At 40.6% G+C, this 144,179-nt stretch overlaps 2 protein-coding genes across 7 annotated transcripts; both read right to left on the bottom strand.

The window, feature by feature from the left end:
- Positions 1 to 15,203: 15,203 nt before the first annotated feature.
- On the bottom strand, positions 15,204 to 37,368 carry SMARCA5 (SNF2 related chromatin remodeling ATPase 5). The gene is made up of 24 exons (XM_069012762.1): positions 37,146 to 37,368; positions 34,721 to 34,795; positions 32,330 to 32,496; positions 31,611 to 31,711; positions 30,866 to 30,966; positions 28,749 to 28,928; positions 28,224 to 28,379; positions 27,991 to 28,122; positions 27,648 to 27,716; positions 27,170 to 27,279; positions 26,667 to 26,893; positions 25,093 to 25,214; positions 24,856 to 25,008; positions 23,520 to 23,656; positions 22,924 to 23,068; positions 22,415 to 22,534; positions 22,071 to 22,181; positions 21,409 to 21,522; positions 20,708 to 20,830; positions 19,378 to 19,510; positions 18,299 to 18,417; positions 16,892 to 17,104; positions 16,377 to 16,487; positions 15,204 to 15,498 (listed from the first exon to the last, which is right to left on the bottom strand). The coding sequence occupies exons 1-24, from the start codon at positions 37,281 to 37,283 to the stop codon at positions 15,433 to 15,435; spliced, it is 3,123 nt and encodes a 1,040-aa protein (XP_068868863.1). The 5' UTR covers positions 37,284 to 37,368; the 3' UTR covers positions 15,204 to 15,432.
- Positions 37,369 to 48,472: 11,104 nt separating this feature from the next.
- GAB1 (GRB2 associated binding protein 1) lies at positions 48,473 to 143,745 on the bottom strand. 6 transcript variants are annotated; one of them, XM_069012756.1, is made up of 12 exons: positions 142,972 to 143,745; positions 87,105 to 87,399; positions 76,360 to 76,573; positions 73,178 to 73,258; positions 68,764 to 69,365; positions 66,850 to 66,935; positions 66,340 to 66,643; positions 54,695 to 54,784; positions 52,852 to 52,945; positions 50,042 to 50,117; positions 49,305 to 49,427; positions 48,473 to 49,111 (listed from the first exon to the last, which is right to left on the bottom strand). In XM_069012756.1, exons 1-12 carry the CDS (start codon positions 143,041 to 143,043, stop codon positions 48,953 to 48,955), a joined length of 2,196 nt encoding a protein of 731 aa, XP_068868857.1. In that variant the 5' UTR covers positions 143,044 to 143,745; the 3' UTR covers positions 48,473 to 48,952. The 6 variants fall into 6 exon arrangements, with proteins under 6 accessions (XP_068868857.1, XP_068868856.1, XP_068868860.1 ...); XM_069012755.1 differs by lacking the exon at positions 50,042 to 50,117 and adding an exon at positions 52,390 to 52,513 and having other exon boundaries at positions 142,972 to 143,743; XM_069012759.1 differs by lacking the exon at positions 50,042 to 50,117 and adding an exon at positions 52,390 to 52,513 and having other exon boundaries at positions 66,340 to 66,550; positions 142,972 to 143,743.
- Positions 143,746 to 144,179: the final 434 nt, after the last annotated feature.

The following is a 144,179-nucleotide window of genomic DNA, read 5'->3' as shown; positions in this document are numbered from 1 at the left end:
CAGAGCCTTGAGTGCCCAACTGGGAGTCACTGCAGTGCTCCTAAACATCAACCATGCAAACATGGGGATTCCACGTAGCTGAGAAGGGGAGAACCAAGAGATCCATTTTCCCCTGCCCCCAGTGCTGGTGCTGCATTTCAGGTCAGCTCCTAGCTCCACACTGGGCCAAGAGCATGACAAACCAGGCCATGCTACACGCTCCAGGATATCTGGTTCCATTTTAAGTGTAAATGTGCCCTTAGAACCCTGCCCTTGGACAACCAAATGGGCCTCACGTGAATGGCAGCATCTGTGGAAAGGGGAGGGAAAGAAAAGGAGAAAAGAAAGCCCTAAAAAGACAGCTCTAGATTAAAAGGTAATGAGATCCCTCAGCAGAAGCAAAAAATCTCCAAGAGGCAGAAACAGGACTGAAAACATTTCCATTTCAATTTGTGACCTTCATTTGCAGCATCTCACAGTCCAGAGGGAGCAGAATGAATTCTCACTGGGGAGGAGGCTACAGGAGCATTGTGGGAAGTCTTGTGAACCACCCCACTGAGGGCAGCTGACATGAGACAGGAGCACAGACACTTGGGGGAAGAGGGGAAGCAGCAGCTGAGCTCCAGGCCACGGCTTTAACACCAGGCAAGGGACCAGCAGGGAACCATTCTGCAAGCCACAGAAACACACGGGCCACTGCGGATGGAATCCTGTCAGACCCCCACCTCCCCCTGCAGCTGGGAAGCCTCAGAATAGGCATTCACACTAAGCTGAGAGGACAGATCTGGAAGCAAACAAACACTGCAGCTTTGTTCCCTCCTCACAATCATGAAAACCGTAACACTGGCTGGGAAATAAACTGCCTTGAAAGAACAAGGTGCCCACTTGGATTTAAAGAGAAACAAAGGTGGGAGAAGTTGGAAGCGCATACTGGGAGGAGTCATTCCAACTTCTCTTGAATGGACCGGGCATTGGCACAACTTGGGCAGAGAGAGATGCACACACCCATGTGAATAGACAGCATGGCAGGGAAACCTGCTCTGTCACCAGCTTGTCCTTAACATGGCCACAAAGCACGTGAGTGGCCAGCAGCAAAATCCAGACTTCACTAGACAGGCAAAAAGTTTTGCAAATGCCCTGGACAGGGCCAGGTTTTCAACCTCGCTGACGCCCCATGGATCTGAGGTTGCGCAGGCGTCCTTAACCTGACACGATTGCCACAGGGCACAAATGCTTTTGCAACCAAGCTGTGCTTCTGAACACGAGCTTTCCTCGCTGGGGAGATGAAGGCAGGTACCCAAGTGACCCTGATGGGAATTCTTACAAGGTTTTGACAGTGCTGTATTTGGCCAGACTCATTGCTGCATCCCTTAGCAGGACATCTTTGATTGCTCTTCTTGCTGCCTTTCTCCGTCCAGCCACAGGCAAAGAGCTGCTCTGAAGGAGCAAGGAAGCTTGGAGGCTGCTTGGAGACCTAAACCTTATGTACCCATCTCAAGAGCTTTTCCTTCAGATCTTGCTATCACTGACCTTCACATGCTCTTTTTATGGGCAAAGCATGCTGTTTTGCACACATTCAGGTATTTGAAGGGTCACCTTGACATACAGGCAGAGAACACACCGGATTCGTAGAAATACAGAACTACAGAACCACAGAATGTTTTAGCTTGGAAGGGGCCTTAAAGATTATCTACTTCCAACCCTCCTTCCATGGGCAGGGACACCTTTCGCTAGACCAGGCTGCTCAAAGGCCTGTCCAACCTGAACTCAAAGTATTAAAATATTCTGGTGGCCATTGGACTTATATACATATAATATACCAGTAGATGTACAAGACCATTGTGATTAAAATGGCCTTGATTCTTAAAAGTGGAAAGTAATAAATCCATAGCTTTGGCTTCACTTTGGGATGTGGGTTCTTCCACACCGGCTTTGCCACCTCTCTCTGGAGTCACTGCCTGTGACAGTTCAACGGGAAGAGCGGCCCCTCGCAGCCGCTCTCAATCCCGACAACAGGGCAATCCCAGGCCCCAGCTGCTGCAGGCACTGCCCAGGAAAAGCCCAGAGTTTCCCCTGCCACACATCTGCTGGCTCTCCGCTCAAGCCTCTCCTCCTCAGTGCTGGCACCTTTTGGCAGCACACGGGGCAGAACCCAGGGGCCTCTGTGCTGCCCTCCTTTCCCAGGGACTGCCTGGCTCTGCTGCGCCTCAAAGACACTGAGGATTAAAGCTGAATCAGCAGCAAGCCCTCCTGCAACCTTGCCCTCTCCACCCGACATTAATTTGTCCCACTGAGGGCTGGGTAATAATACTCTGAAATAATTGCACAAACAAGGCCTTAAAGGCAGTCGCTCTGGTCAGAGGCCTCTTTCCCAGCAAACTGCTGTCAGCTCGCAGAGGCAGCAGTAAGAACCCGCATTTGAAGCTGTTCCTGTTGCTGCACGGTGCAGGAAGGCAGCAGAGCCATCCGTGGCTGGCCCGTTTGCCCCCGCGCAGCCAAGGGGAGAATCACCTGGCACAAGTGGGCCTTGCGGGCGAGGAATGCCTCCTGGAACGGCAGTGCCGCTGCCAACAGGCCCTCTGGCCAAGGAATGCCTCCTGGAACGGCAGTGCCGCTGCCAACAGGCCCTCTGACCAAGGAATGCCTCCGGGAACGGCAGTGCCGCTGCCAACAGGCTCTCTGGCCAAGGAATGCCTCCGGGAACGGCAGTGGCGCTGCCAACAGGCTCTCTGGCCAAGGAATGCCTCCCACAATGGCAGCCGCGCTCGCTCCGTGCTGCTGCAGCCCGCGGGGCGATTCCCGAAGACGCTTCTGCTGTTGCCATGGCCCCGGTGGCAACGGAGCGTCACAGGCACGGCCGGGGCGGTGTCCAGGTGCCCAGGGCGGGGCTCAGAGGGCACGGAACCCTGCTGGAGCCCCGCCCGCACCCCCTGCTGCACACGGGAGCCCAGCCCTGCCCGGCAGCCGCACACGGGCTGTGCCCGAGGCGGGGCCGCACGGCCCTGCGCCACCGAGCCGCAGGGCCCTGCCCGGCAGCTGAGAAGGAGCCACTGAGGGAGCCCTCAGGGCCCAGGGCCAGAGCTGCAGCTGCTTTGTCCAAAGGCTCAGGGGCATCCCATGAGTAAAGCTGGCAAGAAATTCACTGATGGGACTTGCACGTCTTGTGGCCCTTGAGCACTGATGGAAACTCAGGGAGGCTGTGTCCCGGTCCAGACAGGAGAGCCCCTGGACTGGGGCCTCTGCAACAAGAATTTCACATGTAAATTACTTGGTAATGGGATAAAAAACCAAGACACCAGAACAACCCAACTTATGTATATCATTCGCAAGTTCTTGATTCTTTCAAGCAGAGATAAGTCTTGAGAGACTTCATGTGAAAAAGCATTCTGCACACTGAGTGACTCCATCAGATGGGGAATGCAGTCTTAAATCCTCTCGGCCAAATAGACACAAATAATCTAAAAAAGTCAATTTCCCTGAGGCTCTCTCTTGGCACCGTGGTTTCTTCTCCGGCTGCAATCTGGGCCATACCTTTTTTTCCCCCTCTTGAGTATTTTATCCCAGCGGCATTACTGCCATTGCTGATGGGCTCCTTTATGGCCAGCGGTGGGCACGTCTTGGTCTTATTTTTAAGGGAACTATTTCATTTCTGGCCAGGAAAAGGAAAGTGAAAAATGCTAGAAACCAACCACATAAAGTCAAGTTTTAAAATGATGGAAGGCAGTATGTAAATAAGTTGAGAGTGTTCCATCCTAACCTGTTTTTTCATTTCATTGTATTAATTCAGGTTGGTTGATGCTCTGATAAGAAAAATGTCTTCCTTTCTTCTGCTGCTTCTGACATTTGAACATCGCTGTGAGAGGTTTTGGTTGTACTTCAGGGCCCTTGTGGAGCCCTTCCAGCACAGAATATTCTATGATTCTGTGACCTGGAGCAATGCTCCTGTGCTCGGCACTGCTGAGGGTGCATCTGGAATCCCGGGCCCGCTTTTGGGAGCGCACTACGAGGCTGGGGCGCGTCCAGGAGATGGGCATGGAGCTGGTGCAGGCTCCGGAGCACAGGTGTGATGAGGAGCAGCTGAGGGAGCTGGGGGTGCTCAGCCTGGAGCAGAGGAGGCTCGGGAGGCACCCGCGGGAGTTGGCAGGTGCTGGCAGAGGCCGCTGCTGTTCTCCCTCGCAGCCTGAGGGCAGCTGTGGCACCCGGCCTCAGGAGGGCTGAGCGGCTTTCCCAGGAGCTTCCTGCCGCATCCCACAGCACCGGGGAGGGGGCTGCTGCCGTTCTTTCGGGTAGAGAGGGCTTCAAAGGTGCCCGGGAAGAGGCCGGGGGTGCGGAGGGCTCAGGCAGGCAGCCCGGGGGCCGCTGGTGCCACGGAGGGAGAGGGAATTGTGCGTGGCCGAAGGGGAAAGCTGCCAGCGGCGTCCGGCTGTGGGCAAGGCCTGTGGCCCCCGTGGAGCCGGGAGGGCTGCCGGGAAACGGGACGGGGGCAGCTGCCCTGTGCCTGGAACCCTGCCAGCCCTGGGGCTGAGGCACCTGGGTGACACCAAATCCCGCCTGGCACACGGCGTGTCCCTGCAGCCCCGTGTGCCTTGGCAGCGCTCTGGAAGTGTGTGGGATACAGAACAGGCCCGTTTCCTGCCTTTGCCATAAATCCAGTGCATTTCCCGGCCTCCTTGGGATGTTCCCTATGGCACAGTGCCATGACACAGTTACAGGGCTGTGGGGAGAGAAGAAACCTGGAAGTCTTTCATGGAACAATACCCTGTTCCTTCCAGCCAGCTCAGTGGCTGCCCTTCATGAAGTGGGATCATTTGTGTTACCCCACATTATTTTGAAAATGGACTGACATAGTTGGATTCTAGCTAGGAAATCTCAAACTTATCTCGGTTTGACTCATGGAACAAAATAATTTCTATATAAACCAGCATTTTTTTGTTCTAATGTAATTGTGGAAAGCTGGGAAAGAAGAATCCAAATTCTTATGCTTGATCTTGACATCCTGCAAGTACAGCTATGGTATACTTCAAATAACTTCCTTACAGAGGGAAAATATCTTCTATTATTCAAATCCTTGCTATATGATTTCAATTTATGACTAAACATTTGTATTTATATGTTCTGTGTAGCTGAATCAGAAGGCCTGTGTGTATATTCAGCCTGGTGACGGTGGGAGTAACAGTGATAGAGTACTTAGGGAATGATCCAACCAGGAGCTGATGTCACCAATGAATTATAATTGATGTCAGTAGTTTGAATTCTTGTCATCTACCCACATGATCCTAATGCTGGCAGCCTGTGGAATGTGATGCATGGGCAACTAGTGCGAAGTGATTATTTATTTTTTAATGGAACAGGTGGAGATTTCCTTTTCCACCTTAAAAACCCTCTGGAGCAACTATTTCTGCATTCTCTGTTTGCTTGCTACCTTTTTTTTTTTTTTTTTAATTGACCCAGACATACAACTTGAGGAGCCAGCTGTGTCTGTTGTGCTGCACCCAGGTTTGGACTGTCTCCTAGCTATGAATTCCTTATGCTTTTATGTGAATATTGAGCAGAAACATTCTTGAGCCCCATTTGGAATCAGGAGTATTAATGAAAGACATGTACAGTGTGGAGGAAAAATGGAAAGCTTTCACCTTTTAGTTGTATTTCTGCTGCTGTAACACTGGACTAGCATGGTGATAAATGAAGATTCCAGAATCTCTCACTGATACCAAGCAGCCATGTTTTATTCACCATCTTATGACCATTACTGATAACTTGTTTTCATACTGAAATACAGTGGATTGTGGGGGAATACAGGGGAATATGACTGTAGTAAGGAAGCTGCTCAGCTGTGTTTGAGGCACAATGAAACTATTTGTGCCGATGAAACCTTTTGTTTAACAGTTCTTTCAACTTGACTCTAGATACCTTAATGTAGTGGGTGAACCTGAGTTGATGGACAGTCTTTTAGACTAATGACGCTTCTCGCAATTTACATATTTAAACCACGTGGAAAGGCGGGAATTGCCTTTTGTCCCAAATTCTCAAATGCCAGAAGGTGGGGGGGCTTCGAGCCTCTGGGCCCTGCTGGGCCAGGCCGGGCCCCCTGCTACCTTCCCCTTTTCCCAATGCCGCAGCATGGACCCTGGGTCTCTGGGGGAGGAACTATCCCAGAGCCGCAGGCAGCTAAAACCAGCCATGGTCTGCCACACAGCTAAACCCATCCGGCGCGGCTTCTTGGGACTGGCGGGTCCCTCTCCTCTCCACGTGGAGCCAGCAGGAGCCAGTGGAGCCTCCTTTCTGCAGTCAGCACACTTCGTGCTAAACTGAGGAAGACACCATGCAGCCAGCAGCACAGAGGGAGCGAGGCTTTCTTCTGCTGTAAAGCCAGAACAAGAACACTCTTCAACATGGCAGTTTCAGAGCCAGAGAGAAAGAGAAAGTGAGTCATGTGAGACAAAGCTGAAAATGGCAACCGGAGAAAAGAGGCTGGTGCCACGTTTTTCACGTGTAGCTTAAAAAAACTTTCTTGCCTGCCGTGGGAAGAAACTGTAATATCACAATCTGTTTGTCTCTTTAATCCATTTGAAGTACATGGGGGGATGAAGAATTCATGTGTGGCCCATGAAGACTGTGAAGAGTGCCTATGCCAGGCTATATAGAAGCAGTGAGAGGCTTTTAGAGGCTTGTGGGGAAGAACGCCTTTGTGTTCAGGTCAAAATAACTCGTCCTTAAAAAGATTAATAACCCCGTGTGATGGCCCATGTTTGGCAGTGTGAAGGAACTGAGATTTTTCACGGAAGAGATGTTTTACACCAGAGCAGATTGTTTCTTTCTGGGTGGGTCTGCTGTTGATGGCAGTTTGGGAACCACGTGCAGCTGAAGAAAACCCTTTTTCCCTTAAGCGTAAGAGAGAGACTTACCAAGAACTGTAACACTGACTAACATCCCATGTTCTGTTACCCTTTGTGTGAGTTGGATAAAAGGAGGAAAGTGCTGGAGAGTGGGAGGGGGTTTGCTTTAATTTCTTGTTATTTCTCTTTACTTTTAATTCTATTAGTAATAAAACTCTTACTGCAGCTGTTTAAGGTTTGTGCCTGCTTTGCTTTTTCCTAGTTCTTATCTCACAGAAGGAAAATAAGTAAGTAATAGATATTTTGAACCAAACCACTGCACTTAATTAGTGTTTCTGCCCGGTTTCTGAACTAAACCCGCTACACTTATACAAATGGCATTGATCCAAAACCTGTCAAAGTCAGCTGAAAGGTGACTGCAGCACTTGGAGGGTTTGGGGTTTTTTTTCAGAGAAGTGTAACTTCCATCAAAATAAAGACAAAAACGGCCTAGATCCCAGCAGACTGGCATTTCCTGACCTGTTTTCTGTCTCTTGCTAAATAGTCTTTGAAGTTTTTTTGGTTTTGGGGGGATGAGGCCCCATTTTTTACTTTACCAAGCCTTAATTATTTAGCTAAAGTTACAAATTAATTTAGATTTTATACTCTCTCTCATCTTCCTTTTGAACTTTTTCAGCATTTGCAACTGTTTCCCTTTCATATAGGTTTCTACTTTCTTTTTCAGACCTGGTGGGTTTTGGTGTTTTCTTCCTTTTGTGTTTCTCCAACTTTTCACTCCTTTAATCTCCTTCACTGTTTATTCCCCTGAACTGCTTTCTATCTTTCTGACCTCTTTCAGTAAATTTTAGCTATCCAGCAAATCAAAGCCAACAGCAAATATTCTTGCATTCACAGGACAGCTGTTGTAAATAAATATAATTTCACTTGAAGGAATTGATAGGAACAGTGCCAACCACCCAAAATAAACCAAAGTTTGAGATGCTGGTGGGATGGACTGTTCATCAGAGAGAAAAGAAATGACCTGTCATTTGGATTATTAATGTACTGTTCTTTACTAGTTTAGTACTGGTAAATATATATTCATACTGTCTCTAAGGGTTACAGAAAGAAAATCCATTTTTCGTAGTAGCAGGATCCATGTGCCAAGCACATGGCCAGCTTTTACCTGCTCACAGCAATCTAATCCTTTTCCTCAAGGTCTTGTAACACTTGGCATGACATCAACTCCTCCTTAGGAGTAATAAAACCAAGAAAGCAGTAAACTAGGGCAGTATTTTTAGGAAAACACTAAAAAGAGGCGTCTGTCTCTTATGAAATTCAAGGCTTTTATGAAATATATTTTGACAAGAGGAAAACATGGAGAGAGACTATTTAGAAGAGCATGGCAAAACAAGGGAGAATGACTTCAAACTGAAAAAGGTTTAGATTAGGTATTAGGAATAAATTCTTGTGAGGATGATGAGGCACTGGAAGAGGTTGCTCAGAGAAGTTGTGGATGCCCCACTCCTGGAAGTGTCCAAGGCCAGGCTGGATGGGGCTCTGAGCAACTTGGTCTAGTGGAAGATGCCCCTGCCCATGGCAGAGGGTTGGAACGAGATGATCTTTAAGGTCCCTCCCAACCCAAACCATTCTGTGATTCTATGGTCATAACTGCAGAACTGGCAACCTTCTAATTTCATATTGGCCGGTTTTAAAGATACCATTTGTTGTAATTTTCAGTGTTGTTTCTCTGAAAAATTCAAGTGTAAAGTACATAATGTGAATGCTTCTTTTTCCTAGAAATTGCCCCTTCATATTCCTCCTACAAAGTACCGAATAGGAAGCTGAGTGATTTTTCAGCTTTATGGAATCAAGTTTTCCCATTTGTTATTTTTGGACTAAAAGTACTAAAGTCTCAACATAAAGAATGGATTCCTTAGAATGCACTTAGTATCTCTTAAAAACTCTGGAAAATGTTACTGTAAAAAGGGTAATATACCTGCTGTTCCAGCCTTTTCCCAGTTCTGAAATATGGAATTGGTGAAGAATTAGTGAGACATTAAACAGGTGTTGAAACTTACATTAGTATTGTGCATAGTAAAAGTTGCTCAGCAATCTTTGGTTTTATTAAATGGTCTCTTTCAGTAAGCAGAGGCTTCTGGAGTACTTTTTTTTTGCAAATTTTGGGAAAATCATCAGCTAAATGGAGAACAGAGTCAATTCTTGATGTGAGCCACTTTTATCTTGCTTATTTCTTGTCTAGACTTTGTCCATTACCTGTAAGCAGTGAAAATTTTCTGAAATTAGATGTTATAATCTGTTGGGGTCCCTCACCCTGCCATGGGGCCCTGGGGGAGGGGCCCTGGGGGGGAGAGACACGGGGTTTCCCTGCCCCTGTCAGCCTCGTTCCCCATTGGTTGGTTTGTGTTCCCCGGGATGAGCAAAAGGTCCCGGGGTCCCGTGACCACAGGGTTCCTGAGCTGAGCCCCGGCCATGCGGCTGGAGAAATAAACATCTCTGAAACATCTATCAAGAATCTGTATATATATATTTCTTTTCCACGGGACTCCTGGTTTGATATATGCGTGTTACAGTAACCCCCGCTGTAACAACTGGTGGAAGAATGCGGGCAAGACACCGATCCCTGAGGAAATTCGTGAGTAAAAAACAACTCTAGGCCTCTCTCTTCTCATCTTGGTTTGGATATTCTCTCTGGACTATGGAAGAATCGTGGGAAATGGGGCTCTCTGAGCCACAGAAAAAAATGTATCTAGAAGTAAAAGAAATCCTTGAACAACAAAACAAAAAAGTAATGCAACCGGGAGATGTAGAACACTTCTTTATGTGGCTTTTCAAAAGGTTCCCCTATATTTCCCGAGACTTACTTTTTGATATCGAACCTCCTGAATCTTGTGAGGGGTGTTTCTGGGACGAGATCTGGGATAAGGTATGGGATCAAAGCGAAGCTTTCCGTGCATATCTTGTAATCAGGGACGCTCTTGAAGAGCATTTGTATGGTCCCATTACCCCTAAAGCAGAAGATCATACTTCTCCCGTGGCCGAGACCGCGCAGCAGCCATCCCGGGAGCGCATGACTGCAGCCGTGCCAGCGGAAGTGCCTGCGCTGGATGTGCCCGGCCCCCTCGGGAGCGCGCGCCTTATCGCGGACCCCATCCCTGTCTCAGGGTCCCCAGCCACCCGGCCGCGAGTGAGGGAGCGACGCCGCAGGCGCCATGGGTGCCGTGGGCCACGAGCAGCCAGGAACCGGGCATCGGCGTGGCAGGCCGCTCTGAGCGACTGGCTCGGAGAGCCCTGTGGAGGGAGAAGCGGCGGTTTCCACAGCGACACGAGAAGCCGCGCCGTGCAGCGCCGAGCCGAAACGGGGCCACTCTCAAAGCGGCGTGGAGTCTGCGGAGCGGAACCACTCACAGGCCACGGAGCCAGCGGCGATGGCAGCGCGGGGCCGCGCAGAGCCCAGACACGCGCCGGAGCGGGGCCGTGCAGAGAGCGCAGAGCAGCCGCAACGCGGGGGCCCGGCCGAGACGTCAGAGTCAGCGAGGCAGCAGCCACGCGAGACCGGCACTCACGACGAACACGCAAGCAAGTGATAGGAGACGTTGTAGCCACGAAAATCACAGGAACTGTGAAATGGTACAATGTCAAAAACAACTATGGATTTATAACACGAGATGATACAGGGGAAGACTTATTCATCCATAGAACTGCCATTAAAAGGAATAACCCTAAAAATTACCTGCAAAGTGTAGGAGATGGAGAAGCTGTACAATTTGATATAGTGCAAGGAAAGAAGGGTTTACAAGCAGCGAATGTTACTGGGCCTGGGGGTATTCCTGTCAAAGGCAGCCGTTATGCACAAAATTATAAACAATATCCATCCCAACAATTTCCCTACCCGCAGCCTAATTTCCCCTTTTACCCTATACCCAATATGAACCCTTTCCTAAGTTTACCCTATCCCCAGTTTATTCCTAATCCGTTTTTCACCCCATGGCTTCCTTATACAGTTCCATTTCCTTACAATTCCTCTTCAATGCCGATAGGGGGATGAAAAGAGGGAAGAAAGAAATCAAGCCCTCTCCTCCCTCAGTTTCCCCACAAAGCATGCTCAGAAAGTTCTGTCTCCCTTCTATCAGCCCTAAGATGTTCCACAGAATCTGTTTGGACATTTTAAAGACTCAGGAGGGTGGCTTGTTTTGTTTTGAAACTGTCCCTGTTATGTTTATCCAGTTGTTTTCATTCTCATTTTATTAAAATAAAACGGGGGAGATGTTGGGGTCCCTCACCCTGCCATGGGGCCCTGGGGGAGGGGCCCTGGGGGGGAGAGACACGGGGTTTCCCTGCCCCTGTCAGCCTCGTTCCCCATTGGTTGGTTTGTGTTCCCCGGGATGAGCAAAAGGTCCCGGGGTCCCGTGACCACAGGGTTCCTGAGCTGAGCCCCGGCCATGCGGCTGGAGAAATAAACATCTCTGAAACATCTATCAAGAATCTGTATATATATATTTCTTTTCCACGGGACTCCTGGTTTGATATATGCGTGTTACAGTAACCCCCGCTGTAACAATAATCTTTTACAATAAAGCATACTTCTTGGAAAATAAGGCCTGATTTTGCTAGAAAAGAAAGATAATTAATGAGCTGGTAGCTTATGCCTTCAAGACCAGTTGTTAATTGGTTACCTTTGTTGTGTGAAAACAGATCACATAAGAATTGTACAGAATACGTCTAAAGATGTAATGCTTCTCTAAAGAGTTAATTTTCTAAAACAAGGAAACTGCTGTTTAAAATGCTTTAACTGCTGTTAAAGTTTGTTGTCTTTGTATATAGCGGTACTTTCGTCTTTTCTTTTTGGTAAGTTTTCCTTTGGGGAATACAAAATAGCTACTGTTCTAATAAATTATTTTCTTGAAAGCAAACTTCATTGCTTAGGTTATTCCTATCAGAAGTGCAGGAATCAAATACTTGTACACTGAGGCTCCTTGACTTGGTCATGCAGCTATTCTCAGTTGCAGACGGGATGCAGAATAACTCATCTAAAACAGAGAATCATTCTTGGTCTTGTTCTGAGTTCTGGCCCAGGGCATATGCTCACACCCACTGAACTCACTCACTGATGGGAACTGTTACCAGGTTCCAGTGAAACTTACAGTAATGGCAGTATTGGACCAGAAATAATTTTGGTTTTAATTGGTCCCTGATTTATTATTACCACAGGCCTGGGCCCTAGGGTATATCACCATGTCCTGCAGCCATAGGGAGGAGGAGGACAGAAGATCCAGCAGGCAGGAATTGTGCAGCAAGATTGATCTATTTAATTATTTTACAAACTCTTTTATAGACTTTTTCTTTATAGTCTAATTGGACAAAGGATCAGCCACCCCTTGGGGGTGGTTGGCTAAAATCCTAAAACATCCATTGCCAAAATATTTTTCTACTATACCATAAACAAGACTTCTCAAGGTTGCAGGTGGCTTGGTTGTTTACATTCCCTGCCACCTCTTCTGTGAGAGAGAAAAGTCTCTCACGGACTTAGAAAATAGCAAGAAAATCCTTGCTAGCAGCATTTTTGTATCTACAATTTATCAGTCTAAAACTCAGCTGTCCTTAAAGAACTTTATTTTGCTTGCTGTAATGTTATCAGGCTGGTAGTTGCTTATAAGGGGTTATGGGCTGCCCTCTAGTGAAGAGAAGGGAACTTCCTTAGAAAGAGCTGCACTGTAAGAGCCACCATTCAGGATGAATTGTAACAGAAGGTAAGACTAAAACCCATGATCAAACAGTAGCGGTGGTCATGGAACACACTGTCTTTACATACAAAAAGAAATATGCCTAAAGTTAGGTAATTCCTCTCCTGAGAATTTTTGAGAACAGCGTGGTAACAACCTGATTTAATAATTTTAGATTGACTGGTGTAATGTAAATGTGTTAATCCGCTTTACCAGGATCTGAAATCTATGGGTGAGTGATGGTGGATCCAGTTCAGAATCTCTGTGTCTCCTTCAGCTGCAACACTGAGGTGTTCCTTTGCCCTGGTGCAGTGCCCAAGTACAGCCAGACCATCAGGAACAGGGATGGATGTCTGGGATGGATGCCTGGCTGACTCACCCAGATTCAAGATCCTGGTATGTCAACAAAGCATGCATGGGATGGCAGGCATTTTTAGATCCGGAGGGCCTTTTTGCATAGGGAAAAACGTAAGAAATTAGACTTGATTTTCTTGCAACTTAAAAAAAAGTGATTGATGTATATATATATAACATATATATTTACATATATATGTATTTCTATGAAATAAAAGGAGAGAAATGTCAGATTAATTAGAATTCCCCGTGCCTCTTTCTGGGTCTCCTGAAGTGGAGTTTTTGCGTGAATTAGACCTGTGTTTTGTTAGATAAATGCAATAGCCTTTCTGCATTGACACTAAGAAGAAACAAGCTCTTTTAGAACATACTGTATCTGCTCTACTCCAGCAGTCTGCCTTAAGAAAAGATGAATCCTTTCCCCAAGTGCCTCTTTCTGCCATTGACTTGAATTAAGATGTATTTCACAGCAGACCTGGGACCTCTGTCTGGATGAATCTGATACTTGGTGCTTTCCAAATGGAAAACTTGGTGCTTATAGTAAATGTGCACGAGGGGGGTTCTGGTTTGTTGGGGCTTTCTATGTGTTTGGGTGTATTTTTTAAGGTGGCAGAGAGTGTTGTCTCAAATCTTAATGAGGATCCCAGCCATAAGGACAGGAGGCTCTCACAGGTAAAGCTGTAATTGCAGTTGTCTGCAAGGAAAGCATGGCACACAGTCAGTGAGAATTAAAACTATTGTAAAGCCACACTAGAAAAATAGTATGTCGATGCTTTAAATGCTTTCAAACATTCTTAAATGGATTCTAGCACTTCAGAATAATTGACTGCTTTCCCATATTGTACAATAAGAGCCTATTTGTTTGCTTGATAATAACATCAAAATACGGGAAAATACATTTAAAAAGGGAGCTTATTTTTTCCAGATGCTGGGGGAAACACTTGAATAATCTACAAGCAAAGTATTTTGCTTGTTTTACTTACTTACTTACTGAAAGAAAAGGGATTTTCTCTAACTTGCAGGACACCATTTGGGAGACTAAGGTTTAGTTCCTTTCACTTACTGCATGTGTACACTCAACCACTATTACAAATGAAGTGCTGCTTAGCTACTTAATAAATCTTTCCCTTCTGCTTGCTCAAAAAGTTTTTATTTAGACTACTTTAAAACCAAATGCTCGTGGTTTGTTTTGGATTGGGATTCTTTGATGGCATTTTGGTGAAAATGGATACTTTTAAAGCTTCAGCATTAAAGCATTTTCCTTTAGGGTTCGCTAAGTTTAAGCAGTTTAACTGATTTCTTCGAGGGCTGCGAGGACAATTCAACGTGTGACATGCTGTGGCCTGGCTGTTAACACTGCTACACATATCACATTGTTGGACTTTTTGAAGAGCCAAGTGTGGTTACTCAGCTTGTTCTCAGCAGGTGTTTGCAAATCAGTCACAGGCAAATAGGAACTCATGTCCTGTGCCAGTAGGAGCTGTGCTGCTGTACAGGAAATCTGCATCTGGGACTCCTCAGCAAAGCTGACTTTTCATCATTTCTGTTTACACAAAACTGCTGCCTTTGGATCGGTGTTCTTAACAGGCCAAAACTGAGCAGAGCTTATGAGCATTTGCTCTGTTTTTGTTTGTTTTCCTAGTAAATTCCAAAGTGAAGCTACATTAGATGATGGCATCTCAGTCAGCAGATGCCAGATACTGCACCAGGAAGGGACAATGTAGGGATCACTCGTGCATGGCACTGTATGACTGGCTCAGGGCAGAGTGAGGGCTGCTAATTACAGCTGTGCACAGCTGGAGTCAGCACCAGCTCCTTTCACTCCAGTCACAACTATCTCTGCATTTACCACAGCTGAGTGTGTGAGAAGGAGTTGTTTCCCAAACAGTCCCGTTTTCTGTTCTGACTTTGCGGTTGTTTGCCAACAGACCCAATTCTGCCATGCTTAGGCCATTCTAATGAAGTGCAGACCACAGCATAACTCACCAACCTTTCTTTGGGCTCAGATTTTAAGCAGAAAGTGCTAACAGTTTTGTTCCAATCATTATTTTTAAAGTAAATAACCAGCCTTTCCAAAAATTTCAAAGAACTGAACATGTTTGTACAGTAAAATTAAGTTCAGTAAAGGTAAAGTCAAAGCCACAAATCTCCAGAAATGGAGTTTAAGTGGTGGCTTGTACGAAGAAAACATCACTAAACAGCTCTATTTATCATAATGTGCACAACACCCTAGGAGGAAACAAACTGGGGGATGACTAAACAATTATGTATTCAAGTGGAAACATTAATGAAAAAAAGGTCACGAGAAGCCTTATTAATAAATGAAGACAATTTATTACTTCAAGTGTTAATGGTAAAAAAAATTCAGCACAGCTGTTGCATTTAAAAAAGTGAAACTACAATTAAGTACTATGTTCTATTTCAATAAACAGATGAACCCAATGTTCTTTAAAATAGTTAAGCATTATACAGTACATCTTATGAAGACCCGTAAATTAAAGAACTACTTCTTAAATTTGGAGATTAAAAAAATTCTGCATTCACAGCTTTAGTTTCTTTTTTCTCCCACGCCCATCAGGAGTACCATCCATTTTGCGCTTCTGTGCCTGCAAGGTAAGATTTGATAGTGAGTTACTGTGATACAAAAAGGTTGTAAGCAAGCAATGTGTTTCAAAACAAAGCAGATGAGAAGATTTACACCCTGGCAGCTTTAAAATGTGTTAAATTGCAGATGTGGCATATGGTAAATATGCACATCTTTGCTTTTGTTTTTTATTCTCTGGAAAGAAAATAAATCTGGAAGAGCATGATTTCACAGAGGTAAAACGTGTATAAAAGCAAATAAGGATGTCATAAAGCTTCCTATTTATGAAAAGGTACTCCTAAATACCCATTTAAAGGTTCTGTGAACAGGTCTAAGAAACTTAATAACCCATCACTATTAACCTTACTGATTTCTGCACATCTGCCAAGTAAGTTGTGCTTCTAAGGTTTTGCTACAACAGCTCTAGGCAATGACCTGAACAACAAACGGAGGTAAGAAAATGGGTAAAGGTGGTATTTTATTTACAAAACTGGCTGGCATATTAGCAATACTTCTAATTTAGTCAGCAAAGAGAACTGTCAAGCATATGTGCTGTTTTCCCAGTCTAGCTCTACAAGCCCATTTGTAAACAGATCTGTGGACGATTTAGCAGATTATATAAATCAAAATGCCAAATACATCTGTGTACCTGTATAGGGTAAATCTATAGTGTACCAACCCAGTGATCCAAAACATAACAAGTTTATCTGCTCCAAAGCATGTGAGCCACACTTAAGAACCTTTTTTCCTTTACTTGACATCCACAACTGTAGTAGCTGAACACCAACGTGAACTTTAGGCAGCTTTTAACATTGCTCTCTTAAGTTGTCGTTGGTTTCAAATAACTTTAGATATCACTTGTCCTAGAGCTTTTTCACAGAAATGCTTTTTAAATCTTACTGAAGATGGTTTTGGTCCACGTTTCTTCTTTTCTGCCTTTTCCTTTTCTTCCAGTTCCATGTTTTCTCTTTCAATGAGAGTGATTAAAGTATTACACCTCCTTTGCAGCTCCTGCATTACACAACATATTCAATCAGTACCTTAGGCAGCTGCTCACTGTAAAAATTCTCTTAGAATATTAAAAATGCTGGTGAGAAGGTAAGTGTTTCACTGGATCTTGTCAAGAGTAACAAAGAATGAAATGTTTTGTGATACTTACTGACTGGCTTCACAGGAATGGATTTGATCATGGATATTTGCTTTATAAAATGCATTTGTATTTAATTCAATTTTGAACTTCTCCCATTTTAGTTTAACTGCATTTGCCACCCATACAATTGCTGGAAAGTTATAAAAAGGTAAAGCCTTGTTCCCATGCACCTACCTCAGCATTTCAGCACCAACTTAATTAAATATTAATTTCATTTAATATTGTCACAGGCATTCATGAACAAGAAAGAGCAATATATATATACCATTGCAGTTCTGGACTTGAGAAACCAATCAAATCTGAATTGCGGCGAGTTTCGGATACATTGTCTTAATTCATCATAGACATTTTCTTTATCAAATCCTAGTTTGTGAAGCATACAGATTAGAAAGCGATCCTCCTCTTCAGTGTAATTCTTCCCTTTATTAGTACCATAGGATATTCTTAGTTGGTGGAAAGGGGCTTTATATCTCCCAATCTGAACAAAACAAATAAGACCACATAAAGCTAAGAAATAGGTCAGAATTAGCATGGATATCTTTTGTATGAAAGCAATACATCACATGAAGACAGAAAACTGGATCTTTAAGGATCTCCCATGCTAAGTCACCACAAGAAAAGGACTGTAGGTTCAGGACAGTGCAGTTATCAAAGATATCTAAACTGGCAAATTCTGGTTTAGACAGTACACAGCTTTGTAATCTTTTGACTAATGGCAGTCTTTCACTACATTTGAAAACAGGCAAGACTGGTCAGGATTCAAAGGGCAACGATCCTTTTTAGCACAAATCCTCAGGAAATGGTAAAATCAGAGTGAGAGTGAAAAGGTACATGAGAGTTAGCACATGGTTCAGCTGCCTTCTGGTTTATTGAGTCCCACACTTATTCCCTAGAAGAGAACTAACTCAGCAAACCTGAAGAGGGGAGAAAATTCTGGTAAAATGTCTTAATTTACTACAAATCTCTTCACTACCAAATACTGCTTGGTGAAACACAGACAAGAACAAAAGCCTCCTCTGATGGGTAAGTCTTTAAGTGCTCTAAACAGATGTTGCTCTCTCATCTGTGTTTCTAGCTCCCTCCATCTCCTGCTATCTCTGTCTCTCTACCTACTCCCTCTATCTCTACCTGTTTCTACCTGTCTCCATCTCTCTCTCCACCTGTCTCCCTCTGTTTCTCTCTCTCTCCATCTCTCTCTCTCTCCCCCCCCTTCTTTCTCTTCATCTTTCTACCTCTCTCCCCCATCTCCTTCCCCATCTCTCTACCTCTCTCTCTCTCATCTCTTTACCCCTTTCTGTCTCTCCCACTCTCTCCATCATCCTCCATTTCTCTCTCTCTCTCTCTCTCTCTCTCCATCCCTCTCTCCTATTTTCAGTTACATATATCCAGGAGGAATTGTGCTCCTTCCCAAAGCCTGTACTATGTGGAGTTTGTTATACAGCACTCTGAACTGCGTGCTATAACACAGAAGACTGTTACAAACGCCAGGGTACACCATAACTCAGGCTTCTGTGGGATGGAAAAGCCACAGGAAGCAATTGCTGAGCGTTATGCAAAGAGGCCAATGTCATGCCCAAGGTATCTTCATACATCAGCAGCACTGACCAGACACGGGTCCTGCATCTCCCCTCACTGGCACCAGGAAGCAAAGCAGGAAACAAAGCAAACTCACCTTTGTATCGAGAGCCTTTTTTATGCTGATTCGTCTCTGAATTCTGGCTTCTCCTCTTTCAATCTGAGCCATGATTTTCTCTATGTCTTGGAGTTCATTGCATCTTTCCCAGAACACAGCTAAGAAAAGAACAACCGGTTAGTTTCTTATCGTGCATTGTAAAAGTCAAGAGGTTTTACCTTAAAAAAGGATGTTAGTTGTTCCTTGCTTTTACCAGAGCTTACTGCTGTGTAACAACAGACATGCCTTTAGCTGATAAGGAACCTTCCCTTCCTGCTACCATGTGCTGCAGTATTACAAATGCTGTTTTGAGGCAGATAGATATAGGAATCTTTAGTTTAAATGAGGTGCAATACTGGTCAGAAAGATTTTTGTGTGTCAGTTTCCTTCTCATAGGAAAAAAAGCTTCTTCAAATGGAAATTGATGTAACAGAATACAGTTTTACCAAGAGAAGCAAGATGGCAACTGAGTGGCCAAAGACAAAAAAGTGCCTAAAAGACAATTAGGTGTTTAAAGGGCTTTTGTAGAAGAGTTTTTCACATTTTCAAGCTGCTCTATGCCTTTAGAAATGTAGTGCCAGGACCTTGTAGCTACACTACAGTTGGAAAACACTTCCGAGACATGAAAGGTAAGTAGCCAAGTGGACTCAGGTTACAAAAACCAGTGATCACTGTATGTTCAGTCATGATGTGTTTACTGTGTTCTGTTCTCGAGGAGGAGGAAAAGGTTAACTACTGGTTAGTAAATACAAGGAAAAGGGAAATCTCTCCAGCTAAGCATTGTTTCTCAGCATTTCATTTTGCAAAAAATTAACAAGAACTGAAGACCCAGTTAGCTTTAGGATATAGTAAAGTAGCTCAACAAGGGTTTACATGTGCATTTTAGTACAGCCTTAATTACGCAGGCACTAAAGATGGTAAAAGCCAGATCAGGAGATCCAAAATCCATCAGTATAATTCTACCCCAAAAACCTTAAATAGCAGTGTAAGAAATTCTCAGCAGTTGCCATGCTCACAGGCAGCTCAAATGAGGCAAGCAGAGTTAGATACTCTCAGAGCTGAGTACAGAATCAAGTTACCTGAATACTCAATTACTTCCTCTGGGGTTTTTCCTTCGACTTCTCGTGCTATATTTTCAATGTCATCACGGCCCCACTTCTCATTGGCTTTGATGAACTGGTTGAAATCTCTCTTATTCCAGTTAGTGAAGCCCTGTACAGCAATCAAGAGGAAACATTGCACAGAGGTCAGGATTTGTCAATCTCCAAATTTGATTCAACAGGTTTCTTTAAATTGCCTGTAACACTTCTGTCATTCCACAGTGTCAAACCTTTTCTTTCTCCGCAGTTTAATTTAGTAGAAAAACTGTTTTTATACTACAGTCACTATAGTCTCTCCATCTAAATATTGCATAATGATTAGCACTAGTTCTCTAGTTACCTCGTAATTTCTGATAAGTTTTCAGCTGATAAATTAATCCCTCCTCCTAATATTCTCTGCATGGGATCACTTTCTAAGAAAAAAAATTGTTTAAGTGAAGCAAGCAGTGTCTATAACAGCTTTTGTTTTGTCAGAAAGTCCCCCCAAGTGCCTCACAGACACCGTCAGCCATTGCACTTGGTCATTCTCCCTCATGAGGACACTTGGCAGGGACACAAGTAGCACTGCTGAAATTATGAGCTGCCAAAGTAGGTTCATTTCATATTACCAATAATTTTTACAAGTAGTTGGAAGTAGCAAGTTCTGCCAGTCATGTTGTGATTTAGCCACAGCTTACTGGACTGTACTGATTCCTGACCTCTGTGATTCTGGTGTCTCCACAGTGAGCTGTTCCAGCTCATTACTACGCAAGCAAGAAATCCTGTCCTGTAATTCCGATCCCCTGCCAAAATACAATGTGTAAATACAATATCCAAATAAGGCATATCAGGCATTCACCTGTTTTAAATTATTCAACTATACATGCTTGCTAATTATATACCTATTCAGCTCATACCCTCTTTTAAGGAGGGGCACTATCTACTACCAGGTATAGTTTAGGAAAACTGACCATTCAGACTCCAGGATTCACTTTCACATGGGTGTGAAACTGAGGCAGAAGATAAGCATTAAATAATGTGGAATGCAGCATGCCCAGCTCTGCAGCCAGTCTACAAGGTCCCACAGCCTACAGCCAGTGCTAGACTAGGATTCAGGAGAATCCAAGTGCACTAATTTGGTTAATGTTCTTAACCAATATCCAGACCTATGACAAACCTAATGCTAGAACTCTTTTCAGTCAGAACGAAAAATTGGCAGAGTTGTTAACTACAGCACATGTGAATCAGTGACCAAGAAATGTTCCCGTAACACTGTAAAACACAAAACAAGCTTCAGCTGATTTCAGTCTCACTGAAGACCCAACAATACCTGGGTTAGAAGCTTCTCTTTTTCTTCTAGTTCTTCATCATTAAGAGGTTCAGCCTCATCAATCTTAAGCTGCTCTTCCTTTTGTGCTTGGGCTGCATTTGGGAGATCAGGATTACGAGGTACCTGAAAGGTTTTGCACTTTGTAAAACTGAATTAACTTCTCAGAAATAATTGCTAATTGTCACTTTTTTGTTAATATGAACTATTAATTTCTTCAGCTGAACATTATTTTATTCAATTTAAATTATTGTGAAAGGCTGGAAAAGTACATATTCTCCTATTGTTGCAGTAAACTGTTCCAATGTGTGAATTTAAGAGAATCACCTAGAAGGGACTGGACCTTAAAGATCACCTCATTTCCAATGCCCTGCCATGGGCAGGGACACCTTCCATTTAGACCAGGCTGCTCAAAGCCTTCTCCAGCCTGGCCTTGGACACTTCCAGGGATGGGACATCCACAGCTTCTCTGGGCAACCTGTGCCAGTGCCTCACCACACTCACAGTGAACAATTTTTTCCCAATATCCCATCTAAACCTGCCCTCTGTCAGTTTAAAGCCATTCCCTTGTAAGAAGTCCCTCTCCAGCTTTCCTGTAAGCCCCCTTTAGGTACTCAAAGGCTGCAATCAGGTCATCCCAGAGCCTTTTCTTCTCCAGACTGAAAGGTGCTCCATCCCTCTAGTGAAGGAAATTCTTCAGTTACCTTGTAACCAATTGTTTTCCTGTAGTAGAGAATCTCTTTTTCCAATAGTTCAAACAGGCGAGGAGGAAAGAACTGGAAGTCCTGTACATTTGGCTGTTTTGGAGGCCGTGGAGCCTGAAACACAAAGTTTGCATGTGGCTCCCTTTCGCATCCAGAATCTGCTTCCTTGTAAGAACTGATTTAAGTTTATGAGCAAACAAAAAGCTTTATTGTTACAAAAATGTACCATCTTAACTTGGGGGGGAGGGGGGAGGGGAAAAGTCACACCATGCAAGAGACAATGACCACCACAAAGAATTCTAAAAGTAAAAGACCAGTGAGAGAAGGGGAAGAGAGGTCTTTTGGGAGGAGGAGGTGGCTGGGGAAAAAGTCACATATGTTTAAGTATCAATAGGTAAGGAAAATTTACAGCTGCTTAAGTAAAAACCAGAAAAAACTTATCTCACCCTCCTAACATCTTACAAGTTTCATCCTGTTCTTACTTTTTTCTCACAGAAGTTTATCTCAAGTAATTTGGAAATTTTTTCTAAATTTAAATAGTCTCTCCACTTATAAAAATGAACAGAGCAGTTTTTATGACTAAAGACCAGTTTTTTGCTTACAGTTTTAGCCATCTACCATGCACATTTCAACAATTTATTTCTTTTAATTAGTCAACTCACCTTAGGTGCTTTTGGTTCACTGACTCGAAGAGCCTCTCTGAAGTAAGCATCCACAGCATAATTGGCTTTTCTTTCTCTTTTAGGCGGTTCAATCCACTCTGTAAATGCCAACTATAAAAAACAAAACCCACCACCCCAAAAACCAAAAATTAAGTCTTGCAAAATCATCAGACCAGCTACAAATTTTATATAAAATTAGATCTACATCTACTTCATTATAAGTGTTATGTTTTTATTTAAAATATTATCATAGATGACACTGTATTTTACCCAATACCTCTTAAATAAGTATGATTAAAACATGCAATTTAGTGCATTCCTCCAAAAGAAACTTAAAACATTACCTTCTGCTTTTCTCTGTAGTCTTCCCCTTCAAAATTATACACGCTAGATTCAGTATCCATAGTAAAATTCCTAAGGGAGCTTTCACCCATCTTTGAAAGTTTTTCGTTCATTTCCGCAGTCTTGGACGGGGGATACAGAAAAGAACAGTAGCCATTTGGATGGTACTTCATTATTTAACATCTCATTCCCAGATAGAACGGGAGCCATTTTGGAAGGCACGTCATTATTAAACACCTCATTCCCAGAAAGGAGCCACTCTGCAAGGTACTTCATTTTACAACATCCCATTGCCAGAAAGAAGAGGAGTCATTCTAGAAGGTACTTGACTATAAAACATCTTATTGACAACATCAGAAAAAACAAACATGATTGTGCAACACAAAAACCCTCCACAGCAAAACCCCTTTTCTCTCCAGCTCTCCAGGAACTGAGGTATCATCCAGAAACACACTATCTTGCCATCACATGTAAATCTACATGTGGGCTTCCCCTTTCCAAACCTTCTCACCTTCTTTGCCCCTCTTTCCAAAATGTGATCAATATCTTCATCTGTAATCTCACTGTCCTTTGAGGCAAACACATGTGTCGCTCCATGTCTGATCATTTGCAGCATTTCATCCTTTCCAAGTTTATTCAGGTTTTGATCCACCAATCTTCCTAAAGATAAAAACACTCGAGGATAGCAGCTAACTAAAGAGTTTATGTTATGGAAGGGCAACACGTGATTTTTCTCCTCCTTGTATTTCCACATACAAGCTATGTATTACTGATTCCAAGCAAGTCAACCAACTTTTCTCCATCTATTAGAAAAAGGAAAGACATTCATTTCCCCAGTTTAAAGAAGAAGCTGAGTGCTTTAAAAAAACAAATCTGACTTTATCCACTTGTATGCATCTATCACTAGGGAGGTAAGCAAAAAGTTAGTGAGGAAATACCTACTTCTACAGTAAAATAAATTTTCAAGTGGATGAGGCCTTTGCACCCTCTTTTCAGAGTTCAGCTGAGGCAAAAGCAACATTCCCACTGGTTCTTACTGGCTGATTCCACCATGGTTTACAATGGGAAAAGAGAATTGCATCCTAGACAGGAAGTGCTTTCATATACTTGCCTTGCTGGATGACTATGGAATCCAGGCGGAGTTTCATTTCCGCACGCTCCACTATCCTTTCCTCCACTGTATTGTCTGTGATAAACCTGAACACCCGGACAGTCTTGGTCTGGCCAATTCTGTGCGCTCGATCCTGGCCGAAACAGTGACAAAAAGTTCAGTACTTGTCTTCCAGCATGACTCCATAATTAGGCTTAAGATTTTCTTTATTTCCAGCAGACTAATTTACAAAACAGGTTACTTAAACGTTTACAGCTATCCACGGCTACCCAAAACATTACGTTTTTATCTACATTGCAAGTTTTGGGGTTTTTTGTCAGTAACATCGACAATGAGTCTGTCTCTATGTATCATGGCTAAAAAATAGCAAGTTTTGGAGTTTTTTGTTAAATCACACAGGGGAGAAGACTTGGATGCACCTGACCTTAAGCAACCTTCTGTAAAAGCAAAGAATAAAGAAATCATCTTTGTACTGACCAAAAGCTGCCTTTCTCAAAATCCTACAGTTGTGCCATGAGTAGTTCACGAAAAATACAATACCCTGCCTCTCATGACTAGCAAACATGAACCACTGTGAGAATCAGTATGCTCAAAATACACCTGTAGTGGCAGCTGGTCCTGTCTCACTTGAGCTTCTACACACCAGTTCCATCGTTCTTTTGAAGTAATTTTTGCTAGAGTATTTGAGACCCTACAGGTTAACTGAAGTCATTAAAGAGATTTCCAAGACTTGTCACTGAAAGGCCTCATTTGTCAAAAAAAAAACCACTGGCAGTTTTTAAATAGCTTTGCTTTCTTAGGTGGTCACTAATGTCCTTGACATGTTTCCAGGATGGAGATGCATGCACATCTACTTCAAAAAAAATTAAAGATAGTTGCTAAAAGGAGATCCTTCAGTTACCATCACTATAGAAACAGTTTTTGAAAAGTTTAATTCAACTTTTCTGTATTTCATTTTCAAGATCTCAGGAAAAACAGTGTAAACATGTTCACCTCCACTCCCTGCAATTGTAAAGCTTTAAAGCTTTATAGTTTTGGGACTAACAACCTAGATTTATTTCATTTTCACTTAAACAAGTAGGCTATTTTCATTAAATAATACTAAGAGGTGTAGCATACACCCAGCATTTCCCACTGCATAAAACATCTTATAACCCAAATGTGACTAAGGCCTAATGGAAACACAGTAGAAGCTGCAGTTGAACTGAAAATTGGTCTTACAAATCCTACTCCTGGTGCTAAAATGGGAAAATACCAATTTATTTTGGAAGTACGCATTTCTAGCAACGTTCTCTAAGAAAAGAAAAATGAAGTTTCCATCTGGAATTTTACCATTGCCTGGAGGTCTACTTGTGGATTCCAGTCTGAATCATAGAGAATTACAACATCAGCAGTAGCCAGATTGATTCCAAGACCTCCTGCTCGTGTACTCAACATGAACACAAATTTTGAGCTGTCAGGATCGTTGAATGCATTAATGGAAGCCTAAATAAATGAGAAGAACGTATCAGTTGAACTAAATGTTTTACAAGTAGTATTTTTAAATACAACCCTTAAAATTGTGAATACCTGTCGTTCATTGTGAGGAGTTTGTCCATCCAGTCTGCAATATTCATAATTCCTCCACATACAGTAATCTTCCAAGATATCTAGGACTCTTGTCATCTGACTGAAGATTAGAACCCTTGAGCCTGTTTGGGTAAAAAGGTTTCTTATGCTTTCACTAAAACTTAAGATTTAACAAACTCTGCAAGTCTGCACTACCAGAAAAGGAAGGAGGGCAGTTCCATGTACTAAGAAGAAAAGTAGTTTGAATTTCAGACCCCAAACTACCATGCAGGGCTGCAGCTGCTGCTGTCACAGCATGTCCAAGCCATGAGACATGTTTGTCTTACTCTGATATGTCACTGTCTAGTTAATGGCTGCCTTTTCCCTTTTGTTTTGTGTTGTACTCCTGAACAAAATGTTCCCAGACACAACAGAGTAAGATGGTAATACAAATACAGAAACATCATCGAGTATAAAGAATAAAATTTTGACATATTTGCTTGTTTTGGATTTAAGATCTCTAGAAACAAAGTGAATTCTTCTTAAAGACTTGTCAGTTTACTTACCTGCCAAGAACAACTTAAAAAAAAAAAAGAGAAAAGTAAATGTTCAGTAATTTATGCATACATACACAACCATTTCCAGTCTCCTGGAGAAATTTAAGTAAAACACAGGATATAACAAAGTTTCTACATCCTTTTGTCCTTTAGACTCAAGGGCTAATACTGAACTCTTTTGTTTAAGATGATAATTTGATTTGAGACCAGGCCAGTATTAATTACAACACTTCATCAATAAGCCTGATAGCAGAAAGAAACCAAGATCAAAAAAAGCACAGTAGCCACTGAATTGTTTTGTTTTTAATCTTGAATTATATGGCCACAGCTGCTTGGACGATACCTAGATACAAAGTACATGTTACTTTTATGTTACTGAAGGCTGAGGTTTGGATGTGGTTTTGCATTGCTGCAAAGTGCCCCCACTCACAAACTTACCTCCAACTCCTTTAGCAAAGTTACTTCAGTAACTTCAAAAAATAATGAGTTAAAAATTTATTCCAGAGTTAAAAACTCTGTGGCAAGTGAGTTTTATAGTAATTCATTTCAAAGCTTTGTCCCTACTATCAAATAACTTTAAAACAACTCAAGAGTTCCTCCATGTCTGAGTGTTTATAGAATACACTGAAAAACCTCAGGTGCTGCTCAGAATCACATCAGCAAGAAACACCGACATTTCACAAAGGATTTGACTTTAACCCTGCATGAGGACTCTGAATCTGAGATGGTCCTTCATGGCAAATCAAAGGTGTGGCTAAAATACTACATAATTATATTTCAAATAGCTAATAAGACTAGGAAAGAAAACCTAAAGCCCCAATCAAATGATGTTTCTGTGGTCTCAGCTGGGATAAAAGAAAGGAAAAAAATAAATCAAAACACTTCAGCACAAAAAGCTGTAATGGACTACTGATTCAAGCACGTATCATACTAGAAACCAACAATAATCCTGGCTAAAGTCTGCTGGTTTTTGCTCAGGATACACAGAAACATCACTAAACCAAAAAACTCTCAAAAGCCCAGAAACAAGACACGTACCTTGTTCTTTCAACTTAGGTAGCAATTTGTCCAGAACTACCATTTTGCCACTGTTGGTGACCAAATGCATGTCTGTTGTGTAGGGTGGGCCAGGTTCTGCTCCATCAAAGAGGTAAGGGTGATTGCAGCATTTCCGCAGCTGCATCAGGATGTTCAACAGTCTCATCTTGTCCAGCTTCCCAGCCGAGTTCAGGATATCTATGTCCTTCATCAAGATTCGGGTATACCTACAGCAAAGAAAGGAAAAAAACCTTCTGGTCACTAAAATGAAGTTGGTCTGTCTTTAAGCAACAAATGTCAAAATCTCACCCTCCCCTCATTTCATCAGGTAAATCTTCTTGACATGCATGGTTCTGTCATCATAGCAGTGTCACAAAGAAATAGGCATAAACTGGGAGTACATCAGAGAGAATTAAACCAAGTTCCACACAACCTTCAAGTCACAGACAGCACATTCCTTCCGAGCCTTAACCACAGCCCAGTCAAGCATGTGCATTAATTACCATTCTCGCTGCATTTTGCTGAGGCCCACATAAATTTTAACTTCCTTCTTTGGAGGCAAGCTTTTCTCCACATCAGCCTTGATGCGACGGAGAAGGAATGGTCGTAGCACCTGGAAGAGGTTCGTCATGAAATGCATTTTGGAAACTGAAACACTGAGCAGGTCAATAGACAGAACACAGAGCAGATATTCTCTATCACAGATACCAGATCTATTATTAGACAATCTGAGAAAGCAACCTATATGGAGAGATTATTTGCTGTACATGGGATATACACGTGCTTTCTCTGGAAGACTCAAAGATTAGGTCAAAATCATCTTTCATATGGTTCTGTGTCCTTTGACTTAATTTTACTTGACTGAAAATTTCTGGAATAATCTCTTTTATCCTAATAGTCTATCATAAGAAGCATTAGAAGAATTGTTTAGGATTTAACTTAGGTAAAAGTAACACTTGTACAAAAGGCAGAAGGACTCACCATATGAAGGCGCTCCACCAGTTTTTGATCCCCTAGACAGTTGTTTGTATCAAACCATGAATCAAAATCCTGTATCAACAAAATCATCAGTTTGTCAGAGCCTTCCTTTCAAGGTGCAATGGCATCACAATGGTGAACAAATACAACTCTTATACAGCCAGTAAGTAAAAGAACAAATGACCCTATTTGGCCTATTTTTATGAAAAGCTCTGTAACACAAACATTTCTAACTGTCAATCTATCGTTTATCAGTAACTGACATCCCTAACTATACATATCCAGGTCTATTTTCAAATCTGGAAAACCAGCAAAATTAATTTGATTAGCAGAAATGAAGACTTACTTCAGCTGAGTTAAAGACATCTGGCAAAAGGAAGTTTAGGAGGGCCCAGAGTTCATGTAAGTTGTTCTGAAGTGGAGTTCCAGTTAATAGCAGCCGGTTGGTAGTCTTGAATTCCCTCACAATTTCTGATAACTAAGGACATTGAGACATGAGCAAATATAAAAACATTACTAGTCCCCACACCACCACCTAATAACCCACACAAATCTCTTTTTCAGTGTAAAATAAATTACCTTTGATTTTTCATTTTTAATCCTGTGGGCTTCATCTATAACAAGGTATCTCCAGTTGAACTTTTTGAATACTGACTTCTCTTTGATAAGCATTTCATATGATGTTACACAGACATCCCATTCTCCAGGCAACAACACATCTCTCACAAAGGCAGCCTAGATAACAAAGTGACAGCTAGTTACTGAGGCTTTGTCAAATTAAAGCAAAAAGAACACAGTAGCACTGTTACAGTTTCCTATTTTAAGTCTCATGAGGTTTTGTTGGTCTACACAGTGTCCTGCCTTCATAAAAGGAGAAGCAAATCTTTGAACAAGAAATTATGAACATAAAGTGATGAAGCAATAGCTGGGCAACACACACGTGAATTCTAAGCTGGTTATATCCCAACTAGGCAGCACTGTACATCTTAAACCACTACAAATCCAAGTAATATCCTTCCCAGGGAAAGAATGGGAAAGAACAGCAAGATCACATGCTGGATTTACACAGGAATACACAGGAAAAACCACCACATCCAAACTTACTCGCTGGTCTTTGTCACCGATCAAACAAACTGCTCGAAGTGTTGGTACCCATCTCTTGAACTCATTCATCCAGTTCTGCAGAGTAGACTTAGGAACTAACACCATGTGAGGTCCAGGAATGTTTCTGTAGTGTTTCATGTAGCCAAGGAGAGAAATTGTTTGCAGTGTCTTCCCAAGACCCTGTAAGACACATTAATGTGTTAGAAAAAAGAAAACCTCTCAGAAAACACCTTTAAGAAAACCCAAGAGTGAGCTCCGAGTACAGCATGGAAGGCACAGCAGCCTGAACAAATGAGGGAGATACAAAAAGGGTTATCAAAGGTTTGGTTAGGAAAGGCTTGGATGGCTTCCCACATTTCATTAAAACACAGTAGCAAGAGTAACATTTTCAAACCTTGGATTATAAAGTTAGAATTTTGCCTTACCTTTTAAGTAAGACACCTTGTTAAAAGTACAAGGAAGCATTATTTCCTAAAACTTTGTTTTGTAGACTGTGGTGTACTCAGGTTACTTAGAGGTCAAACTTTACAAATTGGATTTAGGTGTTCTCTTAAACTTGAAATAAAGTGAGTAATGAATTTTTAATTTATTCAATTAATTATGCATTAATATTAATGACACTGTCACCATAATATTATATATTATTAGTGCTTTATAATAGTAAATAAGTTCTTAATTCATTTTTAAAAGGAGGCTTCCACAGGCCAGCAATGACATCAGTTCCTGTGAGGACAGAACCAAACAAGTATAAAAAACTGCATATGTCAAAGAATAAAACAAATACTGAGCTTCTGGTAAAACATGGTATCTTCAACATATAATTTTAACTAAAACAAAACTGAGGAAGACCTGAAAAATCAGATAATTCCTATAATTTAAGTAATTAAAAATATTATTCAAATTCATAGGAATTAAAAACCCCAAACACCATCAGCAGAAGTCATCTTTTGTTCTAAAATTCGAGTCTTTGTCTTCAAAGACTACCAAAATCCACCTGGTACAAGATGTGGAAAAGTGTTTATAAGCTGTGTGAAAAGCATTAATAACTTCAAAACAATAAATACCTAAAAATAAACCAAAAATATTTAATAATATTTGATCTCTTCAACACAAGATGGATTTTGGAATACCACAAATCCAAGGACTCATAAAGCTTCCCAGGTGTTTTCATTAAAACAAGCCTGCTCCACTTAGCCAAAAAAAAAATCCTCTATTCATAAGCATGCATGTTTAAGAAAATCCTTGATGTATTTAAAAGTGAAGCATGTTACTAAACAGTAATTTAAACTCCTTTGTCTCTAACTTATCTTTAAGTTTTATAATACAGAAATTACAAGATACAGGAAATGCAATACGCTGAAATTAATTTGATTTTAGATTTTTGTTTCTTCTTTTCTACTCTGTATGAAAAAGAGATACATCTAAACTTATTAAGGGGACAAAAACATCTGCCTATGAAACTACTACAGTTTCTTCTGCATTCATCCCTTGTCTTTTGGGGGAAAAGATTAAAAACAGAAGCAAAAGCTACTATGGCCAGTGCCAAGTGAAATGCCCGTGGTCATGGTGTATGAGAAATTTTAACACAGCTCCCTAGCTACATCTACCTTTGCACTGTTTTTCCCAGAAAATTCCCACTGGTGTAGCTGTTCTGTGGAGATTATTCCATATAGGACACTCATATCCTGCCATCTACATGTGGCCCTAGCAACAGGAAGTGTTTCCACATTTGCTGCTCTTTTCATATATGACACTCTACTCACAAGGGCAGCTTGAGAATACCATAACACAACACCTGCAGTTTAGAGAGAAAGAAAAGAGGACGTGTCATTTTGTGGAACAACTCCCCTCCGCCAGCTTCATGTTCCTAAAGGTTGACAGATTCCCTTTCCATATGTCTATTTTTGAAATCTGCCTGCACAATTTATTAAAAGTGAGATACCTTTGACATTTTTAAAATCAGTGACTTTAAACACATAATAAAAATAAGATTTAGCAAATTATGTATTGCATTTTGTGTTATTAAAACTCTCATATATATATACACACAGTTAGACTAAAATGGCATTGTACTGCATGTGTTCTTAAGTGATCCTAAACATGGGCTCTGTGCATACCATTTCATCTGCCAGGATGCCATTGATGCCATTTTCATACAGAGAAATGAGCCAGTTCAGTCCTCGGATCTGGTAATCACGCAGCTTTCCCCATTTCACATCTAAAAGACATCAAAGAATAGACTAAAAGATATACAAAAACTGAGGAAAGAGTTTCACCACCTGTTGTCTGCTAATTGACAGTGGTTACCAAAGCTACAGAACAACATCAAGTAATAAATTCATGTAATAAATTCAAGGACAATGCAGAGTGGAGACAGCAACATGCTAATTTTGTTTCTGCAAGCTGCTGCAACAGCTTTGTTTTCTGCAAGAACCCAAAGCACATGGAAATTCTAACTCTATCACCACTGTCCAAATCAGAACACAGTCAAGCATTAAAACAGAATACTGAATGCCATTAAATGAACTGGAAGCTGTTAGATGATGTTAATTATACCAGAATATAGGTGAGATATGTAAAAATTATAAGATGACAGACTTAATAACTCTTTTCCGTTAACTGAAATATAGCAACTGGATTTCTAAGGGACAAGACACACTGGACCATTCTGCTAGCCTGACTGAAAATAAGCAGTTCCTCAATAATACATTTTGTACCATTAGATTGATGCTGGATATTTTCCCCCCTCTCCTGTCCCACCAAATTATTTCATCATCCTTATGGAGCATGAAAATCAAGTTCATTCTAAAAATTTTGAAGAAAAAGAAGAGGCACAAGGAAAAAAAAAAGAAGGAAACACACATGATGGAGATTCTTCAAATCGAGTGCAGACATTCGTTGTCTTGGAGCTTTCTGTTAACAGCTCCTCGTCCTCTTCCTGCTCTGTTCTACGATGCCGATAGCTGGAAAAGTCCAAGAAAGTTGTGTCTGGATAAACTGAAAAGACATCAGCTTGCTGCAAAATAAAATCTAATGTACATTAATGGATATATTGCAATACAGAATGCCAACACCCTAAGAAATTTCAAGCAAGATTCTTCATTAGAATTCATGTTCAGCAGGCTCAAATATCAGCCCAAAGTGACTGGAAAGGGATCAATGTGTGCACCAGTACTGGCCTTTAACTGTAAGACAGGGAACAACACTGCATTTAAGTTCTGCTGCAGCTGCCAAACACTGGAGCCCTACAAGCTGCAATGAAGGCAATCCAAATTTCTAGACTTACAATTTTCAAGCTGCTGCAAGGTGTTGCATACTGACGTTCTTCACAAGCTCTTAAAATTTAGACGGCTGCTTTACTTTTCTGCCCCTGCTTTTCTTCATGCTGGAAAGCTTTAGCATCAACACAAATCTCTTGTAACTCCTTGAATTCTTAAGCAACCCTCAACTTACAGGTGGGCAGTTGAAAAAAAAGCATACACACTGACAAAGGACAAAAAACTTAGCAAGTTTAACTTCCACGTTTAAAGTACAATAAAATCTTAATTATAGTACAAGTTGGCCTATGTGTCATCACTCACTCGCCAGCTGACAGTAAATTCTGTTTCTCGTCCTTCTTTATTCGTGGACGTCCAGGTTTCATTTTTAAAGGTGAAGTTGGAGTTTTCTGAGCAGCAGGCTGAATGAAATGAGCAAAGAGCTCAGTCTGCTTCAACAGATACTCAAATCTGTTTGCTCTGTCTGTTTGCTGGTGACAAGGGAAAATTAAGTGGAACAAGTGTGAGACATTCCAGTATGTATTCATTCAAAAGAAAAAGCAAACAAATACTTTTTAAATATAGATTCACATTACTTTATACACATCACTACAACACCAAAGAAGAGATGAGTAACATCAATATACCTGCTGCTGACAGACTCAATACTCTTTTTTGGGGCCAAGGCTCATCTTTGCTATGCAGCAAGATCAAAGCTGCAAGACAGATCTGTGCCAAGACTGAAATCCGACTTTGGCACAAAGATTGCACAGGTCTCACTAAATAAGAGTCCCCTTAACAACTTTCTCCAATCAAAAGTGATAGTCCCGCTCCCAAAAATTTCTCCCACCTATCACACAAGAGATTCTTCATTGTACTCATTCATCTCTCACCAAACTGGCAACGACTGCTTCCTACTGCACTGGTGACCTGCCTGCTCAGTGAGATACAGAACCTCCCTGGGCTGTCAGATAAGCAACAGAGCTGGCATCAGAGGGCAGTGAGGGCAGAGCAGCTCATAGCCACAAGCCAGAACATCTATTTCAGTAGCACAGACCTTAGATATGCCCAGCCTAACTCATCAGGCTACCCCCTTTGATAGGAGTTGCTGCTTCTGCTGCACAAGAAAGATTACAGCAGACAATATTAGTATCGAAAGGTTCAGCTTCTTAGAGACAGGTTCCATTTGGAATCAACACACCTTGCCAAGGCCACACCAAAACTTTGAACAGACAAACAAGCCAAAAACAGCTCCAAGGCTAACAGTAACCACTCTGACATTCTGCCAGCTACCACAGCACAACCTGGTATTTAGCAACTTGCAGCACAGCTACAGGAAGTCAGCTTTCTTAGTAAAAAGGAACGTATGTTCCAGGGTTCTGCAAGAGCAATCGCAGCTCTGTGAGTGTTTTCCTCCTTAGAGCAAGCAGATCCTGCACTATGGAAGAGACAGGAAGACAAAGTGTTAGAGAATACAGAGACCACGAAAGAGACCTTGATGTACCACAGAGGACTCAGACTCACTCTAAGTGTGTTTTAAGCTTGAACGACACAGCTACAATCCACATCCACTAAAAGTAAGTTTTCCTGTCTATTCTTCATAGGTTTTGTTTGCTTACTTTGCAGGAGTTTCTGAGGTTTAAACTAGGTAAGATCTCACTACTATCCATATTGCACACCCTTATTTTTAAGTTCTTTTTTTACTGGCTGTACAAAAGAGAAGTAGAAGAAATGCAAACTGCATTGCAGAAGGTTCCTCGTTCTAAAATTTTAGTGAGGAATCTTCTGCAAGTTTTGGCTCTGCACACACATCTCCACACTTGCTTTATCTGCACTTAAGGATGTTCTTTTAAGGGACTAACAAACATTATCTGTGCCTTTTAGACAGGACACAGAAAAGAACAGGCTGTACTCTGCAACCCTGAGCTATCCCTATACCAACAGAGACACTTTTCCCATTTTCTTTTTCAGTGCATCTCTAAAACACAATTGCCCTTGTTATTGTGTCTGTCTAGAGACTAAAGGAGACAATTCCAAGTTCACTTCCTTCAGTGTGCCAGAAAGTAGCACAAAGAAACATGCAGAAGATGACTGGGTTATTTTCAGTGGCAAGAAACACAGGAAGCAGCAAATTATAAGAATCAGTTTCACTTTCCTATGAAGAAATTCCACATGGAGTCACAGACACTGGAATTACAAACAGGAAGAAGGGCAAACAGGGAGGAAGAGAGAGAGAAACTGTGACGAGATGGTGAGGAATGGTCGACTCCATCTCTTACATTGTAAAAACTAAAAAGACCCTATATTATTAAAAAAAAAAAAGGAAAATAGCAAATTTTCTCCTTTCTAACCTGTGAAGCACAGAATCACTCCCATCTTCAAAAACCTGAGGTCTCTAATTAAAGCTTCACAAAGACATTCCTAGACAATCATTCCATTTCTGACTGAGAAGCAGAATGCTCAACTCTTTATAATCCCCCTTGCCTACAGGATGGGCTGCTCTACAGGTAACTTTAAAATGCTGGAAAGGAGAAGGGTCCAAGGAGCATTTTTCTGGATTTTTTTTTGTTTCAAGCTACTTAAATATTTTTAATACCTAGACAAAGCTTTATAAATCCAGTTAAGATATTTCAAACAAGCAAACGGAAACTCAAATCTATTTTAAATAAGTGCATAAGTACTGAATAGCTGTACATAGTCCTAAATATTACATACCATTTTCTCTTCATATGTAGGATCTGTTTCCTGGATTTCTTTTTGTTTCGCCAGAGATGCATCATCAAAAGACTCCTGAGGTGAAAAAAATTAAAAAGAAGTATTTCTGAAAAAGGGAAGATACCCATGTGAAGGAGAATAAGCTTGTTTCACATTGTGAAATTTCACAAAGCAGCAAAAGCTGGCTGTGGCACCTGATATGGATAGATAGTAGTCAGCTCTCTATTATTTCCTATACAATTACCTGGAGATGGATCAAAGATCCCTGCCACAGGGTGAGGGACAGAGCTGAGTCTCCATAATCCGATTTAGCTCCATCATTAAAGCAGCACATCAACGTGAATGAGGGAGACAGCTGTGGTCCAGGAGCTCAGCATGCCACCTCTAGGGTGCTGAGCCAACCCCTCCTAAAGCTGGCTCTGGGCAGACTATGAGAACACCAGCTCCAGGCCTGAGGCGAGGGTAATTTCAAGGTTTTTGCCAGACTGCCCTGATCCCTCATCATTCTGCATCAAAGGAACAAATCTAAGCAAGGACTGCAGTTTTGTCCTGAAAGCTGAGGAAGAACTTAGGTAACAGTATTTTTCCCCTATGTAGTTTACTAAATCAAATAATGTTTATTGCCCATGGTACTACTAACAACAGGAAAACCAGCTGGCTGGGAGAGGGCAGTCCTCCCTCATTCTCTTCCTGCCAAATCCTTAACATACTGCCTTCAATTACTCTTTCAGATCAGGGCTTTTTTATCCTTGTCTCTTCTGTCATTAGGTTAACTCTTTCCACATCATCTCCCATATGTATTTTCATCCTCTGTTGCTAAAACTAAAAGCAGTGAGATGATCCTTCCCTGATAAACAATGATAAGGTAACATTTCAAAATAACTCCTAAAGGATGAGAAAATGAAACCAATGAAGTGCTTTCAAGTGTTTATTAACCATCTGTTTAACTGAGCCAAGTAAGAATGGAGCTAAATTCAATCTTTACTGGCCAATACAGAACAAAGAAACAGCAAAAGTAAGAATGAAATGAAACAAAGGCTGGCAAGAAACGGGATGTTTGTCGGTGGGTATTTCCTCACAAACCTCTGGCAGGTGAGATATGTATAAACAGAAAAATCCTAACACAAATGTTTCATTCAGTCAAAATATAAAGAACTGAGCATAAGAAGTTATAGCTAAAGCTCTTCTGAAGTCATAACTAAATCCTCTTACTCATCCCTCACTGGACTGAGCCAACACCCATCGAGCACAAGCAGAGGAACGTTGGGACTTCTGTTCGAACTTCCCCTTTCTCCTGCACCGCCAGACCTGGAAAGTGGAGCAGCACGGCCATCCGAGCTCATCATCTGCTGCACAGATGACAAAACCCTGCAGTTTAGCTGGAGACCAGGGAAAGCAGTCTTTCCGATGCTCACGACTATCAAGAAAGCATTCCAACTCCAACTTCACTGTATGCCAGGAAATCCCTTCCCAAAGTAAAAAAGGAACTTGGCAGCACAGAGAGCCCTCGCACACGGGCGCCTCGAGAGCACAGGTTTCTCAGCCTCCACACTCTAAACTCCAGCCCAGAATTGCCCTATTTCTGCAGGTTCGAGCAAGAATTATTTCCCACAGTGCTTTGGCTACTTGCTCATCCGAAAAACATGGCAATTGCAAATTTATTTAGATCAAGTAGGTTGGACAGCCCAGCGTGACTCAGAGTACAAAACACCCAGCACTGAAAGCAGGACCGACCAGTTTCCTGCTATCATTAAAGAAACAATGCTGCGATAGAATTAGCATCTCCAGGCAATCACTTCCAACCCCTTGAAATTTCTGGAATATACGCACCTGTTGCCAAAACAACCCCTCCACCAACCGTCACACCATCTTTCGCCCCCCCCCCCAAGAACAACAAAAAAAAGAAAAAAAAAGAAAAAAAAAAGAAAAAAAAAAGAAAAAAGTTTTGAAGCACTTCAGCAGACGAGCATCACTCGTGCTTTTTAGACGCCGGGCTGGCCCACCGCTGGAGCAGGAAGCGCAAAAGGCTGGGCAGGGTCTCGGGGAGCCAGGAGCGGAGGGAAAGCCTGCGGGTGCGCGGGGGGCTCCGCCGCCCCGTTTGGAAAACAAATACGCGGCGTGACCCGGCCGCAGCGCCTCCTTCCCCGTGTCCCGGCGGCAGGAAGAGCACGACTCCCGGGCCCCCTGCGCGGCGGGGAGGGGGCGCGGAGGGATGGGAGCCCCCCCAGACACCCCCACCCCACCGGGCCGCGCTCCCGGCGGGAGGGAGGGCAGAAGGGAGGGCGGCGGGGCCGGAGCGCGGCCCGGCTTTGCCAGGTGCGGCCCCGCGGCCGCTCCTCCATTGTCTCCCGCGGCCCCACGCGGCCCGGGGTGTCCCACCTGCCGCCGGGGGAGTGGGGGGCCCCGCCGGCCCAAGCCGACTCACCTCCATCTTGATGTCGCCCCCGGCCAGGCCGGCGGCGCAGGGCGGCCCCATCCCCGCGGCCTCGCCGGTGTTGGCGCCCGGTGGCAGCGGCGGCGCGGGCGGCTCGTCCGGCTGCGGCGGCGGCTGCCCGGCGGACATGATCCCCGCCGCGAGGAAACGGCGCTCCGCTGAGGCTCGGGCTGGCGGCCGGCGGGCTGCGGGCAGGGGCGGGCGGCAGCCGGGATCCCGGCGGAGGAGGAGGAAGAAGCGGCGGCGGCCTGCGGATCCCGGTTCCCGGAGCGCGGCCGGCGGAGGGAGCGAGGCCCGGCCCGGCCCGTCCCGGCGGGAGCCGCCAACCAGCGCGCGAGTCGCGCCGCGAGCCCGCGCTCGCGAGACTTCCCCCCTCGCGCGGCGGGGACGGCGGGGAGCGAGCAGCGTGCGCCGCCGCCGCTGGGGGCGCTGCGGGGCGCGCGCGCGGAGCGCCCTGGAAGGAGCGGTCTGGGATCGGGCGGGACCCCACCGAGCCCGCGGCCCCTGCTGAGGCCGGGCAGGGGGCGGAAGTCGTCTCTGTAACTGCGGGGTCCTCACCTCCCCGTGACTCAGGGCCCTACGGGAGAGATCAGGTCAAGCCTGGGCAGGCATCAGGTTTCATACCCTGCGTAAGATCACAGCCTATCCTGAGTTGGAAGGGACTCACGAGGGTCATCGAGTCCAACTCCTGGCCTTGCACAGGACATCCCCAAGAGTTATACCCTGTGCCTGAGAGCATCGTCCAAACACTTCTTGAGCTCTGTCAGGCTGCTGCTGTGACCACTCCCCTGAGGAGCCTGTTCCAGTGCCCAGCCTCCCTCTGGGGGAAGAACTTTTTCCTGATATCCAGCCTAAACCTCCCCAGCACAACTTCAGGCCATTGCTGTCACTTTCACCACAGAGAAGAGATCAGTGCCTGCCCCTCCTCTTCCCCTCACGAGGAAGCTGTAACTGCGATGAGGTCTCTCCTCAGTCTCCTCCAGGCTGAACAGAACAAGTGACCTCAGCTGCTCCTCATACATCTTCCCCTCAGGGACCTTCACCATATTCAGTGCCCTCCAGGAAGGGCTCAGGAATCAGCCGAGGAGGTGAAGCCATGCTCTGGGTGAAGCCCAGCAGCAGCCCTGCTGTGCCACCTCATGGCTCCAGCACCTCCAGGTGGAAGCAGCAGTGGTGTGTGATTAAAGCAGGTGTCAGCAATGTGCTCTACAGCAAGTTACTGATGAGGCAGCTTCAGGTTGCTGCATGGGTTCCTCACATCTCCATGAGTTCTAGGTAGAGGGGCTTGAGCAGTCACTAAAAGGGTGTCACAGAGCCACCCTCTCAAGTCCCCTTGCTCAGGTTGATGGAGCCAGACCAAGTTGTAGGTACAGAAGTACAGTTTTGTCACCACCTGAATACAACACAGTGTCTGCTCCCAGCTCGAAGCATCATGGGCCGCAGCCCCCTGCTTTAGGATGTGATTGAGCAGATTGACACCTGCACTGCCTTTGCTTACAGAGGAGTGCACCTCCTCACTGATAACCTGCCAGGTGCCACCTACCAGAGCATGCATCCCAGAATCTGATAGTGCACAGAATGGGAAGAAACTGAGCAGGAAAGTCTGCTTAAACTACTATTGCACTCCAGGTGCTAACAGAGGTTGTCCAAAGGGCCAGGCCTGAGCTAATCAGAAGCAAAAGTCTCCTGACTGGTTCACAGTGTGGACAGCCAGGTTCTCCACATCATCCAAATTGCTCTACACATCTTCTCCTGCAGATTTGTCACACCTGTAGGTATTCCAGCAATATTCACAAGTGCTGTCAGTGTAGATGTAGCCACTGAGTGCACTCCACTGTTTGTGAAGCTGCATCTTCCGCATCCTGAGAAGCCACTGTAACCTGGAAGGTAGCAGCAAAAGAGACCATCTCCATGATGATTATTACAACATTCATTCCATTGTCTTTTATTACAGACATCCTTTAATATTTTTTGAAGTTAAAATTACTAGCTTTGACATTTCCAAAAGATTGTGTCACTTTGTTTCTGCTGGAACTACTCAGAAGAATAAATTCCCAGAAAATCTCAATTTTCCTAGAACAGGATTTCTCAGCTCATCACAAATTTACTGACACATTTTCCCACTCCTTGTTGTCATCTTTTATCACAGATGAAAACCCAGTCCCTGAGCTTTGCTAAACCCTTTTCTTTCCATTCAGGGACACAGCTTGAACTTTTAAATACATGCAGCAGCAAATTGTACTTAACTGTGTCAATTTAGCCACCTATACTCTTCCATCATAGTCTTGTGTCCACCTGCTGTGCCTCAGCTCCTGTCCCCTCTCCCAGAGCTGCTCCAGATAATGCAGTGCTCTCCGTGTGGTGAGGAGTGTAGATCAGGGTGGGAAGGGAGCTACACTCCTCCCTTTCCCATTTTTCATTATTTTGCCTCTCCTGCAAAGCACACAAACAAAACTACACATGGAGAATCAGTGGTAAAGGAAAATGGGGTAGAAGGCCCTTGGGAAGAAGTCAGGTATTTGAGAAGAATGGTGAGGATATTTCAGCACCTTTGACACCATCTCTTATAATCAGACTAAAATTGACAGGTAGGAGCTGGTTTGATGGAGCAGGGAGAAAAGCAAAACCTCTGTCCAAATCTCACTGATCCTTGGCCATCCAGCAAAATAAAGCAGCACCGTGCCAGGGGGTGGGGGTGTTGAGATTATTTGTGTGCTTGGTATCAGAAAAGGTGAACATTCATCTCTTCTTCAACAGGCAAAATAATTGAAAAAAAACAATCTTGCCAAAAGTTAAAAGACAAAAGGCTCTGGATTTCTTTTTGAATTTTTTGAAATCCTGAAAGCAGAGCAGAAGACTATGCAAAACCCCCCCCCAGAAAACCAAAACAAAACCCCACCCAATTACAACAACCAAACTAAACCAAACCAAACCACCCCCTGGAAAAAATCCCAACCAAAGCAGGAAAGAGGATTTTCCGAGTTAACATGAAAATGTTCATGACCACACAAAATCATTATAACAGTCCATACAGAGCCCAAATATGAAGACCTTAAATTGAAAGCAACCAGTGGCATAAAGAAGTTCATGACAAAGGTTACTGAAGCACTGAACATCAACATATGGTCAAACACACAATACAGCTAGAAATCCCCCCTCAGCCAGCACAAACTGGTAGAGACAACTAATTATTAACATGCTTATGAAGTTAGTAAATAACAGTTTCATTACAGATTTTTGTCAAATCTCTCACGCGACACGTCTTTCAATTTTGTTGCTTAGCTGTGCAACCATAACTTTAATTAATATTCTTTAGATGGCGCCTTGTTAAAAAATTGAAACACCACAAGTAATAGCAACTCTAAATGTTACTATTAGCTGTACAGCAATTATGCTAATAAGCATTGCTGCACATGTGTCAACACTGTAAACCTTCCCAAAATTTGGGAAACAAAAGGAATGAAATAGAGTTGTTTGTGGTTACTCCATCAGACATATGGCAGTCATTTGGGTTCAAGAAGGTAAGAGAGGGGTGAGAGCTTGGTTTATGTTCAGATCTTAGGGGGCTTTTGCCTTTTTTTTTTTAGTTTGCAATGCCAAAGCAAGATACTATCCCTGTGAGATGAAATACTGTCAGTTTTTCTAGTTTCTCACAAGGCTGATGTTGAGCTGGACTACTCCATCAAGGGTAAACACAATTAGACTTATTTCAAAGCCATCACTTTTGTCACTGTCACTTTTCTTCCAGCCTCAGATTAACAGTGCTGCAGGCAAGAGGTGGTGTGTACACACACATGGAGGATCGACAAAGAAACCATCAAAATCATGCTACATCTGTTAAAAAAAAACCAAAACAAAAAATCCCAAAGCCCTCTGCCCCATCAGCAAAGGTCACTGCCATCATCTTCATCAGAAATCGCAATGCATTGATTTTCATTATTAACAAAACTCATCCCCCACAAAAAAACCCCCAACACATGCAAATGATACTATGCATTAATTTCAGTAGATTCCTTAATGCAATGGGAACGTTCTAGAGTTTACCACATGTAGGTGTATAAATTTCATCCATGTGCTCTTTACATTTTGAGTACTGTGAAGATGATGTTGAGATGATGTTCAAATTTCAGGGTAACCATCCTGGTAAAATTAACCTTTCATAGAAAATACGTCTGCTGTGCTTAAACAAACTAATGAACATTTGTAAGCCTGCTGCATGTCTACCTTCAAAAAGTAGACTACAGGAAGAGTGACATGTGAAGACCAACAGTCTTTCAAATTGTGCCCAACCACAACCCAGTGAATATTTGGTAACAGCAACATGGCATGCACATAGCATATCAGACTCTGCTTGTGTCCATTTTAAAACAAGCCCTTTCATCAATAAAATTAACCCATGCAAAAAAAAAAATGACCCCATATGGAGTCAGCTGCTGATACTCATTACAGACATCCTCAAAGAATGGAGATTCTGTAACAATCGGCACTCACAGAAAATCCCAGAATGAATAAAATGCTTTTAGATTTTATTTCTTTGCTGCTATGACTGAAAAGGCTCAACCAAAAGGCAAAAGTATGTATTTTTTCAATATGTAAAATACATTTTTATATAAAAAATAACACACAATCACTTTATTACACACATACAGATCCTTCCCTTTTCAAAATTCCAGATTCTCCTCCCTCTCAGGAACCAGGTTCTGCCCTGGCCCTGTTTCATTTCGTGAAGTTCACACCTCACCTTACAGCACTGCAGCCAGAGGGAGACAGGGCAAGGGAAGGCTCTTTTGGAAAACTCACTTCCTCCATCTATTGGCACAGCAGTTAAGCCACCTGACTTAGAGAATTAACTAGGTTGGAAAAGACCTTTGAGATCATCGAGACTTCCTCCTGCTGCTGTTATTCTTAGAGCAAAAAGGGATTTTAAGAAGTTGTATATAAACTTTCAGTGAAAGATAGGGATAAATCTGAAAAAGAGGTTTTTTAAGCAAGACGTAGCACTTTAACTTTTCTACTTTTCTGCTTTTCACTACATGGGCAGTTTTATCCTTTAAAATAATGTTTCTAGCTGGATTCCACATATCTATCTGCCTCTACACCCAAATTTCATACATCAATGCCTCTGCCATAGCATCTTAATCTGATTTCTATGGTTTTCTTGCCTTTCCTATGTTGCTTTGTTTCTCCTCAGTTGTGATCTGGGCCAATTTTCCCCCTAGTGTTTAGATACTTATACACTCATGAAAGACTTTGAAAAGTCTTTGACTTTGACACTTAGCATTGACAAATATCTACTTTCCTGTAACTATAGTATCAAAACAGGTACGACATACAGGGGCTTCCAAACAGTTTTTGTTGCAAAAATGGTGGGCTCTTGTGCTGCAGACTGTGGTTGTTTTGTGCCACATGTATTTCCTAAGCCCTTGGTTTTAGACATGAATATGCCTTTTGTATTCACCTATAGTCACTGCTTTGGAATTACTGCTTTGTATACATCATCTGAATTCCTTTCTGCAGTAGTGATTATTCTGAATAACAACAGAGACTTGCTACATTAAAAAAAACCTCCTGCTCACTCACAAAAACCAGAGCAGCTATTATAAAAGTAATTGGTTTTCAACCCTCCTTTAATTAAAGAGAATAGTTGGGGGAAAAATCATGTCAGAAAGACACAGGAAATCAAAATAAGACTTCACCAAAGAACTAAGTGTCCTGGAGAAAATGTAACAGCATTTATTCAAATCATTATGATGAGGGGAGATAAAAACTACTAAGAGAAAAGTCTGACATTGTGTGCGCAGAGCAGATAATTTTAAATAATTTTAATTTTTTTGGTTTTGTTTTGGGTTTTTTTTAAAGCGGAATAACATCCCATTTACAGAACAATAATTGCTTGCTTAATTTCACGTTTCCATCCTTACACACAATGCACCTACTAAAGGAAAATCTTAAGATCCTGGAACTATCCATTGGAAATTTATCCCTAAACTTAAAATGTTGGTGGGAACCAACATTTTCTGATCCTTGATCCCAGACTTTAAAGACAGCCCTTCTGGTACACCAAATGCTCTACACAAAATAGAGACCACAGATACCATTACAAAAAACTGGGAGTGAACAATAGAATTCACAGTGAGATGCAGCACAGCTCATAAAGGGTAGTACTGGGTATACTTGCACCACAATCCTAAATTTTGTCCTATCTCTTTTATACAGAGGAAACAAACCCACCAACCCTCTCCAAAACTAAACTTTTGCTTCAACTCTTGATATTGTTTTTAAGTAAACCACTTTCTCAGAGCTTGTTGGTGCTTCCCTGGTACTGGCCACAGGATTTGTGTCCCAACTTCTAAGCTGAGCACTGGAATTGTGGCAGCTGCACCCCATGGTGTATGAGGGGATCAGAGACTAAATCCTGGTGCTGGGTGGCTCCTTTACTTTTTTCTTCTTTTTAAAAAGTTCAAGGGACAAGTCTGTTTTGTGCTTCCTCATATTGGGCTGTCAGTGAGTAGAGCTAAAGGTAAAAATCTCTTGAGGATCATCACTTCTTTAATTGATGAAGAAAAAAATATAGTTAAGACATAAGAAGTATTTTTAGAATTTGGTTCCTAAACTTCTATTTACATAATTGAGTAGAAATTAGATTTTGAAAAAGTTCTTGGAACTTTCACTTACTTAAAGAGGACAGTGGTGCCTTGAATATTAAATTCTGCTGCTCAGAAGATCCTAAATGGATTTGTGTGCCTGGGGAATTTGAACCCTGTTACACATAATGCCATTTCAAATGCTGCTCTATGCCTAACTGGAGATTAGGGAGCTTAACTCTAAACACCATTTGTTTCCAACATTTGGGTTTCAATTATGATTAATTAAAAAAAAAATTAAATATGCACACCATGATTTATAGGTATTACTATGAAGATTACCTCAGCAAAGGGTTGAATCACTACTTGGATGCAATTAATGCCAGACTCCAATTGAGGTACACCAGCAGGCCAGTCTGAGGCATCTCCAAAACTCCCAGGCCTGCATCCTTCACCCCAACACATAACGGAAAGAAAAAACTCCTAAACATTTCAGCTAGTCTGCATAGTTTACAAGTGTGCAAAAACCAGCACAAGTGCACAGAAGCAAGTAGTGACTCTTCCCTCTAAAGTATGTTCCCTGAAAAGTGCATAAAAATATGAAAATGTACATCTTTTGAAGTCTGGTAGGAATTCAGGGAAAATAAGGCATATTTCTATTTTCCTCCTCTTCTGGCCTTCTGATTAAAACAATCAAGCTACCTTGTGCAAGCCCCACATACACACATTAAACCCAGGACCTCAAACAGCATTTATTAAAATCTTACTAGGATTGGTCTTTCTGAAAGTAAATGCGATGCATATTTTCTTTTTATTTTACTGCAGATACAACTTACCAGGAAACCATTGGCAATGGTGAGAGATCCTGGGAGAATTTTCAAGAGCGAATCATGATGATCACTACAAGTGGTGGCTTTATAACTGCAGGAAAACTTTGAGAGTCTCCATTTTACCAACTTGGTGTTTTATGTTCTCAACTGTACAGGTTTTTTTCTATTCCGTTTTAGCATATTAAAGTTAAATATTTTGTGTGTGTGCACAGCAGATTACACAACTGTACACTTCAGCTAACCGGCTTCTTATAAAAAAGCTGAAGCAAACACAGATCATCCCTTTCAAATAAAACATGGAAATTTTCCTTTAAAGACCATCTAGAAAGAAAACCACTGGCATCAGAACAGTCTAGCTCTGTTTACCTAACGACGAGAAGTCAAAAACCTTTCAACTGGTCATGCATCCAATACCTGCTCTCCTCCCACTTTTGGTACTGAAAATTAACATCAAGGCTGCTGAACCATAAACATATACTGGAAAACTTAAAATGTCAAAGACGCTGTTCATAACCCTCTCAACACCTTTTCTTTTTATCCCACTCTCCACCTTGTCAGGTTGAGAGCTGAACTCATAATATTTGTTCAGTTAAGGCAAAAAGCCAGAAATCTCATTGCTTGGAATTTGGTTCATCTACGCCCAATCAACACAATATTTTTGTGGAACACTTATTACACTACTTGCTAGACAAGCACCTTTTTTTTTTGTGGTCCCAGGCCATATTAGTACCCCAAGTAATAAAACAGCAAGAAATGAACCTTTGAGAAGCAGTTTGGTGCAATACACAGAGACCAAGAGCAGATGTAAGAAATATGAAGGATAATCTCCAAATTTAAGTTCACCTGTGGACAGTGATGAGCTTCTTAAGAACTACAGGTGTGAAATATTTCAACAGATGAAGTGACACTATTGCTGTCCAAATCACATGCTGATATTGTATGTCAATACCTTCTCCTTGAGCAAATAAACATCCATTCACTTTTCATGACACAAACCTCTAAAGCTAAGGAGGGAATGGAAGTTCGGTCCAGGGCTGCTAAGTTTCCAAAGTACTTTTGCAAGACTACTACATATATATATATATATGTATATATATATATACACACACACACATATATATAAAAATTTACTGCTGCAGTAATAGCTAAACTTAAATTTCACTGTGATAAAAATCTTGCTTGGCTCTTGGTGCACTGTGAAAGCTACAGAGGTGCCTATCACTCCCTAATTAGCTACAAGGAGCGATGAATTCTAAATTACTTAATCAAAACAGCCATACTGTAATTTGTCCGTACTCCCTAGGTGTGGCACTAAGTCACAACTGTCATACATGAATGGATTGTTATTATTTTTTTGCATAAATACAAATCTCAGTAAAGAAAAAAGACTAATGATCACGTTTTCACCTTTTTCCATGTCTCATTACAAAGTTTTAGTGGAACAGAGCAGCCGTGTTTGCACCTGCACTTCATGAGGTAATAGTGATTGTGTCACAGTGTGTAAAAATGTGGCCATTGGAACTTACCAGATAATGAAATGTTCAGATCACACCATGGAGTGATACCAAATCACTTCTCAAGTCAATCTTAGTGCACAAGGCACCAAGTTTTCTTTTGATTTTTAAGAGCAAGATGTTGTGTATTTGTAAGACATATCGCACATATATATTTGCAATTTATAATGACACATACAGCAATGAAAACTGTCTCTGTGACTGGTAACATATAGTTACCATGCATATAGTTCGAGTGAAACTAGAAAAAACTCACCTATTTGAAAAAAGAACCCTTGACAAGCAACACTGACAAATGATTTCTGCACCAGTATCTATTAGAGTTTCCACCAGCTTCCCTCCAAGTAGAGTGCTATCACAAAGCTACTAACTGGAAGTAACACAGGGCTAATATCAATTTTGCTTGCTTTCTACTACCTCCAACTTTAGTAATCACATTTTCAATTTTATATTCACATCCTCGGACCATCCAAGAGCTCAGACAGATCTGCACAGTGAAGCCCCTGTAGCTTCACTGGTGAAAATGAGATGTATCATCAAAAGTTAATATCATGCCTCTGATTCTGAACGTACAGTGGACAGCATGTAAGTACAGAAAATGTATTACTGGAGTATGGGGGAGAAAACTGCTTAGAAATCTAATTAAAGAGGAATTGTAGACTGCTGCTTAGAAAATGTTTCACTGTCTGTACAGTGTGGAAACTCTTGTTTTCCTTAACAAAAGAAAGGGAAGAAGCCTAGAAATTAAGAGTGGATTCTCAATCATAATAACAATTAATGTTGTGAATCCTGCCAAATTTTAAATGAAGAAAGAGTAAGTGTAATCTGTAAACCAAGGACTGATATCAGCAAACTTAGAGCTTATCACCTTCTATCCCTAGCTCAGCAAGAGAGGCCAGCCTAGGAGACTGATTCTTTCAGGCACATCACTGCTCCTGGCTCCCAGAAGACTGGGAATTCACATTATTTGGCTTTTTGGTGCAGGGTTTTAAATGAGAGATTCATGTTGAAAATTATTCTAGCTGTACATTTGCTTTTTGAGAGGTACTAGGAGGTAATCCACAATTCTGACAAAGCGTGGCTGGTATCCAGGCGCCTTCCCAGACACACTGGCATCCGTTTGCTGCTTGATAGGACAGAGTTTACACATCAAAACCGAACAACTTGATTTATTTAAAATTCACCTCAAAATGTATTGTGTTTAGTTTCTTTTTTAAAATGAACATTCAAAGCATCAAAATATTACTAATTTAAAAAGAACCTTTGTTAAGAATAAGATAATTTACATACTGTAGATTGTGGCTGTGAGGGGAGAGAAACAACCGGTGGTAGATTAGGCACAGTACGAAGGCCAACATGCCAGAAAACAATGCAGCTTTATGCTCAACTTTTAAATGACCTGGACAAAATAAGACAATGGGGCAGGAAAATGAAACCAACCACTTACTTGAGGGCGTTCGTATAAAATAAAAGTGTTAGTAAGTTTTCTATCTAGACCTAGCTCATTCACGTATTTAAAGAACTCTATCTTCTTCCAAATAACAAAAAGTGTTTCTAAACCAAGGCAGATTATTATTTGGAACTGGCATAGTAAAATAAAGGATCACAGTATATAGAGCTTAAAATCCTGTACCAGGAAAGAGCAACAAGTGGTTTACAAGGGGATCATTTAGGTATATTATCTAATTTTTAAAAACAGAGATATAAAATATCAGTTGCATAGGGATTTAAATATAAGGCCAAGCAGGAGATTAAAGTAAAATAGAGCTCATAAGAAGGGCACTATGGTGTCAAAACATAGTATTTTCATTTGAATTAATGTCTAATTCAAAATCACAGTATTTTGCTAGTACTACAAAAAGTGAATGTCAAACTGTCCCATTAATGTTGAACTGAAAACTGACATTAGAACTTCTAAACAGTACAAAACTAAAGCTCATTGTCTAAACCTGATCAGTGTATTAGCACAACAGTGCTTGGTACGTACCTGATTTATATACTCTACCTTCTGTAAATAATATAAAGGTTATTTTTTTGTTAATAAGTGTGAGATCACAATATTACTGCATGCCATCAGTGGTTTGCAGGCTTACTTGACATTTAATTATTCAGTCTTTGAAAGTGTAAGATCCCACCCTGCAGAATCTTCACCCATTGAACACAGAACACTGTCATTAATAAAATACAATAGAAGTTCCATCACTAACAACTAACATATAAGCCAGGATTTTAGGTCTAAACCCAGTACAGTTCATTATTATTAACTCACAGCAATTTTTTGTTAGGAAGGTAACCTGTAGACTTCCAAATAATCTTGTGTGTATTAAATATAAACAAGTATGTAACTAACGGTCGTCTCTTGGCATTTCAAGTAGATTATTCAATCTGCAAAATCAATTTTGAGTTGGTAAAATTAAGTTCAAATATTAATTTCCATATCTACATGTAGCTTAATTAACCTAAGATTGTAAGGAATAGTAGTGTAAGGAAAAAAGAATTCTCCAGATGAATTAGGCATTAAGGTACATTAACTGGGAATACCTGAACCAACATTGTAACTGAAAAAGTGCATAAACATAGTAATACTACAAACGTGTTAACTACAGAACAAAAGGTTTTCTGAAAGCTAAGTGATATTATTTTACATGTTATTTACAGGCTGTGATTTTTCCAGACACCACAGAGCCAATTCATGATCTTAAAGTTCCTTTGATATATTTGAAGTGTCTTTTGGCTTCCATCCTATTCGGTGAAGAACTGATTCCCACCCTGGGGAATCAGTTACTGTACAGCTGAACAACACTGCCATTGTGGATCTGTGATTCTTCAAAATTCACTTCTTTCCATTCTTTGAAGACAAGGCAGTGTTTTCACTTCACACTTTTCGTGGGCGTCTCGGACTCCGTAGACTGTCTGCCGTCAGTCCACGCCTCCCGCGTGCTCTTCAGGGCCAGCGTTTTCTGCTGGTCCACCACAACGTAATCAACCCTCTCGTCTGCCACGCTGCTGCCCGAGCCACTGCTCTTTTTCTGGGAACAGTGAGAAACAAGTTCAAATAAACTAACAACAAAGAGCAAGTAGGTGTCCCAAACAGGTACAGAAAAAGCTCAGGTTTCTCTGAAAGGTCCAACACCCATTTGAGAAATGACCATTAAGATGATCTTGCTGAAGGCAATTTTGACCTCCTGATGGCAGCACTGCAAGAGCTGAACATCTGCTTACCTTACGAGGTGGGGTAGACTTTCCCGAATCTAGGTCCAGATCTAAATATTCCACTTGTTTATCTCCTTTAGGTTTTACCATAGGGCTGCTTCCTCCATCAAGGCTGTTGCTTCCAAACAAATTCTGCAATCATAATATAAACAACCTCAGCTACAAATGTACAACTAGTGTTCCTCATTATCAAATATGCTTACAATAAACTGCCAAAATGTAAAACGTTAAGGAAATGACTGAGACTCTTGCAATCACTTAAATCATGCAAATTTCATTGACCCTGTATGGCAAGGGGATACATTCTATGTCAAAACTGGGACAGAGTCAAAAGCCAGTGGGAAGAAAAAACCCAAAGACCACCCCCCAGATTTAAGGTGGCCACCAAACCCATCTGTGCCTTCCACTTAATGTCCCCTTCATATCATGAAATAAGAACAGAGCATGTTTCATTCTTTCTAAATGTAGTTGTCATATCTCAAATTTAGCATTACTTAAGCACAAACATTTTTATTTTGTTAAATTGTTGTTAAATACCTACAATAATTTCAGCTTTACAGTAGCGGCAAAGCTTCAAATGAAACTTTCACATTTCATTCAAAAGCCATCATGGTTAAGCTGAAAATCAGAGTATTGTTCAATTGACAAGACCAAAATATTTAAACTTTGGAAAATATGTGTGGTGCTACCTGAAGTTGCATTGTATGTACCTAAATTTCAATTAGCCCAGACTTTTACAACCTCACCTCCTCTGTCCTCTCCCAGCCTGATCCCTCCCTCTTAACAGGTGTTATAGGAACAGTACAATAGAAGGACTCTTCTCTAAAAGATAAAGAAAAAACAGGAAGACAGAGGGCAGCAGTCAGCAAAAAATGAAGAGGAAGGCAGAAGGAAAGACAGAAGGGTAAGGCTGAGAGCAACTTGAAAGAAAACGCAGAATATTGCTGATTTTATTAAATAAAACAGAAGTATGACACGTCCAAACAAGATGCTTCATAGCTGATGACAGAAAAAGATGAAGAAATACGGACTCCTTGCTAAGATTAGAGTTGGAACAAATACAAGTTCTCAGAAAGTCTATTTAATTGTCAGATTTTAAAACAAAGGCTGTGAGATATCTGGAAATGTTCTGGCTCTTTAGGAAATAAAATATTTAATGGGTTAAAGCTCAGTGGGCTGGGCTTTTTAAATTGAAGTTATCCATTATATCTGTATTGTCCAACTCACTTAATATGAAGTGGTAACAAGGACAAACACAAACAACTGATATGAAGTTCATTTTTGTTGCTCAAATTCACTGAACAAATTTCTGCATATTAAACACACAAAAATCAGATTCCATATCAATGTTTCCAACATAAATTTAAAAGGCTGTTATTCTTTAAACAAAAAATAATCTGTTATTTCAAACAAACTAGGCAGGCAGAACATATGCATTAGGAAACAGAAACTTTAAATAAAAGCAAATGAAACCAAAAGGAAATCTGTAGAACAACCTTAAAGAAGGAGCAGTGTAAGCAAACAGAAGATATTAATGAGCTGGGGCATTAATTGTACCACCTTGGCATGGAAGTTAAGCCCCTGGAACAGCCATAAGAATCAACAGAAACCTGTGGGTTGAACTGTGTAGGGAGAACCGTGGGCATGGGTGGGGCTAATCCCTGGTGTAAAATGGGATGTTTCTTGCACCTGTGGAACGGGACACCACCCATTACTTACCAATGGCCCTTGCAAGATAAGATTTAGCATCAGCAGCTCCCCCATGCCTGGTGCCTTTCCCCTGGGAAGCACAACTGCACGGTCAGGGACGGCACAAGGCACAGCTCGGGGCGCTCCGCAGGCTCCAAAGCCCGCACCCCACCAGAGCTCCCGCAGGGAACGGCACAAGAGGGACCTGGGATGCGGCATCCAGAGGCAGCAGTGGTGAGCTGGGGGGCAGGGACACTGAAGGAGGCGGAGAGGGGATCCAGAGCAGCAGGGGACAGGGAAGCGAACAGCATTGCGAGAGGGGAGCTCAGGGGCAGTGAGATGGGCCAGCACATGCCAAATAAGAAGGCAGACACACAAACAGAACAAAAAAGGTGCTAGACAGGCCCTCCCCAAAAAACGTCTTACATAAACGATTTAAAGATGAAAAATGCTGCTGTATTCCCTACAAAGAACTCGAACATGTGAATGCACTGAACAGGCTGGATGGGGCTTTGAACAACCCAGTCTAGTAGAAGGTGACCCTGCCCATGGCATGGGAGGCTGGAACAAGATGATTTTTAAGGTCTCTTCCAATCCAAACCATTCTATGATTCTATACTGGACAAAAAGCTGAGCTCAAGACACAGGCTTTCCTCCGGTGTTTTATGCATATTCTAAACCACATTTTAGTTTAGGCCTAGGTCTACTGCTGTTGTCTTCCTTAAAACTACTGCTATGGGGTCTTCTTTTTCTCTCTCTCCTTCCCCTCACCAAAGAAAAACCACAGAGTGCATCATTAACTTTTCCTAACTAGCTGCACTCCATGCTGAGTATCTGAAGCTCCATTATCTGAGAAAATTCTTCCCCAAAGGGGAAAAAATACAGACAGTCAATACACAAAGACTCCTTCTATCCTCTTCTTTGAAAGAAGCCTAATAAAATACACATGGTTCAGTTTTTGTAGAATGTATACAACAAGTATCAATCCTTTTTTCCCCCTGTTCCTTCTACATTTCTTGGAAGATGTCCTTTTAATACAGTTTTTTAAAGCATGTCTCAGAGGTCCTAGGACAGTTTATTTCCCTTTATGTCATAATACTGAACCGGTGCATAGCCCAAGGACAAGCAATTACAAAGAAGGGACAAATTCTAGGAAAGAGGTGGAAAAAAAGTCATGTCCTGAACTGTTTTATACAATAGATATGTATATCAACCATTCTCTTTATGCTCTTAACTTCTTCAGTGAAATCCTACCAAAATTACAGCTTTGCTATGGAGATTTTTTTACCATTCTGTTGATCTAGAAGTATAAAGGGAGTGATGTTGAATGAAGGCTCTGTGTTTGCATGATTTAAAAGTAAGGACTGCACAGGAAGAGAATAGTTAAGACGTAGATTTTACATACTGGGTCTTCAGTGGACTGATTTGGGTTCATGGATACATAATTCTCTTCACTGTCGTGCGAGTCACTGCTGGAAGTTGTGCTATGAACTGAATCCGGTCTGGGAGACACGGGAAACCTGGAGGAGCTAATTACCAGGAATTATTTTACAAACAATACATCTTGAATATCTTAAACCTCCTGGTAAACAACAAAAATAAGCATATTAGAGCTGAAATTTTCATTCAAGTTTACTAAAGTGTCACATTTTTTGGTTATAAACAGTCCCTTATATTTAATATCACAAAATAAAAATTCACACAGACACACTTTATTTCAATGCACAGATACACACACACACACACATATGCACACATTTCCAAAGGAAACTTCAAGCTAAAAATATGATACAGATGTACACACATTTAGTAACACTCTAGTCAACAAAAATGATTAATCTGAATGAGGAAAAGCCAAGAAACTTACTCTCGTGCAAAGCTTCTGGTGATAGGAGATCTAACTGGTGCTTGTAATTCTTCCCATTCAGGCAGAGGTTTTATTTCTAGTGGAGCTGGTTTTGCTATGTAAGAAACAGACAATCTTAAAGCACAGAACATTCCTAAACAAACTTAAATTTAATAGCTTTTCACAACCTAAGTACAGAAAAACCTCTGTCTTTCAAATAGTAAATAGTAGTAAGGAAAAGGAGTAAGGAAAAGGAGACACGGTTCCATTTTCAGAAAGACATGATATATTAACTTATGCTTTTAATCTTTCAAGGTAATGAAAAGAAACATCAATTTAAAAATTTAAGATATAATATTAAAAAAACCCACTGCAATTTCTGAATTTGCTGCATATACTGGTACGTAGTAATTCTGTTTTGAAAAGAGATTCTGAAAGTGGCAGCATCGTGTTCTGTCCTCGTTCTGCCGGAGGGCAGAGCTGAAGGGCTGTTTCAGCAGAGCCAGCTCTGGGGACTTTTCTTGGCTCAGGGCCAGTTGTTATAATGCAAACTCTGCCCTCGCTGTGTACATGTGCCCTCACTGGTGAGGTTTCACAGCTCCAAGTGTGGGCAGAACCTGCAGCTAAGACTAAGTCTGCAAAAGTGAGAAATAAGCCAACAGCAGGAAGAGCCTGGCTCACTTCAGTGCTCATCCACAGCCGAGCAGAGCAATGTGCCACTCATGACAGCTAACACTGCTCTCAAAAAAAGTGCCATTTTTAAATTCCATTTTCAGAACAGAACCACAAATAGACTATTAGCAAGAAACACATTATCCCTCCCTCCAGCTTATATGTCTCACCCCTATTAAACATTAGGAAAAAAAAAGAAGTATAGAAAGACTTGTGGAAAAAAAAATCACAGAGTCAAACTTCTGTCAACTTTATCCTCCCTAAAACCGTTTTTAGAAAACAAAATGCAGTGTCATCATAAAAACAGCTCTTTCTCTCCTTCTGCCCCTTGCCACCATGAGTTTTCTGCCCCTTGGCAGGTTCACTAAGATCAAGAGTCAGGCATGTAGTGACAGAACTGAATGTGACATAGGCAAGATGATACTAAAGCATGACTGACACAAAAATTGATCAGCTTGGCTCAAGTCCTCTGTAAAGGTCTGAGACTACCTGGCAGGGATGAACAGTGGGCAAGGTACTGCTGCAGCAGAGACAGAGCCAGGACTTTGTTCAAAGCCCACCAAAATCAACAGAAATATTTCATCCAGTTGCAGTGGGCTTTAAAACCAAAGGTAAGGATCAGTGATACTTCTGAGGGATTTTTAACATTGTTCATAATCTCTACTTCTTGTAACTATATAAGGCACCAACTCAGCACCTTCAATAAAGCCCATCAAATTAATTGCAATCCTTGTTAAGATATATAAATAGATGTCTGTACTAGTATATGATCAGAGGATCAATATTTTGCTTCATTTCAGGAGACCTAAGTGAACTCTGATTTCAGGTTATTGCCTAACAAAAGTTATTTCAAGTAACTTAAGAGTTATTATGTACAATTTACAAGTTATTATATACTTGCTTCTAAATCAACAGACAAAAGTCAATCCAAAATATGAACAGCTACAACTTAAGAGATCAGAACACCCATGTTAATATCAAAGAAAAGTTTCCGTGCACTGTTCAAGCCAGAAAATTTTTAATTCCTTATACAGGAAACTGGTTGCTTGGCACGGAAAATGCATCCATGACCTTAGACTATAACAGAAAAGAATATGCCAGAATTAAAGTTACTCTGAAATAACAGTTCTCTTAATTTTTGCTTCACTTATTTTTATAAAGCTCCATATACATACAGTGCTAAAGTACATACCCTTTCTTCTTGTAGTAAAGTCACCTATGGTTTGTGAATCAGTTCGCTCTAAACCATGTGGTTTAGGTCTTAAAATTTTAGGACTTTGACCTAATTGGCAAAAAGAAGACTCTCTTAATAATATTCTATTTATAAGTGGAAAACTGGAATTTTGTAAATAAACATCACAACCCCCTGCAGAAAGGTTAATGCCACAAGCATAAGCAAGCTGCTGAAGGAGATTTTACAGTCTAGCTGGGGCTCACACTAAGGGCTTAAGCACCAAACCAGAAACAAAGAAAACACTGCATGCAAGTAATAAATATATTGGAGGCAAGCATAAAAGGTGTACAAAAAGGCTAAAAAGTGCATCAACAAATATTGTAACTGATTGTAACTACTAACTGGTTTCATTTAAAAAAATTAAAAATGCATATTTGAGGAATACCTAGCATGAAAGGAGAACAGTCGTGTTTCAGATACAAGCTGAAGTACCCTCATAGAAATTAAATCCTCCTTAGCACAAAATTACTTTGGAAATAATGACTCTTGGGAGTCTCTACTCCCATGGTACTCTTGGTAGGTCTTCTATCCACTGTGCATCTCCCACTTGAGATGCCCCAAGAATCTTTTTCCACAGTGCATTTGTTAAACTTGTTCCCCAGAGGTGTCCACCTGTCTGTACCAAACCCCACCACTCTGATCCTGCAGACACAGTGGGATTTTCTTCCTGAGTTTCCAGCCTGCCCCCCTACCAAGGTACAACCCAACCTCCACCAGAAGTGACCCTGGCATGAAAATACCAATCACCCCCCTACAGACAGCAATGCAAATCCCCTCTCAACAAGGATGTTCTTCAGCCAGCTTGACCAAACTCTGCAAGTGTTTCAGGTCACACCATCTATTTCAAATAAACATGATCAATAATGTCTAATAGCCCTAAGCTTTCATTAAAGTCTACCTGACGAAGTGTTAGCATTAAAAAAGGCAAGTGCCTTCAAGTGGTACACCAAGAAGCTATATGAATAAACCAAATGAAAAGTTTAAGTCTGATTATGTTAGAAAGCTGCCCTACAGCACAAAATGGAAAAGGACTGATACAGGCTCAGGTGTGGGCTGGTACTCCCAGCAATGGGTGAGAATACTTTGTAAAAAATAAACTTGGCAACACCAGAAGTTTGCAAATCTCTACCCCAAGGGCTTTGCATATGAAATGCTCTATTACTGTTATCACTGAAGTATTGGGAATAATCAAGTAACAACAAGAAAGGTAAATACAGAGGTTTTGTTCTGTATCTTAACTTCTACATAGTGCTTCTGAGAGACCATGCAGGTAAGATAAAATTTATTTATTCATTAGTAGTGCTGCATAGCAACTTCCTTAAAAAGAAAAGGACATGAAATTATTTTTACATAGACAGTTCTTTTCCAATTTCAAAATAAGATGCTCCTTTAAATGGCTCGTGTGCTGATGAAGAGTGAGCAGTTGGGCAATACTGACCAAAGACACAGATTGTGAAGTGGAACACAAAGTATTTCTCACTGGAGCCAAGTCAAAAGCACGAGCCAGCACGTTGGTGTACTCAGTTCTGAGCTGATCCAATATTCTTAAGTCCCTTGCCTATAACTCTCTGATAAAAGCCTGCCTATTTAAAAAGACCAGGATCTTAAAATGGATTGAACAAATGTAGAAGTTCAAATTCAAACACTTTTTATTAAGGACAATTCGATTTGAATATCATTACCTGATCATAGTAATTTTTGTATTTCACAGTTTTATAATCTGATTTAAAAGAAATCTGGCCCAATACAAATCAAATTAATATGCACTGATGTAAAAGCACAGATTGTAAGCACAGTGAGAAAACTAGCAGAGGTAACAGAGTTAATGAAATTATTTATTTATTAATAACCTCTGCTCTTATAACCAAACAGACTGAAGTGCCTGAAACCCATAATACAGAGATAAACTCAAGGAACTCAGGGCTGTGACTCATTATTTCTCCTTCTGTTAATGATGCTACATGGTCTCGTGCAGCCAGCCATCCTACATTGGGATTAGCCCTATTTGTAAAACGTGGATATTATGTAACCGCCTGCTTCACACTTAATTTAGCACTTACCAGCTACTTTGAGATTTTCAGAAGAGCTGTATAAATAAATACAGGTCCCTTTAAAACTTCTGCATCAGACAAGAACATACAAAACTCACTGAGCTTTCATCTCTTGCTGCTGGAAGACTGTTCAACCTCAATAAATTCGGTGGCAAAACAGCTTGCTGTTACCAACCAGCCCGGATAATGTAATATCTCGAGTTTATTGCGTCACAGAGAATTAAAATATTTGTGCAGGGTGTTTTCTTTTTTCTCCCTACAAAACAAAAAACCAAAAGGCCTAATCTCTGTTGAGGAGCTTATACTGTGCAACAGGAAAGACCTGGTACCAGGCAAAGGAAAAGAGGAGGGGGGGATCAAAATCACAAATCTGAGGTTACGTATTTGTGTAAGTGCAGAATTCTTTCACCCTGTTTTTGCCCATTTAAGAAGATAAAGTGACATGAGCCAGGGCACTGAAAGTCCTTAATAATATCCCTTGCTGACTTCAAAAGACAGTTTTCCCCAAGGGCACACCCCTGTGTCTCTGAAAAGCAACAAACTAAAAATACGGAGGGGAAAGTGCTTCCCACCTGTACAGCACACTGGTCTCCCACATCTGTTCTAACCACAAATACTCACTAAAGGTAAAGTGTCACAGGGCTGTTCTTCAAATCAGTGTAGTGACAGTAGGGCTCTATGGAGAGCTGGCTCCATACAGCATTCCAACGCCAGCATTACTGAGGAACACATTTCCTGTGGCTCCCACAGGCCCAGATTTACCTCATTCACAAAATATAATACTTTTAACTTACACACCTATTCTGGGAAGGATAAATCTGGGTAAAGGAAAAAAAAAAAGGTTTCATTTATGCAATTATATATTTTTTTCTAACTGAAAAGGAAATAAATGTTGTGGCACCACTGGATGCAAACCTACACAGGAAAAAAAACAGAAATAAATTATGTCAAGTGAAACCAACCAAACAAGAAGTGAAAATTAGATGTTTTCACTGTTCAGTCAAGTCACCACCTGTGAAATGCAAAATGCTACAGCCAGGAGAGAGAAGCTCAGCTTCTGCACATTCTATCAGATTGTACAAGGGCACTCTGAGCTGAAAAATCACTAATGAAGTCTATTTTTCTAACAAATGGCTGTTTGTACAAACTGCCAGGCAGCGCAGGCGATTATGGCTGTGGCACTGGAACGCACTCAGACGCACGAATTCTGCTCCTGACATTTGGGGCACGTCAATGCCGCCTTTGTCTGCGAAGTCACCAGGAGAAGGGTCCATTTCACGTGTTGGAGTTTGTTTCAAACAACACTTTAAACTGTAAAACCTTTTTGGTTTCTGCATCGGCTCTTGTTGTTTTCCATAAAACACTTGGAATATAATATTGGGGGGGGGGGAGAAAAGTTGTCCCACTGCAGTAAATTCCTGCATCAGTGTAGGTGGGTCCTAATGTTTTTGGTTTTGAGGACTTAATGCTGAAGAGATTCATTTGTTCTCAGGCTACTGCTTTGAAACACCAGAATTAAACATGATTTCTGTTAAGAACACTTCTTTCCTGACTGGATGCTTGCTCCATGGCTTGCTGGCATGGGATTTCATGTCAGGAAATTGCAAACATCCTCACAAAAGAGGCCAACTCTTCTGTTTAAATACCAGCTATTTAGGGCTTACAATTTTAAGGTAAATATACTAACGTGACATAAAATTTGAGAAATGCATGATCTGCTAATGCTGTTTCCTGGCCACCAGGACTAATCCTCATGAGACAAGGAGATCAGATGTAGGAATGCTAAAGCAGTGCTGTGCTTGGGATAGGAGGAGGAGAGCAAAAGGAAAAACTAGCCACATAAATGCCCTGCATCCACACAAAAATGCTTTTGGTGAGAAATAACTAATAGCAGTTTCTTGTTTGCATTAACAAAATACACATCTTGCCCCCTTTTCTTCATAATTAGACGGAACTGAATTTTGCACTGAGGTCCAAGAATTCCCATACTCAGAATCACTGTAGATTTTTCCTTGAAAAACAAGGCTGAAACTCACTGGCTTACTCCCACAGGGTTTACTATTTGCTTTTCAATTCTGCAGAATAAACTCCTGCTTTCCTTCTCTTCCTCACCCCAGTGAACCCTGATTCCCGAGTACATGGTCTTCAACACAGAGCTCTACAGATATCCTGAATTTGCTTTTTCATCTCTGTTTTTGTAAGACTGTTTCCTGCCAAGGTACTTCTAATGAGAAATATGTATTTAGTTATACAACATTCAATTGGATTTCCATACTAATATCCACCAACAAATAGGAATATCAATAATGTGCTTTGTTCTGGTTGGTGGTAAGACATGGATGCTGATAACTATATTCTCTTCAGAACAATAAAAACGAACTGAAATCAACTTATTCTTCAATGTTATGAAATATAAAAAGCAGTCACATAAAGAGAGGCTCTCCAGTCTTCTCAGACATCTTTATCACCTCAAAATAACTTTTTACAGAGAACTGGTACTTTGAATGCTCCAGAAATTAAGAATGAATTCAGAAAAAATACCTGATTATGAAGAAGCCCAACTGGATCTGACAGCTAAGGTTCAGTGGTATTCCTAAAATATTTGGCAAATGCCATAAAACTACTCAGAGAATACCAAAGCTATTAATCATCAAAATACTATTTGACTGCTCTAATTTGTGAGTAACTCTAGATGTCTGTATTTTAAAAGCCCCCAAAGCATGATGAACTAAAAGCATTCAATAACAAAGACTGTTTTAAAACCAAAGTACAGTGTTCTGGAGTGTTTATTGATTAGCAGTTTAATGCTGCACTAAGATTCGTGAAGTCCAACAGACTTCAAAAACAAAACACAGAAAAAATAACTGAATTTAAATTATTCACCAGAAAAGTAAAACTTAACATTAAGCCTGTTAAAAACCAATGGATAAGCATGATAATATGGGCATCAAAAACTATGTCTTCTTGAAAAAAGTGATGACACAGCAAAGAAAAATTTTATGAAGAGGAATAAAAATAGAGCATTATTACCCATGTTCTCTTGTTCCTGCTCTACCTCATATCTTTGGAGTTTAAAGTTACTTAAAAAAAAAAAAAATCCCTAGCCCTAATCCCTAACCCTAATCATCCCTAGCACTAGTATAGAAGCAAGTATTGCAGTTTGTCTTCAGAAAACTGGTATGTTTAATTTTGTTACAATCATTGTGTCCAGCAAAGTGCAGCTTCCTCTGCAGCTGTGATGCAGCCATCCAAATGAAATCTTTATTGAAATTATTTGTTGTTTCAAAGTTTTGGAAGACAAATAACAGCTGCAAGTTAAGGACTGGTGCATCACAGCAAGGAGTTATGTAAACTTCATTTAAAGCCATTAAGTAAAAACTAGACTTGGACAAGTAATTTTGTACAGGCATGGAGGAAGTGTAATTTTCAGCTAAATGGGAGCTTGTGGAGGATCAAAGAAGAAAAAAAAAAAATCAATAAATTTGTGCTCAACTTGCTTTAGGAACTCTGAGGAAGCACCAAAACAGTCCCCAAAAGCTTAATTTTTTAAAATTCGTAAATGGAATGAACAAGGGGTGTAGCTTCCAAGACAGAATAGAAGATTAAATGCATGGATTTCTTAAAAGCAAAATGAACAATACTTCTGTTCAGAAAAGTCATCACAAAAATTACAATTTCTTTTTCAACAGATCTTCAGTTCTTGCTGCAGATTGAAATCACCATTCTCATATTTTCAATGCCTACTTGTCCTAAAGCCTCAGGACACAAGTGAACCTTTATTAAAGAATATGCAAGATGATGATAGTGTAGAACATTGCAGTGTTGCCAGCTCCTAATTATTATTATTTTAAAAGAATTGTCAGCTCCCGCTGTCACAAATGCTCTAAGTGTTTCTCTGAAGTTTTATTTAAGGATGGCGTGCTGCTCCTGCTGTATCAGGACATGCAATATATTCACAGTGTCCAACTTAAATATTTACATGTTTGAGTGTCTAACAAGGAAACTGTTCATCAGGCTATTTATAGCTACCTTCATGATTAATGAGGGTTCTTAATTTCCTTAACAACTACCTACTTTGCCTGGGATTTGTAGAGCACCATGCTACACTGCAACAATGGGAGATTATTCCAGTCATCCAGAAGCATCACAGTGGGTCCTATGGGGACCAGAATGTGGCAGGTGCTTCCTGCCATGGGAAAGCTCTGTACACAATTACCTTTTCAAAGTGGGCCTGGGCTCTTTTATAAAGAAAACTGGAATTCTCTGTGAAGTTAATCCATTTGGGAGATGCTCATGAGGAGTGGTGGCAAAGATACAGCCACATTTTTAGAAGCAGTCCACATATTTCTGGTTTAACCACACAAATTATGTCTTTTAACATATTAAATGAGATAAAAACTATGAGAGAAACAGCCAGATAAGATTTTTAACATTTTTAAAAACAATCACAATTTCCAACTCCATGAGAATGTTCTTCCTCTCCCTTGGTTTCTTTTGTTTGTTTGTTTTCTTGTTTTCAAGCTGCAACTGGGTATTTTCTTGGCATGAAAAGAAATGTGTGCATCACTCACTGCCTCTAAATCCAAGTTTACCACATGCTGGGCTGAAAATTACCAAGGGCCAAGCAGCAGCAGTCTCTTTTAAAGGCAATCATGTGGACTTAAGTTTTAGGAAGCCTCTCAGATTAGATGCTGATACACTTTTGTTGAAAGATAAGCCTTAAAAAAAAAAAAAAGTTCAAATGCACTACACTAACTATTGGTTATTTTTGCTATCAGCAAAATAATCTGTGCTGCCCCACCCAAAACTAGGACTGAAAATCTTGTTCAAAATAATCTTGAATGCAATTAAACCCTAACAATATTTGGATAAATAGAGTTGCTATTCAAGACAAATGGAGCAAAGTACAGTACCATGCTGTCAGCTGGGAATCCTAAATTCTGTATTGCCTCTGTCAGCAACCTGCTGAGTGATCCTGAGGGCATTGTTCTATCTCAGCTCCCCATAACCCTGAACTAGGACCTGTGCTAAACAGAACTCTCTCAGAAAGTGCTTTTAAGTATTATTGATCAAAAAATTTACAAAAATGACATTTATATTCATTCATTCATTCGTTACATTCATATATTATATTCAAATGAATGAGATTTAACTTTTGATTTTTATTCCATCATGGCCATGAATTGTTAATTCAGCCATATGCCCACTGTTCATGTATTTCTTTTCAGAACCTTAAAAAACCCACTTTGGTAGAAATGTGCTATGACACGGAAGAAAGAAGCTACTGATTAAATGTAAGTTGGGCATCAAACTGAGATTCTGAGGAAGTAAACTCCCCCATCACCAATTCCATTGTTGACTTTACACTTTGGTTCAGATACTGAAAAACTGTATTTTATCAGTCAAGATGACAAGCACGTGTTTCTTAAGAGATTTCAACCTTACAGATGGGATGATGTTATATAGCTACAAGGACTTGTTCTGGATGGCTCCTAAACAGTTATTAAAAAAAAAAACAAACTGGTTTTGTAGTTGTTTGGTCTTAAAGTCTTGTTTTAAGATGAGATACCCCTCTGCCCTAGCCATGGAAACAAATCCTGGGGCAAGAGGGGGTCACTGTCCCGCCCAGAGATTCACAGACACACCCATCTCTCAAATGCTGCATCACTGAAATGCTTCCTCCTGGCCCGTAAAAAACAATTCACACCTTTTTAGTTTTATTTTTGACCACGAACTTTTCCCTTGAAAAGAGAACCTGGTTGTTCTTTGCTGCCTTGTCTGTCTAGGGAGTCTTCCTTCACCTCGCTGCATTGGGGCACCTTTAATTGTACTGCTCCTTCTTGGACAAACAGTATTTTAAGGAAGACATGTCACCATCACAACAAAAGTCACTTTTGTTCTGTGGCAGAACCAGTCACTGTCTTTGAACAATTCAGGGAGTAAGACCCAGATGCATGGGTGGATGCAATATTTTTTTTCTGCTCGAAGCCTTTTACCAGCAAACATACTTCCAATTTAGCATCCATGCAACTGTGGCAAGCTAAAGCAGCCAAAAAGCAGAAATACAAAAATTAATATAGCCAATGGTCCTATGTAACTAAAGAAACAGCACCCTGAAAAAAAACAAACTAAAAAAGAGATTATTTTTGTCATTCAATTACAGGTGAATGCAGAAAAGCATCTGCCAAACACTCTGTTTTGTCCCAAACAATACATCACTTACCTTTTGGTATGCTTCTCTAAAGAAAAAAGAAAGTGCTTTGATTCAAGTTATTGGGGCAGGAGGCCAACACTATGTTTTGAAATTACTTTCAAGACTTCCAGAAAGTACTGGAAGCTCCCCATATTTACAGAAGCAGCTGTGAGCTAGAGAAATGAAACTACACAAATCTGTATTGTCATCTCAAGGCTGTAGATATTTTTACTCATTATTACTTTTTAACCCATTTTCTGAAACCAAGCTCTCCTAGAGACCAGTGGAAAAAGAAACAGACTGGGGAGATCAAAGAGCCTAAGGCTCTCACAGCTGGGCTGCACAAGCCCTCAGAAGAATGTCCACATACTTCAGGGAATTTTAGACCTATAACCTACATTTAGTTTACCTATGTCACAATCACGACTTCTATATACTTCTGTATAGTTGTAACTATTCTGAACAATTCGGAGAGTATTTATGATTTGATAAACTATCCTGAGTGTCAGTTGCTTATATCAGAGCTGTGAAGAGCTTACATGGTACAGTCACTACTGCTGATGGACAGACTGCCAGATCCTTGCTGCCTGACACATTATTCTTCAAAGACAGCACAACCAGAAGGGAGTGAGTCTCAGTTTCATCTCAGGTTGGCAAAACTGAACAGCAAAGGGAGAACAGAGACGCTGCCATCACCCAGCCTTCCATTTTCTACCCTTGTCGAACTATACTGCCTGTAAGCAGCAAGCCCTTAAACAAAAGGAAAACAGAGGAGGTGCTAAACACATACATTTGACAACAAAAAGCAGTGTATCCTTTCTTTATGTGCTGGCTTCACTGCATTATTTCTTTGTCAAATGCATTTTTAGCACTGGATGGAACAAACCTCCCTGGCCCACAAGAACATGACTGAGCTAAAGCTAATGCTCATGTGAAAGGTGGTGGTGGTATTTCTAATAGCTTCCAAAAGCTTGGAGGCAGTGCAAACACTGTCTTTTCAGCAATCTGTAAGCAATAAAAAAAAGATAGAGGAGCTTCTTCTGGTAGAACATGAGATGTGCCCTCATAATACCTTACTCCCAACACATCTGATCTCTGCAGTACTTTAGAGAAATCTTTGGGAGAAGCACTGGTGGTCTTCAACAGAAGTTCTTGAACCAATAGCATATTGAACCCCCTCAACATTTAAAGGAGCAATAGCCAGAAGGTAAATATTTTATGTTCCATTTCCTCCCCTTCTGTGTCTGCCAAAGATTTATTGAACACACAGGCCTAGTTGACGCTTTCTGTGCACTAATTTGTAGCAGAAGAGCATTGCAGTACATTTACATAAGCAGAAACAAACTGGTAATAGAAGCTGCTACAAGAACTTGAAAGCTCAAAAAGCAATGCAGAAGAATATAAAGCACACACTTATTTTAGTTAAGTAAAGGTCCACTCAAACAAAGGCTTTATCTAATTGAATTCAAAGGAACCTGCAGTTTTATTTTCCCAAAGGTATATCTGGAAGGAGTTATTTGGGTGGAGATCTCAACTACTGGAATGGGAATATATCACCATCCTGATGTGTCATCAGATCTGCTCTTCACAACAATGGAAAACTCACAGTGGGGCATTTGATAAAATTAGAGTGAGGCAGGGTGTGTGTGTGTGTTACTAAGACCAAACCCTCAGTGGTAAATCAGAATCATTACCATTCTTGGCAGCTCAAGATATTCACAAAACTTTTTTTTTCAGCCCCTAAGTATCTACTATACAATATTTACTTTTAGGGACAGTTTTACTTTAAAATCACTTTCTCTTGTAAATTATATTGAACAGTCCTATTATTTTACAGTGATAACATCTTCCAAAAGTCTACAGGCAAAGATCTCACAGAGTAACTCTACACTCATTAGAAGGTATGTTAGCACATCTAAAAGTCCTTCCCCTGGTATTAGATATGTCTTTCTAGCTGTAAAGCATTTGAGGACGGGAGCAAAGCAGGAGCCTTACATGCCACTTTCTGAATGTGAAACACTAATTCAGTTCCAAAAAGAAAGATGCAAGAGCAACGATGCTGCCCCAGCAGACATCTGTGCGGCGGCTTTGCACTGCCAACAGCAAAAGTGAGATGCTTTTCAACACATACATTTATTACTTTTGAAGGTCAAACATTTTATCAGTAAAATACACAAACTAGCCAGTCTGGGAAAACATTTTAAATCAGTTCAGTTGAGTTTATTCTGAGAATGTTTTCCAGTATCAACTTCCATCAATCTGTTCCTGTCCAGTATTTCTTAAGAACTAAGCAAAACTGCTGTCTGGTAACACAGAAACAATTAAACACAAGCAGAGAGCCAAAAGTCTTAAAAAAGGCCATGCCTCACTTTTTGAAGATGGACCGGCAGAATGAGACTTGGTACTTTCCATTTCACACAGCTCATCTATCACAGTGATACTCTATTTTCCTTAATTACAGGCTGTTTTCACTTAGTGGTAAAAATACTAATTTAAAGGTTTAGTTAGCAAATATTTTGGATCATCTGGATATTTGCCATCACACTTTCCCACAATGAAGTCAGTCATTCTCAATGTAAATACTAATTTTTTCAAGTACATAAGATTAAACATAGGACTTACTCATGCAAAATAAGGCAGACATTTGACCTAATGTTCTTTAGTTCCCTCTTCTACAAGAAAGTAAGTTATCTTGTCTCAATAACTTAGTAGGGAAACAAGTTCTTTAAGTATTTGCCTGTATTTCTAGTAAGATGGCTGATAAAACATTTTAGAGAAACTGGAAAATCCAATCTATGTATTAGAGATTCTCTATACAAGTAACTCTCATAGACACATTGCAACCCAATCGTCTTGGTTCTTTAAGAAGTCTGGTGACCCAAATAACCCTTATTTTAAGGAAAAATAAACACATTACGCACCAGATTCAAGAGATTACTTTTTTAGAATAGATTTGGAGGGGCCCTCTAAAATGAGTGTGTGTACTGATCCTGTACCAAGCATTGTTATGGCCATAAATTTGTGTTCTACCCAATGCTTTGTATTCTCTCTCTGCATCACAAGTGTCTTCTATATATAAGGAGACACTTCTGAATCTTAGGAATTCAGTGACATTTTTTCATTAGTAACTACAGCAATAAAATCTAACCTTATGCCTTTATTTGGCATTGTTATTGTGATGTTTTAATAATGTTCAAAATAATCCTAGGGCTCCCCTGTGATTTGGTTATCTCATGGGATAAAAATCATTTGCCAAATAATTTCTAAAACCATGATCATTTGCCACTAATCAGAAGTTGAGAGAGCTATGTTATTTTCTTAGATGATAAAAATTAGCTTCTCTTGGACATTTTCCTCACCTTTTCTGTCTGGTTTGAGGTTCCGATCCACGGGCGGTGGCTCACATTCTGCAGCAGGTACCGACCGTCTGGGAGGGGTCTTTGGGCTGGACCTGAAACCCATGTGAGCAGGAGGAGGGACTTGCTTTCCAAATAATGGAAAATCAAACGTGCCTGGTATCATTGGTACATAGTTTGTTTCCTGGATGGGTTCAGTGAAGCTGCTGGAATGCTGTCGTGGAGGAGAGTTGGGATTCATTGGGACATAATTTTCATCTAGTTCTTCACTTGAAACACTTCCCACTGTCAACATGCTTCTGTTTTTCTAGAATTAACATATATTTCCTTTAACAAAATAAGTTATGCAATCAGCTGTGAATCATTTGAGTCTTTTAACCTAATCTACTCAGATTAATATATTCTATTGAAACTGAAAAATCACAAACACTGCACAGCTTGCTTTGTTACTCAGGAACAAAGAGCATTCAAGCACTGTCACTGTTGCCTCTCATCAGATCAAGTCATACTTACAAAGTGGTTATGGAAGCCCTCCAATGAATTAGATCTGTCATTCGGAAACGTTCGTGGAATATCATAACAGTCTTGAGAACTAATTTCTAAAGAAACAAGAAGAGAAAGTGGCTATTTATCACCCCTGTTCCTGTCACTTGGCACAGGCATCCAGAGACTGTTGTTATTTACTGTCTGCTTCTGAGAGCACACAAACACACCTCCTGAAACTGTGGCCCTAGATTTATCTATATTTGAGAGGACTGTGTTCACAAACAACCTTAGCGCTCATCAGTCACAACTTGAAGCTCTTACAGTGGTGTTTTTCCATGGCAAGAAAAGAGAAATGAATTTTTGCTTTTAAAGAAGCAGCAGAGTCTACCTTTCAATTGAGCAAGTGTACTAACTTAGCGTAAGAGTGAGAATCTGGGCCCTCATGAAAAACCTATTCTAAAATAAACAAACAGCAGATGTAGTTTAAGGTCTGGAGAAAGGTTTTCTGACTGATGCCCTTTGCTTGGAAAGTGCTGATTCAACAGGATCCCATCTGTTGCAGGAACAGGTGAATCCCTTCTCAGCTCCCCAGTGTGGTCTCCAGGGGCTTTCAGCTGGAGTGAACTGCTGCAGAACTGAAGAGCTCTCCCTTTTCGGAGTCCTGGATCTTGGCAGTCTCCATTAAGCAGGTCCTCAGCTCCATGGCTGGTTTTTTGTTGGACAGGGGTCTTTGTGAGACTCCTGGCTCCCTGGTGCTGCTCATCTGTGCAGGCAGCAGGCTGCCTTACCCTGTGGCAGGGGTGCCCCTCTTCATGATGCCAGCATAGAAACTGCGCAAACTCTGGGGTTTATCCCCGCCTTGCCCTGAAAAATACCTCTGAAGTTTTTTTGGGATTTTCACCACAGAGGAAAGATAAACAACTCTGTCCTTAAGTACCAAATTTAAACAGTGTTTTCAGAAAGACTACTTTCCTGAGGCAGATAATCTCAGCTTCGAGAAAATAAGCAAAAAAAAAAAGAAAATAAATAAGCAAAATAAGGATCTTTCATAGTGTTACTTTGTAATTTTAAAACACTAACAACCACCAATATTTTACACTCAGTCTACAAAATGAATGACAAATAGAACAATACTATCTGAGCATCTCTATGATCACACCTATTCTGTATACTGCCTCCTCTAAAATCCTCGAATTCATCCCTTATTTCAAACAATTCTCCTTTAAAATCACCTCTAACATTAGTATCAACTTTAACCAGCATAAAATTTCACTTTAAAAACAACACTGTAATACCCACCTGCTTCAGAAATCTGAAAGAAAATGAAACCCTTAGCCGAACAGTGGTTAACAAGACAATACACAACACAGCATATCTGGAGTACCAACGTTTTGGTGGCCACAAGGAACAATCTTAATTTTACTTAAAAACTGCAGTAAGCAAATCAATCACAAGGACAGAAAAAAAGGCTGGTGGCAGTGATCATCAAATCAGGGTTGATCTCAAAGCTCTGGGTATACACCATATCCCACTGAGCTTCATGAAACACTTTCACCTCCTGCAGACTGGACCACCCTTCACTAACCTCACTTTGGTCTTTCTGAAAGACTGATAACGGTAGTATTGAATTCAGTTATATGAGCTCATTACCAAATAAATATGCCTAGATCTTCAAATATTTTTAGCCAAGGCTGAATGCCACAGTGCAATGTGCATCCCTTACCGATGTTCTGTGCTTTGCTGTTCTTATGGTTTCCTTTAAAAATATCCTTTCCTCTTTCTTACATATTTTAAACACTGTGAACACAGACCACTTTGTGAGGGGCTACACACTTGTTCCTACAGGCTAGAAATGCCCCTCACATCATTCAGCCCCTTCGTATCAGTCATATCACATAATTCAACACAAAAATTCTGCAGGACCACGCATGGAATACTGACCTTTCCGGAAGACATTCAGATCTCCCGTTGAAATGGTGTTACTGCGCGAGGGTGGCGCTCCTGCGGCGGGGATGCAGTAGCTGCTGTCAGTGTCGGAAGCAGTGCGACTGATGCTACAGGTTTCCACAGGAGAGCGATCCGCCGCCTGGTGAGGTTTGGGTGGCCGAGGTGGAGGGATGTCTGGAATAGTCTCCAGTTTTGAAGTCTGAGACAATGTTCCCTCTGGGAAAGTTCGCGGGATCTGATAAGTACCGCCAGGTGTGGGGGGAATGTCATAGCTAATGGAGATGTGCCTCATCTGTGCGTCTAATGACGTTGCTGACGGGGTATTGAAAACATGCTGCTCTCCTTCTGCATCAGTCCCAGATGGAGATGCTGCCTTGGGCAAAACATCCTGGGAGTAACTCCTAGGCAGGTTGTAGAGGCTGGAGTCTGCCAGCGTCAGCGCGGGGCGGGAAGGCGGGGAGTCGTAGACGCCCTGCTGCGGGAAGAAGCCATTCACAACATGCTTGCTCCCTGATGGAGCAGGGGTTTTGTGGGAGGGCAGGTTATCATTGCAGTCTGTTTCTGAAGAGCTGGATTTTGCAGAGTCAGCATGAGATCTACATGTGAGATTGCGAGATTAGAATGTTGATGAACACATAGAGAAAAATAAACATTGCAAATCATAAACACAACGTTTATCATGTAACCAACTAAAAGTACACCAGTGTCTTCCAATTTTTTATTTTTATTTTTTTTAAATGAGATGCAGGAACTTAATTATTAAACAAATAGTAGTACCTAAGGATCCTAAGTAGCTACATCCATACAAATCCATGCATGTGAAATACATAGCACAGTTGTGGAGTTTTACCAACAGCTCCACAACAGGTTGATGTTTCATAAAGCAAGTGATTTTCATGATGCCAGTTTGAAGCTGAGTTTGTTTGGGGGCCGGAGGTTTTTTTAATTCTTATTTTTTTAATCCATGCTGCAAACCAGCAGCACTTTATTGGCTTTGTTAAAGGTAAAAATAAGATGTTCAATACTTGGATTTGCAGTACGTGCTAGTTCTAATCCTTATGAAAAAAATGTTAAGAGGAAAAAATATGACTGCTTGTAACCCCCCTAAATGCGTGCCTGAAGTTATACTGACCATATAAGACTCATTTGAAATACGTAAGGAAAAGAGAAATAAGAGGTAAGATCATAAATAGGAGGCAAATAGTATGTGCTTTGAGGGGAAAAAAATCCATAGGTTGCATGTGCAACAGAGAGCTTTTGTCTTGAACGCAAATGAAGGCAGTGTTGTTAGATAAAGTTGCAGAGAAATTTACTTTTGATTTCTCAGGAAATTCTTTTATGAGAACAGCACTCATTAGTACTGGTACTAATCACTACCAGTAAACTTACACGGAAAGTAACCGCCTTATAATAATTTTATTTCCTTTGTAAACCCCCCCATTTACCGTGCTCTAGGCAGACAAATTCTGTTATCAGTCTGGCTCCTTGCTTAAATGAAAGTCAAGAGAGTGGCAAAATACTAACACTGGAGATGTTAGTGGTGTAGTTAAGGAAGTCCATACACTTTTTGATCAAACATACCATGATATTTCCTATTTTCATTACCTCAATACCATACCATTGTGTTAAGTTATACATGCATATGTAAATATTTCAGCATGCATTTGTGTCAATGAATACCTGCTATATAGCTCTAAGTAAGCTCTATTAAGCAACTGGACCACAAGTTCCAAAACTTTTGAGGAATAAAATACCTGGATAAAGTATACCAACTACCATAAGAAGCACTTTCTTCCTCATTTAACAGGCTCTCCACCTCAAAGTGATCACAACCAATATTTATGATTCACATTTCATTTGTCAATATGTTTGTACAAAAGTTTCTTAAGGGACAGCTGGATTTATCTCCCAGGGTTCTGGCAACCTGAGGAAAAAGGAATCCAGTTTAGCTATTCATTTAGGTTCCCTTTTCAGTCATCGGAGAAATGGAGACTGTGTGAAACACAATCTGTTCTTAGATTCATCTGTTAGATTCATCTAACTCCGATGAATCACTCTCGAGGTGCCTCTCTGCCAGCTGTCAGGGGAACCAACATGATCAGTTCGGAATGAACATCTGCACTCAAGAAAAATGTCATTCACCTCACCAACTGGTTTAACAGCAGATACAATCTTCCATCAGGACAGGAGGGTTATGACAGTTCTCACTTCAATTTTATCACCTTTTCCTATCAGCTTATTCTTATTGTTCTAGCATTTTTTCCATCAGAAAAAGTACAGTAATTTTGCTCTGGTTACTATCTTAAACATAGATTTCAGTTCTGTCACTGGTCAGAACTGGTTTCTAGGTAACTCTGAACATTAATCTTCATTTAGTTTCATCGACTCCCCCAAAAAGAAGAGAATTTTCTCATTATTTATTCTTGGCATAACCAAGGATGTGAAACTTCCTATATTCCTTATAATGTTGACCATGAATATATATTTCTCTTGTTTGTTAACAATTTACTCCCTTTGTCTCAGAGCTTCAAAAATTTGTGAATGCACCACTGGAAGTTTAAAACACTTGCAAAAAATACAGCACATAGGACTGAAGGAAGCACATGAGGTTACAGAGTGCATAATAAATTGTGAACTCTGAGCTCAGCCCCTGCTGCAGCCCTTCCTCTTTATTCAAAGGATTGATTCAGGAGTTCCTCACTTTACAGATGTACTCTCCTAGTTCTATGATATCCATTTAGACCAAAATCCCAGAAAAAGTCAACCATTTTTCATATGAGAAAATATGGCAAGGATTGGGATCTCTATTTTTTATACTATAAAAATAAAGTGGGAAGTCTAGAGGCTCTGGACAGTGACAATCAATTGCAGAACCAAAATTATTAGTTCCAGTTCACTGGGATATACTTCAAAAGGAAAATAAATTCTAAAACTATAGGAATAAAACATAAACACTACATTTACCTTACAAAAACATGCAGGAATATATAACCAAAACTCAAAATGCAGCAACAGCACATTTACAATGCCAGTGCCTAAGGATTACCCATGAAATGGAAGCAACAAACGCTATCTTTTTTAAATATAGGAGTTTTTCTGTTTCTAAGTGAATGATGTTTCTTCTTTCTTGACCACAAGCACTTGTGCAAACAGAAGGCTTTCAAAAACCATGGCACATGAGGCAGCCAGGTCTGTCATTTGCTTAGCTGATGGTAACAGTTTACATTTCTTATTACAAGAAGGCATTGCTGATTTAATTCATAATTTTAGAAGTAATCTTTTGGAATCAATATCTTAGTCTACTGAAATAGCTTTCAAAGTATGAATGGGTTGTAAGCAATCTGATATTGCATGACTGAAAGTTTGAAGACACTCTGAAACAAAGCAGTTTATGCCGAAATGAAGACAGGAAATTCAGCCTCTGAATTTTAACTATTTTCGAAAGTCAGCATTAACCACTAATCACGATAAGAACACCATGTACAATTCTGAAAATACACAGTGCATAGTTGACAGGAACAGACTACTCCTGGTTTGGGGTTTTTTTCAATGACTTCTGTACTTCAGGAATTTTAATTTTTCCCTTTAGTACAGCTCAATAAAAAAATCAATTGGCTTAAACATTCCATTAACCATTGGTTATTACGGTAAGTATTAAAGTGTTTTTTACACCTCAGTTTAAAATAATTGCAAAGCTGGATGTAACACAATGATAACTCCTCACTTTATAAGCAGAGGATGACTGTGACATGAATTCAGTGTTATCACACATGGGCGTCACATATGTGCAAATTATGGTAAGTGGCCAAACTATCCCTTACTCAGTGCTAGGACTGGACATCTCTTTCCACATACCAAGAAAAGAAAACTGTCCAGCCTGTTGATCCACAAGGACTGTGCATTAAGGTGCACGGAGAGGAGGTGGGGTAGTGAGGCAAGGGGAGCCCAGCAAAAAGCCTCCACATACTAAAAACCACTTGTTAACAGAGACCCAGGAAAAAGGTTTATAATGTGTTTTAGTCTGAGGGGTAATCATCTCATTTTTGCAAATAATGTGTTCGGGCTGGCTTGACCACTCGTCCTTTTCAGCTGATTCTTTTCCCATCTGCAGGAATCAATATAACTGATTAAACAGAATATTATGAGCAAAATGGCAGCAAAACTGCTTTTGTGTGCCAGCAATCTGGGACAGCAACAGTAAGCATAGAAAAAACAGGATAGACATAAAAATAAATAACAACCAGCTCTCTCTTTTCAGAAAATGGAAGCCAAAGTTACATAGTTTTTCTGTTAAAACTCACAGAACACCATGCAAGACGAGACTCAAACAAACAATATTTTCAGGCAAGTTAATGGCTCTGTGATTAATTTCTCACACGTGTTCCAAGAATGGCTACTGTTCACTCACTGCAGTGGGATCTTTTTACTTTCAAAGTCTTCTAATAGCAGGTATTCCTGCCCTTCTTCTGAGAGAAAGGGTGACCCTTGGCTGGTTCATACACATAGGAAAGATGAGGAAGACAGCATTTAGTATTTCAATACACCTCTCGAATGAGCCAGAACAATAAGGGATTTGGAAGTAGTGTTTGGCTGCATTTTCTTATCTAGGATTCAAATACAAACCTTAAAAATCTCACTAAATGCTACAGTGAAAACAATGTTCTTTCTCAAGTCAGCAGTGATTAGAGCATAAAACTATTTTAGATGAAACACTGCATGATTGTTACAGCTGCAATTGCTGCATCCAAGGCATTCTCGCAACAGCATGTGGTGCACTCTACGACACCGTAATGAATGCTAAATCTGAAACACTACAATTCTCAGAAATCCCAAAGAGGCAACTCATATACTCCTATGTTTCACAGTTACCCATCTCACCCAGAAAAGAACCTCAAAGCCTTGAAATAAAATTTAGTGGTTCCCAGATTACCTGTAAAGTAATATGCAGAATCAGAATAGAAACTGTTCCCTCTGCATGTTGGACACTTTTAAGTCTAAAGGGAAAACATCATAGAAATCACCATTTAAGTAACAGTAGCTGCCTGTTTAAATACAGCTATTAGGCCTTGCACTTTACACCAAGTCTGTATGAAATACACAGATAAATTGTTCCAAGCCTGGAAATTAATAGGAAAATGATGCAGCCATTTGGTTTTTTTTCTTTGTCTGTAAGGATGTGGATTGGGGTAGAGTCCACTCTTACAAATCATCTTAGTAATGTGCTACACAGATACACAAAGCTCTCATTCTATAGAAAAATGTCTATATGCTCTATGCTGTGGTCCAAATCCAGCAGCTTACCCACTTTATCAGACATAAAACATAGGCAGTCCTTTTAGGTGGAACTGAAAGTCCAGTAAGACTGTTATTCTGAATGTTCATTACTACAGCCTTTTTAATGAAAGGACACAGCTATTTAGCTACATAAAAGAAACTAAGCCCATATAATATCCAAGTGATCGCAATGCCAATGTCTTCAAATATTCCTACAAAACCATCATTTATTTAAACAATCTCTAAACTCCCAAAGATTTTGTTCAGTTCTTTCAGTTCACTAGGCATTGTATCTCCATTGGACTTTTTGCCTTGCCCAGTACCTTCTTCCTTGTGTCACCAGTGACTTCCTTGAGAAATTTTGCAGACTAATCAGGGACTCTGTACTTTGCCATATTTTGTGCCCCCTTCTATGATCTCCTCAGTCTCTACTTAACCCACACATCACATAACTGTGGAAGTCAGGTCAGAAAGTCAATTACACATCCCAACCTTCATAATTCCTAAAAACACCTTCATGTTGTGGTGGTAAAACTCTGCTGAGCCTGTCCCTCTCAGAAGGAAATGGTCACTCAGACACATTTCTGATGGGGCAGAGCACTGAAATCCAAGTCAATTCCTCTGCCAAGCTGCTCTGGAAGTGAAACCAAACTTAAAAGCTTTTGGCAGGAACACTGACATACCTCCTAGGCCCTATCAGCTTCTCAACATCACTAAACTGAAACCTTTAACACTGGGTTTCCCCTTCTCCTGCAGGAGGTCCTGGGGCACACCATGCTGCCTACATGTAACCTGCACATTCCATACTCTGGGGGAACTGTAGGCTCTTTGCCTTGTTTTAGAAGGAAGACTGTAAAGGGTGGATACTTTTCTACCACATAATCATCAGTAAATGGAGCCGGAAACTCCTCAGGCACAACAGAGCAAGATAAAAATGCCAAGGGAGAGCAGAGCACACGGCACAGGAAAACTGGCAGAGCATCAAGGTGTTGATGCAGAAGGCACTGCCACTAAAAGGCATGGCCTAAGGAAGTATGTGAAATACTCATGAAAACACTCTCAAAGGAAGCTTTCCTCAGCCTTCCACGTAGTTGTCTGTAATCACAAAAAAGAGTATGTTTTGCTTATTTTTCTGGAAGTACCCCAGCAGATTTTATTTGAAATTACTGCAGAAAAGAAGCTTGCCAGAGGGATTTATAAGGTTCTCCTACAGAATGCTCAAGGCTTGAAAGAACCTCTGGACACTATCCACTGAGCTTTTCCAATACCTCTAAGCAAACCCCTCAAAATCAGGTAAGGCTCCTCAGGAGCTTGTCCAGTCAAGTTAATTTGTGGTTCTTTTAAACCATTTTTTTAAAAGAGGACAGATTCCAGTATGTCCCTAGGCAGCCTGCTCTAGGAATGGCCACCACGATCCATTCTGGCAAGCCACAGTGATATTTCCCAGGCAGCTTCTGTGAATATCATATCCTCCTATGCAGGAGGTGCTGTACATTTATTTAAGTTAGAAGTAGCAGTTGGAGAAATAAATAGAGATTCAATTTGGTAGAAGTTCTAAATTTTTTCTTCAAATTTCCTATTGCACATTTCTTTGGAGAACTGACTGTGTAGGTACTCTTTATTCAGTAAAAAATAAAGCTTATTTGAGCTTCCTTTTATATATCTGTTATTTGGAAAAAGCTGAAATGGATATGGAAGCTGAGTGGTTTCAGCCTCTGCATTCTTAGTTATCATAAAATAATTGGTTTTTTTCTTGTTTGAGAGTCTGACCCATGCTAGTAATAGTAAACAAATACCACTTGAAGATCACGGTACTCAGTGATGTGGTAACCTTGCAGGTGATAATAAAATCAGCATGTTTTTTAAACCCCTTCCATGAAAGCCTTAACCAGCAAAATGGGGGCACTAAATGCCAGGAGGGAGAAAGGCTAAATTCATCCAGCTTTTTCTAGTCCTAGACTAGACTAAGCCCACCAGATTGTGGCTAAAGAAAGGGTACTTCTCTGCTCTGCACCATGCACCACTCCAAGCTACAATGAAATGCTTGGATTGCTGCATTACTGTGATACTTCTGGTGGCAATTGCTGTCCACACTTTTGGAGAATGCAATATGGATCTAGCACTTATCAAAAACTTACTATTGCAGCAAAAGGTTTAATGCATGGAAAGAAAAGAAGGAAAAGTTACAGGCAGCTTCCCCAAGTAGATCATGTGCATCCAAATGCTCAATTGCTTGGCAATAAAAAAATGCTTTTAGCACAAACATTCTTGGCCTGTAATACAAACAAGTGTTATTAAGAAACAAAAGTCACCTACCTCATAGGTTCAGGTTTTTTACTTTGACAGTTTATTAGCAGTAAGTAGTCTTGAGGATCTTCTTGACCAGAGGAAGACTCCAGAGGGGGGACGTTAATAAGTCGATAAGGAGAAGGAAGGGAAGATTCTGCTTGCATGGAAGGTGGTGAAGTGTTGATGGGCAAGGGTAACTCAGCAGATGGTTGTAAAGAACTAACTGGTGGCTTCACAGCATCTGCAAACACAGAAGCAAAGAATTCTTTACACAGTGAAGAAGTAGTTTTTCAACATTAAGAAAAGAAAATTATTAAGAGAGGATGTGAAAAATCTCAGGTTTTAGCTCAAATTTGTGAAATTGATGAACATGAGAACATCTGGATGCTAACATTTGTTTCATATATATAAATATTCAATATATTTACATTCATATTTCAATCTTTAGATTTTCAAACTGCAATCAATTTCTTAAGTAAGCCTTGGAAACAGAGGTTCTGCCTTATTTAATGACTTATTTAACCCGCTTTCTGACCACAGAAAGAACAAAGATGCTGACAGCTGCACTAATACAGCTAAAAACACAAATCTATTGTCTTAATCAAGAGCAGACAAAGGCCCATAAGTTATTACTTGAATATGGCAACCTGAGTCAGCAGTTGCAAGTATTCATTCCTTTTTAACCAAGGTCACTTCAGCGTTTGAGATTAGTCACCAGGCAAGACCTGGCCACTCTCAGTATCTGAAAATCAACAGGAAAAGTGCTGCTTTTGCAATGGAAGATCCCTTACAACTACAAAAATATTGCAAAGGTACAACAGGTAACAAGTTCCACTAAGCCCCCTGATTACAACCCTAAGTTTTTATTGTTGTGCAATAATTGAAGCAGTTGTGGCTGGGTTTGGTTTTGGTTTTCTCTTCTTGTTTTGTTTTGGCTTAGTTTGGCTTTCTTTTGGGCTGGGGGGAAAAGAGGTGTACTGTGAGGTTTTTTTAAGACAACCTTATCTTTCTAATTCTTATCTACTTCCTATCCATGTATATTCTAAAGTAACTTTTTTCCTTCCAAATACATGTATCCAGACTATTAAATTATCTGGGAGACTAGAAAATATCGACACCACACAACATTAAATAATCATTTGACTTTTTCATTGTTTTAATGACACATTGACGAAGAACAACATAATTAAGCAAACCATTTCCCAATTATCAAGGCTCCCTTGTACTTGCAACTCATTGTACATTCCAATTTGCTCATCCCAAGAATGGACACTGATTATTTAGCATTGTTTAAATGAACATATTATTTTCCAATGCTCCTGCTCCTGCCAGGCTTACAGGCCAGCTATGCACTACAAAGTAGCTTCATTCAGCTTCTGCTTCCCAGCACTACCCTGGGAAAAACCAGATGAGCAGCCCAGAACACAGCCCCCCTGCTTCCAGTTCTGTGTACACCAGGTTCAAGTGATTTAGACGTGGAAATAGAAATAGCAGCACTTGCTTTGAACTCCCATGGTACCTAAACAGGCTCAGAAATTAAATCCCACCACACCCATGTGGGTGGAAGAGTCTAGGTGTATGAAAATTCGTCAACTCAACCTACCTGAAAAGGTAGGATAGACTAAAAAAAGTTATTATGAAGGGTTGTGGCTGACCTATTCATCAAACTAGTTAGCAGAAGAAAGGAAAAACCAGACTGTATCCAGGGATCACACACATAAAAATAAATGGATGCACCCAGGTCAGATAAATAATAGTATAGAGATGTTTATACTTCATAAAATCTTTACACATTACATTTCTTGAAACATATATTCCTGAAAATTCCTGACCATGTCCTATGGTTTAGAAAAATGGGGGAAAAAAGATAAAATTCATTACACTAATTGTTCCCTGAGAAGTGTTACTTAAAATAGTCAATGTTTACTTAAATACCCTTGTCTTTATAATTCCTGTGCTCTTCCTATTTATGTATATTCTAGAGTCACTTCTTTCTTCCTTTCAAATGCAACAGTATTTGGATGCAAAAGCTACTAAAAAAGCAGTTTATTTTCTACAGGCTGAAATACAAAACATGAACAGCTTTCTATCATTTAGGAAATTCAAGAGCTGGAAGGAGGCTTTTTGAGGCACCTACTAATGTTTCTTGATTCCCCTGTTGCTGGGGTTCAACAGCAGGAAAAGGGAAGCGCCTGAGTGGATCTACCAGGAATGTACTTCTTGTTCCTGGAAAAGTGGTAGTGGGAGAAAAGACAAGCAGCTCTCTGCCCTGCCCCCTGCCTAACTGAGGAACACAAGTACATTTATGCACCAGTAAGAGTGTGGAAGAAAGGTTTCCTGCCAAATACATCATTCTTTGACCACACTTAGAGATGAGATCCTCAAGAGCTTCTCTGTGGCACAGTCCCCACCCCATTCCTGGTCCCTGGCTACACCAGCCTTCATGTCATTGGAACTGCTCGGTGCCAAGTTCACACGAGGGGAAAAAAGAAATCAAACAGGATATCCCTGGGGCTTCCAGGGAAGATGGGTGTGTCAGTCAGCCCTCATGCAGTCAGGAGAGCCCAACAGGTACACAGTAAGATGCCTACGTGACCTGATGCAATTACACAGACCATGCACTAGCATTCCCAGGAAGAGCAGCAAGACTCAAGGGTAACTTTCCAGGGAAAAATAAAATCAAGAATTTTGAAAGAGGACCAATGTATCCACCAAGTCTGATGTACTGCTCCAGCTTCTGGGGCACCCCACGGCAGAGGCTGTTTCCACAGCCTCTGCTGACCAGCCTCTGACACACTGTTCTCTGAATTTCTCCTATTTCTTTGAGTGTCTTTATAATTTTGACCTTTACTACCATCCTGTGGCAGTGAGGTCCACACCTTATTACACACAACATGAAAACCCACTTCCTTTTAAGCCTGCTGCCTCATAGCTTCACTTGATATATTTCAGCTCCCATCTTCAGAGAAACTGTGAACAATTGCCTCCTACTCATAATTCCCATTCCCAACTTTACACAACTTTGTGGTAGTTTTTACTGAGTTGGTGCTGCTTAAATTTTTCCTGGTGCAGAAGCCATTTCATTGCACCTCAGGTTTCCCTTTACCCTCACCTTTCCTAGCTCTGCTACTTTTTTTTTCCTGAGAAGGGAAACTAACTACTGCACACAAAGCACAAAAAAAATGTCTGGGACACACTTTCTGATTTACAAAGACATAACAATGATTCATTCTGTTCCTATCCTAACCTTTCCCTTTCAATTGTTACTGAATATTAAAGGTGATGCTGTCCAGCTGTCTGGAAGGTTTATGATCTGTTCTCTGAGCAGGGATTTGGAGCCCATTAATGTTAATGGATCGTTAGGGACACTTTCCTTCTGATGAGTTGCCTCATTTATTTTGACACAGATAATGCTTGATAAAATCCCTGATCCTCCTACAGATCTGTGTGGGGTTTGCTTGAGTCTGGGGTTTGTGTGGTTTGGTTGAGTATTGAGGTTTTTCAGTGTATAGACCATTAACTATTAAAATACCAACTTTCTGATGTGAAACTTGTCCTCATACAGGCATTTTCTATGTGTTAAATAGTGTGGGCTAATGCCTGATTTAAAGAGAAACTGAACTTGGTCTAAAGCACTTCAGATTATCTTTATGCATTGATGCCATTTCAAATTTGCCTACAAGGGAAGCAGTAATGTTAAAGCTTTCATCACTGAGCAAATGAAGGCTGTTTGCCTATCTGCACCTTCTCAAATATTCTCTTCAGCCACGTACTCTGAAGCTGATATGAAGGAAAGTTTCTCTCCCAGCAGCCTATTATGATTTCAAAGAGTACAATCGTCAACTTGCTTCACTTTGGACTAGCAGATTTTTAGGGAAGGGGTCATCTGCACACCAAAGAGTGTTGTAAGTCATTTGGTTTGTTCCCAGAACTCAGACACTCGGACTGCTTTGAAATAACTGGGAGCTGGAAAAACAGCCAGAATATTTAACATGCAAATGAGTCTAACAAGAATCCTATTTTGTTTTTATAATTCCTGCATTCAGTACAGCTAGAACAAGCAGCTTTCTCAAAACAGGGCAAGAGTTTTATCTTTTCTCAGTTGGCTTCTTAAGAGCAGCTATAGGCTTCATCTTCACTAGAATTTATACTTTTTTCCTCATAACTATTTTTGTATCATATAAAATTAATGAGGTAAAAGGAGCATTTTCTGAACAAGAATAATAAAAGGCTTCTCTTTCTTCCTTCTTAACTATATAAAGTTTCTTTATTCCACCAGTTCCTATATATCTGTGCTTTGTGTGCAACCTAGAAAAAGATCTGAGTGTGGGAGTTTCCATTTAGGATTGGGTTTGTATTTTGGTTTGGATTTTTTTGGTTTTTTTTTTTTAATGAAAGCAAAAATTAAATTGTTTTCTACACTATGATATACAGTCACTTAATATCTAATTATGCAAAAACTGGCAATGTTCTCATAGTGAACAAAACACAGAGGCCTTATTACAGCAAGCATTTCTTTAAATGTCAAAATTGCTATCAAAGTAAGAAAATGCATTTCTTTGCACATTGTAGGTAGAAATATGAGAACAGAAATGGGATTTTCCCATTGCAACAGTGAATCAGCAACAGATGTGCAATGGCATGATTCTTCTATTCTTCTGAGATGTTTCATTCAATCCACTTACTATAATGCAGGTGTTATAACCAGTGGCCAACAAAATACCAGAGCAATAACTTTGTGCAAAAATTTACAGATACAATAGTAAGAGCCATAATTTAAAAAAAACAAACTTCATAACTTCAGCTGAAACCTTAAAAGAACTTCTTTGTTTGTTCGAGAGATCCTGGAATCAAAGGGCCACATGCGCACGCACGGAGCACAAGGACATGTATGCTGGTGGGTGCTTTCTCTTTTCACACATTACCTCAACAGATGAGAGCCAGATCCAGCCCAAAAGGGGCACAGACACATGAGCCTGGGTTTGGGTTTTGGCATTAAGTGATCAGCTTGGCATCAATATGAAATCTATGCAGTAAAGCTCAATACTGAACCTTTCTGCTGCACCCAGAGAAAGTCCTTTATAATGCTCTAATAAAAAGTTCCTGTGCATTTCATAGGTTTGTTTTTTTAGTTTAATATAATCTCACAGTATCTCTCTCTTTCTGAAGATGAACATGATACCCTATTTAAGGAATGAGGAACTCAGCACTGTACATTATGCCCAGGACAACCCTGCCTCCTCCATCTGAACCAGAAACACAACCAACTGTTCCAGGTTCCATCACACGCTCAAGTTTCCAGCTTTCAGAGTTAACATCTGAAATTTAGTACTTACTATCTGCAGTTCATATGTAATTTTAAGCTGCACTTTTGGTTACCCATTTAAAATTTGAAAATACCAAAAGCATTTGCACTCGGAATTGACTCCCCCTCTCCACCTGTAATTTTCTTTTGAAGACTGTTCATTTAAAAGGAGAAATAAGAGAAACATCTGTAGCCTGTTCTCCCCATCTTCAGATGGCACACAGGCTGGGTGACACAGGAAAAATAATCAAGGAGTCCTGTTATAGACTAACTTCTTCAAGTGCTCGTGAAGAGAATCAGTGCAGCCCACCACATTAAAAAGCTTGGGAATTCTTTTTCTTCACTGAAAAGGCCCAGAGCTTTCCTAGGCAGAGCCTGGTGCTCTGACCACATGGTGACTTTTCCCAGCTGGGGCTCCAGCTTGGTGCCTGGGCTGTAGGAATCTCTGTTCAAGAGGCTTCCATCAATCCATGTGCTGCCTCCCAGCACCTCACGGCTTGAGCGACAGCAACCTGCAATACACCTTTCCAACCCTTCTCCCAGTGACTCAAGTAATGTTAATAGCACAAGAGGTGTCCAGCAGGAACCAGAGAAAATTAAATTAATTACCTAGGCGTAATAGATTCAGTCTATTTTTCAATAGATTTCCACATGAACTTCTGTAACATGCAGCTGTCAGCTTAAGATAATTACCTCAAACGCTCAAGATTAAGATTCTGATTATACCCCAATAGTAAATTATTTTTTAATTATATGTATTTTTTCCTCACATCTCATAAGGGAAGACCTACTCTTGCAGATTTTGTGCTCTATTCATCATCATCATCTCACTTAACCACCTGTACTTTTAGCACATCATCTGAAGCAGAAGACATCCTAGTCCTGTCTGCTGTCTTCTCTTTCTCCTTTGGATAACAGGCAATGATCATCTCAGCTTTGCCTCCTTTTACTCAGCTCAAGCCACCAGCTACCAGCTCTATCAAACCCTTGATTACTCCTATTAAATTTTGCCAGAAAGCTCTAACATGTATTCATTCTTCACAGTCTATCATCACCTTCCTCTCAGTAATTTCACCCTTAAAGAAAATCATATTTGTATGTCTCAGTAGCCATTATCCCCCAAACTTTACTTACTCAAAGTAAGCAATCAAAAAAGCCCTCACAAAAGAGATGCCTTTATGCCCCTGTTCCTTCTAAACCTACTGCCTCACTTCTGTGACAACAGACCCACAACCCATCTCTGGAGCGTTTCTCTCATATGCTTAACTCAGTTCTTTTGTGTTCTTTTTTACTGCACTCCAGGTCATCAGTCACCCATACTTCTGGCATGTCACCTTTGAGCCAACAATTCTTTCTAGTTAATCATATCAGAGAGATACAAAAACACCTCAACTCTTCATTAAGTGCATCATCTCCATAGTGCAAACTTGTTGCAAATATTTTTTAAGCTTATTACTCAGTCATTGCACTTCTCTTTAGGCTACTCCAGAGCCTCCCTTCCTTCATCTAAAAGGTCAGCTATTTCTCCTCACTTTTGAGCCTTTTGATGACCAAGGTCTCAAATATTCAACATATGTTATTGGGATGGCAATTTTGATTTGCCAAGTGTGCCAGCCCCTGTCATCCACTTGTTAAAGCTGTCGAAGAAGAACATTTTTTATTTCTTACAGGCAGACCCTTCAAGGAAGGGCACCCTAAACACCTACAACAACCTCTATTTATTTATCAAAGACAAAGAATCAGGGTGGGAAGGTGAAGTTATGTTCATCCTGTCAGTCTCTGGTATTGCACCCAAGCTGTGATCAACCTGCAGTGCACAGATTATCAGAACATCATTTTAGAAAAGCATGGTTACCCAAAAATACTTGTATTGTTTCAAAGGCAGAAAGGTATGAGGGCATACACCACATAGCAGCAGCCTGAACAGAAACTTTGAAAGCATCGCATGTGAAGTCAGCTGCAGCTCCTTCAAAGTATGGTCCTTAGGATGACAGAAACTTTTTTCACCACATTTAATTATTTGTGTAAATGTAATTGTAGATTTCAACATCTTGTTCTTCCCTTTTTCCCTCTTCTGCTCTATCTTGTTATTTCTTCTGGTTTATTTTGCTATTGCTATCTTTATTCAAATGAATTCATCCAAGTAACATGCTTGCATATAGTAAGATCATTTCCTCTTTCCCCTGCTCTGCCAAGCACGCAATTCACTAAATTGCAGAAACATGGAGTTGGATCACATATAAAATATTCATCCACTAAATTCTGGGGAAGGGCTTTCACAGCCTATATATCCTTTGAAAGATTTTCCTTATCATTACATCACTCACTGAGAGAAAAACAAGTTACTTCTCTCTTCAGATAACAACTAATCATGTCCTGCTTATCACTGCTTTTTTTGAAAGTCAGTTCTTCCCTCAGTATTTTCTTCTCAGGGGAAAAAAAATCCTTCAACTTTTCTTCTCATCAATCACTTTTAGAAATCCACTTCCTCTATTTCTACCTTTCTTTAAACATTTATCCTCATCCTTCTGAAAGTTCAGGCCACAGTATTTCAGAGGACATCTCCACAGCAGCAGGCACAGAATAGTCATTACCCAGGTCCATTCAGTCTCTCCATCCCAGATTGTCTCTCACTAGAGTTCAAAGCACACAAAACACTGGTGACATATTTTTGCCTTATAGTTCCATTTTAACCTCTAGATGATCTATAATATCATGATCTTACAGAGAAAATATGAATGATGTAAGTGCAGTATGAAACTGTGGCAAACCCAAACTGAATGCTCATATATAGCTCCCTACAACTTTGCATATGTGTTTTAAACAGAAGATGCTACACAAAGAAACTTTTTAATTTGAAAACAAGAAGCATTAGCTAAGAAAACATAAACAGTACCCAGAAATTTATTTCTAAAAGTAAAAGATTCATTGACCTTATTTAAAATAAAAATTTCTTCCTGTTTCTGTCTTAAGTTTAAAATAACTAAATCACTGTGAACCCTTTCATAAAAGAAAGTCCCTATAAAAAGCCAAATATTGCATATATTGTAATTGTAATGCAATCATTACAAATTACCCTACACTATGATGCAACCAGAAATGTGAAGACTCTATGCTTGTAATTATGACTGAAGAACATAAATTTATCTACTCTACCCAAATACAAATGTAACATTGCAGATCTCCACAATGAACAGATTTCACATGTATAGATCAATTTCTAGTTGGAAGGTCAAAATAAAGCATTAGGTAAAAATGAGTACTCAAAATAATTTCCAATGAAATAAAAAATCCCCCAAACTTTACAGCACAGGAATCTCTGAATCTTCGCTATGCATGAAAGGAGCAGCTTAGAGCTACTCTGATCTTTATTTTTCTGGTCTCTCTACAGTTACGACTCTTTCTCCCTCATTTATCCCAACACCAAAACAGAAACTCCACATTTGTTTTCTAATAGCAGTAGCTACCACCATCTTGTAACATTTTTTTCTTTATAAACCCAAGGAGGAAATGGGCCTGGGCTTCAAAATGAACCCCAGCAGAAGCAATAGTGCAGTGGTGTCCCTAGTTCTTGATTGAGCTAAGGATGTCAATGACAGGACTCTCACAACACAACCCTTAATCAGTCTGGCAAGAGACATTTTGTCCAGCTTCAAAGAAAACTATACCTTCTTCTTCCACAGGCTAAAAGGAAGATTGGTTATGTCCCATACTCTTTTTGTTTAGTTCCAGACTAAAATAATAACACATTTTTACTGTCTGAACTTCACCTGTTCTTTAACTTCCCGAAATAAACGGCGGGAGAACACAGATTTTATAAAGTACATTTATGACTTGCTCTTCCATTGGCAGGAAGATTCATCTTGGAAAAATAAGAACTTGGCAATAAAGACTCAGCAACTGATTTTCCCATTTTCCTTTTTTTAATTCTTCCTCAGTGCACTGCAAGGCATCACTAAACCCACAAAACAGACAGTACTGTCAACTCTCAGTTGTGTGAAGTAAAGGTGTTGGAACAATTCAGCCAAAGCTAAAACGCCAAAGATGAAACATGCAATGAGAGTACAATGGGGAGAAGTTATTGATACAATTCACTGAAGCAAAAATCAGTTTGTGAGGGCACAGTTACATATCTCCACATCCACAGCACGTTTCATCTTCAGTTCAATGACAGAAAACTAAGGGCTAACAATACACCAGCTCTCAGAGGAAAGGTCTGATGGTTTTGAGGGGAACCCACCTCTCTGTTCCATGCAATTGATACATGCTCCTTTGTGCTCTGATGAAGAGCTGCCAGGTGAACGTTTCCTCCTTAGATACCAGATTCCTAGCTTGTCCCCAGAACCAAGGACTTCTGCCCACAGCTGCACTGGTGTATTAACCCCCTGCTCACCCCTCTCTGGAAACACAGGGACACCTGGCAGGCTGAGCACTGAATCACATGGCAGTCGCTCTCTGAGACGTGCTGCAGGTGCTCCGGGGTGTGCTCAGGATGCCACGAAAACACGCTGGAACTGTCAAAACAAGCACCCTTCCCCAAATTTGCTATTAGAGCGACAATTCATAGATGAGGTTTTCAAGACAAAGTTGTAGTTCAAAACTGCAATAAGGAGAAAGAAAAGGGCCCCTTCTTCAGAACACACAACAGTATTTTCCAGTCACTTCTGAAGATTTCGCTGGAGCAAAGTGATGCAAGCCCCTTTTTTCCCTCACCTCCTTCAATCCACAATCCTACAAAAAGCAGGGATTTAATTCTAGCCCCTTCAGTCAGGCATGCCTTATAACCCTATTACCACTTCTATTAAATCTTTTCTTGGAACTGTGCACAGAACTACAGCAAGTCATGTAACCCACTAATCTCCACAAGGAATGCAGGAATAATAAGTAAATGAATAAGAATGGATTCAGGACAAGGAATGGCCACAAGGTATTTGCAAGGAATTAAACACACCATGTTTCATACAAGCTGCCTTCACACAATATCTATTTTGGTAGGATTAGAGCTGGATAGTGCAAGTTATTTTTTGTTTATTTCAGATGATGGAGGGTGGATTTTTTTTCCCCCAAGTTTCAAAGCAGACGGAGAAATGGTAATATTAGAAACCTGACATTTTGCACTCATTCCTGCTTGCATAACCATATGTTTTTATACCAAATGGGATTCCTTTGATGATTATGAAGATCTACTGCCGTGCATGATTTTACTTAGAGATTTTTCCTATACTCCCAAGACCTAAAATGACACAGAACAGAAAAGTGTCATCCAAGTTCTACAGCACACTTAATTTGTAACAAATTCTGAATATCTCCCTCTGTTCTGCTTGCTTTTATTCAGGGTAACAAGGAAGTTTTAATGCCAATACACACAAGTTTTAAAACATATGCCAGCTAAAGATAGTCATCTGATCTTTGAAATGTTCTTCACATGTAGGCACTGCACTTTCTCAGAAAAAGCAACAGAACTTACCCTCATCTGTAGGGTTGAACCCACAGATATCACAGATACATCGAACCCACTTATTCATCTCCTCCTCGCTGTCTGCTACCAAATAGAAAACTCGGTCTATAGTGTTGATATCAAAAATATAGCTGTTTTCAAACTCCTTTTTGTTGAACGTTAATCCAGCATCCACTTGTTGACACAAATTTAAGTCAATAATACGGATAGGCTTCTTGGCATGGTCATTTTTGTAGTATTCCAATACATCTGGATCCCCTGTTAAGCGGCCACTCCGAAGCACAAACCATCTTCTCTTCCATGCCTGGAAATTGGGGAGAGGAAAAAGGGAGAAAAATTAGAAGGAAGAAATCAGACTTTAAGACCTGTTGTGCGTGGTTTCAACCTGGGTTGAACCCTGTACTAATAAGTAGTTCAATTTTTATTCTAAGAGGTTACACACCAGATACCCACATTTGACATTATTTAGTTATTATTACAGCAGTGGACTTGAGGATTAGTGAATTTGTATTTTAAATTTTATATCTTGGCTTTGTTTGTAACAAGTGGATATATAAATTAAATCACTGTTTACAAAATGAGAAAGCATAAATACACTAAAGAAAAAGTGGGGTGGGGACCAGGAGAGGGGGGGAAAAAGCACACACAAAGGGCTTCTGAAGAAAGCTCTCATAGGCATGGGAAAACCAAAATAGAATACATCTTTAAGTGCTCCATGGTGTTTTGTTTCCAATATCTGTTGTTTCAAGCTGATGCATTTTAACTGAATTTTTCACTGATACTCAACGATAGCAACTTGCATTTAAAGAACAGACAATGCTCACATTGTACACTCTCCTCAATGCCAGGGCACGTCTGCACTCAGAACCTCATCATATTTCTACAGTAGTACTTCTTACAGAAAAAGAGCAACATTATTATTTTTTGAAACCGTTAGAGAGATGGGGGTGGAGAGAATGACCAAATGTTATAGTTTTACCATGTAGACTTGGTCTTTGGGGAAGATACAGAAGAAATGAATTTGATAGACTGACACTGTGCTTATTATACCAGCCCTCCTGATGCTGCAGAAAGACGCTGGTCTGAGAGAAAGGCAAAAGCAAAATGTCTCATTCTCTAACTAATCCTCAGCTGCCTTTCATCCCGTGGGCCTCCATCACCTGCCATAATTCTCATCAAAGACCTTAACTCAAACCACGCAACCAAGCTCAGCATACAGCTGTCCTGCTGCTTCCAGCTGCATCTTTACTGCCCCACTTGGCTGCACTTTTGTTCCTCAGCTCTATCAGCAATACTGTGCTAGCAGCTTCTTTATATAGTGCCAGGATAATGGGCACAGTGGAAGAAAACAGACATACTGTCATGGCCCACTACGAGAGCTGCACTGCTTTCACACTGAGAAGTCTGAAAGCAGAGCCCAGACACAGTGGGGAGCCATCACTGTGTCATCCATTTGCTCTTATACTTTTCAGCAAAGTTGGAGACCAAGGTAAATCAGTGCAGTAGCCAAGCCACTGTGCATTACCCCACAGAACCACACCATGCCCCAAGGCACTCCACCTGAAATTTCTTTAGGAAATCCAAACAAGATGGTCAGCAAGTCCTTTGGAAGATTAAAAAAAACCAGCAGAAGAAATGCATGAATAAGACAGGTGAGTACATTTTCCTTTTGACCAGCCATGGCTGCATCCTAACGAAGGAAAGAAATGGAATCAGCAAGGATGGTCCCAGAAGGGGTCAAGATGTGTGATGTCCTTTAAACACTGGGACAGCAGCTTTGAAAACAAGAGTTTCTTACTATGTATTAGGGAAAGATTCAGAGCCACTTTTGTGAGGCACAAGAGTGCACCCATTTAATTTTTTGTGGCTGCTACCTTCAAACAAACTTGTGGAAGGAGGACATAAGGGAGAAAGAGCAAGAACTCCACTGCCATCTCCGAGCTCTGAACAAGTGCCGTCAGCTTTGCCCCAGAGACTCACAAAACCCTCATTGTGAAGTAGGCATGCCTTTTCAGGGTATCAAGCTTACAAAGCTATTATGAAAAGATAATACAGAGAACAGGAGAAAGGGAAAAATGACAGACATCTTAATTAAGGCTTGTGTTCCATTCTCCAACTACCAAAGCTCTAAAAGTTTTTTTTTTTTAAATAATGTCTATACTTTACAAAACAATTGTATTTATTTTAGTTCTGAATAACAGCATCTGTCCTTAAATGCTGAACTATGTGAATCAAGTCAAAGTCTCAAGCAACTATTTCCATGGTAGCAGTAAGTTTAACTGGATGAACAGTTAAAATGTAGAAGATGTAAGAGATTAAACCCCTTCAATTTAGATTTCAAAAGTGAGTATATTCTAGTAGCACAGCTGGATAAGCACCATTTAACAGTGACCCAAAAACATTGGCAGAGTTTGTTTTGTTTCCCGTTTCCAAATCAAGTGACAACTTAGATGCTGGGATAACAGGAAACTTCAGTAGCGGAGGCTCTCTCTCTGGGCAAGGCTGATCACAGATAACTGCTACAAACTGCTTCAGAAACAAGCTTTATCTTTAACCTCAGCCTTCAGTCACTCAGATGAAATTTTCAAAGCAGAAATCAGGAGGAAAAAGATTCGAGATAGGAGAGGAGCAAGAGCAATTGAGAAGCATGATGCGTTTTGTCTCACAATTTGTGCAACAACAAAACCCCATGCAAAAAAACTCCATCAACTCTGTATCAACCAGGCGTGCCTCTTCTAAAAGTTTATTTCTTGTACTGTGTCAGGGAGTGAAAGGTTCTTAGCAATCCTGACAATTTCTGTTGAGTATTAATGAGTAAATAGGACTCTAAAACTGAGAAAAACCAACCAGCTAAAAAGAATTTCCTTTCAGCCCTTCAGGCTACAAAACAGCAACTATAAAGTATTTAAAACATTGAATTTAGCCTGCTAGCACCTGCTACTATTTTTGAAGAGTTTTCACATAGTGTATATGCGCACATTTATTTCAGTCCTATAGTGAGTCACACTCTCTGAAACTGGCACAGATTATATTCAAAAACAAAAGCAATTCCATAAACTACACACTAATAAGGCAGATACAAAGGTTCTCTGGATTACAGTACAAAGCACAATTTAGCAGCAGAATAAAGCTTAAAGCTAGACAAGCGAACTGACATCAGCACCCTTGCTAATCATAGTACAAAAGTGCCTCTATACTTTGTCAAAGTGCAAAATGAGCTCACATAAATCACTCTTTGTTATTTGAAAATATCTGGGATTCTTAAAGCTTGATCTATTTTTAACATTTGAGTATTTGTCGCTGCAACGATAGCTGTGCACTGCCCCACTGAAGTATAGAATAGTGTGTTATTTGTGTTGTATGTGCAAGGAAGAGCTTCTTCAGCAACAGCTTTCCAAAGAGAAATCTCTAAAAGAGAGAGTGCACATGTGCAAATACGTACTTATGCAAGTTTATAATCTTCTTTTTTTTTTAACCCATTTGGTCATTTTTGTTTGAAAATTTTGTGTTTCCTCTTACAGAAGAGCATGCTACAAACTATTTCTCATAATTGCCCAAAAAGATGCAACCAATTTATGACACAGGACAATTAAAGATACCAATTATTTATCTGTCACATAACTGATGGTATTATCAGCCATACATTATCCAATACTGGTTTTCTGTGCTACAAGTCAACTACTTTAAGTTTGAGAAGTCAAAAAAAACCAGCCAGTATACGATTTAAATATTTTGTACAGTTTTTTAATTTTGGGAAGAAAACTGAGCAAATTTTTTTTAAAAGAAAGATTTACTCAAATGTATAAAATGTGTTATTAATATAAATAGGGTTTAAAAATACATTTTATACTAGCACTTAGTCACTAAACACTGCTTGCAGAGCAAATACCTAATTCAGAAGAAAAATGGCTCCTTTTATAAGTGCTGTAAGGCAAACATCATGGCAATCAAGTTCACTAGAAGCCTGTGTAGGCTTTGTAAATTATTACAAAATACAGTTTAACAAGGTTTGCTGCTTTTCTCTGAGTCTAAGAAAGGCCTTGTGTGCCTCTCAGCTTGTTTTCTCCTCTGGGCTGCACAGCAGATCAGCTGGCCTAACACAGGACACCACCATGCCTGCCAAACATTGTCCTGCTTCTGTCATGAGACCATCGTATCATGAGACCATCATAACTATAGAAACGAGCTTGTTTGCTTGCTTTTGAGGGAGGCTGAAATGTGACAAGCTGCTCACCCACAGAGCATCAAATGATCAAAGGAACAGTGGAATTCTGTATCTTTCACACAGCATTTTGATTTACGAAGTAAAACCAAGGTATTCCTATGATTAGGATTTTATTTCCCTAAGGTATATGCACACTGCGGGTTTCAATGTGAATGAATGAGCTAAGAAATTGACAGAAAGCATCATGCAGCAGTGTTAGGGCTTAGTTGTGGTTTTTTTAACTACTCTAGCTAAAGTTGTATGCAGTACACAGAATTTACAATATATTCTATTTACAAGAGGCATATCTGTTGAAGAAGTTGTAGCTATACTTCCCTTAATCTTTACATTTAGCGATTATTTTCCCCTCCCCTCTCCTCATATTCACTTGAGATGTACCTCATTCAGCTGCTGGCTGTAGTTCAAAGATGTAGGAAATAGGGGATGTATGTGTAAATGGAAAGGGAAAGGAAGGAGGAAGGGGCAGGAAAGAGCAGATAATTTATATTTTTAAAAGGATTTAACCTTCCATTTAGATCCCCTTAAGCTGTTGCTCGAGAGGCCCAAATGATTACATGACACGTTTAAATAAAAGCTTAGAGATGTTAAATCAAAGACAGCTTTTTCTGGTCCATCTTTTACAGATTTTGCTCTCACATGGCTGAGTAACTGCTTACTGATATACTGATCGATTATCCTTCTGTAGTTTCCTACTGTTATTATCCACCATTCTAAGGTTGCTTAAAGCTGATTTTCCTCTTCTAGCACATTTGTCACCATTTCTCTTCTGGGTAGCATTAAGTAAAAAAAATCTTTCAAAACTGCTCCACACTGGCTAAGCCAAAGAGGGTATCACTTATACCCCACTTCAGTAACACTGCTAATAAATCTTTCCCCATGTATGACCATAAACCCAAGAATAAAATTACAAATCTCAGGCCTTCCTTCTCATCTCTCAAGTGAGCAGACATTTGTGCTTAGGTTTGCATCTCTGTACTCACAGAGTACTTTAAAAGGGCACTATTTGGCATCCTTGGCATCCTCTTTTCTCAGAGACGTCAACTAAGACCTGGCAGAAAGAAGTGACTTACCCAGGGGCACAAGGAAGATGCCAAAAAAATACCTGGTGTTTCATAAATGCGCAACAAGATATTTCATTGCTCCAAAATAACTTATGAAGTAAACAGAAGGCAGAACATGAACCAGAGAGAAGTAGGAACAGCAAAAGACACAGCCTGAGGTGACTTCATTATGCTCTTGTGGACATTTAAGTCCTGTAGCTACTATTGAGCATTTTTCAATTGTCTGCTGGGATCAAGATTTAATTTTCTTTATGTTTTTTGCTCCCACCTATTTCATCTATTCCTCTCCTTCTACTTATTTTTCAGTGCAAATTTTAAACAGTGGAATTGGTACACATCTTTGACAAACAACCAGAAGAAGGACCCCAAACAGAAGTGGAGTATTTCTGCTCCTTTTTGCATCCACATTTCCAGTGTCCAGATGTTCCAGTCATCGCAGAAGACAAACACACCTCTGGCACAGATTCACTGACTCATGTGTTAGACCTGTGCTCTGCATCCCAGTAGAAGCTCAAATGAAACAAAAGTAAAAGTATTCCTTCACACTGCGGTTCTTTTAAAATCCTGTTTGTGGTCAGCATAGACTAGCAACAACTATCACGGAGAAGCTTCATCCCGCAAGGCACGTACTTGGGAGGACTGCCGGGAAGTATCAAAAAGAGGTCACATTAGGTAACGATACTTCAAGTACAGGACTTTACTTTTTCCACTTGCTGCTCTTCTGGCTTGCAGGACTAACTCCAACATGGTGAAAAAGCAAAATTTCAAATGTTTTTGCTAAGAAATTAATGCTTGTAATTTCCATATGTATTTCTATACAGATTTCTTATTTTGGGGTGTTTTAAAGAAAGCATTTTCTGTAAATCTTTTAAAACCTTTTTGGTTGGTTGGTTTTGTGGGTTTTTTCAATTGGTTTCTTTTTTTACAGGCCATATCATGAGCACCAGGAACTGAAGAATATGTAATTACTAGTTATTTCTGAAACCCTTGTCATAACACCAACTGCCAGTAGACATCCTCTTGTCCTCTTCCCTAAAAATTATGCCCTTTATTTTTCAAAACGTAAGACAGAACAACTAAACTGAGCACAAAAAAAACCCAAAGGATGTTTAGTGTCTTAATTCTATACAGCAGAAACTGCAATTCCATGATTTGACAATAGTCCAAACATCCTACTTTTAGTAGTGCTAGATGCTAAGAAATGTAAGCACATTGCTGGAAAACAAACAAATGTGATATGAGGAAAACACTGAATGTGTTATGACTTTCTTTAAATACTTAAGACTTGTTTTCCAGGAAGCACCATCCTTTCTCACTGAGCAAAATAAGGAAAAAACAGTCTCAGTGGAAGTTTCCACTCTCCTGGCCATCATCCTGATCATCTGTTCCGAATACACACAAGGCCAAAATTTCCTGTTTTCAAACTATTGTCACCATTTTCTAGTCTTGTGCTGTCGATTCTAACTTTAGCTTGTTAAATAAACAAAACACTGAAAATACAGTAGAACAATACTTCCACACACATTTACTGTGAGCTCTGTTTCATAACTGATGTTTCAACACGTGAAGTAGTCTCCCTGCATTATTAAAGCTCAAAAAAAGGTGCAAAATAAAATGCAGACAATGTAGCACAAACTGCTGCTTTATTTTGTGCATCTGAAACTAACTGAATATCTTCCAGTTATCCAATATCTCTCCATTTTGCATGGGAATTCTTAATTTTTTCTTGCCTTTTGCATCTTTTTTTTCTACATCCTTATCCCTACTCCCAATGTGCAGTTGCGCAGCCAGGTCTGTATCATCTAATTCACATTAAACTGATCCTTATTACAATTGGTTTCAGTAAATACTTTTCTGCAACATGCCAGAAATTTTCTAATGGCAATCACAAACTTACTCCTGCACACCAGGGAGTTATCACCATCTCTTCACCAAAGGACAACTTATTCAGAGATATACAGAGCAATAAAGCAGAAGCCCTGCAGCAGCACCAAGACCTGAGCCCTCATTTCACTGACTCCAAACCAGGACCAGTGACCAGATCATCTCTCTATATTCCTACATCCTCTAATCCAATTAAAATGCCTAGAAAAGTTCCATTGGTTCTGACCTCTTGCAAACCCACCTTTTCACTTCTGGTTGTTCTCCTTCACCACCCATCCTGTATGGCCAAGACATAACTCCTAGGAACTTGCCAGGAACATGTTCCCCATCAGTGATATGAGCTTTGCCATCTCCTCTCATTGCTCCTTCTCACTCCTTTGTCAGCAATGAAGACACAACACTGACATGGCATGAAGTTTGCCTCGGCACAAGAAGTATAGCTGCTGCAGGTCGCTTACTCACACATCTACATGGTCTTTGGTTTGCTGCCTTGTTTCCCAGAATAATGTTTCCCCGTTTCTAAAATTTGGTCATTTCCTCTCTAATCATGAGCATGGTCTGATCATCCCCCTCTCAAGCCTTTCCCATATTCATCCTGTTTGAAATAATGCTGCCAGGAGAATCTCCCTTCTCTCATTCTGATTACATCATCTTCTATTTAAAGTTCTCCATTTACTGACTTGCTTTATTGCGCTTTTCATACCAGGTTCGGCTCATTTTTCCTTCTCTCCTACATCTCTCATCTTTCTTCTGAAGGCTTCCTGAACCAATAAGCAAGGGCAAGACATCTCCTTCCTTCAGATTCCTCCTAAAAATCAGCCCCTTTGACAGTGCTTGTGATCACCCAACCAAATTACAACCTGGCTTTGCATCACATGGATTTATTTAAGAAATAATGTTTTTGCGTATTCACCAGACAAAGGTTTGTTTGTTGTTGTTTTTTTTTTTTAAAGTTGCTTCAGTCTTTTCATCAGCTTTTAATTAGAAGTCACTTCTCCACACAAGTCTTAATCTAAGAAAGCAAACCATTCGGAGTAGGCTCTGCCCTGTTTATAGAAGTCTCTGTACATTTCTTATCACAAGGATTACTACCATGCTGACAGGACCCCCTTAACAAGACAAGGCAGAGAAGACACCAGCCATGCAGTTTGACTTGAATTCCACTGAGCTCATGGGTGTAGGTTGCATGAAAGCAACACCCAGAAAAATAAAAAACTTAGTATTTTAAATACGTGAAAAATTCAAAGCTGAAAAGTCAAGCCTACACTCCACTGATACCAACAGCAGCTTGCCCACTATGGCTGGGGATTAACTATTTCACCATATATTTTAATCTCTTCATTCCTCATTTCCAAGGAGTACAGTAATTTTGAAGCAGTTTGTAACAAGTTGGGGAAAAAATTCCCATTTTTCCAGATCACAAGCTCAGTGTTTCTTGTAGTATTTTGTACAAACTGGGTTTTGATTTTTTCCCTTCTTACTCACCCATGTAGATATCTATCTTCATCATCTGTGAAAGACTTATACACAAGGAAAAGCAAGACAAGACACTAGAATCTTGTAAAAACATGCAATTCCTAACAGGAGTTTGGATCCTCTAAAGGACACTGCAGTTGCAATGACCATACAACACATGCTTGCTTCACTGCTTCGTGTTTGGATCACTCAAGCATGCTCATTTTGCAAACAATATAAGAGATTTCTACAGATGACAGGAGGCCAAGCACATCATCTCTTCAACAAAATATTCGTAGGCTTAAGTCCTGTGCTTTGTAGTCCCTATAAAAGAAAGGGGATTTGAGCTACAGAAGCATCAGTTTGTCCAGCTTCAATAGGGAATGATGAATTACAAAGGATTTAGCAATGAATTAAGGATGATGGTACAAAGATACTACATAATTTCTACAATTTGCCTCCCAAGTGACTAACCTGGTTTAACCTACCAGTTGTATTAAAGAAGCTCCTACCCATCCATTAACACACAGTCTCCAATGGAAATTCAGTCTCCAATGGAAATTCTGGCTATGTTTTAAATAATCCCTACAAATTAAACTTAGGACATGTTGACACTCCATCCTTATCCATTCCCCATGAGAGCAAAGATGTACAGTTGCTGACATCTTTGCAAATCAAGTATGTGCAGACCAAAGCAGGAGCCTCTCTTGCAAATGAGTCAGCCACTGCTCCAGCAATGAAAGGACTGATACTTACTCAAGCCATTTTCCTCAGGCACAGTAAAGGGAAAGCTAAAGGAAACCTATTGTTCTGCCAAAGCTTTACAGGGATAATCAGCACAGTCATTTTTTATATACTGTGAGGCATTGCAAGGAATTCCTTATTCATATATAAGGAACATGGAATTCTTCCTCTTCATATAAAAAAGGGGAAGAATTAGGAATGGCAACCTGCATTTTAACACTAAAACTATTAACTTTCCCATTACAAATCACCATATCTGAAATGTGCATGCGCAGAGATGGCAGGGAGAGTTGCTAAGAAAAGTAAAGGCTAAGATAAAATAAAAATCAACGTTGTGTCTGATAAATACATTTTCACTTTACAGGGCTGAAAATATTTACCAATTAGGCTCCAGCAGTTTTTTTCTGAGCAGAACTGACCTGAAGAACTCCAGAGAAAAATTAATTTCAAAATAAACAAGCACAAAGTCCAAATTCTTTGCAAGACACTATGATACATAAATTCCTTTCACTATGCTCATTAACCCTGAGTTTCTACTGTAGCAAAAACATTGTTTTTCCAACAATGCAAACAATACTTTTAGATTCAAATAACTCACTGGCAGTAACAAAATGAATAAGAAATTCAGAAACCAGCAATATCACATACCAATAGCAAATTCAACTACATACCAGGATACTTGAAAATTAAGATGCTTCAATATAATTATTTGGATTAGCTTACAAAACACTCCTCCAGCTCTCATCAGCTCACATAAAAAAGTTTTCTATTCCTTACTGGACTGTAACAGTACCCTTGTGCTGTATATTATTGGGATGAAAGCTTTGTAAAACATAACCACCACAACCAATTCACAGCCGTGTGAACAGCCAAGGAATTACAGACAGCTCTTCAATAACAGCACAAATACAAAGATAAACTGCATCTTTTAGAGGGCTGTATTAATATACCTAGCACATGCCCACAAAGTACTGAAGCAATACATCACAGAGATCACAGAGCTTCTGCCTGCACTTCATGGCACAAAACCTTTCTTTTGTTTTTTTTCCTTTTTTCTTTCTTTTTTTTTTCTTTTTGAGCTAGTGATACAAGTGAACATATGGGTAGAGAGGTTTAGGCTCTTGCTTCAGGAACAGAATTTACTGAGTCAAGTTGTAAATCAAAATGAAAGCTCTTTTTGAACAAAAAAAAAATTCTAGCACAAAGATAACATTCTTTAAGGAAGCCCCTGTTTACTCACTCCAATTCATTCTCCACATACCTAAGTTACAAAGAAGAAAAGTAAACAACATCAAGAACACAGTTTTTGACTAGTTTACCTCTTCAAGTCTTCAGAAAATTTAAGCAATGTAGCCATTTCTGTAGTTGTGTCTACCCCAAAATAAGCAAAGCTTTCTTTTTCCTGCCGGCTTCCCACCTCACTCAACACCACCCTATCCTAATAACCTTTGACCAACAGGAAGCAGACACAATGGACTGAAAATAACAGCAATTGTAAGATTTCAAATGATTTAATACATGAGGGGTGGGCTTAAGATTTGAAAAACTTCCCTTGCTTTGGTTTTTCAACAGTTGCTTAAAACATGTTATCTACATAGACTTAAAATGTTAGTTCAAAATCCTAGGTTGAATGGAGCTAAAAACTGTGAAACTTTTATTAGGCACTACTAAGAGCACAGAGGTACAAATTCTTACATGCATTGAGATTTTAAGTCGTAGTCATTAGGCTGTTATATACAACTAACTTAGTTTTCCAGCAGTGTAAGCAAGAGCAGTAGAAATTTCTTAGAACATTATGTCTTTATTAAAAATACTTTTATTTATTGGAGCTTTTAGATCAGAAATAGGTATATGTCCCATAGAATAAGAAGACATTCATGTAAGAAATGCAATCGTCCATTTTAACACTGCAGTTAAACCATGGTGATGGAAAGGCACAGGTCAGTTTGCTAATACGAAAAAGACTTTTGCTAACTCTGAGTAGCTGAGATGCACTTTGTGGTGTGGAAGGAAAGATCTTTACTCCACACATAAAAGCCCAAGCAATGATCCCATATATCTCTTCATTAACAGTAAAAAATTCATGTGCTTTAGATTGTACCAACAGCTTGGCACAAACACCGGAGGGTTACAGATTCCAAAGTCCAAACAGGCAATTACAGCGTTTCTTTTTATTAGTTTTAATGGTTTTTGCCTTGCACCCCAAGTACCTGCTGATTATTATATTGCAAAGCCACAATCACGTCCCAGGTTCCTCCTCTGCGGTTACACCACAACATGCAGAGGTCACAGTCAGAAGAACAGAAGCACCAACTCAGAGAGAGACCCACCTCTTGTACGAGAGCTATACTGTGTTTTCCGTACAAAGGAAGGGGCAGGGGGTGGGATAAAGAGTCAGTATCATTTTTACACAGACTCCTGGTCCTGAGCACAAGACAACCAAACCTACGGTTCTCCCACAATCAGAGAGGTTGGTAATGTCCTCTGCCTTGTAAACACCAAGCAAAATTTCAAGCTGCAAGTATTACATGGAATTGTCACAAGCATGCTGAAATGCAAGGTCATGATAATTTCCCAACATTATTAATGTTCCAACATAATTCTGAGTACATTTGCTACCCCACACACACACTTTATCAAGCATTCGCTGCACCTCTATTGCACATTAGGCACTGCTCCATTTCATACACGTTTTAATCATGGAATTACAACAGAAACATTCTTTTCTTGGCAGGGGAAGCTCAGGCACTGCATCTCTGCAGGATAAGACTGGATCTACCTTGTCAATGCAGTATTTCATTAAGGTCTGCTAGAGCTCAAAATAACTACAGAGAAGCCCCTCATACCCCTCGGTATCCAACAACAACTTCCAAATACAAAACATCCAAGCAGCGCACGAGCAAGCTTCTGGGCACAGTAGACAAGCCACCACTGACATGTTAGAAGAGTAGCTTGAAGCACAAATAGTTCAACAAGGAAAGCAAATACGAGGTCCTCAGCCAGCCTGCAGTTTAAGAGTCCCTTGTAACCACTCTGTCTGCTAATAGGACCCTTCTCTTCCCTTCCCCCATTTTAAGACACAACCTGATGCCATCACACCAAGGAATAACAGAGAAAGGATATCCTGCCTAGATTTTCCATTATACAGATCAAATCATCAATCCAGAGAGGTCTTTGCTTACACATGGGATAAAAAGAAGATGCTTCCAACTGATAAACCCTGAGAGGAAGCAAGGTTGGCTCCATGACTATTTTTAAATAGTTAGCATTCACACAATGGCCTAAAATTAAAGGCCAACCCCCAGGGTCCATGAAACCTTCATTAAAAATAAAATGAAAATTAAAAAATAGAGAGCTAGGATGTTTGAGAGGGGAAAAGCAAAAACAAAAGAACTAGAAGGTGACATATAATTATGCTTCTTCCCAGACTCACCTTCAATTCAGTTTGGATGCTAAGTTTAAGTAAATTAAAAGATAGGAAGCTTTATGTCATTTTCTCTAAAAATTAAGCATTTCCTTCAACAACTGCTGGGAGAAATCTTTCTTCAACAGCTCTTGTCATTTTGACTAATACTCTTTTGCTGAAAGTATCATTTGACAGAAAGTAAGTCAACAGAGAAAAATAAAAATATCTTTATGTAGCTGTATTATCAAAGGAGGAACTTGTTTCCTAGCCCTCATTTCCAAGGCCAGATACCACAGCTGTGCTGCAGCTCCAGCTGAACAGCTCCCTATGTCTCACCACCTACCAGACAAAGGGCATTTAGTTTACCAAATGGGCAGTGCTACACATTTAGCTCAGTTAAAAGCATCCCACATCTAAGGCTTCATCTAAGTGTAAGAAAAGTCACGCTTTATGCATCTGGACAGATGATGAATACAAACATCTTTGGTATAATCTAAGGATAAATCATTTAAGTGGCATCATTTCAACATTAAATTCACTAAAAATACATTCTTATGTCAGGCATTTCTCTGGATAAAGAACAAGATGAGGCAAAAGGCCCTGTAAGATCATCCTTGTAATCTAGGAAATGCCCACAAACTGAAGACATTTTAAATATCACCATTCATCTCCACGTTTTACTGCTAAGAAGGATTTCTTCTTTTAAGCATTTATCCTTGTGGAGGTTGTTGTTCTTGTTCTTTTTAATAACAGCATCCTTGTGATGACTAACTAAGAGACTCATGGAAAACAAAAATTTCTGATCTCACCACAAACTATTCCCCTCCTCCTCTGTGAACTCGATAAAAAGTGAACAATTAGCCTGCTGTTTGCTCAGTACAGTGAGATTGTTCATTTCTTCATTTGTATCAGATCACATCACGGAATACAGAAAAACATTAAAAATACTTTAAAGAAAAATATCTACCATTAAACTACCAACACTGCTCTGAGAATTTAAACCTCATCAGATTTTTATCATTTCTTTTGTAGTTTTGAGTGTATTCAAGTGTTACAGCCCCTTTACCTTATCTGGTTTGCAAAGTACTTCACGTTTTTACGTTTTGCTCTTTAACATGAAAAGCAAGCACTGCATTATCCATCTGCTTTTTCCATCTTTTTTTTGTGAGAGTTTCATAACTGGTTTCATTTCACTATAAAAATGTTTAATTTTTAACTTATGGGCAGGAAAGGAACTCTAAAGCAGGACTCCTTGTTACTTTATTTGCTGTCTTTCTTATACACCTAAACGGCATCTACTTTGTTTACTGACTGGAAGTCCTTACCACTGCCAGCACTTCAGGAACACTGTGACTGTGGAAAGGGAAAAACATGTTTTTCTACATTTTGTTTGTCATATAACAGAATTATAAGGTACACATGCAGAAGTTTCAAAATATTTTTAACAGCGGATAACCTCAAATGGACAAAACAACTTAATTCAGCAGGTACCTTATCTCAACTCCGAATTTAACCCTTATCATTCTGGAGCCACTTATGAGTAATAATAACTCATAATGATGTAATGTAATGTAATGTAATGTAAGATGTAAGTAATAACGATTTGCTATGGCACTGGTTATTTTTCAATATCTGTATCATGACACTGACAAAGTGTATTCTATTTCTAAAAATGATGTTTTTTAGTCCTTAAAATGGAAAGAGCTTTGAGACAACAGCAAGAGGCATGAAATCCGAAACAAGATTTAATTTTGTACAGTACCTTGTACAAAATTTTCCACTTCTTAAATCTATATATCACAACATTATTTATGTGAATCCAGTAAGGCACACTTTGATGATTTAAATTTGAACAGGTTGTTTTGCCTCTGCTGCAAGCCTCTTCCTCCCAGAAAGCTGCAGAGCTGAAGCTGCTTATTCACCACTTGAATCATGAGAGAAGAACTAAGACTAGTAATAACAATGTCAAACCAGATTTTTGGAAATCAGTGAAGCAGAGTGACTGTATCTTCACTGTCACTGACTGCACAGGCAAGACACTACTAATGACACTTTATTTGTACTGCTGCCCTCAGCTCCAGCCCCCAGCCAGGCAGGTGCCACTTTACTGGAGCTACTACATGACTTGAGAGCACTTGTTATGTTCGACAGGCAGAGAGGCCAAAGGCTGAGTGACATGGAAACAAAGGCATTCTCACTTTTGGTAACAGGCTGATGTGCCAGAGTGGCCAGAACGTCCATTCTTACACTCCCATTTAAAAATTTTCTATAGAAAATAAGACATATTCCAGCAGATTGGGTAAGTCAGCTCAGATTTTACTAAAGCAAAATTACACCACGGGCCAGTGAAGATCGGAAGATTCTGAGGATGGGATGATGGCATGATATAGCCAGAGTGTTTAGATTCAAAAACAAACTTTAAAACATAAATACTGCTAGAACTGCTCACATCAGCTACTGATGGACACAATCCAAATTGTTTCAACCCAGAGAAAAATTATTTTGGTGATCAAAGTCTCTGAATCAAAGTAATAATAAAAAGCACTTATATTAATATCTTGGCACCTTAACCAAAATATGCTGATCAATCAATTTGTTAGTCATTTCATGACTAATAAATAAGCATAACCAGTATTTATTGTATGCTTTCTACCTCTTACAACTCTGCTCAAACACTATAATAAAAGCATAGTTTAATGGTTCACAGTTTAATGGTTTGCCATACTATGAATTCCTACCCACAGTGGCAGGGATAGATGATTTTCTGCAATACCTTGTGCCTGAACTAGACATACAAATTAAACACCTTCTGCCTGACAGCATGGGATGCAGCTTGGGGGAGAAGCTATAGGTGAACTTCTCTTAGCATTTAAAAGAGGTATCACATCATACCAACAGAATTGTAAAAATTCCCACAGAATGTAAGAAAAGTTTCAGTGATTTTATCACACACAACAGAAATGAGCTGGCAGGGTAGAGGCATATACAAATGACTGCTTTCTCTTTGATTCACAATATTTAGATTGTTATTTCCAGACCAGGTAAAACAAATTGGTGTTATGATACTATTGTTAGGCTGCATGTATAAACATACTTATGCACCTTTGGAGGCAGGCCAGCCAGCTCAGCAAACACATTACAAAAGAAACAGCAAAGAGGTAGAGCACGAGCTGCTGCTCGGGTTCACCCACCAGGCTGTTATGGGAGGTGGGAAGGAAGAAAACGGCACAAAACAGTGGAGCAAAATATGTTGTTAACACACTATTTTAAGAAATGTGGCAAGTTTCTTGGAAAAAAAAAAAGCTCAGGAGTTGGTTCAGGCTTAGCAAAATAACTCCTGAACATTTGATACAGACAGACAATCAAGTATTTTCAATCACCTGGCTTAACCCCAGGCAAAAGAAACAAAGGAACAGTGGATACAGATTTCTTACAGTGAAAGGAAAATTGGTGGGCAAAGCACAAATTACCATCAGCAAAATTTTAGCCAGTAGAAAAAAAACTATTTGTTTTCTTTAAGAACAAAGAATAAGGACAAAAAACACATTCTGGGTAACCCAGATCTTCCAATGCATTTTCTAAGGAGGAGGGCTCAGTCTTACCCCCCTCTCTTCTGCAACAGCTCAGGCACTTGACTCCAATTCTCCACTCTACCCAATATTTACCTAAAAAATGACATTAAAAATACTTTTTTCCTCAGTCCAGTCAGGAGAGGAGTTTGGAGACAGGTCATTTACAGCTATTTTCCAGGGAACTCAGTTTACAGATACAGAGTTGAAACAAGTATATCTGAACAAGTATATCTGAAGAGAGATTATGGATTTTTCAGCCATTACACCCAGCCTATATAAGCAGAAAAAGAGTTATAACTTTTAAATAAGAAAGGCGGACTAACCAATACAGTCACGGATTAATCTCCCTAGCTTACCTTCTGTCTTGGTGATCCTGAAGTCACTTATCTGTTCCAACAGCCAACAGGGCTGAGGTATCAACCCTGGAGTTCATGTTCTAAGCACACCCAACATGCAAAAAGAAGAAAGCTGCATGAAGAAGTAAAGCCAGTAACTCATGCCCTTTGGAAAGGGTCTTGTGAGGTTTCTCATTCCTGATTTGCTCTCCTTCATTCACGGGAGACGCTCTGGAAAGAGTAAGCTGGGTTGCACTCATACCAACAAAGGAGGTTTCTATTCTCATACTCAAAACACTTGCCTTGTTTCATGGAAACACTCCATAATTTTATATTCTGTTCAGAGGAACAGGTCCTTCACTGGCAAAATACAGCTGCACAACAAAGCCTGACTTTGCCCTTAAAGTAAAAAGCAACTGCAAAGTAGTGCCATTAACAGAGTAGCCCCAGACATTTCAGGAAGCATCAGGACTTGACCAAGGTCTCCAAAAAGGAGCTCTTGCAATAATTCATACGTGAGAGCAAGCTAAAGTTGAAATGGAAAATATTTTCCTAAGTATACACACCAGATATTGTAAGAATCAATTCACTTCAGTCTACAATACAGAAAGATAACTACAGAAAAATAACACTTTGTGAACAGTTCAAAAGTTTTTTTAAAATGCAAAAAATTAGAACACTTATCAATTCATTTCTTTTCTTAAGTATTTGGTATTTGTCATGGTTTGACAAAAACCAGGCTGTGCTAAACCAACACGTTTGAGGAGACTTTACTTGATTTTGCATATAAATTATTGGCCTGCCTCTAATTTACCTATCACTGATAGCCAATATAACCCTGGATTTTAAAATCAATCACAAGATCATGTCTCCCATCATCAAGCTATGCCATTTTTAGTAAGCCAGTAAAATTAAACCTGAAAACTTGATGTGCATTTGCTCTGCAGATCACAATTCACACAATACTGGTGTCTGTAAACAGTACAAGTTTGTGATTTTGTTTATTGTCAAATACACATGAAAAAACATTCTCTTCACAGGTGTATATTGCCCCACTTCTTCACACACTGGAACAGGCTGTTGTGGATTTTTGGTTTTGCACTGGCTTTTTTTTTTTTTTCTGACACCAGATCCAAAAAAGCTCCTAGACAAAGGTCACTTTCTTGCAGAACTGCCAAATAAATAAACCACACTTGACAACAGAATTCATAAGATAACACATTGCTGGGATTCCCTTGCCAAAAAATAGACTCTCTGTGCTTTGTCTCACTGGATGTGATTATTAGTGTCACATAGTACTTTCTCTAGGCAGAAGAAGTGGAAGAACTGCTCAGGACTCAATGGAAGTTACAAATCTTTCTTCTTGTTTGTTCTCAAACTCCCAACAGATTAATTGGGCTGGTTTTTAATACAGAAAAATCTGACTATACAGCAACAGTGGTCATTACCCGTCTCAGAATAGCAGTCCTGACCTTCCAAAATTCTGGTCTAGCAACCCTTGCATTATAAATATTGTAACACTGGAGATCCAGAATTAGAAATTTTGTAGCTTGCTAGCAAAAGCAAAGCTCAAGTATAGAACTAGTCAAGCATAATACTTTTAATTTGAAATTCAGTGTTTTCAATGAGCTCCTTAAAACAAGTAGCATGTGAAGAAGTCAGGTAGGGTTTCTGTGCACCACCAGCTCTGGTACGAGCATGTGCTGCCTGCCACACTGCTTGTAAACAGGACAGGCAAGAGGATAAGGAGTGACACTCACACTACACCTCATCACAAAGGCAAAGCCAACCTGAAGGAAAAACACAGATACCCTATAAAAACAGAACAGCAATGTATACATTGCAATGTTCCATAGGAAGTTACACAAAGCATATCCTTCCAACGTTAACAGTACAGAATTTCACGAAGAACAGCAAAGCATGATAAAACTAACACAAGGCTGACAGTGATTTTGAGAGGAAACTTAAAATCATACAGAACCTTACTTTTAAACACAGAAAGATGGAACATCCTTCATCAGCCTCCAGCTGCTGCAACTATTATCCAGGAGAAAAACCCAGCAAGATATCCATTTCAGTCTCACTCCAAGGAGAGCACTACACTTATTTAGCATCAGTTCCCAACAGCAATACAACTGAAAGCTCTGCAATCTGGTAGACTCCATGAAGTTTTTAATCATCTAATGAGATTACCTCATCCGTGTGTGGTTTCACAATGCAGTCTCAATGGTAGCCCATTATGCCAGTCCCCTGACACGCAGTATCAATCATGCTAATCGGCTTACTCTGCTATCACTCCTACAGAGACACACTGCCATGCACAGAAACCAAAACCCGGCACAGTTTCTACCCCACAGGTTAAAAGGGATTGTGGAGAGAAAACACTGCTAGCTCCAAGCCTAAAATAAATGTCACTTCTATCCAGCAGGTTATGAGCCACGTTCCACTATTAAATTTTACATACATATGCTATGTATTCTATATGACAGCACTCTCATGGAGAACATGAAGTTTACATGTAACAATTTACATGTTTACAGTTAATAAATATCAAGTTGGAAAAATCTTAAAGCTTCACAGAACATCAGTAGCTGCCTTTTCTGAGACACAAGCATCTTCTCCAGGTACCATCAAGTGGAGCTCTCAAAGCACAGGCCCCTGCCCGTTTTACTGTTACCAACATAAAAATGCTACAGTAATTAATGCTCTTCATTCATCAATGCCAGAAGCATCCAACCTCAAAGTAACATAAGGCATGTACAAATAAAACTTGTTCTATTTGACAGATGAGGGTAATGAGAAAACCTAAATATTACTGCTAAGTGTAGTCTACATTTTGTGCTTTGGTTGCAAGTGGAAAAATAACCCTGGGTTTTGATGTTTTCCAAAGTAAGACAGGGATACAGCTGTTGTATATAAATAGTTAAAATAACCAGGGACACTACACAGCTCAAAAGACAAAGAGAATAAGACCCTCCAGCATCAGGTTTTATACAAGAAAGATTAAGCAGCTTGCCCAAAGAAGTCATGGGCAAAAATCTAAGACATCCCCGTTAATTAGCACTACCTTATCATACTGGCTTTACCTGTTACACTTTTCCCAAAGCACTTGGAAATAGTGCCACCTGAATTTCAACACATCTTCATTCAATTAAGGAAATTAACACATAGTTAACAATACCACTTTTTTTTAATAGCTGCATGTATCTAGACTTGACTGGGGAGTATAGAACAGGTCTCCCTAACACCTTCTCTAGTGTCTCCTTTTACCACTAGGTGCTTTCAATATCATGATGGAAAGGGAAGGGAAATTAGATAAAGGAGACCAGATGAGTACCATAAAATTATAATCTCATCACATTGAGCTTGAAAAATATAGAACCACTTAAAACTTGATACAACCTGTAAAACGTAAGGATTTCAAATTAAAAAAAAAATATTAAAAAGACAAAAAAAAAGGAAAAATACACACACAACTAATATGAAGCAGCTTTACACACTTACAACCCTGATTGATTATCAGCCCATTTTGCTGGGCCAAGCATCCCAAACTCTTCTGAAAGCAGTCCACTGCCAGAATACTTACTTAAAATGGAAATGAAAAATGGGAAAGACCAGCATGGCAATGTCAGGGCAATAAGGGTTTGGACCTTGTTATCCCAAATTAACTGCCTCATAGGCCACTGACTCAGCTGGCCCAACAGAAGCCAGGATCAGACTTGGGACTCTTGCTTTGCTGAGCAGTCTTTTTTTTTAGAGATTAAGATACCAAAAAGTAACTTTGTGGAATTTGACATTCGAGACAAAACACATATCTTCGAAAATATCTACATTTTCTGCCCTACTTTTCCACCATACTCAATTCAAGCAGTTCTATTTTTTAATAGGATATCATTTTTGCACATCCCAAAGTGAAGGCAAACAGCTCTAGTTCAAATAACTAAGTAAAGACTTATAAATAATTTACCCTTGCTACCCAAATATATACTAGCCCTTCAGAACAGAATATAAAATTGTTAATATAGTTTAAAAACCACACAAAATCAAAACCATAGATACAAATCATCAATGCTTCTTCCACTGTTACAACAAAATAACTGAGCTGATACAAAGGAAACAAGACAGAGGGGGGGAGGGAAAATGCACGTGCCTTGGCTACAAAGAGAAGTGTGCAGGAAAAATATAAATCTCTAATACTGTTTTACTTCATCTAAAGTATCAAATATTGGTATTAAAAGCAGCATTATTATTCTGCCACTAGTATAACACTGAAATCTACCTAGAAAGGGCAACTGTTAGTCTCAGTGAGCATGGAACACTCACAGTGCAAAAGTGCCTGTCTTTAAACTGCTGAGCTGTTAATAGACTTAAATATTTAAATCTATCCCATCCAGGAACTTTCTATTGTTTTCAAATGCAAACAATACTCCAAAAGTCTGAGACCAAGATTTTCCTTCCCACCCCCTGCAAAAAGCTCCTGTTGAAAAACACTGAAAGGCTTTCCAGGGTCTCTCAGCCTTCCTACTGAAACAATTTAACAGGGATAGAGGACAAAGAAGGACATCTTGCTTAAACAAACCAGTAATTATCAAATTTTTACTCCTTTTCTCACACACAGTCAGCTTATGACAGATATCCAGGACCAAAAGCCATTAGCACAACCAGTTAAAACATGATTTAGCTAAGACAATACTATAATGGGAGATGTTAGGCAACCTAAAACATTGAAATTCATTGGATGGTCTATCTGTAACAAGATTCCTGCTGTTATAATGTTAGTTTTCATAGGATCCAAAATGCTAATTGAATGAAAAGTCAAAAAATGTGTGAATTGCACTCTCAGTGTGGAAAATAAACAACAAGAGATCAACTTTATATGAAGTTTGTTTTACCATGCATCCCAAGTTTGCTTAATGCCTCTGTGTGATATTCTATAAAATAGTCATCTGGATTAAAATAACTCTAAGCTCAGGTAGGAGAGTCACATAAAGCCCAGGGAAGCTGCATTAGGATGAGAGAACTCATTTCTAATAGCAGAGCTGTGCCTTTACCAGCTTTCTTGTTGGGGTTCCTCCCCCCTGCCATGGGGTCCTGGGAAAGGGGAGACTGGGGTAGAGGCACGGCCTAGGCACGGGGTCTCCCTGCTCCCTGGTCACATGTACCCTAATCCTGTTCCCCACTGGTTATTTTGTGTTCCCCTGCCCAGGAAGGACCCTGGTTGTCCCGTGATTGTGCTGTTCTTCAGCAGTTCCCCGGCCATGCGGCTGGAGAATAAAGATCTCTGAAACTTCTATCAAGAATCTGTCCCTATTTCTTTCCACGGGCCTCACTGTCTAATGCATGTTGCAGGAGACCCCACCGCAACACTTTCTGTCACTCATTTAGCAGTGGGACTATTTTTCTCCCACAATCATTTTCGTTATTCACAGCAGAAAATCACATCATGGCCAGAAATAAGCACATTGTACTGCTGACTAGACCCAGCATCACAGAGATACCCCGGAACTTGCTCATTATCATGAAAGACCAGTGAATCACCAAGAGTGCTCAGAGGACAAAAAAGGGGGAAAAAAAGTTGCCCTGAAAAAAAAAAAATCAAGCATATCATGTCACTATTCACCTTTCTGCTCATTTTTCTGGAGGATGTGGAATGGGGAGGAGGGATAAGAGAAAGCAGTAGGTAAGAATTCATGCATGCAGGTGACCGATCATTCAGAATAGACTAAATTAAGAAATTGCCTTCCTTTTGATAGAAACCAAGTGATAGATTCATGCAACTCCTGGATTTGCTTATTCTTGTTGATCTCCAAGGTCCTAAAACACTTCTCCTAGTGCAAGATAGGCATCTTAAAATTGCATGAACATGAAGCAATCAGTGAATGGAAAAGTGTGAAAGACAGGAAGAAACTGATTTTCAGTGCAGGACAAGTAGGAAATAGGGATTTGTGAACTGCAATTATAAAAATAATTTAAAAAAGATTTCCAAGTACTGCCACATATCAGGAAATTATTATCTCAAGCTTGGTATGCAAGACTATAATAATGCTTGATGCCTGATAACTCCTTTTGGGTCATAAAAACATGCTATTTCTGGCACATTTCTCGTTGGTCAGAACCTACAGATTGCTCCACACTTCTAAGCAGGGCATTGCAATAGGTGCAAATGTTGAAAGAAGGCTTTAAGAAATATCTTCCCACCTGACAGTAATTTCTTTCTGACTCCATTATGATGAAGCAGAGTGTGAAGCTGCACTGGAACTTACACCCACAGAAAACTTTAAAGATGAGAAAATGCTTCTGGAGGTGGACATTTGACCACATTACGTATGGGACTGGGGTTGTCTGGGTGTTTTTGTAATTTTGCATATTTAAAAGAGTCTGTCCTGGGAAAGTGCAGGTGCTCCTCAGGCCAGCATGCTTTCAAACCTCACCTACAGGATTTGCAATGGATGTAGTTCAGAACCACACAAACCTCAACATATTTGCTCCCCGGCACCGCCAAGACCACGTCTGTAGAAAGGCATATCTCAGCCTGCCCTCGCAGCTCCTGCCCAGCACTCTGAACACCCTCCCTGAACAGCACAAGACACACACACACATTTATACACAGGCTGATAAACACACTGCATCCCAACTGCTCAGAGCAAGGAAACCTGACTGCTTCTACTGAGCTTAGCCCCCGCCAGCCCTCTCAGACAGGCGAGCAGGGAACAACCATTGCCAGGGGACAGACCAGCTGAAGAGTAAGGAGCTCCAGGGCGTTGTCTTACTAATAGTCAAAATAAAAAGCTGGCCTAGACAAGTCTTCAGAGGCAGCAGAGCTCTAGCAGAGTGAGCTCTAGACCCAAGATGTTGCTAATAACCAGCCTGAGATATCTTCTAATCTCTGTAGTGCAGATTCAGGGCTGAAAATAAAGGATAACATCTTTTTTTGGAATCTGCCTCCTGCCCCTAATTTCTGTTCTACATTATTACATACAGAGATATGGTATGCATACACCAGAAAAAAACATGATTTTACAATTATAAACTACCAACATTTGGTAAGACAGTGATTTCAACCATTGTTCCAAGACTACCAAGTAGTCATTTGTTAACATATGAATTGAAACTGCATGAGATTTTATGGTATAAATTTACAGTCAAAAAGAAAAACAGAACAGTCTCATTAATTTTACTTACTAAAGCACACTTGAAATATTTCACAAAGTACAGCAAGTTTTATGGAAGAGGGGGAAGCACTGAAGTACACACATGAAACCAGAGACAAGACATATGTATAGGGTAAGCTGTTCCAGGTGCAAAATACCATGGAAGAAAGAGACCTGCAAGAAGAGGGAAAACTGATTAATCAACTCCAAGACCTGATGAGTTAAAGCAGCATTAGCTAGCAGTAATACACAGTGTGTATTTGTGCAAAGCCCTGCCCACACAGGGCCAGCTCTGTGCCCTGTCCTGCTCTGGAGGGATTTGTGGGGTGGCACACACCTTGCCATCCACTGAACCTCCTTCTAGGGCCACAGTTTTTCCAAGGCCATTTGCAGGAAGGATGTCTGTACACACTGCACATGGCTGCATCTTTGATACTTTGGCTTCCAGATTCCAACTTAAAATGGAAAGCTGGTTGTATTTATTTATACTTCATCAGAGGTGCCTCTTAAGATCATAAAGAAAACAACTCTTGCTCATCCTCCAAGAATCTCCCCACAGCTGTGCACGGGTGCACACACACTTGCAGACATATATCTTGAGAGGACAAGGAGAACAACAATTGATTTCCTGCAAGTGTAACATCCTGTTGTTTTTCCAAGGTGATCCAGAGAATTATCACAATCCCAGATGTTTACAAGGGGAAAGAGAAACTACAGTAACTCTGCACAGGATGAGACAGTTGACTGCCTAAGCACATTATTCTAAATGCAAATTCAAAGTTTCACTACTTTTTCTATAGAGGCTCTCTGTTCCAAACCCTGGAACGGCAAGCTGTAGGATATTAACAAGCCTACATTTGAGTTTCCAGTCACTTCAAGTGTGTCTGAGGCAATGAACTTATACAAAGTATTTTTAGACTTCCTGCAATCAACTGTCCTCCCGGCATTGCTCAATATGACACAGTTGTCTGAGGGATGCAGTTGTGCTACCATACAGTTTAAAGTTTCATTTCTGTGTTTTCCATAAAATAAGTACTGGCAAATTTGCTCATCCAACAAGTTGAATCACAAGTGATTAAGGGTCATCTAAGCTACGCTATATTGTGTAAGTGCTTATTAAATTATAAAAAGTAACTCATTTTATCTACAGAAGATAATTGTGTAAACTAAACAAAACACTAGCAATGACTGGGCGTGTGTAGCAAAAATAGATGGCTAAATTCTGCACAGTAAAGTTTTGCCACTACAGAGTCTCACAAGCCTAAGGTTAGTCTTGCCTGGAGATAACCTATATCGTCTGTGATGGAAAACAAAGAAGAAAATGTTGCCTCAACTTTACACATCCTGCAGGATAGAAAAACTGATCTCTAAGAACTGTCCTGCTTCCTGGTGTAGGGCAGAAAATAATAAACAGTTGAATCATTTTGAGGAGGAGTTAGGAAAGAGGGTGACAGTTGGTATCATCTTGGAAACTTATGTGTCCAAGAAATGATCAAGATATATCAGTTCAACTATGGCAAGCCAGTCAGAATATTTCAATACAAGATGTTCTTGCAAGAAAATAAAATGGACAGGGTGATTACTGGAACAACCTAATTATTCAGCAGCATTGACTAACAAATCACTATTTGATGCAGCTCCAGACTATCCACTATTATAATAAATACTGTCATTAACCATGATTAAGCATTATCTCTTATGAAGACGCTTCAAATGAAGGAGCTTGCTAATTAGCTGTGTCCTACATCTCAGAGCCAACAAAGGAATCTTAGAAGTCTTCTGCTACCAATTTGTAAAAATGGGTGACTAGGACTGGCCTAACAACAAGTTGATGACACTTCTTCCATTAAGAAAAGAAAAGATGCCATCAAGATGTGGTGCTATGATTTTAAACTGCTACTGATGCCTTTTTTTTGGACTGTGACTGCTCTTGTTGTACTTTAGCACTGTGACTGTCGCTTACAGAAGAAACTGACTGCTACTTTTGGCGACTTCCTCAATTCATTATCTCCCCATTACTGCCATTACTATTAGAATACTAAGTCACAGAAATATTGATCACACTGCCAACTATTCAGAAAAAAATTATAATAAGTTTCACAGACTAAAGCTGATGTAGCGACTTAACTGAATTGCCTTCGATTAAAGGCCCAGCTGAAATTACAATGCAAAAAAAGTAGTTCATTTTAAAGAGTCAGTTTTCACAGTAGTGTCCTGTTGCAAAGAAATTTAAATTTTTTCTGAAGAATGACATCAAAATGACCTCAGTTTCATGTTAATAAGAATGACTGTTTTCCTCAGACTAAATGATATCAGACAAAGAATTTAAATGAAGGAAATAGTCTTGGGGAGGGGGCAATCCTCTAAAAATGGCGAAGAACTGAGCAAAACAATCAGAGTTACACTGAATGATTCAAGGCTGATGAGGCTTACAACATGTACATGGGACAGTAGAGCATTGTATTCCTTTTTTCCAGTTATAATCTTCATCTTGATAAAACCAAGAAGAGTTCAAGGAGTTAAAAATTAAGCCACATACAAAGCTAAGGGTCATTTTTAGTAAGCATAGAAAACACTTCTTATTATGATAAAAATGGGTTGGATTAACTGTGTAAGCAAGAAGAAAAAAAAGCACTTTTGCCTCTTTCTCCTCTCCGCTTCTATGCAGCAAAACCAGCAGCTTCACAAATGGATTATCAAAAAAGAAGCTTTATTAATTTGAACAAATTTCATACATTGGGTAAACTGTAGAGGGTCCTTCACTGGGCAACACACATGCAAAAGCATTCAAGCATCTGTTTTACGCAACTGTTCCTTCTCTTTCATGTCACATGCAAGGAATTTTTCTGAAATACTATCTGAATGCAAGACTATTCTTGCTATCACCTGCAGGTCCAAAAGTAGCATAAGAATCTCAAAGAGACCTTGCCCACAGGTGCAAATTCCAAAATTTTGGTTATTGGCTACCGTTTTCACCACAACTTCAGTCCATGTTTAGACATTTAGCAGCCCAGCACAAACAGCAGTAGTTCCAAGAGCAAACCAAGTCTCAGCTTTTCAGAAGTCAAAAAGAAGAAAAGAAAAAAAAAACAAAACACCAGGCAAAACTCCAGTTGCCACACTGACTTTGGGTTTACATGTGCAAAATATCAACAGTGACAACAAAAGGCAATGCACAGAGTCCAAACTAACAACTCTTGCATTTGACACCTCTCAGCTGTCATGGTATTTAGCCAATTGACTCACATCAATCACCAGGAAATACACATTTATCTTATTTACTAGGGATGTGTTAGGAAAGACATAAGCCATGTTGTTGTTGTAATCCTGTCAATGTGAAATAAAACCAAGTTTGTAGAGTAAACAACTGAAAGGAGACAATATGAAGAGAAAGCACTGGCTCCTGAAGAGAAAGCAGCAACTCCTGTCAGACATCATGTTCCTTTTGTCTTAGATTATGAAAGGCTATGAAATACTTCAACAGGAATTATGCAAGTATTTTAACAGGAAATTTTAATCTGAGACCTACAAATAATTAATTCAATAGTTATGGATAAGAGCAGAGCGTAAACAAAACATTTTTGTTCATATTGAGGTGAAGCAAAGAGGTTGGTATTTATGCCATGAGTACACAAACTATTTCTAATAAAGCACAAGTGATACTCCTGGTACTCTTAAGAACTATTACCAAAAAATACATATACCAGGAGAAGCACACACAGAGAAAAAATTTAAAACCACAAGACAGCTCAAAGTCCCTTTTATGCCATCTAGTTTGACAGACAGGAAAGGTAGAAAACCTTGCCATCTCCCCAGTTGTCTCTGGTATTTTTTTTTTTTTTACTAAGCACACAGAAAGACTAAGTCATACTGAAATAAGTGACTGGGAACTATTTCACTTCTCTCTACAAATATTCTCATTCTGTATTACCATCAGATCCTGACACCTAAATAAGAAATCCTAGTTGTATTTCATATGGGCTGTTATAGATTTCCCACTCAGAACACACTTTGCAAATTATTCTCCAATGCTTTTAACTGGGTAGTTAAATGCAGCCAGAGGAAAGTGTTTGATCAAGCCTTATAAGACAAAAGCTAGTTACAGTTAAAACTGCATGTATAAGACACAAGAATTTATACAAATCAAGAAATATCTCACATCCCAGTCTTAAGCACCTATCCCAAAATCTACAGTTAAAAAACAAAACAAACAGAAAACCAAAACAAAAACACAGAACAAAAACCTTCCCATGAGTGTTTACTACTGTTGGGTGAACTTGAAAGCATAGTCAGAGCTAAGTTTCTCCTTTAAAGCAAAGTCAGTACAACAACTCCTAAAAGCAGAAATAATGGAAGAGTTAAGTTTATTTTCAGTATGAGAACACCACTACCCAGAACATGACAGCAGCCAAGGTTAGTTTTGTATTTTCTCACTTGAGGAGTGAACACCAGTTATCTCTGGACAATACATTATCTCACCAAAGTTTCTTTAACACAGGTGCTGCACGAAGCAGGGAAAAAGTCTGTTCTTCACATGGAGGGAGACAAAGTGTGCAGGATGTCTCCAAAACACACTTTCCTTCCTCATTTCTCTTTGTCTTTCACAGTTTTTCTTAAAAGCATGGAGTGAGGCACTTGCCAGACCTAATGCACTAAGAAGAAATGAAATGTTTTGCAACAGCCTTCGTAAACTAGAAATCACAGTTTTGAACATAAACACAGATCATTTCAGTAGCACAGCAGTTTGAAAAAGCTACTGCAATAGCAAAGACTGTATTTCAATGTTTATTACAGTTGATCAACATTGTTTCAAGAAAAAGCATATTACCTACTGTAGTAAATCCAGCTAGTGTTCCACCACACAGTTTCTTTATATCCAAGTAAAGAGTCACTGAGATTACAAGCAAAGAGAAATACCAGTTCTATGTCTGTGAAATGGGTTTATCAATTTAGGACATGAAATCCCAGTCAAGATGACTGCAGATTTCACATATTTTTTTTCACCCTAATTTAGTAATCTCTGTATTATTTTAGGCAAAATGCTTGATTTTTTCCAAAAAAGAAAAGGCAAACAGAAACTTTCAAGATAATAATGTAATCTGAGTTGCTACTTCTATTTATTGTACCAGTAGTAATCACGTGCAAAGAACTCCTGCTACAATTTTAAAAAGTTTGATTTGTATTATATGCTTATAGGAGTACACCTGCCCTTTTGTTACACAGAGATCTACTGACCTTAAAAGCCAAGCCTGTTGAACAAGACGAAGCATGGTTGCTTAATGACTTAATGGAGGCAGACCATTAGCTTACAAATCAGCACTGCTCTGCCTAACCAGAGAGAAAGTAGAATTATCCCAGTGGGAGAGAAAGGGAGTCTAGTAAAGAGAATCCAGGAAATGTCAAGTGCACGATTTGGATATGCTGAAGAGAGCAGTACAGAAAAACCAGACATACCTTTGCCCTTGGTGCTGCCCCTCTCCATGGCTCACATCCCTGCCTATGTGTTAGAGTGGTCTTCACATCCAGCTGCACATGCAGCACAGGCTGGCACACAGCCAACTGAGTGACTTCAACTGCTCCATATTTATATGGCCACAGAAGGAATAGGCAAGGGACAGCCAGAGGAAATGCAGGGGGTTGCACTCTCTGCTCAGCAAGCCCCCTTTGGCAGCCAGTGGGCAGAGAGATGGGCAAGAGAGCTGCTTGCTCACACAGCACCAGCACTGGAGCGCTTCTCATGCTGGCACCTGCTGTGCCACCTAACACAGAACACAGCTTGGTGCAAAACAAAAAAAGACAGACAGACATCCACTTCCCTGCTGGGTAGCTGTCACTGTTCACACACCAAGGCACTTACAAGGCAACCACCTCCTCAGCCTCACCATTGAGCGCCCTGCGCGGACACTTGACAAGCAGAACCTCCCCTTGGTAAAGGGTAAGATTAAAGAGATGGAATTTCAAAAGGCCTTGGAAGTTTCAAAGAGTGATAAAATGCACCAAATTCCTGGAATAAATTATCTTGCACATTCTAAGCTATTTCCTGATACACGAGCTGTCCAGTCAAAAACTTAAAGGTCAAATTTGCATCAATAGCCTCGCCAAAAGGTTTTCTATGGAGAAGGAAAAGAAGGAGGAAAGGCTAAAGAAGCAGACATGAATATAAGAAACCAGTATCTGTATTTTATGCAAAATAAAGTCATTTGCAGTGCAAAATCAGCCTGAAAGGGTGAGTTATTAGCCTGGTTTTAACCAATATGCTCTTATCTCTAAGTCTTTCTAATTAGCGATAGTTTTTCTCCAGTGTTATCCTTGTTTCTTTAAAAAGAGGGGAGGGGGATTAACAACTGTCTGTTTTAATCCTTCCTCACACTCCCACACAGAGACCTTTTTCTTCCTTAAGGACACTTCACAAGTACTTCATTATGTTCAATTTTTTTTTTTGTGCCCACTATATATAAAACAGCTACTTGCCATTTTTAACTCATTCAAGCTGCAGCCAAGCATCTTGCCACAGAAAATTAGGCACACTGCTGTTAAGAGAAAGGTCTCTGAATACTTAGAGCTATAATAGTATGCTTAAGCAAGCAAACACATGAAAATGCCAAATGTAATTTCTTACCTATGTCACTTGCAGATTTCTAATGAGCCCACATGGGTTTGATTTGCTTAGGTTGTTTTTTATATTTCCTTTAAATGAAAGAGGAATGGAAGCACCTCTATTTTCTAGGACCAGCACACCTCCAATAAGAAAACTGAAAATCTTAATTACTCAAGCCTGTCTAATTCATAATTAATAAAGAATGCACAACATGAAAAGGTTCCACATTCAACCAGCTGGTATTTTAGTGAGATCACATTCATATTAAAGATGCTACAACACTCAGATGGGGAAGAATAAAAAAAGTACAGCCACATGTATGTCTTATTTTCACACCTCATACTGTCAATAAAGCCTTTCAAAACACTCTAAAGAAAAACACTGTCTCTTAATGGACCCTGGCACAGTGATTTGCAAAGAAAACAGAACACATTTAAAGCTGTTACAATTTAGTACTAGTTTTGCAGTGATCGAACCATAATAAGCCATGCACAACTAATATCCAAGAAGACTTCTCAGAAGCACAGTTTCCAGGCTGCGACTTCATCTTCCTCAGATTCTCCTCCTGAGAAAACCTGCAAGGTATGTACCCAGCATCACTTATGCCTGTCATACACCAGTGCAGCTGTGCCACCTGGTACTCGTGCAGAAAGGCTGAGCTCTGTTCAGCCCTTTTCCTCCCCAGAAGGAAGACCAAGAACCCAGCACATTCTTCACACCTTGCTTCAGCTTTCCCCTGTAAAGTCACCATTTTCCCTGGGACACAGATTTAGACCTCAGGAAAAAAACCCTGTTACCACCAGGTGCTGTGATCCACCAAAAAGTAATACTGAAATTTCCCAAGAGAACAGATTCAGCCCAGCTGACAGCAACTGTAGGTCTGAATGACATATTAAAAAGCAATCAAGCTGATTACATTATGCATCAAAACATGGTTAAGTGGTACAGTTTTGCTGCAATGTTAAAAGAACATCTGATCTTCCTCTGAAGAAATATAGTTTCACTGTCAAGATACTGGCAAGAAAAAAAAGATAAAAAAACTGCAGTGGAAGAAACAGGGTTTTGTCAACAGTTTCTGGATTATAAGGCTAAGGCTTCCCACACACAGAGAAAGCTTTGTGGAAACAAAGGGTGAATTTAATGACCTTACTTTAAGAAGATGGAAGAGACTGTAACATTACAAAGTTCTCCTATTCCTTTTGGCTTTTCTTGTTTGTATTCTTAGGTGCAAGTTATTCCTGCCACTCCCTTCTCAGCAGGTGTAGGCTCACTTCTAAGGCTCCCAGTAAAGCACCTCTCCTCTGAAGCACAGTCTGCCTGCTGCAGGCCAGCTACTCCAGATTTCTATACTCAGAGCCCAAGATAAGAACAAAATTTCTGTATGAAGTAGGAGCATTCATCACATCAATAGAAGAGGAATCCAGCAAAGATAAGCAACAGCAGAGAAAGAAGTCCACCTGCACATCTTCTACACCATTTTTCCTTAAAGTGTCAATGTGCTGCTTTTGGCTGGGCTAGAGTTCATTTTTTTCATAGTAGCTGGTATGGGGTTATAATTTGGATTTGTACTGGAAGCAGCTTTGATAATGAGGATGTTTTTTGTCACTGCTGAGCAGGGCTTACACAGAGCCAAGGCCTTTTCTGTCTCTCATCCCACTCGTGAGGGGGGGTGGGGATGCACAAGGAGATAGGAGGGGACACAGCCAGGACAGCTGACCCTGACTGACCAAAGGGATGTTTCAGGCCATGTAACACCATGCTCAGCATAGAAAGGGGAGGGAAGAAGACGGAAGGAGGGATGTTCGGTCTTCCCAAGTAACTGTTACACAGTTGCCAGCTGGGGTTAAATCAGGACAGTCATTCAGGGAGATTGCAGAGCTTCACTGTGGATGTGCTACGTTTCTGCTGCAGAAAGAAACAATATACACACACATTCCTGCCCAGCAACTAGAAACTCTGGGTGCTGACCCACATGTAGAAGACCCACTTTGATGCAGAAAAGGGGGGAGCAGCTTAGGAGGAAAGGACACTGTCAGAACTTCACCTGCCTTTCCAAATGCAAAGGCTGCACTACACCCAAACAACAAACTTTTGATCCCTGGTAAATTCACTCTAATAGAGAAGCATCTTCTGGACACACAAGTCAGACACCAACAAGATACCCCAAGGTCCTCAGCCAACAGTATTGTCTTAGGTTACAATGTAAGATGTAACCAAATGTACGTATTCTATCACTGTCTCTTAAAACCAGGTGGGGCAGTGTTCTTTGTGTTTTCTGTGACATATCCCCGATAACTCCCTCAGGAGAGATATTTTTCTGTTAATGAGCTATCAAGCCTCACTGCATGACCCATAAAATTACATCATCCCATTGTGAGATGCTCGGCCCAGGGGGAGGAACCAAACATTCCTACCTGGATATCATCTGAGGTTTGGAACACCACAGGCAGCCCTTACCTACTGGGTTCCCAGAGGACAAGAGCTACATAACCACCACTGGACCCTCAGAGGAAGACCAGACCCTTCTACAAGATCACCGCTTCAACAGAACCACATCTATCACTTCAGGAGGACTGCAGCCACCATTTAATCAGACTGCTACCACCACCCTGACCAACAGGGTGTCAGGTTGTACTCTGACTGTGTCAGGTTAAGCCAGTACTTCTGTATTATTGCCCTGTTGTATATATTAGTAAAGAACTGTTATTCTTATTTCTCATATCTTTGCCTGAAAACCCCTTAATTTCAAAATTTTAATAATTTGGAGGGAAGGGGGTTACATTTTCTCTTCCAAGGGAGGCTCCTGCCTTCCTTAGCAGACACCTGTCTTTCAAAACCAAGACAAGGATCACAACATGCTGCAGATGACCTCAGATAGCTCTTGGTTATCCTAATTGACAGTATAGTGTTGTGATTTTAAATGGGAGCTCTCCTTCTATTTTTAATTGAAAGCTTTCCAATGCAAGTTTCCTCCAAATTTTGGAAGCTTGACTAAAAGAGACAGTTTAAGTCAAAACAGCTGTAAAGAGAGATACATTATGAGTTTGTGCACACTTCTGGATACCTTTGCATTAGTATTTTTAACATGCTATGGCTTTTTCTTTGAAGGCCTAGAGAAACTTACAAAGCAGTATTGTGAATATTAAACTTATGCTTGGATTCAATGCAGGGTAAAGATTAAATAGCAGTATAAAAGCATGCTTTGTTGGACCACCACCAAGTCTATCTGTGAACCTCGCAAAGCTACAGAACCATACTTCTGAGGCTCTGCTGTGGTAGCCCAGGGGGCACATGCATTCATTTGCCCTCAGGTGGTCTGCATCCACAGGTTAAAAAAATGCATGTCACTCACACAGCATTTGGACCAGCAAGAACTCATCACCCCACAGTCTGCTTTTAGAACTGCCTTTTTTCCTTTCGTCTTTTCTGTTTTTAATGCCAAAGGGTTTTGCTGATTCCTCTTGTGAAGAGCAATGCCACAAAGTAGCTCCCAAGTCTAAGGCACTCCCTCATTGCAATTCCAAAAGGCAGACTTTTGTGGGCAGCCGAGAAGATACAAGAGTGTGACCATTAATGCAAGACTTTTCTCCCAACATACTATTATCAGTCTGTGAGTCCTGTACACAGTCTTGTGTCACATCTGTGGAATAAAATTCAAATAAGTAATTTTCCAAGGAGAAAAAGAAAGATTATGTCCCACAAAGCTCTCTGCAGGCAGCAGAGGAGTGGATGTCTCCTTTTCCTACACAGCAAGAAAGACGCTACTGAAAAAGCACTTCAGTCAGCATGCCAACATGTAAAGTTTCACTTTTCAGCACTAAAAACAAAAAACCAAGAAAAACCCCAGAAAAACAAACACACACAACAACAACAAAAAAGGGAAATCTGCTTCCATGCATCAGGCCTGAGCAGGAATATTTACTAATAATGGCTTCTGACTCCAGTAATAACTTCAACAGAAAAGTTGCTCCAAGTTACTTTTTGAGCTATTCAGTCAAAAGTCTTTCCATTTTATATCACGATCCAACAAATTAATTTCCTTCCAAAACCCCACCCTTCTCTCCATGCCAGAAGTTCACAAATCTGAAATTCTAGCCTGGATTAACATCCAGGATTAACAATTCATTGCTCTGTCACCAAGTCATATTTCACAACCCACCTTCAGTGTATCTGTGGCAAGAACCATCTATAAAATCCTGAACTGCAAAACCTGCTCTGATATTCCCACTCCACTTGCTCCCACTCTAATTCAGGACTCCAGTGCAGCCTGAAAGCAGAGACCAGGAAAGCACATCTCTGCCAAGAGTCCAGTTATTTTTCTGCTATGGCTACCAAGTTCTCTATCAATTCAAATTGAAAGATTCCAAACACGTCAGTAAGTCTCAAAGGGAATCAATAAAGTTATTTGTCTCATTTCGTTCTTTCCTCATGAATGAAGGAAAAAGAACCACTGCTAATCAGCGATCAGTCCACCAGTTGCTGCAGATCGTGTAACCTTTGGTGTATACACTGATAATAATAAATGAGGAAATCCTCCAGAGCATAGAAGTGATTGTTATAAAAAATACATAGTTTCTCTACTCTAAGAATGCACTAGTGTCTGTATGTTCTTAAATACTTTAAGTTTTATTCCTGTAGAGGGTTCTTTCTGAGAAGGCTTGTCAATAGAAACACTGATTTCTGAACATATGGAGAGAAAGCTGTAGACAATCTAAAATTTAAAGACTGAAAAAGAGCATTTGATTTCAGGCTTTCTAATTATTTTTTACATGATAGTATGAAATTGAAAGATGAAAGATTTTAAATAGCAAAGCTATCTAGAAGCAAAGATTTTAGGGAACAACATGACAAAGGAAATGTATTTATAGGTTTGAAAATGGGGTGGGGGGAGGGAATCACTGAAGCAGCTGCACAGTTTTTGCACAGTGGACAAGAAAAAACAATTTTAAAAGGAGGAAAAGGCAGACAGAGAAAAAAGTAAAGTAGTTACAACCAAGGTTGCAGTACTTAACATATTCCTGTCTCAGGCTATCATGAAAGTGTTGCTGATTTTTGGTTTTACTTTAAAACTAGTGCTTTTTTTTTCCCCTACCTGATCCAGTTTTCGTAAGTGCCTTTCCCAGTTTTCATAATTAAACCCATTAAATAAATAATTATTCGGCTATGACGCATGTTGCTATGGCAAGGGCTGCGATAGCAAAGATTTGAGCTTTTATGACTTCACTACAAGGTCACAGAGAAGCCTGTGAGCAAGAAAAATGCGTGGCAAAAAAGGCCATTTCCATTAACATCAACTGTGAGGAAAAACCCTGAGATGAAGTAGGTGGCTGCACTCTGAAAAGTGGTCTAAGGGCGAGTGTTTCATCTTTCACTCCAGCCTCTGCACCAAGCCATAGGAGGAAGAGAAATGTGACTGCTGACTGGCTCATCCTTCTGGTTTTGTCTGAAGGGTTCGTTAGTGCAGCGCTCCAGCAGCGCGGGAGGCCCCAGGGCCACATCCATTCATCTGCCCGCTAACCCAAGAGTGCTCTTTTGCCTTTCAAAGTATCCATAAAAATACTGCAAGACTATGATCTTTAAAGAGCGTGCACTCCTTGCCAGATAACTTTAAAGCAGCGCTTGAGGAAGATAAATACAAGAGCCTGGCTTCCCATAGGAACACAGGCATCTCTGTTCCCACCAGCATCCAGCCCAGGTGGGAGAGACCCCGCAAGGTGCACAAGCAAAGTAGCAGTGCCAGCCCAAGGCAGGGGGGCAGGAACTTCTGGGGATTCCCTGGGGACAGTCAGACATACTTGGTGGTCTCCTTGGAAAGCTGTGCATGGACTAAGAGCCCCAGAGCAGGAGAGGGAGGTGCAGGGAGCAGCCTCCAGCCCTACATCCAACAGGGGGTGAGGTGAGGGGGGAGAAGAAAAGCTGCCCTCACATTATTGACCAAACTTCCTCCCCAAACAGTTACAAACCACTGTTGCTGAAGGCCATGATTTAGGAGAAAGAAGTGGCCACTCAGAGCATGGTGCCCTTGAGGTGACAGAGGCCACCACACGGACAGGCACAAACACCAGTCTCTAATGAGAAGTGTAACTCAGCTAAAGCAAGGTGCCTCTAATGAGTTACTATTTTTACCAGTAAATCTTGTCCTAAAAATATTTGCGTGGGGAGGGAAGAAAAAAACCAGGAGGATTTAGTGGGGTGTCAACTAAAAAACTTCTCATCAAATATATGCATGTATTTGAAAGCAAATAAACTGCTTTGATGCTGCTCCGTGGTGATGTCTACAACTCAACAGAGAGGACAGCCAGGCAGACTCTCACATTAAGGGAAGAGGTGGGAGATTCAAAACTAGAGATGAAGAAAGCACACACTTGTACTGAACTTTCAAAACAAGTTATTCCAGTTTAACATTTTTCTTCCTGAACTGACATAGCATAAATAAGAACCAATGAACTAATGAAATGCAAAGCTTATCCCGAAGCATGAAAGTATTATAATTGTGCTGTGCTTTGCTAATTTTAGAAGACGAAGAATTAGTATATTATAATAAGTCAAATGTAAATATACAAGGCCATCCAATCACCCACAGTGCATGCAGACCACATTACTCAGTTCTCCTCTGCAACCTCTCAGAGGTTTAAGGCAGTAAGAGCAGCAAGGAATTCCTCTACTATCTCCAGTTTGCTAGATAAACCTATTCTGCTCCAGAGTAAGTTTAAAATTTACCAGTCACAATTTCCTTTACTTCAAGGCTGATCTTCTGCCTGTAGGTTTCTTGACACACAGGAATGTCAGACAGTGCAACGAAGAACTGTGAAGTCCAGCACCTTCACAGTGCTCCATGCCCCTTGCTGGCTCCACCAGCACCTCTGGATCGCAGGGAAAGCCAGATTTTCATCCCTGTGGTACCCACACACTGGGTTAACGTCACTATAGTATGAAGACAGCAGTTTCTTATATGGCACACAAAATAATTCAAATAATGAAAAAAAAACCCAAACCACCAAAAACCCAAACTACTGAGACGTTTCAAACAAGGGAACGTTTTCCCTTCTAGCTATTATTTCCAGATAAAAATCACTGTGGGTCATGGCCTCTACTGCTATAAAACCAGCATTTTGCACGAATCTTCTTCCTGTAACACAGATTATAGAGGTCAGATAACTGCTCAGAAATATTGAGACACAAGACATGTGGTAAGCTATACATAAATATATGCCCACTATCTCCACTTTAAGTTACCCTAAAAAACTCTGAATAATCCATCCCAAGCAAACTATGATAAGCACATCAGGAAGGCTATCAAAATAGGAAAAGTCAGGAAACTCAAAGATTATGAAGCTACACTTCCTTCCAACCTTTTGAGAGAGTGGGGAGAGCAAAAGAAAAAAATAATCTGAAAATGTTTTGTTTCAGTGGAGTTGTATTTTTAGTATTCTGATTAAATTTTATTATTGCTTTCATGTCAAAATTTAAATGTTTCATTTTTTACTATGACAGAAATAACAAATATTTCTATTTTATCAAAACATTTTTCTACAAAGGTCATTAAATCAATGGATTATAATTAAATACTTCAATTCATCTAGATAGCAATTCTGATATAGCTCTTGAGGGAAACTTCAAGTCTTTTGAGAAACTTCAGATTCTTAGAGATAAGTAAATATTAGATACTAATGCTCAAAAGGGACAACAAAAAGCAATTCTAAGCATCAAACCCCCAAACTTTTACAACAGACCTGATTCTATAGCTGAAGCAGTTCTCATGAACAAAACTGGAAAAAAATATATTAGCTGCAGAACTTGGTTCAAAACCAGACCAATTTCATGTTTTTCTGTTCAGCACAATAGCAACCAACTTACAGCAGCTCTGATTAACTGGCTCACTTGAAAAATTCTTTACTAGATTTTGCTTAGTATTTACTCATGAAGCTTAGTCTAAGAGGAAAAGAAAGTTTTTCTTAGCACTGGAAGTGTTATGCTGAATGACTATTACATTCTTTTTACACTAGATCTTTTCAGTGAAAGAAGCTGCTCATAGTAGCTATATTAGATGAAATACCAAAAATACTCCTGTAATGAACTCCAAAAGGTCACCAGAAGACCAGGAAGGCAGTGATCTTGGGAAAGGGGTTTAAAAAAAAAGAAAAATAAGTCACCTCACTTGATACAAACTGTCCATCAACACAAACATTTTCACTACATTTCAGAACAACCCAGAAGACCATCAATAAGAAAATCTTCAACTCCCATTTGCCTCTGTCAGGAACTCAGGTCCCTAGGTTTATTTTTTAAATACAAAAGACTGGTATCATGATATTTTTTGAGTGTGCCCGATTTCCCACAATCTGCAAAAAATTGATAGCATCATTCTGAGGTGTGTCTGAAAAGCACAGAGATTTCAGGTGCCATTAGTGTGTCATAGCACAGGGCCACATTTTGCTAATGCTATGTAAGATATTACAGTACATTCACGTAGCTCTGCAGACTTTAACCACACTCACCCAACAAGACAGGCGAGTTTGGCTTATACAATACGTAAACAAGCCTTAGAGCAAACATGCAGTAGAACAAGTTGAAACATTGGTTACATTAGTTAAACCTCATTACACCTGAGTAGCCTCTTCATTTCCAGTTATTCCCATTAAGAACACGGCAGGTTAGCAAGATCAGAAAATAACAAGTCACCTTCTCCACCCCCCTCCTGGACTCCCCTTCCAGGAATACTTTGCACAGATTGATGCAGCAGAACAATTGGAGAGTGCACAAACTTGTCTGGACCACTTCCAACTTGCTTTTCTATCGATATGCAGACAGCTCTATCTTTTTCCCCCAATCAGGGTCATTGCAAAACTCAAAACATGCAGCCTGGTCAGTTTTAGCTCAACCAGCAGCAGCCCTTGGTGTCTTGATCTGTGTCACTACATGCAGGATCCTGGTGAGGGGGCTCACACAACTATTTCCTCTTGGACAGCAGCAGGCTTGGATTACATTATCATCAAATCACAGAATATTCTGAGTTGGAAGGGATGGCACATACAATACAGGGATTACCTTCTGTGCACACTAATTAATTCTGCTTTGTCATACATCATTCTTAGAGAATTTTTGACAGACTTGTGAAAATAGAAAGCAGTAGGCCCAGTGGCCATATCACCACTGTAAATGTAGCTTCCAGCTCCAAAACACTTCACACTTGCCTGACACAATTTGGGAGAAAAGTACCTGATAGAGACACAGTCCAGGGAAGACAAGACTGATGCTGTAGAAAGCACCCAAAGACACCAAAGCTTTCTACCCCATTCAGATGAAGGAACGCATGTTGCGAATTCCATTGCCTTCAGGTTTTGTTATATTAAAAATAAAATTTAAAAAACCTAATTATTTTATTATTAGGGTAGTGAGATCATCAAATGAAAGAAATTTTGGCTTTACAGTTAAAATTGCATTCCTTCAGGGGTCAGCTTTCATATTTGTGTTTGCTTTTCTATCTCAGTGGAATTCGAACCACACATGCTATTTGGGGCTTTACTGAAGGATGACCACAAAGAAACTTTACAGCTGATACAGACGACAGCAGCTTATCTTGGCAGCACTCCCAAAAGAGCGGAGACAATTCCCGTGCTCACCAGTCTGTATTCTGACAATTGTTCCTATGCACAAATTCAAGCCATTTTGGCTTTCATGGATCTCCATATGAGCAAAGTCCAAACTACAAAGGAACCTCTTAATCTGCCCAGATTAGACTAAAAAAAGAGCAATTACACGTAAAGCCTGCTACATGCTTTCCAAACAGAGAAAGAGATGTTTTCCACCATGAAGTCTCCTGAAAAATGTGTATGTAGTTCCTTCCCTCAGTATAGACATAAGAGCATTTCACAAAAATACACAAGTGAATAGAATAACCTCACAAATCCTTTGTACATGTAACAGAAGAAATCAGTCTTGATTGAGAACAGAAAGAAAAAAACACCCTCTAGATCTAACAGTTCAGAAAATAGTTTTATCACTTAATCCCAAACTTAGTTCAGAGTTTAAAAACAGAGATAGATCTACTAGAGCAGGCAGGAAAAATAATAAGTCTCTAGAGAAACAGTGCAGTTACAAATGGCTTTAAATACAACCTTCCAGGAGACTGGATTTTATGAATCTATGAAGAAAAATAATTGCAGAATTTAGAGGTATTAAGGCCAGTCCTGATTAGTATCCTTATCAATTATTTGGATGAGGGTATCAAGTGCAACCTCAGTGAGTTCACAGATGACACCCAACTGAGTGGAAGTGTTGATCTGCTGGAGGATAGGAAGGCTCTGCAAAGGGATCTGGACAGGCTGGATCAATGGGCCGAGGCCAATCGTGTGAGGTTCAACAAGGCCAAGCACCAGGTCCTGCTCTTGAGCTGAAACAACCCCAGGCAGAAACACAGGCTGGGGCAGAGTGGCTGGAAAACTGCCCAGTGGAAAAGGACCTGGGGGTGCTGGTCAACAGCAGCTGAACATGAGCCAGCTGTGCCCAGGTGGCCAAGAAGGCCGATGGCATCCTGACCTGGATCAGCAATAGTGTGGCCAGCAGGACCAGGGCCGTGATTGTCCCTCTGTACTCAGCACTGATGAGGCCACACCTCGAGTGCTGTGTCCAGTTCTGGGCCCCTCATGACAAGAAAGACATTGAGGTGCTGGAGCGTATCCAGAGAAGGGCAATGGAGCTGGGAAGGGTCTGAGGGAGTACAAGTCCTGTGGGGAGCAGCTGAAAGAGCTAGAGCTCTGTAGCCTGGAGAAAAGGAGGTTCAGGGAGCCTCAAGCAATATGTCCTTGCTATCACATACAATAATTATCCCAAACAAACTTTCTGAATTATGCCATTAAAATCTTAAAGATTTGCTTGGTTTTGTCTAATCTTCACAACACACCCTTGGGCAATTTCACCTGTGTGAAATTATCCTTGTAAATCAAAAGCCCAGTCCTGCAATCACTTCTGCATCTGGGGACCTTTTTCTACAGCTGAATGTTTGAATACTACCAGAGAAAAAATGCAGTTCAGAAGAGTTACATTTAATAGCCTCAATGAACTCTTTTCCAATCAGTCTCTTTTTAACTATGTAGCCTGCAGTTTAGGAATCTGTTAAAAAAAAATAATTAATCAGTGTTGGATGCTGCAGTTCTTCATGAAAAGCCAAGATTAACACATTGAGTCAACAAGTTCTATTTTGAAATAGTTTTAATTCACTAAGGAGATGACTGCTTTCCCCAAATGATGCAGACTTGTCTGCTGTTGTCTCAGCCAATTCAGAGGCTTGTTATTCACCACTCGGTTGATTTCAAAATCAGACTACCCCTTCAGAAAGTTGCAGAGACTATGACATCACATTTATGATAATTTATTGCACAATTACAGTGGCTACATCCCTGGATTTTATTTCATGGGAAAGCATGCTTCTATTGTAGTCTCAATCATTTTCTTGGCTTACACCTGTCCACAGAGTGACAAGTTTTGGTATAAAGCTTAGCATGGTTTTTTTCATAATACTATAAAGACTTTTAATAGCAACTTAAGGCTGCATAGTTCAAATACCTAGAGAAATATTTGCACTTTACAATGAGACTTAATGAAATTTCACAAGCAATTCAGAAGCGCTGCTTAACAATTTACTAAAAATTGTACAACACTCCATCAGATTTCACCTTAATACTACTTATGTCATCTTAAAGAAATAAAAAGCCCAACATCCTTTGAGAAGGCAAGATTGTCATCGCCTCAGATGAATGGCAATAACGCAATCACTGAAATTCAATGCAAGAGTATAATTCAATAACCTCAAATTCAAATTGAAAGATTTACACACCACTGTGATGTTTATTGACTAGAACTGATAAAATAGTACTGTGGAACATTATAAGACAAAGTAATGCAAATGACTGCAAAATTGGGTTTCATTATACTTTGGTCAGTGTTATCTTCATTCTAACCAAAACACTTTATATTACAAGCTAAAAAGACAATAGTAGACAGGTCCAAATACCATAATTACAGGACGCAGCCCTTACATTTTGGCTTCTGATTCAGCAAAACTTTCACCACACAGTGTAGAAAGGACACATAAGTATTTTCTACATTACTTAACATGGCATTTATTTGAATATGTACTATTAAGTTTCAAGAATTCCAAAACACATGTAGCAAAAAGATAAAAATATTTTCATGTAATTGTTTCCACATGGCACAGTATTATTATGAAAGAGGTTGCCATGATTTTAGACTGGAATATATTATTAACAGGATGCTGTCTTCTATCACACTATTTTCTTTCCAATTCCCTAGTATGTACAATGGTATATTATCCAAATTGCACCCCCAAGAAAATTATTGTCATACTCCACATACAGAAAACTCATTTCAACCCCAACCATAGGAAAAAGTAACTCCTCCCACTATAGTGAGAAAAAAAGGGAATTCTTTCATCATACATAGGCAACCAGTGCAAGTTGGCAATGATGGCAGAAAGGATATCCAACTCAACCACGACTAAGACGAGCTCTCAGGTCCAAAATATCTCAAATCTATCTTTCTGAGGAACTTCATCCATTTGTTTACTGACTGGATGAGAAAAAATGGCACAAGGGGAAGCCCCATCTCCCTGTGCATATGCAGCCTCCGCCAGAGCAAACTGGAACATGAGGCATTCCTATGACATGTAATAGCAGGGCTCTTTTGCTTCAATTGTCTTTTCTGAAATTGGTACTTAACTAGGCTAGAGTAATATTATATGGCTTTGTCTTATTGGCACAACCTGCAAAATGGTTTCGGTAGGTTTTTTAGATCTTCTGCATGGAGAATATGCTCCCCATGCTATGCACAACACTGTCAGAAAAGTCAGGGTAAGTTGTAACTTAAGAAAAAGGTGTTCTCTGTCTCTCTCTTTTACAAGAAAGCACAATTAAGTCAGCATAATAGTCAGGGTGTTCTTGCCTCATCTAATCTGTCCTAAACATATTTGACTTATTCTCACCTTCTTGCCATCTTAGTAGGAAGAACCAGAGAGGGAAATGAGGAGGCACAGATGGGTAGGAAGGTACAAATGCAAAGCTGCCAAAACAAGGACTGGATCTTTCCTCTGCTGTCTCCATTTACCAAATGAAGTCCATTTAACAGTTCCACAAGCAGCGCAGGAGCTGTAGTGTTCAGCACATTGTGAGGCTGGTCTATGATGATTCAAGATGAATTTTCTTCATAAAGGATAGAAATCAGTAAAGAGAGTGCAAATGCAACAGGAGAGGTGGGGAGCCTCCATGGGTGTTAGCTGTGTCTTCTCTCCATCATTCTGGAGTCACAGTTGGTTGAAAAGTAAAATAAAATAAAATAAAATAAAATAAAATAAAATAAAATAAAATAAAATAAAATAAAATAAAGGATTTTCAAAGCTAAGAAAGAGAAGTAATAACATGAAAAATGAGGATGACACACTCTTATTTTGCAGCTTTTACAAATGTGGTCTAAGATGTACAGCAGGCTGATGGAGGCTGGCATGTGCTCTAAAGTATCCTGTGTTATCTTCTTGCCTTGCAGTGAAAGAATCCAAAAAATGAGGAAAGCCCGAGTGATAGACCAGGCAGCATTTCTCCCAAGTGACTGGTAGGGTGACACACACCATGTACCTCAGCACTGCACCTACATGCCAGGTGTGAGAGAGCCAAGGGGCACCACCAACAGCAGCAAGACTTGAGGCAATCTGCCTGCTACTGTTATTAACTGCAGAAGCTCACAGCCCACTGTTTATATGCTGCTTTTATCATCCACTACCATTCACCTGCTCAGCCTGATCAGCCCAGCAGCTCCATCAGTTTGGAAGATTGGAAAGACAAGGAAGCCAGCTGGCCACAGAAGCATGCAGTAAGCAGCTTATCCAACCTGTACACAAGTGAATTAGCTTCCCAAACACACTGCCAGAGGGACCCCCTCCACCTTCATAAACACAATCTCAATGTTTGGAAAGGTGCCAGGAGTAAAATGTTTGTTTACTGCAGGCAGGAAGAGCTACCTATGATTCAGACATTAGGAAGTGACAGGAAGAACTAAATTATGCAATTTAAAAGTAGGAAAATAAACACAAAGTAGTTGCAATGAGAGGAAGGAGGAGGAGGAGGAGGAAAGGATGAAGAGACACAAGTTTTACATCTTTGCTCTCACTTCTGCAGGGCCGAAGCCATCATTGCAGCAGGAAGCCCCCATGGGATTCCTTCACCTTTTAACCCTCATTCTAGAGCCCCTAGCCAGGGACTTTCCTCCTCAGCACTGAGTAAGAAACATCTGTCCAGCTCAGTCTCCCAGTTGGAAAGGACAGATCACAGTCTTCCTTATTCCCTATTTTATGTAAGCAGACTGAGATTTCAGAGAAGAGCATTCCACCTGCCCTCCCTTTAAACAACAACCACCCAAAGCAAAGGATCAAAGAGCTCATTTTCCAGCCAGCTAAGGGAGGTGGGAACAAGCTCTGTCCGATGCTGGTTGCAGAGACTGATAGGAAAACCTCTTCCCGTAAGCAGAAGGCAAGAGAAGCACCCCAATGGGAATAGCACTGCCTTCCCAGCAGTTGTAGGAAGCAAACTCAGCAGTGCTGCTTACAACTCTGCACCTCCTATCCACAGTTTGTTAGATCCCAGCAGAATTTTAAAGTTTCTTAAACAGCAGTAACAATCTGCATTATTAACATGCCCATTCCAAGGCGAAAACAGCAAACAAGCAGATTTGAATCACAGTGAGTTATGGCTGTACTGTAAGAAAACTCCACCAAAGAACACTCTCAAATTTATGTAATGATAGTGGTGCCTCCCTTATATTATCAGTAAAGATCTTCCAGTCACTCTCTTTATAAATCAGACAATAAATTCCTGCTCTTTTTTTTTTTCCTGGAGCTGCAGAGATTCATAGACAAACAGAGCCATCAGATCAAAGAAAAATTCAAAGGACTGTGAATTAACTTAGCACTGAAGTACACACCATAGCAGAAAACTCTGTAGTTACTTGTCCTGGGACAAAATTACCTTGGGATGAAACCAGGGCTAAGTTTCCCAATTTACACTAATGAGTCACTTGTATGATACTCTTCAGTTTAGATCTTCCCCCTGCCCCATTTCTCCCTTCTCTGCTCCAAAACTCCAGAAAAGAAAAAACAGGTTTTGTTTCAGTAATGGCTGACTCCTGAGTGAATACAAGTGTGTCCTCTCTGCTGACAGATCTTTGGTAGTGAAGAGTCATTTTAGTTATTTCTCATAGTCCTGAGAAGCTTATGCAATTTAACTTCATTTGTGCACACAGACATAACTAAGAGCGTGACATGACCTCAGCTTTGAGCTTTGAGGGCATTATTTCACACTGAGTAACATGCCATTAGACTGCAAAACTTAGTCACAGCATGATGCAAATAATTTCAGCAACAATTGCATACAAACAGTGAATGGAAATGCAAGAACATGCAAGATTCAGGAAGATACACTTATTGACATCCCTACTCTTGAACTTATTGAAGTTACTCCCTTAGCAACGGGGAAGGATTTTGTAAACAACAAGTTTATCTAATGCCACCATGAGAACATCACCCAGTATAACATGTAATTGAAAGAAAAAACATGTCTGTCATGGAGAGCACCAAAAGAAATCATAGAATTATGTAACAAGTAATAGATTCAAAAGGGATAAGTTTTTTTCAGTTTGTGGCTTAAATCTCAAATTAAGTTCATATAGATCACTACTTTCTAGGAAAGCAGAATTGCCAGATGGCATCACACTCATAGCCTACCTCTGACACTTCCTGCACATCAGCAGAACTAGGAAAAGACTGGATGGCACAAGTGAACCAAAGGAACCAGTTACAACATGACATTTTAGAAGTCTCCTCTTATCACACCCCACACCTCCAAGCGTTCATGTTTACAGCTGGGGGATTCTCTCCAAGCCTCCCTGGAATCTTCTGCATTCCCAGTGTGGATACCACATGGCTCATTTGTCCTGGAAAACACCAGTCTCTTCTGTTTCAAACTACACGCCAAACACTCTCCTCATTCCCCCTGCCCTCTCTTTTTGTTTAATTAAGCAATGCAAAGACAAATTGTCAATTCACATCAAGTTCATACATTACTCTGACATCCTCTTTCTTGGTTGTTTATTGATGAAACAAACACATACCAATCCTTATAATAACCATTAGGAGGATCAAATAAATTATACCCACCATCTCTCTCCTAATAAGCTCCTTACTTTTCAGTCTTTGCTGAAAGGGACACACTTGCTGTCAGTATTTTACCCTATTTTTAAGGATCACAGATATGCATGCACATTTTCAAAAATCATAAATGTTTGTTAGGTTCTGTATATGGACTTACGGCTGGTTTCAAAATGGATTCCTTATAAAACAGCAATCTCCCTGCACTATCCCAAAACCAGGTGCAGCTTCTCCACTACATCTGATCCTGCTTAAGAATCTACATGGAAACACAAACGTCAGAAAACTGTAACAGAAACATGCATTAAGTGTGACTGGGAACATTTGTCTAACACATTACGTGACTCAGTGCAGTTATTCTTCATACAAAGGGAAAATGACAAACTGACACATAATTTTCAGAATTGCCTTTTTTTTTTATAAATGGGTATCATTCCATTTTGAAACTCAAAATCCATTTTTCATCTGATATCATTTGTGTATTTACCCTTTTAATAACCCTCCCAAATGGACTGTAATTAGTATGTGTTGATTGCATCAAAGGTCTGTTTGAAGGCAGGGGTATTAACTGTCTTTGAAGAGCTTCCTGTACCCTTATTCTGTACCCCAAATCTAATCCTGGGAACTCCTACTGTCAGCAATAAACACCTACAGAGGATTTATTTTGCTTTTAAATCCCAAGCCCCAGACAACATAGCAAGATAAACCAAAGTCTAATTTTGTGTTGTTTTTCTTTTTCCCCCTTTTCCTTTGAGGCAGAAATACTGAAGAGCCTGGCGGTGGCTGTAGCCCCAGAGAGAAGAACCTGCTGGCCTGCTCCACTGAAACCCATGGCATTCCTCCTGGGGTGGAGACAGGCTTACCCGGGAGGAAGGAGGGAGCACATCTGCCATCACCCTGCCCCAAGGCTGGCTGTGCTGGGAAGTGGGTGGGGAAGCAGATTTACTTTGTGACAGCCACTATCTCCACTGCCATGAAGGGTTTATCTGGCGTTGTTTTCACTTCTAAAGCAGCAGAACAACCCACATGTCACCAGCAAGCTGGCTGGAAAACTCTTGTGTGGGGAACAGGCAAAGGGACCAGGTTGCTTTTCTCCTGCTAGACAAGGTTATCCCAATGCCTGGCCACCACCCCCAGCCACCAGGTACAGCCACTGGCCTGCACAGCACCCCACAGCAAGGTTTTTCATCTGAGCTAGCCAGCCTGTGGCAGAAGGCAAAAATGACCTCATTTTTAAAAACACAAGAGAGGGAAAAGCTTTCCTAGAAATCCTCAGACAAAAGAACAAGCACAGCTCCTGAAAAAGCGTAGTTGTTCTTAAAACATTCTGCCAAGCAATTGCTGTACAAAATAAAAAGGAGCAAAAGCTTTTCATTTATTTCACTTCTTGATGTGGAGCCTAAACTCGGCTGTCCTGAAGTGAGAAGCTGGATCTTGGCACAGTTTCCTAGCTGCAGTATCACCTCTTTCTCCAGGTATGTTTTTAAACAGAATTATTTGTATTATGCACAGATATTATATATAGTAATACACAAGCCATAGGGACATAACTGCCTGACCTTTTTAATTACATGTTGCTGTGCCACCAGTTCCAAGAGAGACAACACTCATGCTGCCATTTACCTCAAATAACTGCCATTTACCAGGGAAAAAAAAGGGAAGAAAAATGCGTCACCATAACCTCAGGGAGTTTAATCATAAAGTTGTAATTTTGGGGCATAAAAAGCAATTAGATATATTCCTTCTCCTCAGTTAAAAAACAAAAACACACCAAGAAAAAGATGGTTAGAGAGTTCAACAGTTAAGACAGGGTCTTTCCTCTCACAGAAAGTTACCTTGTAAACATTTCACGCTGGATACTGCTTAGGGAGACAGTCAGATACTACGTAACATAAGAGTACTTTTTACTACTAAAAGCACTGTGGCATGTTTCGAAGAGCTTCAAAAGTTCATCATGAGAAACAAAACCTTTGTCAACAGCTGGAAGCAAACACAAGTACAAAAAACATGCTACGTAACCTTTTATTGGAAGCCAGGGTACTTCTCTTTTTTTTAAAAAAAGCTCAAAAATACAACTAGCATATTGCACTGAACAATACTTACAAAGCTAACAATATTTGTGCAACTATGAACACGTTTCCTAAAGCAAACAAGCCAGAGAATTCATAAAAGAACCAATGTAGAAGCCTAATCAAGAATTGATAAAGGGGGAATTGAAAATAAACAATACTTTATTGCAGCTGGGAGATGGCAGAATCCTCCCTTCACCCTTCTAAAAAAAAAAAAAAAAAGAGAGAGAAAGGGAAAGAAGAACATAGAAAACATAGTACTCCTTTGGAATTAGTTGTTTGCACATATAAGGAGATGAATTCATATTAGAATCTCTAAAACAGCAGCAAATTACACTGTACTACAATATTCACCTGCACACAACACTTAGCCTCCTTGACAAGATTATCCCTTTCTGTGTGATCTTTCTGCTTGCCTTGCTCAAGTAATTTGCAAGACATTAGGTTTGTCCCTCCTAATGAAATACTGCAATGAAATTGCAACAGTTGAACTTGCTTCTATTGCCAATAAAATGATTACTCACTGAAGCACAGAAAACATTAAGGTAATTTTGAAAAGGTCTCAAGGAGTCTGTCACTGCAACACTGCAAAAGTGGGGATGAAAAAATAAGGAGGTGAATCTTAGCTCTACATCAAAACAAAACTTGCACCTCATCAGTTGCAATCCCCTTCTTGATTTAGGAAAATATTTCACCCAATATAGTTCAGTGGCATTTACTTTTAGACTAGAAAAAGGTGAGAGCAGGACTAAAGAAGTATAAGACACTCAACCCAGAGTAATCTACAATCCACAAGTTTATCCTCTTCCTTAAAATAATTATATTTTGAATCACTGATGTTCCTTTCACTTTTTTGCCAAGACTTCTATCAAAGCCATATCAAATTTAATGGGGAGTAAATGTTTTCTAAATGTCTGTAGAAGACTGCATTTGATTTGATTAATGTGATCCAAAAGTTAGGTCAAAAAAGACAAAAATAAGACATGCCTCAGAAGTGATCAAACCATCATTCCAAGATTTTTAAGACTTAAAGAGGGAGAGAAAAGGACACTAGAAAGAGTTCTGTTTGTCACTTTCTTCTCTCTCTAAATAAGGGACTGTTGAATACCAAGAATTACCTCTCAGCTGAAAGAGTTACCAGCTCTACCAAAGGTTTCCAGAATTGATGCTCATTTTGGCAGTCAAGCTAAACTGTCCAATAAAACATAATTTTAAAGCTAAACTGTCCAATAAAACATTCTTTTCTCAATTTATCCAACTGACATTTCACACAGCTGCTTTGGGCTGATGATTGACTAAAAGGTATGCAAAACAAGCTCATCTGAGTATAACTGGAAATAAAATTCATGGTAATTCATTATTTTCTCTTCTTTAGTACATATGTTACTTATACTTCATATTCAATGCTGCAAGACTCTGTGCACACATGGAGGAGTGGCCACTATGCAGCATTAAGAAAGTGGGAGACACTGATTTCTTTTCCTACTTCCTCTCCCTGCTCCCTGTTAGTTTCTCATTGAACTGTAATCCCCTGCAATTAGCTGCACTCAATCTCATTAACAGACTTATCAAAACACAGAACCATAGTGAAAGGGTATCTATAAGCTGCTATACATCCAATTCAGAACTATCCACAAAAAGTTAGAATGTGATTGTTCCTTCATTTCTCAGCTACTGTGTTCTCAAATTAAGTTATTATTTAACAGCTGTTAGAAAAAAATTTTCACACCATTTAACATATTTAGAATATCTGGCTTATTTCATATGTCCAGTAGTTCACCTGCGCTTCAAGAGGAACAGGACAATTTCTGTTAATCAGGTCTCCAATTTTCCTATCTACACCAAGGAAAAAAAGCATTCAAGTGGTTCAGGTACCATCTGACCACCCAAGCTCAGAAATGTTTAAATTAATAGTATGGTAAACTACATAAAAACTAAAATAACTGGTGGAAGATAATCTTACTATGCATATATTAGACTTCTTAATCTGTTTTATATGCTGGTGCCTGCTCTTACCCTCTGCAACCATCCTCTGGTAGTTAATTCAGAGCATGCACCACAGGTCAAGCACTAAGAGTGCTGCAGCTTTGGCAGCAAAGTCAACACCAGCTGCTGACGTCCTGTCAAAGATGACAAACACTTGTATGATGAGTTCCATGCTCTTCAAGTGAGCCTTACACTCCAACAGCAAGCTCAGGATGTAGCTACATCCCTACAGTCATACCCAAGATCATATCAGCATCTTCAGCTGGCACACAAAACAACGCAACTTCCTTCTGTAATCAACAAAAACACTGTGTTTAGTCATGCTTTCAACTTCATGGTTTAGGGTTTACTAACCCATCTTTGAAAGGATCAAAAGTCAAACTGTTGTTTTCTGACCAGCACACAGCAGAATGGGAAGGTCAGAACTCCTTCCAGAAGGAAAGTTTTCTGCCTGAACACCAATTCCTGTGAGGTCTTCAGCAACTTCTTGAGTAGCACAAGCACAATCAAGTTCAGAATACAAAAGATGTCACATAATGTTACTTGATTATATTCATCTGTCTTTAGTTAACTTAACTTGATCCAGCTCCATGGGGACAGCATTGAATGATGTCAGACAAGCTCATCTTGGTTTTTGTTTTTGTTTTTTTTTTTCCTGTAAACCAACCAGCTCCTTGAATTTCCTCACTATGTTGATGAAAGGTCACAAAAAAAGCTTTAATGCAAACAGGTGTCTTCCAGAAAAAGGGCCTTGGACAGGCACTGCAGCTTTTACCAAATTACAACTATTCTGCTGAATATAACATTTCTTAACACCATTACATATCTTAGCACATTTAAGTATTACTCAAGACAGAAGATGCACCTATGTGACTAGTGCCAAAGAGCAACTGCCAAACAAAACCACAGCAAAATATTCCACTTCTTACCTATGCTATCTGAGCCTCTAGTTTAAACATCAATAACTAGCTTAATAATCTGGCACCTTTTTAGTCACTCTCTACAACTGAAAATATTAGAAAGTGAGAGAATGATATGTGTAGCCTCGTCTGAATCCTATCAGTGTCCCTTACGTCCTAGGGAGATCAAGTCCATTTCTCATTTTTAAACTCCTCGCTTTTAAATAACAAAATGCACTATGAATAGGAATAGTCAAATAACCACAGGATTTTTAGTCATACTTGCATCAAAATTAAGGTTTCCTAATTTACTTTCAAAAATCATCTTACGAACTCTAAAAGAACAGGGAAGTCTATTAGATACAGAAAAATCTGAACCAATTTATCCCAAAAAGTGTTAAGTCTACACAAGGTATTTTTGATGGAGTTTTACCTTTTATCCTATAAAATGTATTTCCCTATAAGTAGGACATATTAGAATCACAGAACAGTTAGGGTTGGAAGAGACCTCTGGAGATCATCCAGTCCAGCCCCCTGCCAAGGCAGGGTCACCTGGAGCAGGTCACACAGGAACATGTCCAGGTGGGGTTGGAATGTCTCCAGAGAGGGACAGTCCATGATCTCCCTGGGCAGCTGTTCCAGGGCTCTGCCACCCTCAGTGTGAAGTTCTTCCTCATGCTGAGGAAACTTCTTGCAGTTTTAGCTTATGGCCATTGCTCCTCATCCTGTCACTGAGCACCACTGAAAAGAGTCTGGCACCATCCTCTTGGCACCAACCTTTGAGATATTTATATGCATTGATGAGATTCCCTCAGAATACTGGGAATTATTATACTACATCAGTAGACTTTCTACAAACTGGTTCCATAAACCAACCATCAACGCTAAGATTGTGATTTAAAGCACATCCAGTTGCTCTATTGAGCCCTAGCCTACCCCAGACAAAAGCGTAGTCATTCTAGGAGAGAATTTAAGACTTATTCCCATTCCCTCAATCTTTTCTTTCTTGCTTTACCAAGGACAGCTGTGATTAAATATCTGGTGGTTTCATAGCATAACAACAGTAAAAAACCCTCCGTGCTGCCACCACAAAGCATTAGCTATTTTAACTGGCACGTGCACAGCAGAGCTGCAACACAGCAGAAAACCACGAAGCCAAGGTTTACTATCATGTTTTAAAGGACAGATGCGGAGAAAGGGGCTTTCCAATTACATTTTTTAAAAATAAGGGGACAGAAAAATCACAGCAAGTTAAAGTGAGCACATAAATGCTTGCAAAGTTGAAGGCAACAGAACAAGGGAAAAAAGAAAAACACACAAGAAGATAGCAGAAGCTGTGAAATTCAGCAGTCCTCTATCTCTCTGCACAAACAAGTTCTTTCATGTACTCGTGAAACCACAACATAGGCTGTGGAGAGCTGTGCAGGATTTAGCCCCAGCTCCCTTTTCCTTCTCCTCTGCTAAATCCACAACTTGGACCCCCAACCAGCACCAAAAGTTACCTGTGCTTTCCTCAGACATCTGCTGCTGGAAATTACCAGTCTGTTCCCTCAAACAAACTGTTCTGAACACCAGCTCCAGGGAACTGACAAAAGGTGCCAATGGCTGTCAGAACATTAACCAAAAACACATGAACAAGGCTTGAGAACAGAACTCCTAAGAGGGGAAACAGGCATTCATGGCATTAAGGCATACACAAGGAAATCTGATTATTCCACCTGCAGGACAGGGTTGGTTGGAGGGTTTTTACTTTTTTCAGCCTCAAAATGAGTATAAGCTAGCTGTAATACCATGTCCAACTGTTTCAAACTAAAAATTGAAGTCCCTGTGAAACATATGTTTATCTACTAGCTTCAAAGTGCTCCTTTTCACCCTTCCTAGGAACTGAAATCATATTTGACTGCAATTTCAGACTTTTAATCTCCATTCCCAGATGGTAACCTGGGTTTGCCCCAACACTTGCATGGAAGACCTAATAGAGCGCGAAGTTACAATTTTCCATATATACATGTGAAAAGTATGCATTGCAGAAAAGCAGTTTCCTATTGAAATCACTTTCCCATCTTTTCATCTGGTGCAGCCCCTTGAAATACCACCACCATAAAATATGGCTTTGGAAAAGGCAGCTCTCTGCTGTGCCTTCGCTTAAGCATAGAATTACAGGGAGCACCAGCCAACTCTCCAGCCAGTGCACTCAGCTAAAGTTCATCGTCTTAAGTACGTCAACTTTTTGTTTGCTCGAAGACCGCAACTGTAATGTCAAGGTCACTTTTAGGTCTTTGAAGGGAGCGTCAGCCTTCAGCCTACAACTGATCAAGCACTACAGACAACCAGGCGGAATTTTACTTTAAGTCCTTCTCTAAGGTGTACCTGTCTTTTACACACGCAAAAAAAGAGTCAAAAATTACATGCAAGATTTAAACTCACGACCTTACGGCCTACAATGCATGGAGATGTTAAACCAAATCATGCTAACATAAGCTTATCTTACCTTATGTTAGCTGTATTATATCACCCTGATATTCTGCCTACTCAAAAAGCAAGTGAAAATTAAGGAATTACCTCTTTAGGACAGAGAACCACTTGGCCAGTGCTGTAGTCATGGTTTTCCCCTCAAAGGTTCTGGTGTAATTCCAGTATGGAAGTGGAGTTATAAATACACTGAAGGGGCAGTTACATGGAAAAAAGCTGGCATATTTAGAGACTGAATTTTGAGATCAATTTAGGAGGGCAAACTCTGCCTGCTTACAGACAGCAACCTTCATGGGACTTAGAGTTTGAGCAGAAAATTTATTCAAAGTTTTAAAAAACATCAATACTGCTCTTAATTCCTACACATTGGTAAAGAGGCATACTGTGAATATACACATAGGCATGGAGAATCAGCCAAAAATACAGTCCATGTCCAATTCAGCAGGGAAGCAGAACCCTGCTATGGCCCATCAGGATGTTCTCTTTGCAAGTCTGATCCTGTGTCCTTCGCACGTCTGATCCTGTGTCCTTCACACAAACAGGATTTTTGCCACTGGGAACCGGAGAATGGACTACCCCAAATACTGGGTTTTTTATTTAAATAGAGTCTCATTTCACAAATTTCCTGGCATTTAAAAAACCACCCAGAACAGTTCTTCGAGAAGTGGCTGCTAATCGCTAACAGACAAAAATAACATGGTCACGTTAGGATCTGTATTCACAGATTCTCAAATAAATCTGAAGGCTTAGCTTCTTAAAAAAACAAACAAACAAAAAAACAAACCCAAAAAACCCCACCAAATCAAAAACACCGGGGAAAAAAAAGAAAAAAAAAAAGAAGAAGAAGAAGAAAGAAAGGAGGGAAAAAAAAAAAAAAAAAGCCCAACATTTTGTCCCAATTACACAGATGCCGCGAAACAAGCCGGGTGCCAATGGGAAAGGGCTCAGCCAGCAGCGATGACTCCTGGCATCACCCATCCCTCCTACGTGACCTGACAGCCTCCCCGGCGGCCCCGCAGCTCCGCTGTGCCCTGTCACGGAATCTGCCCGCTCAGCAAACACGCTCCATTTTCCTGCCAGCAGAGCGGTGTCCGCTCCGCCGCAGCCCCTGCGAGAGCAGCCACTGCCGAGTAACAGAGGGAACAACTTCGGGAAAGACACCGGCACTTCTCTCACAACTCCCTCCTCTTTCCCGATGCGGAGAGCAAGGGCAGAGCTCCCCCCGCCCCAGCGGGAGCGCTCCGGGGGCATCCCCGGCTCCCGCGGTCTCCGGGCCACCAATCCCGGGTGCGATCCCCCCGGGAGCGGCGCGGAACCGGGGCACCCCTCGCCCTCCCAGGGATCGGGCACCAGCGCCGGGACGGCAAGTGTTTACGTTTAAAAATACATATATACAGAGCCCGGACTCAGAGGGAAGAGGGGAAAACTCCGCCCCCTCCCTCTCCCGACTCCCTTGGAAAGGCGATAAAAGCTGGACTGAAACATCTGACCGCTCGGCGCCCCTTTTTTAAGGAGAAAAAAAAATTAAAAAGAAAAAGAGAAAATAAAGGGAGTAGGAATAAAAGAAAAGGGAATATAAAGGCTGGGGAAGCGGCACGGGACGTGCCGTGCAGAAGTCCCGGCTGGAACGGGGAGGCGGCCGGGAGGGCGGCTCGTCCGGGCCCGGCCGGGAGGGACCGCGCGGGGAGGCCGGGCCGGGCCGGCGGGAGCGGGAGCGGGAGGCGAGCGCGGAGCTCCCGCGGGAGAGAAGCGGGGAGGAAGGAAGGGAGTAAGGGGGAGAGCGGCCCGCGAGTGGGAGAGGGCACTCACGTAGCGTTTCAACTTCTTCTCCGGCGGGGACTTTCGGAGCCAGCCCGAGCAGACCACCTCCCCGCCGCTCATGGCTGCGCCGCTGCCCGGCGGGGCGCTCCCTCCGCCTCCTGCTCCTTCTTTTCCTCAGGCAGCGGCTACGGCAGCGGCGCCCGGGCCGGCCCGGCCGAGGGAGCCGCGATCGGCGGCGGCAGCACCGCGCCCGGCCCGGCCTCCCGGGGCTGCGGGGCGAGGGGCGGGACGCGGAGCGGGGTGTGTGTGTCTGTCTGTCTCTCTCGCACAACAGCCCGCCGGAGCGGAGCGGAGCGGCGAGCGGGGCTGAGGCGGGAGGGTCCCCCTGCCTCCTCCTCCTCCTCCTCGCCGCCGCCGAGTCACACGGACATCGGGAGAGACGACAGGGGCAGCCGCCGCCCCACCGCAACTTCGGCGTCCCGGGGCAGGATCCAGGATCCAGCCACCGCCCCGCGCCGGTGGCGCCGCCCCCGCACCTCCGGGACCCCCCCGCCGGGCAGGGCCGCGGGGGGCTTCGCTCCTTCCCGCCCGCCCGCCGAGCTCAGCGCCGGCCGCCGCGGCTCCCCGGGTCGCTCCTTCCCCTTCTTCCTCCTTTCCCTGCGCTGGGAGGAGGGGATCGGTAGCACTCCTGCCTTCCCTTCCTCGCCTTCCCCTTCGCGGGGAGTGGCGGGGCGGGGGTCTGGCCCCGGGGCTGGGGCCGTGGCCGGGGGCTGGGTCCGCTCCCTGCCGGCCAGCGAGGGAGGGGTTTGCCCTGGAATTCACGGCGCCGTGTCCCCCACGAGCCCCCTTTCCCCCGGCGCCGAGCGGCGGTGCCGCCCCGGCCGGCCCCGCCTGCCCCCGCCCAGCGCCGCCCCGAGCGCCGCGGCTCCCCCCGAAACTCCGCCGGAGCCTTTTCAAACAACAAGGGCTTGGAGGCAGGGAGGCGGGCAGGGAGGGACGGCCGGCGCTTCCAGAGGGATCCTGGGAGCTGTAGTCGGCGGCCGGCGGGGACTGCGGCGGCGCGGCCGGGAGCGGAGAGGACGGGGGCGAGGGACGGGCTCGGTCCCGACGGGGAGAGCAAATAAACAAAAGCCCAAGCAAGCAAGCAAACAAACAAACAAACGCCAACCTAAAGATCCTTATTAAAACTGCATTAAAAATAACGCGGCCAAAGTAAACTCCTCTTAGCAAGTCTGAAACTGCCTTAGCAAAAAAAA

This window comes from Aphelocoma coerulescens, chromosome 4, assembly GCF_041296385.1.
Source record: "Aphelocoma coerulescens isolate FSJ_1873_10779 chromosome 4, UR_Acoe_1.0, whole genome shotgun sequence".
Taxonomy (NCBI): domain Eukaryota; kingdom Metazoa; phylum Chordata; class Aves; order Passeriformes; family Corvidae; genus Aphelocoma; species Aphelocoma coerulescens.
Note: the sequence above shows the minus strand (reverse complement) of the source record. Positions and strands in the feature narration are given on the sequence as shown.

Excerpts from the sequence above, each read along its gene's own strand:
- SMARCA5 (XM_069012762.1), bottom strand. The coding sequence starts at position 37,283 with ATGTCCGCCGGGCAGCCGCCGCCGCAGCCGGACGAGCCGCCCGCGCCG. Across the intron at positions 22,535-22,923 it reads TGGAAAGAGGGGCAAAGAAG|ACTGCGGAAATGAACGAAAA; the intron begins GTGAGAAGGTTT and ends CCCCCGTCCAAG. Across the intron at positions 19,511-20,707 it reads AAGAGAAGCTTCTAACCCAG|GGCTTCACTAACTGGAATAA; the intron begins GTATTGTTGGGT and ends ATTGCTGTACAG.
- GAB1 (XM_069012755.1), bottom strand. The coding sequence starts at position 143,043 with ATGAGCGGCGGGGAGGTGGTCTGCTCGGGCTGGCTCCGAAAGTCCCCG. Across the intron at positions 52,946-54,694 it reads CTTTACTACAAGAAGAAAGG|CAAAACCAGCTCCACTAGAA; the intron begins GTATGTACTTTA and ends TTTCTTACATAG. Across the intron at positions 49,428-52,389 it reads ATCAGTCCACTGAAGACCCA|AATTTGTTTGGAAGCAACAG; the intron begins GTATGTAAAATC and ends TTATGATTGCAG.